Source organism: Pogona vitticeps, chromosome 6 (assembly GCF_051106095.1).
Source record: "Pogona vitticeps strain Pit_001003342236 chromosome 6, PviZW2.1, whole genome shotgun sequence".
In the NCBI taxonomy this organism is placed as follows: domain Eukaryota; kingdom Metazoa; phylum Chordata; class Lepidosauria; order Squamata; family Agamidae; genus Pogona; species Pogona vitticeps.
The window spans coordinates 27,305,440-27,449,618 of NC_135788.1; the positions used below are offsets into that span (position 1 = coordinate 27,305,440).

Sequence of the window (144,179 nt, forward strand, 5' to 3'; positions counted from 1 at the left end):
TGTTGTCTGAATAGAAGAAGTGTAGCCAAGGAAAACCAAAAAAGGTCACGTTTGTTCAATAGCTACAATGGCCTGAATCATGGCATTAATACTATGAGATGCATTCGTAACATTTCTAGTTCAGTTCATTAAGAAAGGTGTCATCCTGTACAGGCCTGAGAAGTTGGATGCCCCATCAGTAGTAAACAGTCAAGCCTGTGACCCAAAATAGTGGTTTCACCTATATTTACAGAGTCAGTGTAGAGTCTGGGGAACATTATTCATTAAATCTGGCTATTCTGAAGAAATAGCTTATACACTTCTTGTTCTTCTCATCTTTGTGTAAACAATACATATTGAGCTATGGAAAACCTTAACAGTTTGCTCCATATCCAGTTAAAATGGCTGGCACCCTTGAATTTTTTCAGAGGGGCTATTGCGAGGGCTCATCTTCAACCATCTTGAAGATCAAGTCTTGCCAGTATTGTACATTACAAGGGGAGAATCAGTTTGCCAATATGAAAAATATCCTCAAAGCTGCTGTTCACCAGTTTCAACTATTAAGGTAGTGTTTTGAAAGTCTTCTTTGGTCATTCTTTTCACGCACAGTTGCAGAAAATCAGATTTTCAAAACAGTTTTGCTTAGAGTAGCTAATGCAGTGGAAAGAATAGCTGAGTCAGCATCCCTAATAATGGAAGAGAATATGTATTTTTCAGCAGTTGATTCAATCAGTGCTGTTTTTGGGATTAGCAGTGGAGGTAGACTTTGGCATTTGTAGAGTACTTTCAACTGCAGGGTGTGTTTCATATGTGTTACCCAGTTGTAATATTTTCATCAACCACTTATGTACCAGGTGGACAGAGGCTGTGGGGAGTAAAAGAAAGATGAGAGCTGAGAAAAGTCTGGGAAATATATGGGTTCACATCCCAATTTAGCAGACACAATCTGCATCTGCTAGGCTGGCAGCAGCAATTTTTAAAATGTGTAAATTCATAACTCGAGACAGATGCTGGTTTGGATCTCCAGATTGGAATATCCCTGCGTGGCAGCATAGCACCACTGTGGGTCCTCCTGTTCCAGTGGTGCTACAATCTCAGCAGGAGCTCAGCCAGCCGCACCTGCCTCCCCCAGCAGCCAACCACTCCAACAAGGAGGCAGGATGGAGATTCTCCCTGTGTAGCCAATGAGAGGTCAGCTGCTGGGGGAGGTTGGATGGGTTGGCTCAGCTCCTGCCCAGATTAGTGTGCCCCTGGAGAAGGAAGACCCAGTGGCAAACAATGACAGGTCATTGGACCAGCCAGTTTATGGGAGAGCCTAGTGGATGCACAGTAGCTGTGCTACTGCACGGAGATACTCCAGTCTGGAGATCTGAATAGAGTGCCCTTTTAACCCTTTGTCAAGAAACCCTTGCTCTCATTAGCTGACTGCTTGCAGCTGGTTGTATAAATGAATAGTCAGTGTGGTATTTTTTTATTGATGCTTCTGTACACAGTATGTTCATGTTTGGAACATTTTAGAGCTTTTGGCAGGAGCCCTACATCTTCCTGCTAGTACAAATGGCTGAAGAGTTAGGCCCCTATTCAGTTCCTGGCTGGTTGGCTGCTGCCATGGTAGGATCCTGAGAGCATTTTTCTGAGAGATTTTCTTATTTTCCCTTGTCTTCTGTGACTCATCTTCATGTCAGTCTTCTGCTCTCTCTCTTTTTTTGCGCCTAATTGGAATGTTTATTTGTCTTGAGTAGCAGCTGAATATCAACCATAGGAAGCAAAACTTTATATGGTTATCTGAGAACAAATGTCTAGGCAGCTCATACTGGCAAGAAAAAAATTGTATGACAGGGTGCTTCCTTTTTCATGTCCAGTGAAGTTCTCTCCCCGGTATAATTATCCTTTTTTAAAGTTTCAGCATCACATCAAGGGAAAATATTAGTAGTAGAAGTGATCCAGGAAATATATTCTCATGCCAGAGGAAATTCTTTTGCTTAAGGGAAAGGGGAGGAACTGACCTCAGCTGTGTTTAATTCTAATTATAGGCATGCAGTCAAAATCTGTCTAGTTTTGAGCGGAAGAGTTTTACATATAGTAGGTTGCTCAGATTAATTTTCATGGTTCTCTCTCTTCCACTTAGATCACAATTCACCCATTCAATTTGGACTCCGATCCACCACTCTCAATGGGTAGGTTTGTGTCATTTTTTAAACTCCACTCAAAATTTTCCAAAAAAATCCTCAAGCAGAATTCTGGGTGTTTCAGCCTATAGACCCATTCCTCCAGTCACCTTCATATCACTCACCTGGACCAGGGCCTAGTCCTCTGAGGCTGCATGGCATTCTAGTCCTTAATTTCCGTTCAAATGCTTCCTAGAAGTGATAGTCTCACTGTCCTTTAGGCTCCACAGAGGACTCCTCCTGAAGCCCTAGGACTTCCAGGAAGCATTACAGCAGAAAGGCCTGAAATGTTGCCTTGGAGGACTAAGCTCTGATCACAGTGAAAGAATATGCAGGTATGGGTCTGTTGAACACTAGAACTCTGCCTGATGAATTCTGAGAGTTGGGGTCAAAAAAACAAAAATAAAAACGAGTGGCATAGCCTAATGCTGGTTGAGGGGAGAATGCAGCAGCAAAGTGTGGTTCAGGCAATCTAATTAAACAAGCCTGTATCTGCCTCTAAACAGGTTGGATGGTAACAAATATAAGGGCACTGGTTTCTTTTTTGGCACTTCCCAGCCCTGCCCCTCTAGCAGGCACCCACTCAGAGGCAGCGCCCAGAGAAGGTGGTGTAGGGAAGCCAGGGTGCTGCCTCTGAGTGGGTGCCTGCCTGAGGAGGCAGGGCTAGGAAGTGTAAAACACCTGTTCAGCCAAAACAAGCAAACTGGCACAAACCAATGAACACATCTGCAATAGACACAGTAGTTCCAAGGATGTCATACATTTGTATAAACACATTACAGTCTTACCAATTTTATTTTCTACTCCTTTTCCAAATGATTCCAAACACAAAATTCATTATTTTTAACCCACTTAACTCAGCTTTAATCCCATCAAGGTGTATGCAAATATAAGATGTCATAGTGCCTCCCAATTGTCCAGTGCTTTATAGTAACTTACATGAAAGAGCATTTTCCATTTTGATGTGCTGAAGAACTGCTCTTTAGAAGACAAGCACTGGGGACAGATTTGGACCTGAAGGAAGTCCCAAAATTATGTAAGAAGAAACCGCAGGGATAAATACGAGTTTCTGCATCCTCAGGTTTACTTGGTATCCAGCAATCAGAACCCTTAGCCACCCAGAGTAGGCTTCAGTCTAGATGGTCAGGTTATAAATTTACTAACTAACTAACTAACTAACTAACTAACTAACTAACTAACTAACTAACTAACTACACACACACACACACACACACACACACACACACACACACACACACACACACATACATACATACATGCATGCATGCATGCATACAATCTGTGAGCCTACATCATTAACAGCAATACAGAGCATTCCTGTTGAATATTAACATTCATCTGAGAAACTTAAATCAGCATCTAAGGTACTTTCAAGATTCTAGAATACCTGCAATTGTCAAGTATGGTTCTGTTCTTTACCCTGGAGATACCTTGATGCATTCATGCTCCCTGGACCAAAATGTATCTATTTACTGAAAAGGTTTTTTTTTTTTTACTGTCTTTTAGCATAGAGTGCTCAGAAATACTGGCATGCTTCATGGAATTTGGTTTTAGGGTGGATATGGCAAAGGGTCCCCACCTTCCAGCTCATTTCCTAGACCACTGCGAATGAAGACACTGTGTGGTTGATTTTTTCTTTCCTTTTTTACTTTCCGCTGCTGAGACAAGGTTTATACATTTGGCAACCAGTCATAGGGATTAAACATCAACTTGGAGTTCCCAGCTCGTTACCAAGTGTGAGACGCCATGCTGATTCTTTTTTACTACTTGTGTCCATAATGCTATTGTTACCTGTAGTCTCATACCAGGTAAGGTAAAGGTTCCCCTTGACAATTAGTCCAGTTGTGTCCAACTCTAGGGCGTGGTGCTCATCCTCATCTCCAAGCCGTAGGGCTGGCGCTTTTCCATAGACAGGTTCCATGGTCACGTGGCCAGTGCGACTAGACACGGAATGGTGTTACCTTCCCACCATGGTGGTACCTATTTATCTACTCGCATTTACATGCTTTTGAACTGCTAGGTTGGCAGGAGCTGGGACAAGCGACGGGAGCTCATTCCGTTGTGTGGATTTGATCGTATGACTGCACAGAGGCTTCTGCAGTTTAACCCGCAACGCCACCACGTCCCGTATCAAATACCTGTTAATTTAAATTATTCATTGCTTGATAGTCGTACTCCTTAATTAACCATTGTCACTTGGTCCATTATCTGTATCCTCACCTGGTTGTGGGGCTAAGTGTAAATATGGTTACCATATGGTTTCACTACAATGTCCAAGGAAGTGGATTTGATCCATGAAAGCTCATATATGTCTTTAAATTCCAGCTAGTCCCCAAAATTGTGGATATTGACCCAGCAGAAGAAATATTCCATGTAGGGTTCCCCCCTTCTTTTTTTTGCACCGTGATTCATCTATGTCTGACTCCTGCATACCCTCACAGTATTTCACACCCCTTTCAAAACTACTTACTCCTACAAACTAAATCCTTTTTATTAGCAGGAGTATAAAGTAACCAATGAACACAGGCTTGTGCACCTGTGATATAGGCTGCTACCTATGACAATTTCAGGACTATGGCAGCTCTTCAGAGCTTCATCATGGACAGAATAACATATTTTGGCTAGGAATTGATTAACAGGCCTTAAGTGACAGTAATTTCTGTGAGCTTTCCTGTGCGAAAGCCACATTAAATATTTAATCTGTCTTCAGAGATTCTCTTTGTACTAGCAAGCTATTTTCATGTGTGTAAGGCAAAAATTGAGGCTTGCTTCTCTGGAAATTCATTTATAAATTTTATTTATGAGGAATCAGATGGAATTAACTTCCAGTCTCTTTTTCTGGAGGTCCATGCAGCACTCAAGCTTGATGTCTCCTTCAGGTGTCAACTGCAGAGCACATAAACAGGTACCTCTTCTTAGCACATCATTTGCTGGATGAAAGTGAAAAAACCGATAAAATCCATCACCTGCTAGTGATATTTTATCATATTATTTCACTTTTCAAAGCTGCCTTGGTTAGAAACTTCAGACTATGCCAGGTCAATCCCTACTCAGTCTAGGCTGATATTGTCAAGGAAGAAACATAAAATGTGGTGCTAAACAAGATAATATTTAATGACTGTGTAGCTGATACCTTTTGGAGAATCAGTTCTTCCCTGGCAGAACTATTATGAAATTCTGCACTAAACAGAAACCACATAGCAGCTCCTGTGCATGTAACTTTTTCTACCCAAATGGCACATGTAAACTTTAACTCATTTGGCCTAGATTTGTTGTCCTTGTTTTCCATAGCTAATCTGATTGGCAGGAGCTCACAGGGGCTCTGGCAGAGATATTTCCTAGCAAATGGCATCTAATCCTTCTCAACTAGAGGTGCCAGGGATGGAACCTTCTGAACTTTGGCCAAGCATGTGTTTTGCCACTGAGGATAGAATTTCTCCAAGTTAAAAAGACAGAATTAAATAACCTGTTTGAGAAACTTGTTTTTGTTCCTGCAAGATTGGTAAACCAGGTTTAGTATTGTTGGGGTTCTGTGAATTAATCTCTCTGCTTAGGCACATCCAAAGTGGAATCTAGATAGTCCATTTCATTTTAAAGCACTCTAGAAAGACAGAAATTGCTTAAGTACTATATCAATGAATATATATTAATAAATTATGTTGTCATCTGGCCTCGAGTCACTTCTGATTTGTGGCACCTCTGATAGGAATTCTGAACATATGAGATGTTTAAGGAGTGGTTTACCATTGCCACCACCCAATGAGTTTCCATGGCAGGGTAGGGATTTGAACTCTTCAGTCTTAGTCTTCTACTGTATGCAGTACAACATACTGGCTCTTATCAACCTATTTAATGTTGCTTAAAACCAAGAAACAAAACCAGTTGGAAAGGTTAGGTAACAAATACTTGCAGGATCCAGGTTAATTCCGTATACTGAATCTGCTTCATTACTTCAAATACAGCAGTCCGTTAATACTACAGCAAATGGTACTGCTGTCAGTTGCTGCACTCCTATAATTTTAGGCACAAAATGGTAATTTTACCTTACCTTCTTTCAAACCTGCTGATTGACCTATAAAATTATCTTTACAGAATTAAGGAGTCTTTCAAAAAGATTCATACAAATGATTCACTTTTTCTCCGCACTACTCACTTAAAATGTGAACTCTCCCAAGGTTGCTATTCTTAGCTTAGGAAAAAGTAATATTAGCTGGAATTTTCAGATTGTAGTAAATTTCCTTCAGAGAATAGCAAATTAGTTATCACTGTTTCACTTCCTAACTCAATACTGATAGCACTTTTTATTCAAAACACTGTACTTCAGAAAACTGGCAATGGTGCGGCTAAAAAATATTGTAAATAAAATAAATAAATAAATAAAAATAAAAACAAAATAAGAAAGTACAATCAAAAGAAATCCTTAAGTTGCTCTAATAATGGGCTAATTGTTCACAGAATGATCGACAGCTTTGTCTAATTAAATAACCAGCATATAGCTAGCACAGCAGAATGTTACACAATTTTTTTGTAGTACCATAACTTTTAATTAATAAATCACCACCACCACCACAATAATCATCTCTATCATACTCCCTTAAGTATGGGAACTCAATTTCAAGATAAACAGGCTGGTTGCCAAGTTCTGTTTTGACACTGTCATTACTCTTAACATCCATTGTTTAAAACAAAATGCAGAAACATATACATTGCTTATACAGCCCTAATGGCCAATGTTGTCTTTCCATTTGACAAAATCTGGCTTTCTTGGCTGTTAGTTATACACAGATAACATTTTAGGAGGAAATGGGTGCAAATACAGCTCCCCTTTTTTCTGTCTATTATCTTTGTGGCAGTTCAGCTATTGTAGTTGAAATGTGATGTGAATTGGTGGCAATGCAGACCTTTGTTACACTTGTGCAGCACTCTCTGCACAATGCCCTGATTGAGTGGGAGCCATTTGCAGCTCAGATGTCTATGATCTGTGACCTAAAAACAGCTCTAATTAAGTCTGACACAGTAGCGTATTAGCTTGCTTGAAAGCCACTGCAATCTATTCACATTAGCCCTTTTTCTCCAATAAAACTTTCTACCTCTATAAGCTGGCAAAGCTACAGCTTCCAGTATATTTAGCTGGCTGCAGATCTAACATAGATTGGGACCAAAATAATAGCTTACAAGGATTTCAGAACACTGGGAGCAGTGGACGGAAATGTAAAAGAATCAGTAATGTCATGAAGATGGCAGTTTGTTGAAAAGACTGCCAACTGCTTCCTGCAAAATATAGCATAGCTTGTAAACACAGAATTAGATAATTCCACAAGTCATCATCTTACGCAGCTTTAACAACATGAGAGAATAGATCATGCAAACTAGACTACTAATGTAACATGTAACTGCAATGCAATTTTTATCACCCTCTCCCCATCCCATTATAGTACTTTTATGACATACAGTAAGACATACGGTAGCAATGATTATGAACTGCTTTTCAAATAATGGTCTGATTCCTGTTGGTGTAAATTAAATCATGTAATTCGCTCTGACCAATTGTCCGTTAACTTGTGAGGCACCAATCATTGTATAGGTTGTGTGCTTAACTGTGTAACAGACACATGTGTAGTAATGTGACCAGTGCCTTGTTAGCAATCCGCTGTGCTGAGTTACACAATTTCACTCACGCACATGTATATCACCCACAGGATTCTGGTGTATGTTCTTAATGACTACACAAAAAATGTTTCTGTTCTAACAGACCTAAACAGTAGCCAGTTTAGGGATCCAGTGTTTACAGGTAGCAGATAAGTTCGATCACAAACAATGCTAGAAAGACACAAACATGTCTTTCAATGAGCTTTTAAAAATATATCTTCAAATACTTTTTAGGCCATTTCAGAGCCTCCCAGTTTGGAAATACTGTACAGGGTTGAATTTAAAGTTAGGCATCATGAATTTAAATATGCATGAACTAAGATATCACATAAACTGGCTGGGTTGCAAAACAAATCTACATATGTACTTAGGTTGGCAAAATACATGCAGTAAAATGATATGGGAAGTGGAGACCCTAGGTGACAGAACAGATTGGACAAGTTCAGATTTCAAACAGAGACAATGTTTCTGAATATTCCCCCATATAAAGTTCTGCTGGTTGAAAGCTAGCAGAGCAAGGAAAGGACTGGGCTAGAAACCATCAAGAAGCAGTACTAGAATTCCTCCTACAAAGAGTAACATCTGCTGGGGCACTGCAAGAACTGGGGGCTTTCAATTGAAATTGTCTGGCATTGATCAATGCTCTGGGATTTCCTCCCCCCTCCTTTTCTTTAAAAGTTCATAGGGCACGGATCAGTGGCAGGCCCTGCCAGGAACCTGGGAGCTGCTATAGACTGATACTGATGATGGGCTAGTTCTTTCCGCTATGAGATGAATTATTACCTTCTGACATAAAATGATTAACTTTTCATGGCTGAATTCTGCACATTCCAGGTGACAAAGAGTTATTCACATGTTGGTGTTTTTTTTTTTTTGTCAAAACCATCTTTATTAAAGAAGAGTTTCACAACAGGTTCAAGAAAATGTATGAAACCAGCAATAACGAAAAGTGCTTTGTATGATTGCTATAAATGCACATGTTGGCAAAGTCAATGCCTCCTGGTTTCTACTAGCAGGAACTGTTGTCACAGAGTAACACATTAAAAAGATATTGTCTGGGCAGTTTGTTTGGACTTGTGCTGTTGTTTCCCTAATAATTTTAAAATAGAAAATTATATGAAGATTCATATAATTTTAAAATAGAAAATTATATGAAGATTCATCAAGAAAGAAAGAAAAATATGTGTTGTGGTCCTTCTATACAATCCAAAGGCAGAGGTGACGGACACATTTATTAAATTACTAGAATATAAACAGAAGCTAGTTTTTGACTCTGCACAGGCCTTATCAGGCTGGGCAACACAGCTATAGATAATGAAGAAAATCATAAAAGCTCAAAAAATCATGGCTAGATGTCCACGCCAGGTCCTTTGTTAAAAGTGAGTTTCAAAATGGTGGCTACAGTCTCAAGTCAAGAATGTTTTTGCACCATCCACAGCTCTGTGGTATCCAGCTTGATGACAACTTCTATGGAATCAAAAGCTAGCTTCTGTTTGTGGTTTTCAGTGGTATAATAAAGATATCATTGCCCCTCTGCCTTCAGATTATGTAGATTCAAGATGCTCAAATACAATTCTCAAATGATTAGCTCCAAAGTACAGATCTTTTCACTATGGACTGTAACAACAGAAATTCAGTTTATATGTCAGCAGCAGCACATTATATACTGCTGTGTATACAACTGATTCATGCAACTTTCAAATACATGATTTTTTTCCCTTTGATTTAAGAAGGAAAATATAAAAAACAGGTTTATCATTTATATTTCACTCTTGTATTAACTGTGACACACTTCTGCCAAGAACCAAGTTACAGCAAGTACACTAATCAGCAATCCCATATAAATCAAAACTTTGCTCAATACATTCACATACCAAAAAATAAAATAAAAAGAAAGAGAGGAGGAGGTGCAAAATCTTAATACAAAACAAGAGCTAATGATTGTTGTCTATAGAAAGGGGAAGATGAATCCCTTGAATTTATTAGAATGGCATAGATGTGAGAAGTTATACAACAGCACACTAATCTGCTTTAAGATTTTCTAAAACCTCAAGGAAATGTTTATTAATGGTGAAGTGAAAGCTACCACAGGCAGACTACTCATGCATTGAACAATTCATGTTCTTTATCTGTTTTCCCAACAGCATCTGGATTGGACAAGGGGTCCAGATCAGCAAAGAGGCTAAACCAAGCAGTCAGATCTTTAGAGGAACTGGCAGGCTCTGCAAAAACAAAACAAAACAAACAAAAGCAAACAAACAAACTCAGAAAAGACAATATTCAGGTCAGGACTTTTGCATAGCAGTTGTTTTAAACAACTCATTCTGACAGAAATGAACAAATACATTATACATTTAGAATACTCTGCTGATGAAAAACATATTATTGGCCAAAAGTTAAATATCCTTAGTGTTCATCCAGACAGGGCAACTGTTCTGATAATTACCAGTATTTTTAACTGTATAATGCTAATATCTAGAGTTTGCATCCTGATGCCGTCTGGTTGACTTGCACCACCATATTGGTTCAGGTAACTGGCTGCGGAGCCAGAGGTTGGGAGTTCGATTCCCCCACTGTGCCTCCTTAACAGGGGCTGGACTCAATGATCCATAGGATCCTTTCCAGCTCTTCAGTTCTAAGTCTATTATTATCTTTGGACAACTCTTCCTGCACCACTGCAGCTGCCACCACACCCCTGACATCTACTATGATGAAGGTATTTAGCTCTGAAGCTTCCTAGCATTTCTTTTTCTGGGTTTTGCTTCCTTGTCGACAGGTTCACTGTTTGTCCTCCCAATAACCTTTGAGATATGTCATTTTCATTTTGAAGAGTCTGAGGTTTTTAGAAGTTGTGAAGATTAGGACTAGGGAATGTAAACTGGCATCCAAGGGGTGAGCTCAGAAATACCAATCCTGGCAAGATCAGATGAATTTATATTGCCTGGAGCAAATCAGCAGAATACAAATCCTAAAGTCACTCTGCCAAAATTTGAGTCCAAAGAAAGGGAAGGGATAACTTCAACACAGGATAAGGAACCAAAGGAGTTCAGTAGCTAACAGCATTCTTGACTATTCAAGCAATACTGATGCTTCACCATAAAATCATGGCTGTGTTTTAAGCACAAACAATTGGAGCCGTAAAATATATTTTTTGTAAGGAAGCTGGTCTTAATAGATAGATCTGAGGCTACATTAGTAAATGGAATATTGTAAACCACTGTACTGGTGAAACAGATGTACACATACATACATACATACATACATACATACATACATACACACACACACACACACACACACACACACACACACACACACACAAAGTATTCTATGCAGAGAGTAACAAACCTTTTACAGACTTCATGTTCAGGCTGCCAGGTTTCTGCGCTGGCTGTGGTGCAGGTGAAGGGCTAATGCTGCTGCTGGCGGCCCAACCTAAAATTCAGTAAGAGAGATACATTTACAGTGGGGTCTCGACTTACGAACAGCTCGACATACGAATGTTTCGACTTACGAACCGCTCTCAGGAATATATGGACTCGACTTACGAACTTAGATTCGAGTTACAAACTCTTTTTTTCCTTTTTTTTAAAGCTAAGTCATCGTATTTTAAAAGGAAAAAAGGAAAAATATCCCCCTCTAGTGGCAGAAGGCGGAATAGCAGCTTCCCATTAGTTTCTATGGACGAAAAGAGCAGATACGGATTAAATGGTTTTCAATGCATTCCTTTGGGAAATGCAGATTCGACTTACGAACTTTTCAACCTGAGAACTGCCTTCCAATACGGATTAAGTTCGTAAGTCGAGACCCCACTGTATTTCAATCAACCATAATTGCTTCATGAGCTGACAGCATACATGACAGCAGTACTCAAAGCATTTCCTGGTTTCTTACACAGAACTGATAACCTAAATGTATTGATTTAGCCCTGTTTCATTGTTCAGGTAACCCCATGTATATATTCTACTTTATATGATGTTATTTTAACCCTTTATGTTGCTTGGTTCAGTAGAACAGATAGAAATTCAAATGACAACTCTCCTTCCCTGACCCCAACGAAGATTACTTCTGCTAACTTGCAGAGTTGTGGAGTGAGTTTTCTGTATTTGGTTTGACTTCTTGCTTGCTTCACTACATGATTTCATCTACTGAAATAAACAGTGAAACAAACACACTGAATACAGTATTGACAAATTTGATGTTTATTAACAGAAGTCATAAGCAGACAAAGTGAACTCAGATGACAGGATGGAGTAGAGTTTGGAATTTCTTTTGGACTAGAATTCCTCAGCCCACATGGTTTCTTGTGGTAACATAAGGTTCCTGTGGAATAAATACATCAACTCTTATGACTATTAGCAACTAGGATACCTAATAATATCTACTCCACTTGTCCTACAGATAATTTGGCTCTGCCAATATTTTTCATTGCTTTTTTGTTTGTTTGTTCAGTCGTTTAGTCGTGTCCGACTCTTCGTGACCCCATGGACCAGAGCACGCCAGGCCCTCCTATCTTCCACCGCCTCCCGGAGTTGTGTCAAATTCATGTTGGTTGCTTCGATGACACTGTCCAACCATCTCATCCTCGGTCGTCCCCTTCTTCTCTTGCCTTCACACTTTCCCAACATCAAAGTCTTTTCCAAGGAGTCTTCTCTTCTCATGAGATGGCCAAAGTACTGGAGCCTCAGCTTCAGGATCTGTCCTTCCAATGAGCACTCGGGGTTGATTTCCTTTAGAATTGATAGGTTTGTTCTCTTTGCAGTCCAGGGAACTCTCAAGAGTCTCCTCCAGCACCACAATTCAAAGGCATCAATTCTTCGGCGGTCAGCTTTCTTTATGGTCCAGCTCTCACTTCCATACAACACTACAGGAAAAACCATAGCTTTGACTCTTCGGACTTTTGTTGGCAAGGTGATGTCTCTGCTTTTTAAGATGCTGTCAAGGTTTGTCATTGCTTTCCTCCCAAGAAGCAGGCGTCTTTTAATTTCGGGGCTGCTGTCTCCATCTGCAGTGATCATGGAGCCCAAGAAAGTAAAATCTGTCACTGCCTCCATATCTTCCCCTTCTATTTCCCAGGAGGTGATGGGACCAGTGGCCATGATCTTAGTTTTTTTGATGTTGAGTTTCAGACCGTTTTTTGCACTCTCGTCTTTCACCCTTATTACAAGGTTCTTTAGTTCCTCCTCACTTTCTGCCATGAGAGTGGTATCATCTGCATATCGGAGGTTGTTGATATTTCTTCCTGCAATCTTAATTCCAGCTTGGGATTCCTCCAGTCCAGCCTTCCGCATGATGTATTCTGCATATAAGTTAAATAAGCAGGGTGACAATATACAGCCTTGTCGTACTCCTTTCCCAATTTTGAACCAATCCGTTGTTCCATATTCAGTTCTAACTGTTGCTTCCTGTCCCACATATAGGTTTCTCAGGAGATGGATAAGGTGGTCAGGCACGCCCATTTCTTTTAGGACTTGCCATAGTTTGCTGTGGTCCACACAGTCAAAGGCTTTTGCATAGTCAATGAAGCAGAAGTAGATGTTTTTCTGGAACTCTCTGGCTTTCTCCATAATCCAGCGCATGTTGGCAATTTGGTCTCGAGTTCCTCTGCCCCTTCGGAATCCTGCTTGTACTTCTGGGAGTTCTCGGTCCACATACTGCTGAAGCCTACCTTGTATGATTTTGAGCATAACCTTGCTGGCGTGTGAGATGAGTGCAATTGTCCGGTAGTTGGAGCATTCTTTGGCACTGCCCTTCTTTGGTATTGGGATGTAGACTGATCTTTTCCAGTCCTCTGGCCACTGTTGAGTTTTCCAAACTTGTTGGCATATTGAATGTAGCACCTTAACAGCATCATCCTTTAAGATTTTAAATAGTTCAACTGGAATGCCATCACCTCCACTGGCCTTGTTGTTAGCCAGGCTTTCTAAGGCCCACTTGACCTCACTCTCCAGGATGTCTGGCTCTAGGTCAGCAACTATATTGTCTGGGTTGTCCGGGATATCCAAAACTTTCTGATATAATTCCTCTGTGTATTCTTGCCACCTCTTCTTGATGTCTTCTGCTTCTGTGAGGTCCCTTCCATTTTTGTCTTTTATCATGTCCATCTTTGCACAAAATTTTCCTCTAATATCTCCAATTTTCCTGAACAGATCTCTGGTTTTTCCTTTTCTGTTATTTTCCTCTATTTCTTTGCATTGTTCATTTAAGAAGGCCCTCTTGTCTCTCCTTGCTATTCTTTGGAAGTCTGCATTCAATTTTCTGTAACTTTCCCTATCTCCCCTGCATTTTGTTTCCCTTCTCTTTTCTGCTATTTGTAAGGCCTCGTTGGACAGCCACTTTGCTTTCTTGCCACGACAAGGCAGCAATCCATGAAGGGGTTTTCATTGCTAACATGCATCAAAAGAGGAAATTTGTCTGTGGAAAGGGGTGAAGATCAAGCTGCAACCCCGTGTTAGTTTGCTGATCAAGGAACAGTTCAAGATATGAACAAACAGAAGGTTAGAGAAAAATAATTCTTTCCGCCCTAATTCAATTGAAACATGGGAGCAGCTACTAGATTCTTAATGCAGCGTACACAGTTCCTATATCCATAAATTAAATATAACTCTACTACAGTATTTCTCTAAATATTGAAAGCAAAATGGGACACAGACAGCGAGGTGGAGAGAAACAAATGTGGTTTTGTTAAAGTATGCTGTAAAACAAAACAAAAAAAGTAACCAGAGGAGACAGCTGCATCGTCAGTGGAGTATTTAAAACAGACCCAGCTTTCCGCTATGAAGTTTAGTCTCCTTTTACCTGCACAAAGAGTGCTTTAACAGTAACAATTACTTTGACGACAATAGCACCTGGAGATTCAGCCAAGTCTAGAAATAAATTGATCTAAGGAACAATATAATTTTGTAGACAGACAAAACAGACCAATGGACAAAGGATATATTTACTAGACAAAAGACTTGTAAGACAAAAATATGTAATAAAAATAAATTGTGGACACTATAAAAAAATCTTGTGCATTATTAGTGTGGAGCTAACCAAGCCTGAAGTGACCCCACCATACTATGTATATGTACATGTTGATCAGCTGTGACTGTCAAGTATGCTCAATTGATTAACAGCTTAACTGAAGATTTATACAAAAATCTTCTGTGCAAGTAGGCTGACCTGCACAAAGAAAAATTGTTCTGTCATCTTCTGTTTGCTTCTTTGCATGTCTAAACCCAAGCCTGGCACAAACCAGCCAATTTGGACTTAACACTAAACCAGTGTTATGGGAACAATCCTATTTGAATTTCATTTATGAGTATCCTCACTCTCCTTCTACAGCACATCCAAACTAGATTTGCCAAGTCAGCAGCTTCACATTCCTTTAAATTCTAGGGTTGAAACCTGAGATTGGAAGGTGGACATTTTGTCTAAGAACTGCAGAATTCTCTCTCTCTCTCTCTCTCTCTCTCTCTCTCTGTGTGTGTGTGTGTGTGTGTAAGAGTAGAACAGACAATATTGATTTCCTGCAGTAACTTCTGAATAAAGATTATGCATGCCACATACACACAAGTATCTTTGCACAGAGACTGATCTCTTGCTGCAGTTTGGGGGGAGGAATGGATGACTGCCTGGATTTAATGTATGCCATTAAGTCAGTTCTGACATACGGCGTCCCTTTTCAGGGTTTACTACATACAGAGTATTCCAAATTGCTTTACCAGTCCCTTCTTCTGGGAGACCAGTAGCCCTAGGGCTTGTCCATGGCTAGACAGGCTGGATCTTCTCCCAGGAGGCGCACTGGAGAATCACACTCCCAACATCTGGCTCTGCAGCCAGATACCAAACTCCCTGAGCTATCCAGCTACCTTTAAAGCTGCTACACAGAACAAAATCAAATTATTTTCTTCATCAAGTGCTGCTCACCTTGAAATAGGTCTCCCTACATGGAGATCTGCAGAAGTACTGTATAGCCAATTCCCTGAGCCTTCAACCAGCACACCAAGACCAGTCCTTCCTCTCAGCATAAACCATGGTGCTGTATTACATCTAATCCCAATGTTAGACTGCTTAGTTCCACTGATGTAAATGTGATTTAAACACTCTACATGCACCGAGATTCTGGTTTAACAGAGCAGATTTTATCTAAATGTAAAGCAGCTGCTGAATAGAGACTGAAAAGAGCCCTGATTCATTTATGGCCCATTTTTCTTAATTTATCCATACTAACGACAGTATCCAAGAGCACACCACTAAGTAATTAGAAAGAAACTGGCTGCAAATGGTGCTCCTATTTCCTTGACAGGATCCTTTAGATAGCATGGTTTACTAACAACAGTCTTTATTTGTAAATACTAGGGATTTTATTTGAGGTATTTTGCAGGCAAAGCACCTGTTCCAGCAGATGATGCCACCAAAGACAGGGCAGTTTTAAAAAGCCTAATTGGGTTATTTCATTTATGTCTCACTTCTAATATGCAAACTGTGGTTCAAACTGTGGTTTATTTTGGCTACATAGGAAAAAAAATCTATTATTCTCTGTTTCAGATAAGGAACTGAGGCAGAAGGATGGTAATTTGTACATACCTGCAGGAATCTGAATTGAGATTTCTAGGTTCTCAGCTTAACGCTGGCCTACAGTGCCTCCCTATTCTACCTAACTGACATGACAGATTGAAGCTAAAATTCTTAAAGTGCAGAATCGTGTTCTTAGTCATCTATACATTCAGTAAATTGAGGATAGAAATTCTAGCAAGAGATGATTAATTAACAAATAAAGCCTCTGTTAATGTACTTTTGAAACAAAACACTTCTATGAGATGGCAACTTTGAAAAATAGTTGCTGGAGTTTGTTATTTACCCACACAGATGAGAGATTTGCATTTATAATAACCCCTAAGTTATTTAATAGGATATACCTTTAATGGGTAAACTGCAAGAAAAACAAGCTCTCTGAATACTGTCTAAGATGATTAAGATGAATAACACAACTGTGAATAGCTCAGCTGACCATACTATTAAGTGTGGCTTTATGTATAGCAAATTGTGTTGGCTTTGAATCAAGGAGACATGAATCTCAAAGCCCTGCTCAGCCCATGACCTTGCTCATTGGCCCTACACAGTATAGGGTGCCAGTTATGGATGTATTAATGACTGGTTCCATAATGTTTCTTAGAGACTGACAGAGGTAATTGCATTCAGTACAATACAAAGTGTGTTACAAGAACAATAAATGCATTTTCTGTTTGAAGTTACTTCCTGTTGAATTGTGTTGCATAGACAAGTCTGTTGAACTTTGTACAGACAAATGTAAAATATTTGCACATACAAAAAGGAACATAATTAAATAGAAAAGGATTGGGAAAGAGAACCAGTTCACTGTCTGTCAAAGTATGTGGGGACAACATTGCATTCAAAAATCTGAAAACACGATGCTAACACAGGGTTGCTCCTTGACAAAAGTGGCTAATGCAGTAACTTGTCTTAAGACTAATCTAAGCATATTAGATTTTTGAGGAATCAAAACTAATGAGAATCCAGAGAAGGGAAACAGATCTGACTAACGTAATATATGACTTTTAAGAAAACAATGAAGATAGCAGCTTTATGAGGAGGAAATACCTGAGAAGAAATTATACTGAAGCAGCCTCCAGTTTAAGTTGGATAGCAGGACAAATGCAATAGTTACTGTTAAGGGAAGTAATTAAGAAAAGTTGTGCAATCTTCTTGCCACAACTTAGAGCATTACACTTTAACAGGAATTCACTGTTATTAAATCATTCTAGGTAGGCAGACTGTTGTGATTATTGTTGCTGTGACTGCGCACACAGTTCGTAGTAATATCATTATTAATGCACTGCCTTGGTGTTACAAAGCCAAGAAAATACAAAGATATACTGGCCAAAATAATGTTGTATAGTTATGCCAACACTAGGGAAACTGTGAAGTTTCCAGAAGTATATTGTGACTTAGATTCCTCACTGTGTAGCAGTTGGGTAGATTGGTGTACACAGGAACTTGTTAATTAACACTGAGTTGTGTCATTTTTCTTCCATTGTTGTCAAATATAGTACATTACATGATTTTGGCCACTTGTGTGATTTCCTAGATTAGATTAGTCTAAAACCAGAGTTGAATTGTTACAAGGAAGCTGCCAAGGAAAACCAGTTAAATATAATCAGCTGGACAGTTCTAATAATTTTCTTTAAGTGACTATTAAATAGGAGACATCAGTATTAGCTACTTAAAAAGTCATTGCTATTATCTTTTTAAGACAACTTTGGAAACATATGAGAATTGCCAGGTTGAAATTTTATGGCTTCCATCAAGTTTGAGAGGGAAAAAAAGAAATTTGTAAAGTATGACTCACTTTTATCAGAGCAACTAGAGATTTGCCCCAAGGCACCATAATATAGAAAGCACCAAAGTCTAGTAGTAGTCCTACTGGTGAGCATTAGGAAAATAGTAACTACAGATGGGACTTTCTGGTGTTTTCGGTGACATTAACTCCCAGAAATTTCCAAGAATGCCCCAAGCAGGATTATGTGAGGTGCAGCCCAGAAACACAAATCTATAGATGAGCTATATTTACCTCACTTGGTGCATTCTTCAACCTGTTTCCCCATTCAAAGGCAAGAAATCTGCCCCAATACTTCCTTGGAGGTGTCGATTTCTCTGAGAAATGTAATCGTGTTGCCCATTAGACTCCAAACAGAGGGGGTATCTGCCTCTGCGAAAGGCTGGACTGGATGAATCCCAACCGGAATTAAGATTGCCGGAAGAAATATCAACAACCTCGGATATGCAGATGATACCACTCTGATGGCAGAAAGTGAGGAGGAATTAAAGATCCTCTTCATGAGGGTGAAAGAGGAGAGCGCAAAAAATGGTCTGAAGCTCAACATAAAAAAAACTAAGATCATGGCCACTGCTCCATCATCTCCTGGCAAATAGAAGGGTAAGATATGGAGGCAGTGACAGATACTACTTTCTTGGGTTCCATGATCACTGCAGATGGTGACAGCAGCTACGAAATTAAAAGACACCTGCTTCTTGGGAGGAAAGCAACGACAAACCTAGACAGCATCTTAAAAAGCAAAGACATCACCTTGCTGACAAAGTTCCGCATAGTTAAATCTATGGTTTTTCCAGTAGTGATGTATGGAAGTGAGAGCTGGACCATAAAGAAGGCTGACTGCTGAAGAATTGATGCTTTTGAATTGTGGTGCTGGAGGTGACTCTTGAGAGTCCCCTGAACTGCAAGGAGATCAAATCTATCCATTCTGAAGGAAACCAGCCCCGAGTGTTCACTGGATGGACAGATCCTGAAGCTGAGGCTCCAATACTTTGGCCATCTCATGAGAAGAGAAGACTCCCTGGAAAAGACCCTGATGTTGGGAAAGAGTAAAAGCAAGAGGAGAAGAGGACAACAGAGGACAAGATGGCTGGACAGTGTCATCAAAGCTACCAACATGAATTTGACCCAACTCCAGGCGGCAGTGGAAGACAGGAGGGCCTGGCGTGCTCTGGTTCATGGGGTCACAAAGAGTCGGCCACGACTTAACGACTAAACAACAAAAATCTCCCAAAGAACTACCACCTCCAGGAAGCATCTACAGCAGCTTTATTTATCAAACTGAATTTTTAAAAGGTAGAATTTTCAAAGGGGTCACACAACCTACAAACAGTATTCAAGCCCACCACAAAAATACAACATATGTTATGGTCAGCAAAGGACAGAAGGGACCCCCTCACCACTGCAGGAGTATACCGGATACCTTGCAGTTGTGGCCAGGTATATATTGGAACCACAAAATGAAGCATCCACACAAGAATCAAAGAACATGAGAGACACTGCAGACTAAAACAACCAGAAAAATCTGCAATAGCTGATCATGCCCTGAAACAAACTGGACATGAAATTCTAATTCAAAATACTGAAATACTGGACAACACCAGCAATCATTACGTCAGATTGCACAGGGAAGCCATTGAAATCCACAAGCACCAGCAAAACTTCAACAAAATAGAGGAAAGTGTGAAGCTCAACAAAACATGGCTCCCAGCTCTCAAAAATACAGTGTGCAAAAGGTCAACAAACTCTAACCAGCCACAAGGACAGGAGATCACTACACACAAAAGAGCAGCTAATGACATCCATCAACCACAGGAACAGATAATCACTTCTCCTTAGCACAACAATACACCCACAACAGTAAACACTAATCACCCATCTACAGAAAAAGACAAAAGCCTATCTCACAGCCATAAATACTGCACTCCCAAAGCCAACTACACCAGAGCATCGAGTGCTGTCCTCTGAAGATGCCGGCCACAGAGACTGGTGAAACGTTAGGAAGAAAAACCTTCAGAACATGGCCAAAGAGCCCGAAAAACCCACAACAACCATGAATTTTTAAACTTGCTTGATTTTGATTCTGTTATATTACCCTTTATTTAGTTGTTTTGCATTTTGTGATTTGATTTTGTACTTTGTTACCCAGTTATTTTGTGTTGTGAACTGCCCAGAGTTGCCTTCAGCCAAGTGGGCAGTATATCAATTGAATAAAATAATAATAATACATATTATACATTAACAAGACATTAAGGCCTCAGAAGGCCATCCAGCTTTTGAGGTTCTTCTCCAGGTAAGCAAAACGAGTCTGTAATTGTGGGTCTGAGGACTGTAGGTATCAGCCTGTGTACTGGACCTCTCAGACTTTTATCTGGGGAATTCTTAGAGAATTCAGGGAGTTGAAGTCCAAAAACCAAACCCATGAATAACACGTCCCTAAAGTCAACAGCTCCCGACCCTATTCACTTTTCTTTTATATTTTTAGGAGTAAAAATGTTAAATTTTTCTCTCAAGAGGATACCGCCTTCAGCATTTTTTTTCATAAGGGCTTGAAACCCATGCCTCAGGGGTAACCTGATGGGAGATGGTGCCACTTGCACTGCATGGCAAAATGGCCAGTTAGGGCTCTCCAGCTGATTAAGTCTTGAATTTTTCTGGGACTTGAGAACTTCTGCAGGAAAGTATTAGGCTAAAAACACTCTCGTTCTGTATCGGCATCTAGATAGACCAGGTTGCACTCCAAGCAATAATGCTCCAATGTTGTCTTTCCCTTTTCTTTCAGAAAGTAATCACTGGAAGTTTCAATCAGAAACAGAAGATTTGGGGAAGAAGAGAATTACTCTTTCTTGCCAACCCCTTCTTTTCAGATTTGTTCCTCATCTCACTAGGGAGAAAAAGATGACGTTCCCCATGTATCACTCTCTCTGCTATTTCAAAAAAATGCTGCTATAGGCGAGTGTGAGAACACTATCCAGTGACTGCATTCTGAAACTCTGGTAGGAGTGACTATAAGGATATCTGTCTGAGACGTTGCACAGTGCCAAATGTATGTAGCTTGATAGACCTATAGGCCAAAATCTGTTCTTCAAATTTGGTGGTGTGCCAGGGAAAAAAAAGATGTTCCCACCTCACCCCACAGTTACTTTGGAATTGAAAATAACTACCACCACCACAGAACATGCTCTTATAATCTCCTGCAATGTGTCAAACTTTGTCCTTAGTCCTTTGAGGATGCTAGCTGTCCTCCAGCAATCTACACACCTCCTTAAAATTTCTGGTACTTTAGCTCCATTAAGCATTTACACTAGAGAGAGAAGCTGGTTATGGCCTTATCCACAGGCCTATTAAGCCACAGCACTGATGACTTGCTCTTATCTTAGGCCTGCCAGTCTTGACAACGTCCCTTTAATAACATACTTTTTGTTGCAACGCCAGGCTCTACTATTTTCCTCTACCTGAGGAATGTCAGAGGAATAATTTTCCCATCAACAAATGACAAGCAAACCAACCCACATTCACACCCCGGAGGAGTTAAGAACCCTTCACACACGTCATCCTTCAACTCTAAAAATAATGAGACAATTTTCCCCTTCACCCTTTATGCCTCCCTCCCACAACTACCATCTGCTGAAGAAGCAGGGGAGAGATTAACATAGAATATTGGCAGCAAGGAGCTTGATCTGCTGAAACACTGAAGCATCTAGAGTTGCAATTTAATAAAACAATTTCATGTTTGTCCTGTTATGCAAATGCATAGAGTTTACAACACAAGAGTAGCTAACTACAGAGACTAAAAAAAATAAGACAATTGAAGGGAAGGTCAATACATACACACAAACACATACACAAACAAATAGGCAAACTGTGTGAACAACCTGAGGAAGGAAGTCACTTATTTGACAGTATACGTGCAAACCTCAGGAAAAATGTATGCATGTACGTACGATTTTAAATGAAATCAACGTGTTGTAAGCATTCTGTAACTGTGGCACATGGTTCAGTGACAGCCAACCTTGAGTCCCAGATGTTCTTGGACTACAATGTCCAGAAATCCTGGCCAGCACAGCTAGTGGCAAAGGTTCATGGGGATTTTAGTTGAAGAACATATGGGGACCCAAGATTGGAAACCACTGATTTAGTACTATGTCCAAATCTTCATAATGATTGTGCTTATTTGTTTCCATGTACAGATGCATAATCTGCTTTCACAATACTCTGCTGTTCATTGAGCCAGCTACTAGCATTTACTTAACAGCAGCCTACTCTTAAAATGTTTTATCAACATCAAAAACAATATTGGCATACCTTGAAAGGAGGACTGCAAATTATTCATGTTTTGATCTAAAAGCTGAGAAGGAAGGAAGCCTGATGATGACGATGATGATGGATGGTTGCCTTCCATTTCTCCCATGGAGGAGTTTGCAGGTGTGTCAGCCAGTGAATCCTCTCCAAAACCAGGTGTCCATTCCCAGCTGAATTCACCATCATCCAAAGAAGATGCGTTGAGAATCTCGTTCAGTAATACCATATCAGCCTTATCTGCAGCCTCAGGCTCCAAGGAGTTTGTAAGAAGATATTTTGATCCTGTTGGGAGACGCAGGGGCACCAGAGTTAAAAGAAACAATAACGAGCAGAGAAAGATACTTTAAGGAATCCCCAGATAGGTCTACCATTAAGGCAGAGGTCACAGCACAATAAGAGAGCTCATACTTTCCATGATATTAGAAAGATTCCTGTGGGACATCCTGGAAAGCTGCTGCCAACCAAGGTGGATGATTTTGGCTTGAGTGAGCTAACAGGCTAACTCAGCATGAAATAGCTTCCTCTATGGGCTATGAATGATGCCACTATAATTACCTTCATTTAAGAGAGCATTTGAGCTAGATAACTTACCTTACCTTATGGGACAGATTTTGGAACTCTCTCTGGACATTCACAGTTTCTAATACTTCAGATAAGCCCTTCTAGATGCACTGTTAAAATGCAGGCACCTTCCTTCAGTAGGATGCTCTCCTACTTTTTCAGACAAATATCAGATACATCAAAACAAAATGATTTTGGCTAATGATCTCAAACATTATTAAATCCCACTCCCTGCAGTAGTCCTGATCTTTCCTATAGTAACAGACGTATGTAATTCAATATGAAGAACAAATAGAAGGCTCATGATGGATGACCTAGCATAAGAAAAGCTTACTTCATGGTTATATTACTCCTACTGAGCATTCAAACTTGGGAGTTTCACTGCATGGGATAACTTTACACTGGGTTGCTGGCGCAGTTATCATGGGTGATATAGTAACAGAAGCAGCAGCAACTTGTCAGTAATGGGCTGACTTAAATCATAATGAACACTTATTAGAGGCAAGGGTCAAAATGGATGAGACACTGAGTTAACATAATGTTTTCCCTCCAGTGATGGGATTTCCTCAAAGCTACACACATAAGCAACAGACCTGCAAATTAACCCTGTGTTTTTCTGCTGATAATAACCAATCATAAAACAGTGCACAATACAGAAGTATGAAAACCTCATTCTAGGATAAACAGTCATCTATTGAAGCTCCACTTCTAAAAGTGATGCAAGTGTCTGTTTTATTTTTTATCCTAAAAGGAATCTTTAATGGCAAAACAAACTGGTTGGATAGCTCAGTGAATTAGACATCTGACTTGCTGAGCTAGAGATTAGTAGTTCAATTCCCTACTGTGCCTCCTAAGAGTAGAGGCAGCTTGTGTTGCCTTGGGCAAGCTGCACAGTCCTAGAATGCCCCCACAAGAAGGGAATAATTGGCAAACCACTTCCAAATGCTCTCTAGTTAGAAACCCCTAAAAAGGATTGTCATAAGTCAGAACTGACTTGACAGCACACGATTTTAATGGCAAAACACCATTAGAACCACAAGATGAGTCACTGAAGCCAACTGCTGGTCTGTCATTTCATATTCTAACTTTCTCACTCCCCAGGAAGAAATAGATGTGGCATTAGAATCCATGTCTACTTCTTGTTTGGCAGATGCTTTAGAACACGGGTCAGGGAACTTTTTTACCTTTTACCCCCCCCCCCCCCAAAAAAAAATTATATACGCCGACATTATCCCCTTGATTCAAAAGGAAGGAAATCATACATTATATGAATTAAAAATATTATTGAATCTACACAGGCTGTAGGATACACCAAATTTGATAAAGATGTGCACTATTTTTGCTGGAACACATTACACTCCAGCCATGGTGTGGTATAGGGAGTAGTAAGGTGTCCAACGTGCCTAGCAAGTTGCATTAAATTTTTGCTAGCTCGCAGAGGATTTAATCATCATCAGTGGCTACCAGAGTGGTGCTAGCAATGACATTCTTGCTAGAGACAGCCAATGAAGAATTGGGGAGGGGGCTTTCCCTACCACTTTAATCATTCTATGTGTGGTGTGCAAAAAGGAACAAACCAGGCTAAAGGCCATGTCACCCACCCTGGTGCCACAGCCCAATATCAAAGGACCAGTGTGCCTCTTTTATCATCATCAATGGAAGACTCAGCAGTGGCCAGAGGATTGGAAAAGATCAGTCTACATCCCAGTCCCAATCCCAAAGAAGGGCAGTGCCGAAGAATCCTCCAACTACTGTACAATTGCACTCATTTCACATGCTAGCAAGGTTATGCTCATTACGCCCAGGATTTTCAGTTTTACCCGATTTGGGGTAATTTTCCCCTGTTCCCCGACCTATGCTTTAGAACTTTTCTTTAACCTCCAGTCTCTTGGAAATACAGACCAACTCTTAACAGTACAAGTACTGCCACATGGGATATTTTAAAAAGCCACCCTCTGGGAAGACATTGTGTGTTTCTAGCCTGAGAATCTGCTCAGTCACATTTTCTTCCTCTTCTCCTTCCTCAGATAGCTTGCTTTTAGGAAGAACTGTGCAGCAGAGGCAAGCTTCACCACTTAAACATGTCTGTTCTACTGTGGGACTATTTTAGGGTAGAATATCTGAAAACCAATCAAGTTCTGTCTTAAAGAATTAGACTGTAGGAAGGTAAGATACAATCTGTTCTGTTACATATAAAAAGCAAGACAGAAAAAAACCTTGCTGCAATTCCAAATCATAAGGAATTACTAAGTAACACTCCACAACTAATTCTCTGATTATTCTAGTTGTTAAATATAAGTTAAGCCTAACGCTAAAGGTCAGCTTGCAAAAAACCCATGAAGTAGCCACAGTACCTGACAAGGAAATCCACGCAAGAACAATTAATAACTGTACATCGAAGCCTACTCAAGCAAAGCAAAACGGGATTTTAGGTTTTCTGTCTCTGATAATTTAGGTGTGTACCATTTCTGTGTGGGGATTGCTAGTTGGCCTAAACAGACACCATGACACAGGTGTCAAGTTCAGGCAAATGCGTCATCCATGGGACAATGTTTAGCTGTACAAAGATAGGCAACACTATCTTGGCCAACCCCATTACAACCTATTCAATAAGGAGGCATAACACAGAGACATCACCTTGCTGACAAAGGTCCACATAGTCAAAGCTATGGCTTTTCTAGTAGTGATGTATGGAAGAGAGAGCTGGACTATAAAGAAGGGTGACTGCCGAAGAATTTATGCTTTTGAACTATGGTGCTGGAGGAGACTCTTGAAAGTCCCCTGGACTGCAAAGAGAACAAACCTATCCATTCTGGAAGAAACCAACCCTGAGTGCTCACTGGAAGGATAGATGCTAAAGCTGAGGCTCCAGTACTTTGGCCATCTCATGAGAAGACTCTCTGGAAAAGCCCCTGATGTTAGAAAAGTGTGAAGGCAAGAGGAGAAGGGGACGACAGAGGATGAGATGGTTGGACAGTGTCACCAAAACTACCAACATGAATTTGACCCAACTCCGGGAGGCAATGGAAGACAGGAGGGCCCGGTGTGCTCTGGTCCATGGGGTCACAAAGAGTCAGACACGACTTAACGACTAAACAACAACAACAGTTTAAAGGATTAGCATAGAACAGAACAAACAACTTCCTATAAATACACAATTGTTGATTACTGAAGTATGAGTTGGCAACACAATGCTGAAATCCCATTGGAAGAATATTGGTTACCTACAATAATGCTAGCATCGGGGAAGCTGACTAATAACTCCTTTCGCAATTCCCAGTGATGGGCTAGGGCTCTGGAGAACAAGGTTCAAATCCCCACGTGGCCATGGAAACTCACTGGGTTGTATATGGAATTAGTAAAACCACCTCTTAAATGTCTCACTTACCTTGAAAATCCTATTAGGGTCACTTTAAGTCAGTTCCAACTTGACAGGATAGAACACATACACAAAAAATATTTGACATCAGGGAAACTGACGAAGAAACAACTTCTCTCACAATTGCTTCAGAACAAAATCCTTTTTTATATCAACTGAAATCCCACGTAGGTTGAACTGAATTTTCCTTTACAACCCGTAACCATCTAAAGTCGACGGACACCTTGCAGGCACTGGCTTTTATCTTATTAAGGTTAAATTATATTATTTTTCTTGCTCTTTTATAAAATTGATCAAAAAATTGAAAAAGGTACATACCACTTTCCTCAGGTTTCAAGCCTAATAAGTCATCTATAGCTCCTAAAAAAAAGAAAAAAACACAATTCATTTATTTGTGCATTCCATAATAATTACAACAAAGCAGTGTTCCTTAGAGCACAATCTTACGGCGGTTTCAGATGAGAATTTTATCATGGCATTTCTGTGCCTCTTTTACTAAATTTTACAGGAGGTTCAAATGATGTAATCTTCCACCCGTAATTTTCTTGTTTTCCCGATGCTTCTTCCAACTTTTTCTAATTCCAGAACATCCAACAAAGAGCAAAGCTGGAAGAAATAGAAGGGATTCTAACTGCTAGTCTGACAAAAATCTCATCGGAAACTGCTGTTACATATGCTCACTTAAGAGTAAGTCCCACTGAACTCAAAGGAACTTACTTTGAAGTAAATATATACAGTGGTGCCTCGCTTACCGATCACTCCGTTGAATGACGAAACTGCATACCAACGCTGTTTTTGCGATTGCAAAAGCAATTGCTTTGCAATGTTTCCTATGGGGAAAAATCGCTTTGCGATGATCGCGCGGAAGCGATCACCGCAAAGCGCCCATTTTTTAACAGCTGATCAGCTGTTCCAAAATGGCCGCCGCAAAAACAAAATGGCTGCCGCTGTTTTGCCTCGCTCTAGAGGCACCCAATATGGCCGCCGATATGGAGGAATTTCGCATAAGGTGAGTTTTTAAGCCCATAGGAACGTATTAAATGCGATTTAATATGTTCCTATAGGCTTTTTAAAATTGCTTAGCGATTAAATCACTTAGCGACGTTTTTCTTGGAACGGATTAACGTCGCTAAGTGAGGCACCACTGTATATGGAATTGCACTGAATCTTTAAAGAAACATACCTGAATTCTCTCTGTTGAATTCTTGTTCTGAGTCTTCCCCAAAAGTACTCAGAATGTCCTTAGCATCTTCTGCTGTAACCAAAATATTTCTTAGATCAAACCAAATCCATCAGAGACATACATAGCTTCAAACACAGCATAAGGTTTTTAGACTCATCACTTGCACTAAGACGACTTCATTTAACTTGAAATGATCACCAAGTGATTTTCCATTGGTACTTTAAATCTCCAGCAAAGGTTGTAATAGTTATATGATGAATAACCATTGCTTTGTAAACCACTACAAAGGCATTCACAAAAACTATATTCATTTTAAAAGCTTTTTTCTCCTCAGTTTAATATCCTTCCAAAGTAATATTCATTTCACTATATTCATTGGTATCTACTACACTCAATAAAACCACTATTTCAGAGGGAACACTGGGTTAGTTCAAAATATGCTCATCTATTTCCCAAGATTATTTATTAAAGGAAGAGTTAGTTAATTGATGAACAAAATTTTTAGTCTTGTCATCTGGCGATCCTCCTAGTCACACTGATTGATCCCCAGCACCTTACAATGTTGCACCATTAAGAATGACATAGCCAGTAAGCTAGAGAGTTAACAGCTCAGTTCATACTTTTGCTACTTATAGCTTAAAACAACACTTTAATGGCACAAGAATACTTCATCAAATTTAAATCTCCACAGTGGTACAGTTTGGAGATTAAGATCCATTCAAACTAGGAAATGGGAATCACTATAAAATTATTGTAAATATGCGGAACGTATCTGCCTAAAAATTACCTATTCAAAATAGACTGCATTCCAGTCAATTATCCATTTATTCAAGAGTCTAAATGAAGTAAAATGCCTTGATGATTTTAAGTAGCATGGCTGCTAGACACTCATTGGCTGAAATCCAGTAGTCAAGTAGAGTAACAACTAGAGTAGGCACAGTAAATCAAAGCTAACTTACAGAGGAGTTAGCTCATCAAAACCCAATAATACAATGGGCCTGCTCTAGTTGTGACTTATTACTGGATTTCAGCCACTGGGTGCAAGTTAAAACATCAGCTAAACCCAGCTCCACAATTATTTCTACGTAAGTACGGTACATGTACTGGGCAAAATCAGGGGAGTTGGGAAGACAGGTGTCTGCAGTAGAAGAAATGTTAAAGCAGCAGAATGTTCTGACTGCTTTCACAACTGCCCCTATATATTTTCTTCTGAAGGAGAGGGGATATTACAGGGTCAGACACAACCACTGGAAATACCTGTGTTTCTCTAAGCAGCAAATGAGAGAGCAAAAGAAGTCACCTGAAGCAATAATAGCTGCAAGAAAGATGTAGAACAAGTGCCTACTCCACAATATTTGTTTTTCAAGGCGCCTTTGTAGTTGTTGTATAAAACCTCTGCTCTCACATCTCTGTTCTCAATTGATTTCATATGCTTTACAGAGCTGGGATGAAATACTCTGACTGAAAATATAATATACTCTAAAGTACCTTGCAAGAGCAAAATTTTCACACAGCATCTATTAAGACAAAAGGTAACTTGGATGCATATTTGGTGTTTGAGAGGCCTGTTATAAAAGAATACCTGTGCTCAATGATTCCTTGGTGTGGTTCTCATCATCTAATGAAATCAACCTGAATTTGGAAAGGGAAAAATATAAAAAACTTATTTTATATTGGATCCTATCACATTGTTGGGAAAAATAACTTCATGAAGTTATTGATTCATTTTCCTCTCTTCAGTGTTGTGGACCAAATCTGAGTCATCAGAAATTGTAAAAAATACTGCCTTCAAAATAGAAAGGAAAAGAAAAGAAGGCCTGAATCCAGTCATTAGACCCAACTAGTGTTGCTCATCAAATACACAGGGCTTATTAAATCAATACTTATATACATTTAATTTATCCAGTGGATCTCTACCGTAGCTAGAACTAACAATTGGATTTAGCCTATTATGTGTACAAACATGATATCTGTGCAAAAGAACAAATGGACACAATTCTGACATCAGGAGTGGTAATACAAAGGAACAAGTTCAAAACATTTTAACCTCCCAAGACATTCTGCTATGGATCTCAAAGTGTCTACTGTAGAAAAAAGGAATTAAAAGGGAGACTGAAGAGACAATAGAAATCGGCAACATTAACAATTGTCAGTGCCTCTCTAAGGGCCACAACAGAAATCAAGGCTTTTTAGCACAATATTTACATTAACAACTCAGCTTTCTGTAATATCTTATGAGTATAAAATAGATGTTTCCCATGACAGACTCTGACCTCTGTCCCAGAAACATTTCTTAGCATTCTGATGACAGCCAATCCATCTGTCCTATAGCTATTACCCTGGCTAGACTTCCTAATTGAAGTTATTAACAGCTTGATAGTCCCATTCCTGTGTTAACAAACCATTGTTGTTTGTTTATTATCTGTATCTTCACATAGTTGTGGAGATATGTATAAACATGAAGGCCACATATTTGTATGCCTGTGTCTGAGGAAATGGAATCTGATTCACAAAAGCTACACTGAAATAAACTGTAAGTCTTTGAAGTGCTATATTATTTATTTATTTTATTTTCTTTCAATTGCCAACAAACTAAATAAGAGGTATCTGATAACACTAGATTTCATCACCTGCTGCAGGGGTTATGATTTCTAAGTTAACCAAGTATTTATACACCTCAACCATTACAAATTAACAATCATTGCAAACTGTGTGTGTCACTGTTGTGGGGGGAAAAGTTTTGGTATTGACTCTTCCACACAGAGCAAAGGTTCCTTTTGCCTGGTTGTGACAAGAATGAAGGGTTTACTGGGATTTATGTCCAAATCCCCTTTTCAACTTAAAGCAACTTCCTCCTCTTTAGGAAAAAAACACTTAAAAAATAACACCACTTCTGTGCTAGAGTACCTCTTGTGGAACATTTTTGTTTGTTTTGAGAAAGCAGGCTTGCTTGAGTATTAATTGGAAGGTTCTGACTGGAAAGCATCACTGTGCTAAACCCCAACTACCACAACCACTCTTGCAACAAAAAACATTAAAAATAAACTGCACTTTCAAGAGGGAGGAAGAGGTATGGAAAGTCATGGAAAAAGTCACTGTACTGAGACAAGAACAACGTTGTATGGATGGAGGGAAACATTTCAATAAAATCAGTACATAAAGAAGAAGAAAGGACCCATATGGAAGAACCCTGAGAACTCTAACAAAAATAATAAAGAAAATCTGGTTTCCTTACCAGAAGGCATCATGATGTGAAGCAAGCTTGCATGGGATCTACAACTTCAGGATCACATAAGCTGTGGGTGCAAAATGTGTAGCAGAACCCACTGTCTGATGCCATTCTGTACACCCATAATGACTACTGTCACCTATCCATGAGCGGTTCCTCCTGCAGAATGCTGAAAGAAGCAGCTGTTGTGCCTCCAATACCCTTTTTTCATATTTTCCACGAGGGACATTAAATGCCTCTCCTCCTATCATTAGTGCCCAGCCACAAAAATAGATTATCCATCAATAAATCAGGAGATGAGGAGCTGTTAGTCACAAGCTAATAGTAATGCTAGCACTGGTAGAAATATTATTTTAATATTTCCAGAAGAAAAGGCACAATAATGGGAGGAACAGTCTTGGTTGAATACAAGGCCAGAATATGAACAGCATTGTGTACTTGGTCTTTCATGTGAGAAGTCTTGTCTGATTCTCTGTGAAACAGAATTGTGTCAGGAAACAGAACTGGGGCGGGGGAGAAGAGCTTAAGGATGTGATGTATGTCAAAATCTTTCCATTCCATAATTGGCATAGTTCTACTATTTTCGTGGAGTTCAACTCTAGCTCATTTTTCAGCAAAAATAACTATTAAGCACCCTCACTGAGAGAACTCTAACAAAAGCAGAGGTGGCTGCGTTGATAGAGAGCAAATTCCAAAATCTATACTTGGGTATTATCATAGTATGGATTTTGAGACAACTTTAGATATTTAATTGTCTATTTAGAAAAAGATAGGAAGTTCTTTCCTTGACCTTGTGTGAGGTAGTCAGCAGAACCACTGAATAAGCAAGAGGGTTGGTTACATGGCAGCTGATGTACGGGCTTGGCAGAGATCAGTGCTATTACTTATGCCTGCTGTCACACTGGGACCTTATCTGAACCATGAGCCAAACATTGAGAACAGCATCAACTGTTGCTTCAGATCCGCAACAGGAATAAGGGCACAATGGACCGACAGATGTTTTTAGGAAGAAGCTCTGAATCAAAGCAGAAAAGAGAACAGAAAATTGATAGTGCCCCAAACCATATGGCTTCAAGAGATCCTTTCATTTTTTGCTTTAGTATGAGGAAGAGGAAGAAGGAAAATTTTATCCGGATTAAGTCCTGAGCCACTTAATCATTCAGGCTGAAAAGAAAGCTGGCATCCAGTTAACCTATTCTTTGTCAAAACTGCTTTTGCTGACTTGAAAGATTTCAGGGCTTCTTCAGAGCAGCCACTTGGAATTAGTCTTATACTGCTAGTGAAGGTCTTTTCCATGAACAACATTTTCTACACAAATGAATTCTGACTAGCTCCAGTGGCACCCATACTAGGTGAGGGTTCGGAATATATGTGTAGATAGCTCTACAGAAAAGCCACTCACTTTAGAGTCTTGTTACAAGTTTACTAGATCTTTGTTCAAGCCTCTAAACATTCAAAATGACAATGATACACAAACAATGTTATTTAGATGTTAGTTGTGCTCTCCAACTTAATCCTGCCCCCAACAATGAAAAACATTTGTAGGGGACTAAGAGAGAAAAGCAACAACCAAAGCAAACCCTATGGCTAGCAATTGTCCTTTCCCTGTTTTTTTTCTGTCACAACAACAGTTGGCAATAAGATTAGAGCAATGCCTAAATCTTCAGCCCAGTGTTTGGTATTTCCACAGAAGGCGGCTTGCCTGTCTTGCTTGTTTTCTCCTTGTGTAGTGATCAGCCGAACTACCAAAGATAAAAATACAGCCTATCTATATAGTTCTCTTAACACAAGTGACTAAACTCCCACTGAGCTCCATTCTCAGGATATACTTTTACAGATTACTTACTGCTGGACTGGATCACTTCCCGAACACTGTATAGATTACAAAACTTAATCTGTACTCAAAGTGAGCAATGGACCAGTTCCAGCTCTTTGTGCTGTGTGGAATGCCAAGGTAGACAAAGCCTGGAGTGAAATGCGCTTAGTTCTCCCATAGGATGTATACATGATGCTTCCTGCTTCACTGTTCCACAAAATACCAGTGAAGAGAAGCAAAAGTGGGCAAACATTCAGTTCTAACCCAAGTATAGCAATGCACATAGTGTAATGTAATTTCCTGTGCAATGTAATGCTTTCTCTACGCCAAGAGGCATCTGTGGAAAAATACATCCAGTTCAGGACTTTTCCAGACACGGCTGTTTATTACTGCACACTGCTCTGTACTGCTTTGCTCCTTTCTCCTCTCCATCCCCAGCTCCAGCAAAATGATTGTCCTTGTCATATCCACATTAAAATGTGGTATCAGATGCTGTTTATGACCTTTCGCCACCTGTCATTCACACTGGACTCTTCAGCCTGCTCCCTCCTTCTGGCTAACAGACCTATTCCTTCCCAAGTGACACTGCAATGATGCAGTGTTTTTGTAATGGTAGTAGTTTAGTGTTAAAGTGGATTAGTGCTAAATTTCAATACTGCCAAAGATCATATGAAAACCTTGTTTCGCTGATGAAAATATCAGTAAAGGCTACTGTAACTGCCAGGTTATCATTCCCTTCCTTAACTAAAGTGCATAATTTTAGTGCCATGAATTACACTACAACAATGCAGTATTTTTTTTAACTGTGCAGTGTGTAGTAATAAGCAGCCTTGTCTGGCAAAATCCTGAACAGTATTTTGGCAATATTGCCAAAACCCATATGGAAGTAAAAATCTTGAACCACTGGTAAGAATCACAACAGAAGAAAAGGCCATTGTTTGTTCCTTATGTTTTTTCTGGGGTTCCTCACGTTTTTTCTGGGGTTCCTCACTCAGATATGTGAAAGTGTTAAGTTACATTTAAAGCCTGCTCTTCCTTTAAGGAGCAAAAGGCACTCCAATTTTCAAATATATTCTTCTCTTAAGGAAAAAAAAGAATAAAATACAAAAATTAAAATAGGCTGAGATTTCTTGATCCAATCAAAATACCAAAAACAAACAAACAAAAAACAAGCTCACAAAAACTTTTAGTTCCTTGATGTACTGAAGTTGAATCTGTCTAGGATTTTATTGCACTTTGGGATTATAAATCTATGATCCCCAGATAGAGCTTTGCCCATTAGTTTCCTTAGCAGCAATTCATATGAGCTAAACAATTACTTGGAGTAGGGATAGGACCTCTTGTAGGCAGAGAAGCTTGAAGCCACTGACTCAAATCTGACACATAATTACTACCTTACTTGCTCACTGCATTTATTGCAGTGAGAAATAATTTTTCTCAATTACAAAGTTAAATTGAATCTAAAAGGCAAAGTCAGCCAATACATGTGTACCGTATGACTTACTGACTCTGCTGATCATCTTCTGATTTGGTGTTCTCTAGCTGCAGTTCTTCCTCTTTCTCTTCACTTTCCACTAGTTTACTTTCAGGTTCTTGTAGGCTCTGGGTTACCCATTAACGCATACAAGGAGGGGAAAAAAGCAAAGTCAGTAATAGGGGATGCTGAAAATCTTTCCATGCTGTGACTTATCAAAACTGCATAAAAACAAACAACTCACAAGGATAGAAAATATTTTAATCTGATCAGAAAGAAAATTCCTAAAGTGGAAGAGAAAAGCAAATAAAATGTCCTTAATAACAACATCAGTGGAAACAGAACAGAAAATTTGCAAACAGTCCTATCAATCTGTGTTAGCTGCCACAGAGATTATGGCAACTGCAAAAGCAAAACAGGCACTCTGGCATGTGGACACAGACATATTGCCTCATGAGCTCCAACGTGTGATTCTATCACCTCAGTACTTAATCCCCTGTGCTGGCTTGGAGTCCATTTGCAGACTCAATGCAAAGTCTGATTTTTTAACCCCTCAAACTCTGAACACCCTGAGATGTGGATACTTGAAAGAATGCTTTCTCTCTTATCACACCCTAGCTAAATGCTAAGAGCCTACTCAAAGACTCTGTTCTAGGAGACTCACCCAAGTGAAATGAAATGGATGACTACTAGGGAGAGGGCTTTCTCCTGAAATGCTCACAGGGCGCCATTCTCACTTCTGCACCATATAAATTTTCATTCTCCCAGACATTTTCAAATACCCTTTTTAAAACATCCTGAGGCACTATCTATGTTATGTATTTTGAACTACCTGCTATTATTCTCCCTGGAATTATTTATGCCTCAAACTGTAATTTTAAAATATTGCTTTTATCAATTTAAGCTGTAACCCCTCCCCACTCCAAGAAAACAATGGTATTGAACAACCTTATATAAATAAAAAAAGATAAATAAAATTGTGGTGTAGTAGCATTACATAAGATACAGCCACTGACTCTAGAGGTTGAATTGCCATCACTGCACCAAAACATTTTAGGATTTGGTCCCTGAGTCAGTTGTGCTCTTGCAGCCTAGGAAAGTTCACATCACAATACATGTTACAGTGGGGTCTTGACTTGAGAACTTAATCCGTATTGGAAGGCGGGTCTCAAGTCAAAAAGTCTGTAGGTCAAGTCTCCATTGACCTACAGTGCATTGAAAACCGATTAATCCTGTAACAGGCCGTTTTTGTTCCATTTTGGTTTTTTTCTGGAGACTTGACTTACAGACTTCCAATACAGATTAAGTTCTCAAGTCAAGACCCCACTGTATAGTGTTGAATACAGTGGAATTCTACACTTGAATACAACCTTAGCAATGCGCATTTACATTAGATGTTGAGCCTTTAGTTAAGCCAGTTCTTTAAAGAGTAGGTTTTAAGGAGTAGGTTCCATACACTTTCTAGAATTAACTTGGGCCAATGTAAGTACAATTATGGATGGAGAAATAAAGGGAAACTCGATCAGCTGTTTCCTTTGCTATTGCTGTACCTGAGCTTGAAGCCTCCAGGTCCACCTTTTTGCCTTGGTTTCTTTTTTAAAAGGATTTAAGTGCATGGGCAACTTCAAATGATCTTTCCAGAGTTCACAACCCATGATTTTAAAGCCAGGAAGAAATGCTGGGTCTGAGCATGCTTCCCTTACCATATTTTTACACCCTAGTTCCAGCACTTCATTTTTGCTTATATTAAGTCAGAGTTCCCCTTTATGTCTGAAACATGACACTCAGTCTCAAGATTGCATTAGAACTGAAGCTCCAGAAGAAAGGCAGAACCTGTTCTTCCTGTGTCCTGAATTCCTTTAAAAAACCCACATATAAACACTTGCTATTGATTTTCTTTGAACAAAGAGAGTTATATAATTATACATTTAGCATCAATTCTAGTTCATCATGCGGAAGGCTGGACTGGAGGAATTCCAGGCCGGAATTAAGATTGCCGGAAGAAATATCAACAACCTCAGATATGCAGATGATATCACTCTGATGGCAGAAAGTGAGGAGGAATTAAAGATCCTCTTCATGAGGGTGAAAGAGGAGAGTGCAAAAAATGGCCTGAAACTCAACATCAAAAAAACTAAGATCATGGCCACTGGTCCCATCACCTCCTGGGAAATTGAAGGGGAAGATATGGAGGCAGTGACAGATTTTACTTTCTTGGGCTCCATGATCACTGCAGATGGTGACAGCAGCCACGAAATTAAAAGACGCCTGCTTCTTGGGAGGAAAGTGATGACAAACCTAGACAGCATCTTAAAAAGCAGAGACATCACCTTGCCAACAAAAGTCCGAATAGTCAAAGCTATGGTTTTTCCTGTCGTGATGTATGGAAGTGAGAGCTGGACCATAAAGAAAGCAGACCGCCGAAGAATTGATGCCTTTGAATTGTGGTGCTGGAGGAGACTCTTGAGAGTCCCCTAGACTGCAAGGAGAACAAACCTATCAATTCTAAAGGAAATCAACCCTGAGTGCTCACTGGAAGGACAGATCCTGAAGCTGAGGCTCCAGTACTTTGGCCATCTCAAGAGAAGACTCCTTGGAAAAGACCTTGATGTTAGGAAAGTGTGACGGCAAGAGGAGAAGGGGACAACAGAGGATGAGATGGCTGGACAGTGTCTGCGAAGTAACCAACATGAAATTGACACAACTACGGGAAGCAGTGGAAGATAGGAGGGCCTGGCATGCTCTGGTCCATGGGGTCACGAAGAGTTGGACACGACTAAACTTCACTCTAAATGAACGAACTAGTTCATCCCTTAGAGTGGACACACTTCATAGTTAATGAATACTAAGAGATAACATGAATGGGACAACTGTATCAGGATACACAAAAATTAAATATGCAAGTTTAGTAAGACCTAGGTAAGTTTCAACCATGACAATGATGATTCTACCTTTTGAAGACCTGATTTATAAAAATGCTGCAGCTTTATTTCTTTTTTATTTGCTTCCTGTATTAGTCACCTTTTCTATGTAGGGTAGTTCTTCATAGATTTTAATTGTATTGGAAATAAGAAATCTGGCAAAATCATGTGTGATCTTTGTGGCGCAGTGCCTCTGAAAAGACACATTCCACAATAAGACACATTCTTACGCTGTTTCAGCAACATTTGATTGGGTATCATGCGCGGATAGCCCAGTTCATATGGGTATTTCCCATGTTATCCTGTGAAATCATCACCTTTCTTGGGATTTCGCCACCCATTTTAATATTGTACACTAATCTGGAGACAAAATAATTTTTAATCTGTTAAAAATGAGTTTTTCCAATCAACCAATGCCTGACAAGGTAGAATTTACAAAAATTGGTAACAGCTGTAGTTGTTTATCATGGACACTCAAAACACTGTTGTTAAGGATATTTGGAAGCCCTTTTCTTTTACCCAAATAACTCTGAAAAGTTAGATCAAAGTACCTGAAGAGAAATGTTTCTTACCTTCAACATTATGAAGTTGTATGGCTGATAGCCCTTGAAACTTTCATGGATAGCTGCCATAGTACGAGATGTTTTTTCCCAAAAATGAAGAAGTGTTGTCTGCAATGGAAAGAAAGGACCGAGCATGACACTGATGTGCTAACTGATACTTAATATTCCCTGCACATACTACAGTAGGAGGAAGGTGGTTTAGACATACAGCTAGGAACCCCTTATTGCATTGCTAAAGTCCATGCATTTATGTGGACAATTTCTTTTTGGATACCTGGTATGTTGTTAGTATATGAGATAGAAGATTACATCTGCTCGCTCCAAGAAGATCCACTTTCTGACACACATCTGTTTTCAATTTGTCAAAACTCAGTTTTGATTGCCGAACTTGTGCCTGGACCTATTGAAACAGGAAATACTTTTTTAAAAAAATAAAAACCTCTTCAGACACTAGATGACAACAAAAATGTTATCTCTTGAGCATGCTTCTCTCATTTCCAAATGTTTACTTAATTATCATCCACACATTGTATGCTAGTAACTTAATTTGATCTTGCAATTATTTATTTACTGTATATATGTCTTACCTTTCAGTTAATAAGTTCTCAGAGATGTTTCCAAGAAGTACTGGAGGAAAAATAGTCTTCAAAGCAAGTTCCACACCAGTAACTAGCATGCAAGAGTGGCTGGGAAGCCCAGGTTCAGTGCAGTACTGAATCCACTTGGGGTTTTAGTCTGAACTTTACATGTGTGATTGAAGTTCTGAAACCTATCCCCAAAATAGCACTTTGGATGGCTCCTGTAAAGCTGAGAGTAAAATCTGCAGCAGACTGATCACACCCACAAACCTAGAGTTCCCACTATGCTCCCATGCTTAAACATCTGAGTGCACACTTACACAACATCTTTCTGTATTTGCACTGCTGATGAAATATTGCATAGCACCAAAGATACTGTATACATAGCTGCTACCCCTCCCTCACACACATACTCTTGGCAAAGTATAAAAACTATAAAGTCAAACGATCAGACTGGCCGCTGCGAGAGGATTCCACTATGACAGAGCAATGGAGCATTCTCTTCCTTAAAAAAATAAAATAAAATAAGTGAACAAAAAACTTGATCAGAGGAAGGGAAACAACAGACACTTTGTTGAGGGGAATTATCTTGCTATAAAACGACAGGTTACCTACCTGTAATTGTAGTTCTTTGAGTGGACTTCTGTGATTCACACATCCCACCCATCCTCTGCACTGTCATGCCATTCTGCTTAATGTAGCAGTGGTTGACACAACTGAAAGGGGAGCCCTGGCACCAAGTTACTTACACGAGGGGGGAGGGCCTTATTCAAATGTGTTTTTTGCTACCACAGAAGCTCTAGAACTTTCAGATGAGGCTCCGCACAGGTGCGGATCAACCAGAGTGTGAATCACAGAGGTCCACTCAGGGAGGTGGTGAATATCTAATGAGAGACTGTGAAGGACTGGAAACCAGGGTTTTCTTGGCCACCAAGGGGCTATAACGATGGCATTGGGTTTGTCTTGTTGTAGGCAAACCACGACCTTGTGGAGAAGTGGAACAGTGGAAAAAGATAAGTGAGGGTCTTGGGCCATCGGGCAATGAATGCATCTCCTTGGGAGTGTTTGCCAATGCTGGTTCAGGAGCAGTAGCGTTTGCACTTCCGATTCACATGGGAGGCGAAGAGATCGAGAGTTGGTTTGCTCCACTGTTCACATAGGCGAAGAAAAACTGATTGGTCTAAGTCCCAGTCGGAAGCTTGAGAGTTTGTGTGGCTGGATAGATTGGCCAAGTCGTTGTCATGGCTGGCAATGTGTAAAGCCGTGAGGCAGATATGATGTGCTAGGCACCACTCTCAGAGGTCGACCGCTAAATAGAGGAGACTTGGAGAGTGGGTGCCACCTTGTTTCAGAATATAGTACATCGTCATGGTGCTGTCAGTGGCAATTTGTACCATCTTGCTAGCGAGAAGATTTCTGAAAGCTTTCCAAGCTTTTATAACCGCCAACAGCTCTAATTTGTTGATGTGAAGCAATTTCTCTCTGGAAGACCACTTGGCCTGGATTTTGAGAGCTTTACAGTGAGCTCCCCAGCCTGTGAGGCTGGCATTGGTGGTGACCTGTATTTGTGGTCGTGGTCGTCGGAACGCCCCCCCGATGGATAGGTTGGGAGGGAAACGCCACCACTGAAGTTGGAAGATGAGTTCTGGGGTGACCCTTAAAAGAGTGCGAGGAGGGTCTGTAAGCAAGTCAAAGAGGGTGAGAAACCACGAATGAAGAGATCTCATCTTGAGACGTACGTGCTGCACTACTGAAGTCACAGAGGCCATGGTGCCTAGTACATGTTGCACAGTCAAGGCGGGTACCATAGCATGAGGGGTGAAAACGTGAAGTAATGTGATGAGATTTTCTCTCTTGTCTAGAGAAAGAAAGGCATGAGCTTGTATGGAATCTATGCATGTGCCCATATAGTGAATAATCTTTGTAGGTAGTTTGGAATCGACCCTGTCAAGTGAAGCAACTACAGAAGGGTTGCTCAAAAGAACAGAGTGTTGAGGACTGGAAGGAGATGTTAATCAATCGGCTCTGTCATCCCATTCTGGTGATTGGGAGCAGGGTTGATGAGAGGGGATTCTGTCATTGTCTGAAGGTGAACCAATAGAGATTGATTTGGCGGTTTGTTGAGGCTGCTGAGAGATGACTGCAGCTTTAGATTTATGCTGTTTAGGTCTTTTAGGCGGAGAAGGCTTCGGAACTGAAGAGGCTTCAATGGACATTTGACGATTAGCAGAGGGCTTCGATATCAAGGATTTCGGCATCAAGTGCTTCAATTTATGGGTTTTTGAAGTTTTAGATGAAGTGGATGGAGTGTCAGAGTGGGATGGTGTGGTCAATGGATGTTGATTTGAAGCTTCAGAAGGAGTCTTCTGCTTTGGTTTGTAAGGTGGCCTTACAAGGAGGTTGGGCCATTTTGGTTGGTTGAAGGGATTGTTCCCAAAGACGGAGTTTTAATCTGGATAAGCAAGAATGGAGAAGTTCTTACAATGCTGGCAGGAGGAAGTCTGGTATGCCTCTCCCAAGCAAAAAAGACATTTGCCGTGGCCATTGGAGAGTGGTAGTTTGTTATCAGAGACCACATAGTGTTTAACAGGGCCCAAAGGGGCCATGAATAGGAGAAGATAATTTGAGGAGAAAAAACGATGATGGGGAAGGTGCTGCTGCGACCGGAGGCCGAGCGAAGCAGAAACGAAAAAATCTCTGATGATAATGAATATGATCTAAAAGTTCAAAGGAAAAAAACTGATAACAGGAAGGAATCAAGAATGAACTCTCTCTTTTACTCACAGAAGCAGAACTATGAGGCTCTCAACATGGTGGTTGAAAGAAACTGAAAGGGGAGCCTTGGCGCCAAGGTACTTATACGAGGGGGCAGGGGCCTTATTCTAATGTGTTTTTTGCTACCGCAGAAGCTCTAGAGCTTTCCAATGAGGCTCCGCGCAGGCGCAGATCACCCAGAGTGTGATTCACAGATACCACGAAGAAGAATTGCTCTACCGAAGATGTCATTGTCACCATGGGATGTGCTCATAACTGTTCTTTTGGACCAAAATGGGTAGCACACAACAGAAAATAGGGAAAAAGTGATGCCAGTTGAATTGGCATCTCTTTGTATTTAAACCACCCCAACAGCTAAACAAAAAGAAATCAATGTCCTTGAAGAAAGATTGGGCTTTTCCACACTTAGCCTTATATCCTGTGGCCACAGGTAAACACTTCAATTTTAATCATGCCAACTCCAACACAAACCCATGAGGTAAACTGCAATGTAGTTACACTCTTCCTTCTTTAAAAGTATGTAACACTTTAGGAGGAACTGATGGGGCATGCTGCCTCCCTTCTCCATACTCTCTTCACTAGTTAGACTCTAGTCCTAAAAACGTTTACCGTATTTTTCACTCCATAAAACACACTTCTCCATAAGACGTACCTCATTTTGAGGGGAGGAAAACAGGAAAAAATATTCTGGCAATTTTGGCCCGCTGGGCTTGCGGGGATGAAATTGCCAGCTTCCAGGACCCTTCTGAGGTTTTCCAAGCCTCAGAAGGGTCCTGGAAGGTCATGATTTCACCCCCACTAGCCTTGCGGGGGTGGGTGGGTGGGTGGAGCCCCCAATGGTTCCTGGAGGGCACTCTCGGGCCCTTCCGAGGCTGCCCCCACCATCCCCCCGCTGGGCCCTGGGGAGCGTTGTTTTACAGTATTCGCTCCATAAGATACAAACACTTCCCCCCACACTTTTTTTTTGGAGGGGAGTGCGTCTTATAGAGCGAAAAATACGGTATGTAAGAAACAATTCATACTTCAGCCTCTGCTGCCAGAGGCAAAACACAACTGGCAGATGAATGGATTGATGCCATTTATAAACCATCTTTCTCCCTCTGAGCTGAGTCAAGAGCACACTTAAGCTAGGAGTCTAGCTTTACAGAGGGAACATGACCCAATCCAGTACAGGCTGAATCCCTGTTCCCTGATCTGTCTTCTGACAGACCAAGAACACCTCTCACTTGTCCAGATTGTTTCAGCTTGTTCACCATCATCCAATCCATTACTGATACCAGACTCCATCTTTACAAAGAATGTTAATTAAAAGTAGTTTTAGTTAGTATGACAACATGAAAAAGACATAAAGCAAAATAAAGTATAGCTATGTGAGCTGACATTTCTCCCTTCCATGCACATCCTGGAAGAGTGCAGAGGACGGTAATTGTGACTCCACTGTTTCATTTTCAAGATGTATTGTCTAGCCAAAACAATAACTTCAAAAAAATCAAAACATTTTTAGCATTCTCCTCCCATATGCCCAGGATTTCATTGCTTGAATAGCTTAATATGCATCAGACATGTGTGCTTTAAATGGGCATTAACTGTAAGCGCTCTTTGAGTATTTTGTCTTTGAGAGGAATACGATTAAACCACTGTCCTGTAATCTCGAATCCTGTCTGAAAACACCGAGCTATATCTATTCACAAGCTTGTTTCAGCTAGCTTAGTTTATTTTTGTTAGAATTCTTATTTTTTTTAGAAAAATAGCATGCCTTCTGGAATGGCACAATTATTTTCTCTTTTAGGGGATAGATAATTACTACGGATAACACTGGACCCGTATGTAATATAAGACCATATGGTTTTTGTGTCAATACTGGTTAGTGTGATACTTAGTTCACTGCTGGGTTACCAAATGCTAAAACATTCTCTTCTGCCAAGAGAAGAAAAAGCTCTAGGATCAAGCATTATTAAAATGATGGATTCTGATTTCTGTTCAGAAGATAAAAGAGGTTAACTCAGAAGCAGAACTTGCTATGCGTCCAACACAGCAGTACACAATGTTAAGTAGAGGATTCAGAACAGCTCTCAGTATGGGCCCATGCCTATTAAGAGAATATATCTGGGTCTTCAGACAACAACAACAAACAAAAAACAAAAACAAAAACAAAGAACAAGAAATGTAAATGTCACATTTTGAGTCACAGCTTACTTGATCCAAAGCAGACTTCACAGATTCTGTAACCACAGTTAAAAAATGAAATGTGTCTTTAGTAGTCACGCACACTCTCTTTCATTTGCCTTTTCCCATCATAAACAAATCTATTTGCATTAAGTGTTACTGCTAACCATGATTAAACTAAAGCTACACGGTATAATTATTTCCTTCAGCATATTAATTTAGCATATTTAGTTTCTGGGTTTTCCCAGACTCAGAACAAATTAAAGCTAAAATGGTGCTGGAGGGATCTCTCAGCTTATAACAATAACATAGTGACAGACATAGCCACAGTTATCCACACACTAGCAATGACTAGGCTGGACCACTATAATAAGCTCTCTGTGGTGCTAGCTTTAAAGATGTTTCAGAAGCTTTGGCTGATACAGACTGTGTCTGCTTGATTACTAGAAGCCAGATGGCCAGATCATGTGACAGCTATAATGCATCAGCTACGCTAGCTGTTGGTACATGTTCGGCCCAATTTGATGTGCTTGTCTTACCTTAATATTTAAAACATCAGTTATTTGAATTAGCTGAAGAACTCCTTTTATCGAGATCAGTAGCCAAACCCCTTCTTACATACATGCCTATGAGAACTAGGTAGTTGAGGACAAAGGAGAGGGCATTTTTCCCCTCCTCCTCTTCCTCCTCTTCTTCTTTTTTTAATGCATTGTTGATTGGCACCACTACTATAAATACTGTATAATAAAAACCTGCAGACCCATTTAACCAGTGTTTTGTGGAATGCATTGCTGGTTGGCACCATTACTGTAAGTTATCACAACAACCCTAAAAACATTTCCCCTCTACTACAGTGGTTCCCTACTTTGGACAACCTAGATGTTCTTGGATTGCAACTCCCAGAAACCCAGCCAGCACAGCTGGGTTCCCCAAGGTTGGGAACTACTGCTCTAATGCTTTGTTTTAAGGAGGTTTTGTTAGTTTGCAGCTTTGGAATGGATTTAGCAGCAATTTGGATTTCAGTCATTTCTCAGGGTACATCCTTTCTAGAGTTACTGTTTGTCCTTACAACTGGTTAATTTTGCTATTACAATTTTAATCCTTTAAATGTATTGTTATTTGTACTGTGACACTCACCTAATTCATAGTCCCAGCTGGAGCAGACTCTTGTGTAAATCCCCATTTAGTGGGTCTCCTCCAGTTGGCATTACCAATTGGATTTAAGCTTATATATCTCTGGTTCTCAAATATGGGTTCCCAGATGCGAATGAATGCCCAGAATCCTCAGTCAACCTGGCCAGTCACCAATGATTATGGGAGATGACTGGGAACCCAAGTCTGGGAACCACTACTTAATATAGATTAATGGAAGTGGCTTCTGGAGAGTTTATACACTTCAAGGCAGGCTATATTTAAAACAAGCATGCGATCTATTTTTTATAGCAAAGACTGGCTCTGAAATTAGGTAGCAATTAAAATCTACACAGTATAACTTGAGATACAGTAATATGGTGGTCGGCCAGTTTTCTCTGACCCCTAATAGCTAGAATAATCTACATCAGACAAGGGTTCAGTACAACTAATGAAGTGATAATCCATGAGATTAGAAACTTAAATCTTATTTCAATGCCATTTTCAAACCAAATAACCTTTTGCATTGCTGTTTATCACACCAACCATAGTGTTAAAACCATGGTCATATGAAAAATTATTCTGGTTAGCCAAATACTTCCAAATTGCATTTCATCATGTGGCAGTATGTCTGTATGTTAACCAGGGCTAGACAATCTGTTGAGCCTGCAGACTTCATATCAGGCTCAGTTAGCATATCCCAAAGGCAAGAAATGACAGAACCTGTACTCCACTAACCTCTGTAGGGAAGAAGGTCTTTCCCCATTGCTGTAAAGAATCCCACGCCCTGTTACCTGACAGTAAGCGCCAAGAAACACAGAAGGACTTACTATATCTCAAAGTAAGTATTGTACAAAGCATCAGATGGGAAATCAGTTTCAAATCACTGCTCAATATTATCAAGTTTTTGAGACTAAGTAAAATAAGAGACAATACCAGTTTTTTGTGGCTGCCAAAGAAAATTGTGGAGAAATATCCTTTCATCTTATAATTAACATTGCACATAATGACATTATGTAAAATGAAATTCAGTATACAAAAGTCCTGATTTATAACTTCCAAACAAAGTATCAAACTAGGCAGAAATAGGATATTTCTATGACGTGATGGTCTGGATTCGTGTCAACTTCTGTCACTCCATACTGACTGTAACTTCTATACAAGGAAATTTGTGCCTGTTGGAGTATATGCATGCAAGCTCCTGTAAGGAAGTCACCATTCTGAGGCTGACTCTGAGACTAACAAATATTACCATAAGGCCTCTCCTTCAATAGAACATTTCCACCCAATTTGACCTTGTTTACAGGGCTATCTGAATTTTAGTCTTGTGACACATTCTGATAATCTTATATTACAATGCATATTTCCCATAACAGAAATGCTTGAAGAAAACTGGGTATACATTCTACAATGAGAAAAACTGGACCATTTCTTAAAGTAGAGCTATCTCTTCCAATTGCAATATAAAAAGGAAGTTCTTGAATGTTTATGCGATTACACGCTGATGTCAGAATCTGTGCATGAACCAGAATAATGTGGATGGAGGGCAATATGAGAGGAACCGTAGTTATCTGGTTGTATAGCAAGGTGATGATGAGAAACTAGTGCATGTAGATTTGCCTGAGGAAATATGTTTCTACCAAGACTCATTAGCAGTCTTTTCTTAACAGAGCTGCTGATCATGGAAAAGTTGTAAGCTCATTCAGCTGAATGCACTTACAAGGCTATGTAGGACTTTGCACTGAACATGTTAAGGTCTGTATGACCTTTTAGATGCGGAACATGGGGTGTGGGGCTTACCAGAATGTCCACAGCAGATCTACCTTTTGAACATATGCTTTCAAGCTGAACATCCGAATAGAGCTAATATGCCTGATGTGGTAAATTCCATAGGTTTACTCAATAGCACACTGCAACTTTAAAATAGCAACAAGGCTTGTAAAGCAATTCACAATATATGGGGATTTTTCTTCATTTAATTTACTTTTGATATATGGCTGTCAGGGGGAGATTCCATTGATTCTTATCAAGAACCTGTAAGACAGTAGAGAAAAAGAAAAAGAAATGTCTTGAGGGCCATCTGTGAACACTGTTGCTACTACCAGTTTGCTAAAGGCATCAGTTTTTGCCAGGTTTGGTGCAGCTTTGCTTAGAAGAAACAAATCTTGCTCAGACACATCATTAAAAACAAACTATATGAAAGGTTTAATGGTACTTCAGATCCCATGATCTTGTGTCAAGACAGAAAAGAACTGAAAAAAAATTATGCAGTTTTTTTAACATGTAAGCCCCATTGATTCAGTGGGTCTACTCTAGTTGGGCTAAAATTGGGTTTAGCTCTTAGCCCCTTTGCAGAGGCAGCTGGAAAGACCTCCCAGGGACAGAAAACAATACATGTAAAGTGGTGCCTCGCATTACGACGTTAATTCATTCCAGCGAAATCGCGGTAGAATGAAAACATCGTAATGCAAAATTAAAAAGCCCATAGAAATGCATTAAAACCCAATTAATGCGTTCCTATGGGCTTGAAACTCACCGTCCAGCGAAGATCCTCCATAGCGCGGCCATTTTCACTGCCCGTGCAATGAGGAATCCATCCCAGAAAAGAGCAGGGAGCCTTTTTTTTTTTTGCCCGTCGGCCATTTTGAAACTGCTGATCAGCTGGCCGAAAATCGTCGTTTCGCGAGAATTGGTTCCCGAAGCAGGGAACCAATCATCACAAAGCGAAATTCCCCCATTGAAACCATCGTAAAGCAATCGCTTTTGTGATCGCAAAAAGTTTGTCGTAATGCAGTTTCATCGTTAAACGGGGCACTCGTCTTGCAAGGCACCACTGTATTGTTTTGCTTGTATTCATTTAGATTCTTTTCTGAATTGCAAAGAAAAAATACTATCAGATCACAATTTATATATTAATTAGAGTCAGATAAAGATGAATAAGGTTTATATAAAAATCTTTATCCTAAGGGAAAAGGAAATAATCACACTCCCATCATCTCTACCTTCTACTGAGTTCTAGGGTTCTGAACCAGGTTTCTAAAAATATCCAGTTCACATCAAATTTCCCTGCCAAATTTCTCCATGAAAGTTTAAAGTCCAAAAATTGCAGACTGTTGCATTCGGAAAGCAACAAGCTAAATGACCCCAGGTTCAGGTTCTTAAAGGACCATCGCATATTTCAAAGAAACATAGATGTGCAAGAATGAGACATTTTCTTTCTCTTGCACTTGGAGAATACATGTCCTACTCCGAAGACCAACACAGGATTTTCACATGTTTCTATGACATTTGAACAGCCATATATACATAAAAACTGGTTAAGCTAATCTGGGAACCGACTACACAATTAGGCATACTTTTATAGTTTTTCTATATGTTTTTTCAATAGACTTTCAGTGATGTCAATCTTTCTTTATTTCATTGGTACAAGGGAGATTGAAAGAGCGTAACAGTTTTATACCTGCTGGGTATTTTGAGAATTGTCATGCAATGTTTGCATTTTGGCATTTGTGTGTGTGTGTGTGTGAAAAATGTGCAGAACAGATTTTTGTGCAAACAACCATATATTTTGTGCAGAAAAGTTTATATTTTGCACAGAAAACTTCTAATTTTGTGCAAAATACGGTTTTTAATGCAAAATACAAGTTTTTCACAAAAGAAAAGTCTTTTAGCATAGCTTCTCTTCTAAATCAAGAAATTATGTCCAGAATCCTGTTTGTGTGTGTAATGGCCTATTCTGCACATTCTTTTCCTACCACTTGCACAATCAGGCATTCACTGAGCAAGCAGAAAGCTTAATTTCTTCAAAAAGGGTGATCTCTGGTTTGCACAGTTCTGAGTTCAACACTATGTGGAACACTACACCCACACAGGTATTAGACTCAATAATTGCCAAAATTATAACAGCCTATGATTACCAGTGGATATTAAATGGAAGTCTTAAACTGGTTTTATATTTTGACATGTTCTGCAGCTGGCAGCGATTGTTTCCATATTCAGATAAACCAAGAAATCACTGTTTTCCAGTTTGGCAATAAAATAAAATAAAAAATAAATAAATAAAAAAGCTGGCAACCTTAGTTTCCCAGTTGGATAAAGTAAGAAATAATGGCTGAAATCCAGTAGTAAGTCACAACTTTTTGTTGTTTAGTCGTTAAGTCATGTTCGACTCTTCGTGACCCCATGGACCAGAGCACGCCAGGCCCTCCTACCTTCCACTGCCTCCCGGAGTTGGGTCAAATTCATGTTGGTAGCTTCAATGACACTGTCCAGCCATCTCGTCCTCTGCTGTCCCCTTCTCCTCTTGGGTTGATTTCCTTCAGAATGGATAGGTTTGTTCTCCTTGCAGTCCAGGGGACTCTCAAGAGTCTCCTCCAGCAATTCAAAAGCATCAGTACTTCGGCAGTCAGCCTTCTTTATGGTCCAGCTCTCACTTTCCTACATTGCTACTGGAAAAAACATAGCTTTGACTACGCGGACCTTTGTTGGACCACCTCAGCAAGGTGATGTCCCTGCTTTTTAAGATGCTATCTAGGTTTGTCATCACTTTCCTCCCAAGAAGCAGGCATCTTTTAATTTCGTAGCTGCTGTCACTATCTGCAGTGATCATGGAGGCCAAGAAAGTAAAATCTGTCACTGCCTCCATATCTTCCCCTTCTATTTGCCAGGAGACGATGGGACCAGTGGCCATGATCTTAGTTTTTTTTTTAATCTTGAAAGAACTGTCAAACAAAAGTCACAAGTAGAGTAGGCTCAAATCAGAGGGGATTCAGTGAGTCAGCTCCTCTGTAAGTTCCATTAATTCAATGGGCCTACTGTAGCTGTAGCTTAGTACTGGATTTCAGCCAGTGGTTCAAGGCTTTTGACTTTGCTTGTGCTAGTAAGAGGCAAACAAAGGGGTTGTTTATAGTGACAAAGGCTTGTTCCTGTTTTGTCTTTTTAATCTGAGACATAATTGATCGCATCCAGCAGCTCTTGGTCATATTGAATCGTTTTTTTGATCACTGCTTCCTGAGAGATTTTACAAGGTTGACTATTAAAATGTATGAGGGACTGTTAAAATGAAACGTCTGACATTCATGTAAAACATGTATTTGCTGAATTTTCAGGTATGCTAAAATTTTAAAAGTGTCCCAGTTACCCCAGCAGGCATACGGCACAGTTTGAAATAGCATAAAATGCTGCAAAAAGACTACTTTATTTTTTTTCATGAATCTAAAAGTACTGCTCCCAAAAGCAATGCTCAAATAATCTTTTCTAATTTTTATTTATTAAAACAAAATGCAGAAGATGAGGATGGAAAGCAGTCAAGGGTGTTCCTTAGTCTACAGTTACTACAACCTTCTATAAGCAATGTATTTTAAGATGAGGTTATACAGTGGACCCTCGACTTACAGACGGCTCAACTTACAGACTTTTCGAGTTACAGACTCCTCTGGCTGCAAAATTTAGATTCTACTTGCAGCCGGAGAATCGACTTACAGACCAGAAAAAACCCAAAATGGAACAAAAATAGAATAAAAACCGCTGGTTATGGGATTAATCGGTTTTCAATGCATTGTACGTCAATGGAGATTCGACCTACAGACTTTTCGACTTGCAGCCACCATTCCAATACGGATTAATTCCTTACGTAGAGGGGTCCACTGTATGTTCATTATCTATTTGAAGGGCATCCCTATTATCCACACTTACATATCTTTTAACAACAGTAATTTTGATCTTTTAGTGTGTAACTAGATAGCCTGTCCCAGCTTAATTCAGGCCAATTCAAACAGAATGTTTAATTATGCAAGGAATTGTTCAGGGCAAGACCCCAAACTGCTACAATTCTCATCGAGATCACAGGTGGTCCACACTCGTCTGTCATTACTATCACCATTTTCTTCATCTCTTAAAAAATAAAAACCCAGGTAAGTGAAAACACTGAGTTGATATAACAACTTGTGAAACTACTTGGCCGCCTAGAGTAGTCCATCGTGACTAGATAGGCGGGATATAAATTAAATAAAATAAATAAATAAAATAAATACAGTGGTTATCTGACATACTGCTATATTTGAAAAGCGCCATTTTAAAAATTGTTCAGAAAAAGAGACAACAGGTGCTCACTTGAGAGGGATGTTCCCATTCTGCTGGGTGATGGTATGGCAGTACAACACCCGCCTCAAGTGAGTGCCTCCTGCCTCTTCTTGAAAACGTTTTCTAAATAGCTCTATGTTAGATAATCAGTGCAGTTTCATAAGATGCTATATCAATTCAGCACTACATCACTTGCAATTTTTTTAAAAGATGCCTCATCATCTATTTCACCCTAGGACACACCTGCCACAGCCCTTTTAGACCTGTACTGGAGATCAAACAAACCAGATACCAAAACAGGCAAACACAAGCAAAATTGCTGCTAAAAAATACTAGTCTGAACAAAAAGCAGTGAATCCCCATGTAGCTGTATATCATGTAATCAATGGAAAATACATAGAATTTAACTGTGCCCACTGTAGTACAAATCACAGTATAAACTGCAATGCAGTTGGACCCTTAGTCATTTAATATATACTGACAGCAAATTAGACTGCTATTGACCATAATATAATACAGTACTTTAAGAAGCAATTAAATTTAACTGACAATTAAAATTTACATATCCAGTGTTGTTGTTTTTTTAAAAAAGCCTTGAAAGTCTCTAAAGTGAAACGCTTTTTCTAATTTTTTTTCCCTATAGCAGTCAGAGTGTGAAAGATCACACTGGTGGTTGGGCACACTTCAGTTAAGAAGAGATTCACAGTCTCCCGTTTCTCATGCAACCCTGTGGAGTGGAAAGAATCTGATGAACGATACTGACAGAGAGCTGTGCTCCGTTTCTAAAAAGAAGCACTGAGCTCTAAGTCTTTTGTTGTGTGTGTGTGTGTGTGTGTTTGCTTTTTAATGAATTCACATGAGCTTTGGCATAGAAAAAAAATTGTGGGAACAAAACCCTAGCTCATTAAGCCTCGTCAGAGAATTTGCACAACCGCAAATTATGCAAAGGAATAACATTTTTAAAAATAATGAGAAAGGTAGAGATGTTCATGCTTTAAAATCCACTGCTGGAAATAAAAATCCCATAAAATACAAACAGAATCTTTTTAGGCACAACACTATTTTAGTTTAGTCTTTTCAGCATGAATATAACTACTGTAGATTTTTTTTTAAAAAATAAACCTTGCTTTTATCACTGGGTTATACAAGCAAAAGTCATCTAATAGTGGTGGGTGTGGATAAGAGTTCCGTCACCAACACAGAACTTTATTTATTACAGAATCAAGCGCCATACCAGAAGGCTACTTGACCATCGCATGTTTTTCCATGGGTATTTTACTGTGAGAAACAGGTAGTCTATAAACATATGTTCAAGGTCCTGAACAATACAAACCCTCCCATGAAATCTCAGGATGATGAGAGGCTGTGAGATAATTTGTCCCCTTAGTCCAGTATTAAGAGTATCTCCACAGTCTCAGATCTTCCACCTCAGATCTTCCACATCACCTGCAATTATTTGGCTTTTTAAATAACTAATTATGTCAGGGATTGATCCATAAGCCTTCGGCACAAAAAACAGTCTCTGCTCGACAGCTACGTATAGTCCCTCACTAAATACAGTTTCTCACTTCTCTGCAGCAAGGATACCCATTAGAGTAAACAGTGGCCCTTGAGGTCTCTATCATACAACAGCTCTCCCACCATAAAGCAGTTCTTTGTACTGTACTCTTGTGTACATTTGGGAAGTTCTGAAGAAAAGAAGTTCCTTTTTCTAATTTGCATATACTTATTTACTTTGTCTAACATGTTACTGGTGCATCCAGCCACAAACCAAAGAAGTACCACAGAGGGCGCATGCTGGATAACTACTTGATCTCCACCCCAAATGCACTGAAAGGCTGCAAAGCTTTATTTTCAGACCTTTTCCACATTTATATTCACAATTTCAAGGATCAGAACACTCTGACATTCTCATAATGCTGAAAAGTGCACCCAAATCCAAATTTACTTCTTGCATATAACTGTTAATAGCAAAATTTAAAATGGCAACTACTGGTAAAGAATGATTAATGACCCCACTAATAAAATGGCTGATTGACAGAAATAAGGGTGAGTTGACTACATACATGTTATACAGGTATGAAAAAAACAGCTAACCGCTTACGTCATCTCCCTTCTATTCTGTAAACATGACTGATGGTAGCTCTGCTGGATGAACAAATTCCCATCTGTCAGATATGCTCAATTGAAAGAAAATTTAACCATTTATTGATGGTTGTCCAAGAAACAGAAAGAGGTGAGTAAAATCATAGTAAAAAAAGAACAGAGGACTTACATGCATTTTTAAAAGAGAGGAGACACACAATGTATAGAAATGCTGCTTCTAGGTTTTCTAATTAGTTATTTGTTGTATTTAAACATAAACTAAACCTTACATCATCAAAACTGTATGAAAACTCCTCATTAAGTAATGCTTACATTTTATTTAGCATTATTATGTTATTGTGCAGCACAGCACCAATATTCTACAAGGCAATTTTAAAAATGGGGAACGCCCAAACAAAAAAACTTTGAAACTGGATTTTGGCACAAATGTAGCAGACACTCTGCTCTGTGCCAAGTTTGGGGAAGTTTGGACAAAGCGTTTTTGAGTTATGACTTTTTAAAAAGTAAAACCGCCTCACCGTGCAGAAACAATCTACCCAAAATGTCCCCAGATTTAAAATACTGTATCTCTTACAGACTGAAAAGACCAATCTTGCCTATCTTGAAAGAGAATGGTTGGCCCCGCCTGCTTTTTTTTTTCAATTTGGGAAGAATCCAAGCTACAGGTGCTGAAAAACTTTTTATCAAAAAAAAAGGCCTTTCAAAAGGGTAACACAGTGATTTTGGTCTAAGACTGAGCATGTGTGGAATAGGCTTACCAGCAAGAGGGTTGCAGAGTAGGCACATTGTTGTAGCTTCATGGGCTGGGAAGGAAGATGTTTGGAGGGCAATGAAAGACCACAGAAACAGTCAAAAGACAGGTTTTCTTTGAAGAGTTTCAAAAACCCCAACTCTAGGCTTTTAAGAAAGTAATGGAGTGACAGTCTTCTAGAAAAGGGACATTTTGCCATGTATCTCCAGGGAATTACCATACAATTTTGTAAGGCATATTCAAAGTATTTCTGCATTACAAAAGCACACAGCAGTTTTCCCCAGCCCTGAATGCTTTCAGTAAACACTGTCTCAGGATTTCTGAGCCCAGGTCCTGAAATAAGTCTTGAAAGGTGGAATCAGCTCCAGATCAGGGGCAATCTGAACTTCTGACCCTGTCAGTCAGGACTCAAGTAGCTAATTCCCCCCACCATAACTTTTTAACTCCTTCCTTGCCAAACAGGCATTGGTCCTGGCAGAATGTTTCTGTGTTTGGCTGTAAAAATATTTTAAAAGATATTAAAAACAGAATAGAGAACAAATATTCATAAGCTCAGTTGTTTAAGTTCAGTCACAAACATAAAAAATACACAAAAAACCTATCTGCATCAGTGCGTTCAGATCTAGCTTCTATTTTTAAAAAATATGCATTATACAGTACTGAACTAGGTGTGCTTAATCCGAATGACATCAGTGGGCTTTAGTGCACTACTGTTCCCCAGTTTTACAATTATGTGCATACTGTGCTTGTGAAAAGACAAAGCATGAGGCTAGGTCTTTTTCGTAAGAGAACAAATTGTTTCATAAAAAAACACCCTGAAATATTTACCAATATGTCTTGACTAAAAACGTTGTAAGATCAAATCACCTCTTCCCCCATGTATGTTATAATAAAAATTGTCATGTCATGAAACTGAATTCAGGATTACTAACTAACAGCAGTGACATTATGAACTTAAAAGGTTCTGTTTTCCTAGCACTAGTTCAACCTCCTGAGCAAAGGCTGGTGTATACTGTTCAGTTCTGTTGTGCTATAAAATTACCATGTTGTAAGATTAAGTAAAATACTGCCACACAATGGCACACTGCAGAATTGCATACTAAAAAACAAAAGGCTCACAATCCCTTTGAAACAACAAAAGATCAAGCCAGAAATTTGGATGTCTGCAGGGAATGAGGGGAGGAAGGACACTTGTTCCTACCAAGGAATGTAAATCTGATATTTCTTTAAAAAGACACAGGTAAAAACTACAGTTATGCCAACCATCCATAGTTATATCATTAATAACCTTTGTCCCTAATCTCCAAATCATTTCTGTTTAAGACGCCCTTGAACAGAAACAGAAGTTAGAGACAATCCATGATAGGAAGACAGACCTTATTAACTAATGTGAGCATCTGAATCTCATTGTATGAGCAATGCCTCACCTCCAGAATTTTGCAAATTAACTTGCTATATTTAGTGATTCATCCTTAGGATTTAAGATTCCTTTGAAATCTGTTTTCAGAAACATGGAAATCCTGCCACAAATCATCTTTCTGCAACATTATCATGCTTAAGCAGTTTCTGGCCCAAAACACAGTCTTAATTACAAATTTTAAGTTGAATTCACAATGTTTTGTGTATAAACAGTTTTGTATGCAACAACTTTGAAGCAACACAGATATGTATAGGATACACCATATCTAAAACCAATGTTTTACAAGCAGTAATTAGAGGCTACTTTCCTCCCATACCCTGTAACCCATACAGCTGCCTTTTTAAAAAGACTCACACTGACCGAGTCTTAAAGGCCACAGGCATCAGATTAAACCAGCCTACCTCATCCTTTCTCTAACTATAAATCCTCTGGTTCCCTCACTTACTGTGGTATTTACGATTTCCTATTTTTATATAAAATAATAATAATTATAAAAATAATTATAAACGATTTCCTAAGTTTTATTTTTTTAAAGTTCTTACATAAAAACTAGAGTTTTCAAATAACAGTAACAACAATTTTAGTATTTGTTCAAATTCTTGTGAAAAACAAATAAACTACTGCTAATGGCCAAAATCCTATTCTTGATTTATACTTCCACAAAGGAAGTTGTTTAAATACTTTTGGCAAATGGAACCAACCAGCACCTCATGAATCATAATAATCATCATGCATCATCAAGTCAATTCTGACTCATAGAGACACTCTTCGGTGTTTTCTAGATAGAGAACATAGTTTACCATTCCCTTCTTCTAGAGACACCCAGGGTCTGTGCAGCTTGCCCAAGGTCACATAGGCTGGCTCTATTAACAGCAGGCATAGTGTGGAATCAAACGCTCAAACTCTGCCTCCGCAATCACAGACCTAAACTACTTAGCTTTCCAGCCAGCACCTCATTACATGCCATTAACTTTAATTCTCACTTAAGTGAGCCTTTCCGGGTTTTTCAGAAGTGGTTTACCATTCCTTTCTTTTGGGGGCACCCTGCGACCATGCAGCTTCCACAAGATTATCAAGATTTATGCATGTTCCCTTTAGGAAGTATAAACTGGCAGTAGGATTCTTGTCATTCTGCTGATACCACATCTCAAATTCAAGTGATTTGGAATTTGTACTTTTCACCAGGAGAGTGACATTTTCTCTGTACAGTCATCTTTGAATGCATTTAAAATAGTGCCACAAATTCTTCCCATCTTCTAACTACATTGTCAGAATACAGTTAAAATATAAAAACAATATACCACATTTTTTCCGTGTATAAGACAATACTTTTGTCTAAAATCTTTAGACTAAAAATTGAGGGTCGTCTTATACATGGAAGTAAGCCAAGGAAAGAACCACAGGATTGCAAAACTGTCCCTACCTTGCCTCTGCAAACAGGCTTCCTTCAATCAGAAGGCTGGCTCCAATCAGAAGGCTTAGCTTCCTACAGTCAGGAGAATTAGCTTCCGCCAATCATGAGCCTTATGTAACTGACGTCAGCTGATGCTGTACAAACCAATTGGAATACACCTCGTTGGAGGTGGAGCATGTATGCGGTACTCAGATGCAACAGGGACAATACTGGTATGTAAATGTTACCTAATTACTAAATAAAAATGTACTCTGTTTTATGTTTAAAATGTTGATTTCAGGGATGTGTGTCTTATACATGCAAAAATATGCTAAAATAAAACAAATCTAATTATTTGGTTAATTCCAAATAATTTTGTCAGGACTGCTAGTGACCTTAATAAAACACATTCACAAACACATCACAGAGATACAGTGCAATGGCTAAAATATCTACAGTATATTTCAGATTTTATATTTTTAGAATTCAGTGTTAAATTTAAGGCATTGCTAATAGAGCATGAGCATTTACATTGTTTTAAGCAGCGATGGTACAGAGATATCACAACACACAGGGATCTTAAGTATCACTGGCCAGGACATTCCTTAATACCTAAATGTATCCTCTGTTGCCTTGCATCAAAAGAGTATGGGTTTCATGAATTCTAACACAGGCAAAAACCTTTGGATGAAACATAACCTTCCTAGTATCAGACATGACGGCAGACCATATGGCCTAGATATACAGATTTGGTATCTATGCTCACTCCAACACATGCCATTTCTCTATCTCCATATACCTTTATTCATATTGTTTCACTGGGTTGTAACTTGATACTTTTAAGCACAGGTAGTTTAAGAGGGTGGGGTCAGAAGATAAATCAATCAAAGGAAGTAGTTAACCACCAATAGCTTTCTTAGGACAACATGGACTATTTGCATTTTGTTTCTTTATTTTTTAGATAGATTGGGAATCCTCCAATCTCAAGAGACTATGGTAACGTGCTCTGAATAGAGGACTCGGAACAGCATCTAATGTGGCTGACAATTCCTTCCACGCTGAAGACAAATGCAATCTGTACCCTGTCCAGCTCCCTGATTTTGCTGGTTTTGGGACTGCCTCTTTGCCTCGGCCTGCTCAACAACTGCCTCTTCAAATTGGGAGAGGCCATGATGCACTGCCTGCCTCCAGGCTGAAGGCTCAAATGTCAAGGTTTCCCATCTGTTGAGGTCCATTCTTAAGGCCTTTAGATCCCACTTGCAGATATTCTTGTATCGCAGCCGTGGTCTCCCTCTGGGGCACTTTCCCTGCACTAATTGTCCATACAGGAGATCTTCTGGAATCCGACCATCAGCCATTCTCACAACATGCCCAAGCCAATGTAGACGTCGCTGTTTCAGTAATGTATACATGCTAAAAATTCCAGCTCATTCTAGGACTACTCTATTTAGAACTTTGTCCTGACAGGTGATACCGCATATGCATTGCATATGCATTCCATATGCGTTGTTGGAGACAACGCATATGGAACATGTTCAGCTTCCTCTCCTGCCGTGCACAAAGGGTCCAGAACTCATTGCAGTACAGGAGTATGTAGTCAGAACACAGGCTCTATAGACCGGGATCTTGGTATATGCTGTCAGCTTCTTATTAAGCCATACTCTCTTTGTGATTCTAGAGAACATGGTAGCTTCTTTCCCGATGTGTTTATCCAACTCGACATCTAGGGAGACAGTGTCAGAGATTGTTGAGCCAAGGTACACAAAGTCATGAACAACCTCCAATTCTTGTGTGGAGATGGTAATAGAGGGAGGTGAGTCCACGCCCTGGCCCATGACTTGTGTTTTCTTCAGCCTCATTGTTAATCCAAAGTCTTGGCAGCCTTGCTAAAACGATTCATGAGTTGTTGGAGGTCTTCGGCAGAATGGGCCACAGAACAACAGCCACATCATCGGTGAAGAAGAAGTCCTGCATGCATTTCAGTTGGAGTTTGGTCTTCGCTCTCAATCTAGAGAGATTAAATAACTTTCCATCTGATCTAATCTGGAGATAAGACACCTTCTGTTGCAGTTCCAAAGGCATGCTTCAGCATGACAGCAAAAAAAAATCACAAACAGGGTTGGCACAAGGACACGGTCCTGTTTCACTCTGCTTCGGATGTCAAAGGGATCTGATGTTGAGCCATAAAAAACTACAGTGCCCTTCATTTCCTCATGAAAGGACCTGATGATGTTAAGGAGTCAAGGTGGACATCCAATCTTGGGAAGTATTTTAAAAAGGCCATCCCTGCTAACCATATCAAAGGCCTTTGTAAGATCTATGAAGGCCACAAAAAGTGGCTGTCGTTTCCTACATTTCTCCTGCAACTGTCTGAGGGAAAATACCATGTCAATGGTGGATCTATTAGCTCAAAATCCACATTGTGATTCTGGATAGACTCTGTCTGCAAGCACCTGTTTAAAATATTTCTATCCCATTGTTCCTCCGGTGTCTAAGGTTGTTCCTGAGACCTTAACACAATACTTGTTACAACACCATCTAACCTTTTACACATGCACAGAGTAATTTTTATGCAAATGTATTTTTATGCTTTTGACTGTACATACTGTTTATTTGCATTTTATTATTTTTATTTTCTGTTTTGTTAAATTGTTTTTTAATTACGTTGTTTGCATTTGCTATAAAACACCCAGAGTGGCCTTTGGCCAGATCGGCAGTATAAAAAACAAAGAAAGAAATATAATTGTGGGTGCAGATGTGCAAATGTGCATAGAAACACACACTGAACTGTAAACGTTTCGGGAAAAGCTGTTCTCTCTACGCTACTATTCTCACAAGCAGTTCTGGTGACTACACCCCAAATATGAAAATCCCTTCTGATGAAAATCAATAGAATTTTTAAAAAAGGACTTTGGAAGGGCCTATAAGGCTATGGAGTGCAACCCTCTGCTCAATGCAGTAATCTGACAGATGTCTCTCTAATTTTCTTTAGACAGATGTCTCCAGTGTTGAAGTGCTCACCACCTACCAAGGTTATTGGCTCCAGTCACACTGCTCTAACAGGAAAATTTTCCTGATATTAGCTTGGCCCTCTCCTTGCAGTTATTCTGCCAAAGGAAAGATATTTCAGCAGGTTTTTTGCCACTGACAGGTTACTAAGGAATTTTTTTTAAGGTGGTCATATTTTGTCATCCTATTAAATGCCTTTTAAATGGTTTCAGTTTAGTGCTAGTTTTGAACATGGTAACACATTTGCGTTTCGATATCATAACTTATTATTATTTATTATAATGATTGTTTTTGAATATTAATTCATGTTGTGGGTCACCATGGGTCCTTCATGAGAAGAAGGCCGGGATACAAATAAAATAATTTGAATAATATAATTATTGGGTTTCTAACAGTAATAATGAAAAAACAAGGTTTCTCTTCAGAAATCTTCATCAGGCAAAGAAGGTATGGACAGACATGAAGCCCATTTTTTTCTGGCAAGCTATTAGCAAGGCAAGATTTAAAGTGAGACAAAGATATCATGGTATTATTTTACCATCTCTCCTCCCACTATACATAAAAAACCCTGTCTGGAACTTCTACTGTCTGTGGCCTTGGATAGCAGACACTGGCTTCTATATTGGATTAAAGCAGGAAAACAAGGCAGCAGCCATCATGTCAGAAAAGGGAATATCAAATTTAGGGATCAGGTTAACTTTTAAAAAGCCTAATCAAAGTCAAATTGATAGTCATGTCCAATTGTTGGAACAGATAGAGACCTAACTGAAGCACATTTTCATGGAAAGGCTACTCAATGCAGAACTTCATTTTTACAGGTGGATTGTACATATTTTCCCTTTTCTATTTCTTTAAATGAGTTACTCATAGATCCACAGGGTCCCTTCCAGCTATGCTGTTCTAAGATGACAACGACAATGGTGATGACGACTACTTAGAAAACTATTTCTGACGATCCTATCTTTCAAGTGTGGAAAATGCACTCCCAGTCAAATGAACTGTATCCTGCTGTGTCGTAAAGATTAGTTCCTGATTAATTTCAGCCTTACTGCTGGTTGTTGGATTTCATTTCTCCAAAGGAACCCAAAGTACACTCCATTACCATCACCAAGCATTACGCTTGAGTGCATTGTTGAAACGTCATACCTTCCTGAATTTCTCCATCTGCTTATAAAGATCAGGATCCAACTCTTGGGACACATCTTTCATCCACAACAGAGCTCCCCGATATTCTGTCCTGCATTGTTCCATTCGATTGACAGTCAACCAAGTATCTGAAATAGCACGGTATCTAAATGTCTCCACTTCTTGATACAGTCTGCATAAAGGTGTACGCAATGCCAACCTGCAACAAATACTATAAATCAGTAATAATAATTACGTGCCATGAAGTAGATTCTGATTTAGGGAAACTCCTTCAGGAATTTTCTAGGTGTAGAGTACTCAGAAGTATTTTAGTACAGCATTCCCTTTTTCTCTAGGGGTGCTTTATGGCTGTGCAGCTTGCCCTAGGTCACACAGTCTAACATTTCTCCTATAAGGTGCAGTAGGGAATTTGAATTCCTGACTTTGACTCTAAAGCCAATGGATCCAGCCAGCTCACCATGAATTGTGAGTAGGCAATTTCCATCACTTGAGGGTTCAGTTCTCTGCCCCACCATCCTCTGGTGACTGTATGGACTGCAAAATGTGCAAACAAACAACAAAACCCAAACAAAATGAAAGTGAGTGGAAATCCATTTTTAGTTTTTTCAAGCTGGATTTTCCTTTAAAATTCATAAAATAGTATTTTAATGGGATATTCTGAATTTTCTTTGTGTGCAGTATCTATTTCTAGATCATGATAGATCTATTTCTAGATCAGCTTAACCAATTAATTGTGACCAGATAGGTGAGGTATAAATAAAATAAATAAATAAAAATAATTAACAGTGAAAGCATATCCCCATCTCTCTAGAAGTGCTAGAAGCACAGAAAATTTAAGTGACCAAAAGACAGTCCCAGTTAATTTGCACAATATGTTGATGATGGGAGAAAACAAACATTCAGTGTTTAACAGAAAGACTTAAAAGTTACAAGCCATGTGGCTAACAGGCTTCATCTTCAAAGGAAAACAACCACTCTGCAAACAAGTTGAAAGTCTGCCCTTGTAGTTGCTGCTATACGGTTCCTATTACATCCAAAGGTCACAATAAACCTCCCTCTCCAATTATACACCTTGGCAGCTCCCAGAAGACAGTATGTGTTACTAAGATTTCCCCCTTCCTTTCTTTTGCCATTATATGCCAGATGTTGTAGCAGCTCACACACAAGATAAATGCATTCATCATTCAAAAGCAGAGAAAAGCGGGGTTGATGAGAAATCAGAGGACTACATCTACACAGAATTCCAGTTAGTGAACATATAGGTGACCTAGCAAGCAAACTCATGAATTTTCCCGTTATTCATAATACAACAGATGGATCATTTCCCTAGATATTAGTAGATGCTAAGACCTCTTCTATCATTGATTGTCAGCACTGATCTTGATTCACAGATCATTTGTACTTCATTATACAAGATAAGACTGGTATTAGACTGGACTTTTTGTATAGTATCTGAGGCCATAACCTTGGGGCAATGTGACATCCTCTAAGCAGATCTGCATCTCTCACAGACCTCTTTACACTGCTTTCCTGATGAATTGATCCAAAGATTTCTACATCTCTCAAGATACTCTGGGTTGGCCATTACTTTGGGGGCACTCTGGAGATGACAAAGCAATAATAAAAGTGAAGTGGCTTAGATCAAAGCTTTGGGCCAATACAGTCCAAGATATATGATGGTGCTTAATTGTTAGCTTTCTGAAGAAGGAAAAGTCAACCACTTTGCTATAAGTGCAAAACACTGCATTTAAAGTACAGAAGGAAAGCTGTTACCTGTCTATAAGTGCAAAAGAAGAAAGAGAAGTTTTCTTGGCTTTGGGGGTTTGATTGGGATGTTAACCACCCAGAGTAGCACATGTCACTAAATTGGGAAGTATTCAAATTACTGATATTAATAAATTGAAGTAAAGATGGACAACACACCAGTAGATAGCCACATGGCATCTTGGGTTCTCCTGGTTTTCTGGAAAGAGAACTTATAGATTGTTTCTGTGAAGATTCTCAGACATTTAGGTGAAGTTATCTGGAAGTTGAGTCATGGCAACTGAAATGTTTCAACCTAATAAGAAGTCCAGTTGCCATGACTCAACTTCCAGATTGTAGACTGCTATGTTGAAATTGCTTCCTCCTAGACTTCCCACTTTCCTCAAGGAAGTAGCCTGTTCCTTTCCCCCCCCCTTCATCTGCAACTGATCAACATATATACAATAAAGAAGACAGAGCTACAGATTTCTGTATTCAATTCTAGGTCTTATCTTGTTTTATACAGAATATGTTTCTTAGCATAATAAATATGAGGGGGGGGGTTTCTTTCACATTATCATGAGCACCTTCATCACCATAAAATCACTAAAGTGCTACACTCTTCTAACAGAAATTACCACAATTTCCAATATCTGGAACAATATCCTGCTTCCTAAACAAGGGAAGGCTGTTTCCTCCTGCTGATTAATGACACTGTGATTCAGACCCTAGATGGTAGTATCTAGACTGTTGTCCCCCCTCTCCAGAGATGACAGCACCCAAAATCAGATGCAGTCGAAACCACTAATGAGAAGAAAATGTTGTTTGGCTGCAGTTATCAAAGACTCCTGACTTTAAGGCCCCAGAACTCATATACCACGTCTTCTTTGTCAGAAGGTAGTGGTGGAAATTAGGAATAAGCTCTTCTCCACAAAAGGGTTTCGTTTGCTCTGGCTTTCCAATTAGGAATGAAGAAGACTTTTTATTTTCTGCCTATTATCCTAGTACACAGAGAGAGGAAATTATTAGGGAAGAAGGAAAAAGACTGGACAGAATTCAGAATAGAGGTAGGTAGGAATAAAGTTTGAATGGTATGCTGACTCAGGGGGCTCCAATGTGAATTGATTTAGCAGTTGTGCTGATGATCAGTTTCGGGTAGCAAACAGAGTGGGGGGGGGGAAGAGATTGACAAACATTTTAAAAGCAAGAGTTAGTTTATTAGGTTAGAACCAGGCAAATTGAAGTTTAATTCCTACCTAGCCATGAAATTCTCACTGGGCAATTGGACTAGCCATTTTCGCTGATTTATAGGGAGGACACAACAGGAAGGGATTAGAAATTATACACGCTACTGTTCACTTCTTGTAGGAAAGATAGGCTATAAATGAAACATAAATAACGGAAAAGCAAAGAAGAAAAAAGCTCAGAAAACAGCTTGAAAGGACAGCCAGGGAGCTTTCCCAGCCAAGCTCCAAAGCCTTTTCCTGCCTTAAACAAACAAAACAAAAACAAAACAGGAACAGCTTGATGGGGGAAAGAGAAAAAAGAAAGCTGGCAGATGCATGGGATCTTGCTTCTATGTGGTAGGATTTACAAACTGTCCCAAACATGGACCTAAATCCAGTTGGTAATCTCAGAGCAGGCAAGTAAGCAGGATCAATGTATTTATCTAAGCGTTGAGTTATGATTCAGCAACTGATGTCAATCGGCCAACGCTTGTTGGGTCTAGCAACTGGATTTCAGCCATGATCTCAGTGATAAATCCCTTCTGGTCCAACATACCTTTGTTGTGAAGAAAAGCAGAGGGCCTTTCCTGTCGCTTGCATCATCTTCCCTGCTCTGGTTTTATCCTGAGAACCTTGGGATCGGAGAAATTTTCCTAATTCATTTTCTTCCTGAGATAGAACTAAGATTGAAAAGGAAAGTAAGCAAACATATAGTCATTCCTTTAAAACACAGCATTTTTGTTAACTAGATAATAAGACAAGAGACAAAGAATAACCTTACAGACACAAGCACACATGCTCACTCCTGCAATTTCTAATTAACCTTTGTGCTCCTGTATTTATGAAAGAAGGAGATCAGATTAATTTCAGCACATCACTTTATGGGCTGAGTGTAATAAGAACTGTACAATGACCTCTATACTGAGAAGGCAACAAGAGTGCTTTTTTATTGATGTTGCTTGAATAGAGATGGTGGGATCAGATGAAATAGATTACCATGACCTGATGACAATACCTAGAATTCCTCTTGATAATTTTAGACACTCTTTCAACTGCTTGAACCTGATGCTCAGATGGAAAATATTTTACATGATTCCAGTGAACTGGATGCTGATTTAAACAATCTGAATACCTTGCACTCTAATTTTATTCTCTGTCCATTAATTCCATATTTTTCTGTTTATAAAACACCCCACACAAACACTTTTCTAACCCATAAATTAAGAAAACTTAGCTTTGAGGATTCAGCCTCTGGGCTCAGAATGTTCTGACATTTTGAGTCCCTGTTGAATCTGAGCCTACAGGCTCCACCTCCAACGAGGTATGTTCCAATTGGTTTGTTCAGCATCAGCTGACATCAGTTCCATAAGGCTTGTGATTGGAGGAAGCCAAGTCTCCTGACTGTAGGAAGCTAAGCCTTGTGACTGAAGGAAGCCTGTTTACAGAGGCAAGGTATGTGCTGTTTTGTTCTCTCCTCAGCTATCTCAGCTTACCTCTGTGTAATGATTTTAGAAAAAAAGTAGCATCTTATACACAGAAAAATACAGTAAACTCTAACAGGAATTTATTTGTCTGTTTGTATTTACAGAATTTGTTTTTAAATTAAGAATAAGCTTTATAGAACTGACTATGGAATTTTTTAAAGAACCAGAGAGCAGACAAGGGCAGAGCATATAAGTCAACCCAAGGTACTCATATATGACTGAAACATCAATCAACTAAAAGTTATACAGGACAGGCATGAGTCTCTCAATAGTTTCTATTTTTAACTGAAAATCATATGTGACAGAATGCCACTTCAAGACCAGTGATGACAGGATAAAAGGCCTGCTTGATTCCCGTGCCATGCTATTTTTCATTCTTCTCCCTTTGGAGGGCAAAGTATGTAATTCCCATTCTTTTTCTGCATGGGCAACAAAGCAGTTAGTTTAGAAATGCCAAACTGAATGGGTAAACAGCAGAAAACAGAAATGCTACAATTTCAGTTCTCCAACACCAAACAGGGTGCACTTGGGAGGCTTATTAGTTTTTGTAATGATATTTTATGCATATACTGGGTAACATATATTATCAACCAGTCTTGCTATTAATATCTATGTTGGCGCCATGCTACTTAGTTATTAGATATTTTGGATTGCAACTTCCATAAATCCAAACCAGCATAGCCCATGCTCTGGTATTACAGGACTTCTAGTCTAAGATATATGATGGTCACTATTTTCTCCTTCCCGGCTCTCAGTAGCAACATACCTAGACATCATCTTCAATAAGTATTTTTGTAAAATTAGAAAGGCTAGCTTTAATAATGCTGTTTTGTTGTCAATGTGAACATTGATTAGGTTAATAGAACTTAAGCTGCAGAGTACATTGGCTAATTAAGGTTGTGATCATACACATGCACCTAGGAGTAAGAAATAGGCTCTGTGGGACTTACATATGAATAAATATTCACTATGTTTGTACTTTGGGGTGAAAATGGAGTCCAGGTGAATTTAACCATAACAATAATACTTACAACAAATTCTTTTTTGATATAATTCAATTGCTTTCAGTAAATCCATACACGTCCTCTGAATTGAATGGAACAGCTGAAAAGAAACATGAAATGCAAGCTATGTATAAGCATGGACATTTTCTTCTAACATAGCACGATATAAGATTGATGTTCCCTTCAAACAACACACCTCCTCTGAAATCTCATCAGCTTCCCTTGCACTATAGCTATGAATTCATAATACTGTATTTCTTTTCATATAGAAATTTCCTAAAGCAACCATTTGCTGCCACAAATTTTGCAAAAATGATATTGCATGTCTCACAGGAATTGATGCTCATGTTATCTTCAGGAGCAAATGCTACTAAGCATAAGATAGAACTCAAAGAGAAAGAGGTAGAGAAAGTAAGTGTTTTGCCTCTGATGAAAATATTTCTTTCTATAATTCAATACAGCATACATCAATGAAGGTTCTTTGAGCTACACCATCACCCCATAATATAACAAGATTTTAAAGACTGTTAGGTAAAGTTTTAATGTGAATCACAAAAGTTGTGCTTTGTGTCACCAGAGCCGTAACTCTAAAATTTTGTCACAGAAATGTTTACCAAGACAGAATAAATTTCTCTTTAGCTAAAACTTCTTGTTACTATCTGTACCTCAATATGAACACCACTGACACAAAAGGGGAAAGTGAAGTGGATGCTCTGTACCAAAATCTGAAGGTTCCTTAGAAGGTATCTCAGGCCTATTTCACACATTACACCTAGCTTGGTTTTCAATTGCACGCTTGACAGAGAATCCCAAGCAACCTTTCATTCTTCTAGGAGTACAGTACACTGTGTGCTAAGCAAGACATGAAACATACCTACTGTTTAATGTTTTAGGCATGCCCATTAGAGAAACACAATTTATGTTTACACTGGAGCACAACACAGGAAGTAGCTTAAAGGAATCACTGGCAACCACCCACAATTTCCACACTTCAAAAACCAATTACATGGCAATAGAGGCACAACAGAAAAAGGATGTGTTCATTCACAAAGCAGCCCCCAATGGATTTTGAGCCACTGAAAGAGTTTAAGTACTTATTGTACTAGTCTTATACAGTACAGTAAAATGCTTTTCACAATTTCATAAACAATTACTTATATACTGTAATTGGCATGGACATGGCAAAAGATACTTACACTTGCAAAGTTAGATTGCTTTGAAGATTTATACCATACCCTGTTTTCACAATGGATTCACCCAGATAAACTAACTTCATTCAGTTAGATTGGAGTAATTTACAGACATTCTTTTTAATTTAGCTTGCTAAGGTGTCATCAAGATCATCTCCTAATTTGTACAGTAAGGTCTGAATTTTGTTGCCAAAAAAGTAGCTGGTTTTAAAAAAGGGTCATTCCAAATAGACCCACTTGCACCAAACCCAGCACAGAGGTACCAGTACAAAGTACCAAAAAAGACTATAGAGAATGCTTCATTATCATTGTTAATAAATACAGTAGGGCCCCCATATCCGCTGGGGATTGGTTCCAAGCCCCCATGAATACGGAAAACTGGATAATAGTGAATTCTGTCTCTCTCTTCCCCATGATATGTATTCTTCAGTAACATATATTCATGGCACAGTCTCCTACTCCCTCTAGTACCCAGTTCTGGTAATACATGTCAAAATAATTTTTCATGATTTTTTTAAAAAAATTTAAATATTTTCAGACCGTGGGTAAGTGAAACTGCAGATACTGATCATACAGGGGGTCCTACTATATAAGAACTGCCTGTACTAGATGAGATTTCCTCCAGCATATCACTACCAACCAGCTGGTCCTCAAAAGATGAGACAGAAATACACATTTAGCCTGATCAAGCCTTTCTCCCTTAATCATTCTTGAAACATCTGAGTTAAGAGCAAGGTACCAAATAAAGGAGAAACAGGGCTCATCCATGCATTCTATTTTCTCCTGTTTAGGAGTTAACTCCTGTTCAGTTTGACTGCTCATCAACTGAAATCCAGAATTGAACCGTCATGGACATTTATGGCTTGTTGAACCTGTGGGACCAGCGAGGGTCCACCCCATCACAAGAATGGGCTCCCTTCCTCTTGGTGAGCAATGACTGGATTCCCTACCCACAGCTCACCTGTGGACTGAGGTACTGGTGAGCGGGAGGTGGGCAATGCCCTCAAGGCCACAGGTGTGGCCATGCTGGAACTTGGAGTTAAGGAGGAAACTGGAGAGGAGAACTGTTGGGCAGACACTGCAGACTGGGAGGTGTGCAAGGCCCAAGAGGTGCTACCACTACTGGAAAAGTCAGAAGCCAGGTGGGAGACAGTCTGCAGATGTGATCCCAAGATTGGCTAATGGGTCAAACTGCTCGTGTCACCAGAAGAAGTCATCCTGTTCCAACAGGACCAAGTCAGGTGCTGAGAGGTACAGAGGCTCAAGAACCAGCACTGAGCCTGTTGCCAGTAGAGGAAGCAGCAAGAGCCGGCTGCCTCACCAGAGAAACTCCATGATCAGCCTATGTACTGGTCCCAAGAAGGTCAGCCTCCCGTTCCTCCCTACCTTATGCCCTGCTTCAAGGGAGAGGCTAGCCAGGCCTCTGTAAAGTTTGGTCGTGCACCTATGGGCCAGCAGCAGGGACTACAGAGGTGTGGTGGGAGAAGGAGCCTTTGCTGTCCATCTCCAGAGATACTTAACAGCATGCATCCAACACCCGTTGCAGCACCCCATGCCTGGACCACCTGCAAGGGGTCCTGGGCCTGGTAGAGGAAGCGGGGCTCCCCAAAGACTGTAGGAGTGAAGTTAACTCCCTGGCACCCTGAATTAATACAGTGGTGCCTCTATTAGCAACGTTAATCCGTTCCGGAAAAAACGTTGCTAAGTGATTTCATCGCTAAGCGATATTAAAAAGCCCATAGAAATGCATTAAAACGCGATTAATGCATTCCTATGGGCTAAAAACTAACCTTTAAGCGAAGATCCTCCATAGGGGCGGCCATTTTCGGTGCCTCTAAATTATTATTATTATTATTATTATTATTATTATTATTATTATTATTATTATTATTATTATTATTATTATTATTGTTGTTGTTGTTGTTGTTGTTGTTGTTGTTGTTGTTGTTGTTGTGTTTGTTTGTTTATTTATTTATTTATTTATTTTATTTATATCCCGCCTATCTGGTCGGATCAGGACCACTCTAGGCAGCTAACAACATAAATAGTACAATAAAATTGATATATAAAACAATTATTAAATAGTAAAACATTACACAAAGTGGGAGGAACAATAAGAGAGGAAAAAAGGGCGTCAGGGATTATCTGAGGCCTGCCGAAACAGCCATGTTTTTAATTGATTCTTAAAGATACCAGCGAGGGGGCCACGCGAATCTCAGGAGGTAAGTTGTTCCAGAGGCGAGGAGCCACCGCCGAGAAGGCCCGATTTCTTGTCTTTTCCTTCTGGGCCTCCCTCGGCGTTAGGCTCCTCAGCCTCACCTCCTGGCTCGCACAAGTGACACGGGTAGATCTTGGTGGGAGTAGGCGTTCCGCCAAGTATCGAGGCCCTAAACCGTTTAGGGCTTTGTACATAAGCATCATCACTTTGAAGTCGATGCGGAATCGGATGGGCAGCCAGTGCAGTGCGGCCAGAGTGGGTGAGATATGTTGGAATTTTTTTCACTCCACTAAGTAATCTGGCCGCCGCGTTCTGCACCACCTGTAGTTTCCGCAGCAGCCTCAAAGGTAGCCCCATGTAGAGGGCATTACAGTAGTCTAATCTTGAGATTACGAGCGCATACACCAAGGTAGTGAGCGCCCCAACATCAAGGTAAGACCGCAGCTGGGCTATCCGCCTGAGGTGAAAAAAAGGCAGTACGGACCACCGATGCCACCTGGAATTCCATAGTAAGCCCCGGGTCCAGATGGATCCCCAAGCTGCGGACCCCATCCCTGGCGGGCAGTCACCCCCCCAAAAGAGAGGTAGCTTCCCAAATCCCCAACTGTGGGGGCGCCCACCCTCAGTACCTCCGTCTTGTCCGGGTTCAGCCTTAGCCCGTTCTCCTGCATCCATTGCAGTACAGTCTCCAGGCAGCGCTGAAGGGACAGAACAGCATCTCCTGAAGTTGGTGAAAAGGAGTTGTAGAGCTGAGTGTCATCAGCATACTGATGACACAAGGCCCCACACCCCCTGATGACCCCACCCAGCGGCCTCATGTAGATGTTGAACAGCATTGGGGAGATAATCGACCCCTGTGGGACCCCACAATTGAGACTCCATGGGGTCGAGACACTCTCCCCAAGCTGCACTCTCTGGGGACGGTCCTCCAAGAAGGAACAGAGCCAGGCCAATGCCAGGCCACCTATTCCCAACTCAGAGAGCCTCCCAAGGAGGATACCATGGTCAATGGTATCAAAGGCCGCTGAGATATCGAGGAGGACCAGCAGAGACACTTTGCCCCTGTCAGCCTCCCTCAACAGGTCATCACACCGGGCAACCAATGCCGTTTCTGTACCATGGCGCGGCCTGAAGCCCGACTGAAATGGATCCAGGGCTTCTGTTTCATCCAAGAGCGCCTGAATCTGGTCAGCTACCACCCTCTCAAACACCTTGGTTAAGAAAGAAACATTGGCGACGGGCCTATAGTTGCCAATTTCATCAGCCGCCAAACTAGGTTTCTTCCTAATGGGCCTAATGTGTGTGTCCTTGAGGGCAGATGGAAATCTGCCCTCAAGGAAAAATCCATTAATTATTACAGTGGCCCATTCCGTTGTTGAAGGCCTGGCTGCTTTGATTAGCCAGGCCGGGCAAGGGTCCAAGGAGGAGGTGGTGGCACGACAGCGGTCAAGCGCCCTGGCCACAGAGTCAGGTGTGACAGGCTGAAAGGAGTCAAAAGTCACCGGGCAAGACGGAGTGCTGGACATCTCTGCTCGACTCACTGTATTCAAAAAAGGAGAAAGATCCCAGTGGATGGCCTCCACTTTCGATTTTAAAAATGCTGCAAATGGGTCCGGTGAGAAACTAGGGGGAGGCCCATCACTCAGACCAATTCCGGATAGGTCGCGTACTATATGGAATCGTTCCACCTGCTGATTGGACTCTTCGCTTATCCGGCTAGCGAAGTATGCTCGACTAGCAGCCTTTACCTTAGCCATGTAAAGGTTAGTAGCAACCTTGACAGCTATCCAATTATAATCCGTTGGGTCCTTTCTCCATTTGCACTCTAGCCGTCTCCTGACCCGCTTCAATGCCCGGAGATCCTGGTTAAACCAGGGCACCGGGCGGTCTCTGCAATGGAGAGGGCGTTTAGGAGCTATCATGTCTACAGCCCTAGCTGCGGCAGCAAACCAGCCGTCAACCATAGCCTCGACAGGAGCGCCAGCCAGGTCAGCCGTAACACGTCTCATGGCATCCTGGAATCCAACTGGATCCAGTAGCCTTCGAGGGCGGACCATGACAATAGGTCCCTGCTCCCTGCGACGGGGGAGAGCCATTTTGAGGGTGCATTTTATTAGGTGGTGGTCCGACCATGACAAAGGTACCGACTCAAGGTCAGTCACCATCGGACCACTCTCGCTCCTGTTGGTGGAAAAAAACAGATCCAAGTGTGTGGCCACCCACGTGGGTGGGGCCGTTGACATGTTGGGACATGTTCAAGAAGGCCATGGTCTCCAAGAACTCAAGAGCTGGCCCAGAGGGCTCTGCCCCCGCATGCACGTTGAAATCCCCCAAAACCAATAGCCTTGGGGAATCCAACAGTGCCGCGGAGACAAAGTCCACCAGCTCCGGTAGGGAAATGGCTGGGTCGTGGAAAGCACGGTAACCCAGCAAGATCCCAATACCATCCCTGGCCCCAATCGACACGTAGAGAGCCTCAAGACACGGCTTTACCACCGAAGAGCGCCTAGCAACCTCCAAGCTGGATTTATAGACAATGGCTACTCACCCCCCGACCCTCCAGTCTACCCTGGTGTTGGACAGCGTAACCGGGCGGACAGATGAGTGCTGGGGGGGACCCCCCTCTCCGCCAATCCATGTTTCGGTTATGCATGCCAGGTCTGCATCCTGCTCCAGGATAAGGTCTTGAATTACCTGGGCCTTATTGGATACAGACCTGGCATTCAACAACAGCAAGCGTAGAGTGGAGGGGCGACTGGTCTGGCTACCTCGATACTGGGGGTTGGTCACTGTCTCAGAACAATGAACAGCTTTTAAGCATCTGTCCATCGTTCTTCTAACACGAGCAGGGACGGTGCTTAAAAGCGAGGAAACACAGTGGGCGGCCATTTTGTTTTCCCGGCGGCAATTTTGAAACCGCCGATCAGCTGTTAAAAAAGGGTCGCTTTGCCATGATCACTTCCCCGCGATCATCACAAAGTGAAAAAACCCCATAGGGACCATCGCAAAGCGATCGCTTTTGTGATCACAAAACTCCGTCGCTAAGCGATTTCGTCGCTCAACGGAGCGATCGCTAAACGAGGCACCACTGTAGTTTTATGTTGGTGGCCCTATTAGCTGTTGAAGTATTCTGTTGCTCAAATAAAGAGCCTGTCCCAGCAACTACTCTCAGTGTCATCATGAAAGGGGGTGTGGTGGCTGCTCGCAGAACCCCAGACATATTTTCAGAACCTCTTGTAAAGATTTTTTGCCCTGTTGCCAGGAAAGATGCAGGCTGTCATACATACCTCAAGTTTTGCATCCAAATCGGCATCTGAGGCAACTACATGTTCATCTTCTTTCTTTCCTGTGACTTTGATAAGAGTTTGCTTTGTTTTCCAGTACTTCTGCTGCATTTTATTGACCACAGACTTCTCTTGGCCTTGGGCATATCGATCATAAAATTCCCTTGAATAACTGTTAAGACGAAATTCAAGTGATGTGAGATAAAGAGATATAAGATGTAGTCTGAATCAAGCAAGACATCAGATAAATTATATTTGATTTAATATCTATATCCATAAATACACTTTATGAATTTAAGTGAGTTTTGTTGTTGTTTTAATACTGACTTCTGTTCTACCAACTATAGCTCCTGTTACTGCAACAAATTTTCAGGCTCAGCCATGTTTATGGTTTTAAACCAACTGTTCAGAAGCAAATGCAATAATAACTTGAATACATGTCAGTTGGAGAATAACGGCACCATAACTGTTGCAATTAAGACAAGAGATTCACAGACACAAATATACAGAAATGTACTCACTATTTGTGGCTGTCCATGTTTTGTTATATTCTTCAAAAGCTACAAATAAAGAAAAAGAAACCACAGTTAAGATGGTACAGTACTTAAAATGAAGTAGGGTTAGAAATTAAACTAAACAAAATGATTACACTGAAGACACAAAGTTCTTATTACTCCAGGTTCTCGTCCAACAAAGTAACTCAGCACTGATGTAATTTATCTTCTACCAAATGCAGAAAATGCATGGGCCAGAACCCTGTTAGTGATTTACCTATGCATAATATAAAATATGTATTTTAGGGCTGTGTTTCAACATATACACTCTGATATAGATTGGAACAATAGGGTTATGTTTACATGAAGGGAAGGTCTAAGTAAGGTCTAAGAAATCAGCAGTCTAAGGCCTAACTGCAGAAACACCAGAGATGCTTATCACAGGAACAAAAAACCATACACCTGAGCATTTTTACATAGTGCAAGCTCTTTGTTACATAATGCTACTGTAAACACATCCGTCCCTGGGAGAGGGAGTTATTCCTGGGTCCATCTTTATCACTGGAGACCAAGATGGCCTAAGCAGTTCAAAATGCTTTTCATTAGCTGAAGCTTGAGAATGCACTCTTTGTGAGCATGGCCTGTCTGGTGCAGAATGTTTCTGCTGGCTGTGAGCTGGGCAACCTACTAAAAGCACTTACCAGCTCCAACTGTAAGAATTGCTCTGGCTGCATATTTACTACTTTGCTAGGTTGAGAGTTCAGTTCTTAGAGATGTAGCCCTAAAGAAATTTGGACTTAGTTTCCCTTAAAGACCATTTGGTCTTTCAGATTACCTGGAGAGGCTTTTCTGATAATACCCTACACTCCCCAAAATGTGGTCCACAGCTTTTTTTAGCAGTGTATTTAGGGTGATGACACCCACCACATGGAATAATAATAATGGTTGTTGTAGGGATTTTTTTAAACATGATGAAGACACAAATGATGTATTTTTTATATTGATTTTATATATCAGCAAAAATCCTATCGCTTAGCATAGTAAATTGCACTACAGTATGCCCACTGAATCCATGGGGATTTAGAGAGTATACTCCTCCATAAGTTCCATAGATTCAAATGGGCCTACTTTCAGAATGAAATGAGAGTAGGCTCATTTGATTCAATGGAACTTATAGAGGAGCTGACTCATCAAAACCACATTGATTCAATGAGCCTATTCTAGTGCAATTTACTACACTAAGCAAACGGATTTTGGCCACTATATGGTACCGTACATTACTAAAACCGTTAGATGTTAGCCACTTAGAAATATTCAAATATAAACAATTAAATAAATATTGTTGAATTGTTAGCCACTCCAGGCTCTCATGAGGAAGGGCAAGACACAAATTAAATATATAATTAAATACAATTATGGAATGAAATGTTATAGAAAGGATGTTTTTGGTCCTCTCCTCCAATTGCAGCTGCCTGTATGTCCCGAAAAAACCCTTCGGAGACTCAGATCCCTGCTGCATATTATTAGATGAGGCACAGAAGTGAAAAGAATAATGATAATGATAATGATAATGATAATGATAATGATAATGATAATGATAATGATAATAATAATAATAATAATAATAATAATAATAATAATAATAATAATAATAATAATAATAATAATAATAATAATTTATTTATTTATTTACTTTAATTTACTTTAATTTATTTAATTTAATTTAATTTATACCTCGCCTATCTGGTTGGTGAGGACCACTCTAGGCAGCTAACAACAATAAAACAATACAATAACAGTGTAAATAGACAATTCTAAATGATAAAAGCACTACAATCACCTTCAATAAGTTAGTGGTCTACACTTTCTTTTCTTGAAAGCCCATACTCAATCCTGCATTATTTACTAGAGACCACTGACAGGCTATACAAAGGAGGGATACAGTACTTATCACATTTCCAAAAGGCTAAAGTCAAGGTGACATACGCAAACAAGGTCATCCTTCATTATCACATTAGGCCCTGGGGAACGAAGTCTTCTTGGCAGGGATAGATTAATAGCTCTTGAGCTCACATAAACACTGTGACACTAATATACTGGCCTGTTATATACATTTCACATATTTAAGGATTTTAATATTGAGAGCAATACTATGTAGACAAACATTTCATGTGTGGATACTTTACAAGCTTCTCACCACATAAGAATAAAGCTGGACAATTATATATCCTAGTAATTGCTCTTAAAATTGCTGAATATGGAAGTCTTTCCCTGATTTGGTAGTCTTGTATACTTTAAAATTGCTGTGTTGTTTTTAATAGGGGACAGTCTTTCATCATGTGATTTCCATCATCTACACTGCGGAGCATTTTAGACCTAGAAGGACTATGATAAACATTTTTAGCATGTAAATTATACATTAAGGTGACAAATTATTCAAACATTCATGGACGTGAATCTACTATAACATTTATACAGATGTGTGGGGATGCTAGTTTACAACATTTATCTGGTTCAACTAATGCCTCTCTATAGGGAATGACCACTATTTCCATTTTACACTGGTTGCACCATATAAACCAGCTGTCCCCAACATTTTTAGCTCCACGGACCGGCTGGGGAAGACGGGGCACCCGCTATGCTCATGTGCATGCGTGACGGAGAGCGTGCTCGCTCGTGCGCAAAGGAGTGCGGGCTGCTTGTACGGACACATCTGCTTGTGCGCATGTGCAAAGGGCCGTGCAGCACTCGGGGGCACTCATGCACATACGCGAAGGGGTGGGGGAGCGCTCATGTGGGCACAGGCGCAAATGGGTTGTGCGGGGGGAGTGTGTGTGGGGTTGGGGGTGAGGTCCGTCTCCACAGCCCGGTCTAGCTCAGGCCACAGACCGGCACTGGGCCACGGGTTGGGGACCTCTGATATGATTTTTCGCAAAGGAAACAAACTGGCGTGCTCAGCATCATATAGTGCATCAGTGATGAAAAACAGTTAACCCAAATCTCCTTCACAGTTATAAAAGTAGCTACACTTGACACATATAGTTCTGGTTGCTCCATCTTAAAATGGAACACAAAAAAGTATTGGAAAGGAACAAGCAAAGGATCAGAGTGTTTGGAGAGAGGTTCCTATCAGGAGAAGTTACATTCTTGGGGATCTTTTCAGTTTTCAAAAAAAGGTGCTAAGGATGGATATGACAGATGCTTATAAAATCATGCAAAGTGTAGAAACAGGAAATTAAGAAAAGTCCACTTCAACACTAGTATCTGATGGTCTTCTGGAAACAGATCAGCAGCAGATTCAGAATTGACAACTGAAAGTACTTCATGCAATATGCAATTCATTTATGGATTTTACTGCTACAAATAAAGTCAAATACAGTAAAGCTATAGCTAAACTGGTTCTAAAAGGGGATTGATTTATCAGTCTGCAAGTGATTATTTGTCACAAAGGTTAAACAGAACCTCCAGGTTCAACAGCAGCATACTGAATACCAGTAGCTGGGAAAAATACTGTACTACAGTATTGCCTTCATGTCCTGCTTATGGGCTTTCTAGAACCACTAAGTTCACCACTATGGAAAAAGGCTGCTGGATTCGGTGGTGCTGATTCAACAGGGTTCTTACATTCATTTTGATCTCAGGTCCCATTTCCCACCCTCATAAATCGTATGTGGCTTAGAATATGAAGCAGGACTGGGAGAAAACCAGATACGAGTAGAAGATGACACGAACCAAATATGAATGAACATATCACATAGTCCATTTTTTTCTTATTACAAGCCATCAAGCTGCCGCCAACATATGGCAACCCTATGGATGAGCAATATCAAAGATGTCCTGTCCTCAACAGCCCTACTCAGCCTGTGAATCCCTTTAGGGAGTCAACATATCTCATATTTAGTCTTCCTCCTTTCCTGCTACTCTCAACCTTTCCCAGCATTATTGCCTTTTTCAGAGAATCTTGCCTTCCCATAATGTTCTCAATGTAGGATAGCCTCAGTTTCATCATTTTTACATCCAAAGATAGTTCAGGCTTGATTTGATCTAGGACCCACTTGGTCATCTTTCTGACAATTTAAGGTATTTGAAAAGCTGTCTTCCAGCACCCTATTTCAAACAAATTATTTTCCTGTCAGCTTTCTTTGCTATCCAGCTTTCATATCTGTACATAGTGATTGGAAATACAAGTGTGTGAATGATCTTGGTTTCAATCTCCATGATGACCTTTTCTAATTTCTTCATTACTGCCCTTCTGAGTCTCAGTCTTCTGACTACTTGTCTACAGTCTCCATTTGGACTGTGATTGAGCCAAGGTATACAAAATCTTTAACAATTTGTTTCTTCATTGTCAGTGTTAAAGTTGTTTAGTTCTTCTGTAGTCATATTTTTGTCCTTTTAGTTTTCAACTGTACTTCTGCTTTGGCACTTGCTTCTTTCACTACTCCTTTCTGCCAGTAAGAAGTTATATTACTCACGTATCTTCCTCCTATTTTCACTCCTTCTTCATCTGAATCTAGTCAGGCTTTCCACATGATATGTTCTGCATATAGACTGAACAGGTAATTTCTTCTGAAACTCTTTGGTGTGTTTCAACAGCTGACAGATATGTGCAATATGATCTTGAGTGTCTCTTCCTTTTCAGAATCAAACCTGAACATCAGGCATTTCTTGTTCTACATAAGCCTTTGTTGCAAAACCTTGAACATCACCTTTCTTTCATGAGAAATTAGAGCAATGGTCCTATAGTTACTACACTCCCTGGCATCTCCTTTCTTGGGAAATGCAATGTATACTGAACATTTCAAGTCTGTGGGCTATTGATTTATTTTCCATATATGTTGGCAAATTCTTGTTAGAATTCTGACAGATTCAGTCTCTGCAGCTTGAAATAGTTGTATCACTATTCTGTCTACCCATGGTAATTTATTTCTCCTCACTGCATTCACAACAGCTTTCACAGCAGCCTTTACTTCACTTTCCAGAACTGCAGGTTCTTTATCATAGGATTCCTCTTCAAAGAAGGTACTGTATCATCCTTTTATCTCTTCTGTATAGTTCTTCAGTGTACTGCTTCCACCTTCTCTTTATTTTATCCTGATTAAATAGTGTGCTTCCCTGTTGGTCTTTCAGCAGTCCTAGTCTAGGCATAAATATCCCTTTGATGTTTTTGGATCTCTTGTTTTCCTTTCAAACTCCCCCTCTATTTCTTTGCACTGGCCACTAAAATAATTCTCTTTGTCTCTAAGAGACAGTTGCTAAAAAGCTGCATTCAGGATTCAGACCCCATTTCAGTCCCCTTTTACTTTTCCTTCTTGACTGTCCTTTACAATTTTAAGTGTTTCTTTCATTTAGGATTTTCTTTTCTTTCATTACAGGAATTGCATTTTTGTCTTCTTCTCTATTGATATCTCCAGTTTCGATCCATAGTTCTTCTGGTTCACAGTCAATTGAATTTACTAATGCAAATCTACTCTTTATGTGGACTTTAACGTCATCAGAAATATTGTTTAAATTATATTTTGATACAAGGATTTTTTAGTGATCTTTTTCAGCTTTACTCTAATGTTGGATATTAGCAGTTTGTGATCAATACCATAATCTACCTCCAGTCTTGTTTTGGCAGAAAGAATACAGCTTCTCCCTGCCCTACTTACAATTATGTAATCTATTTGATTTCTGCACTGACCATCTGGTGATATTCATATGTCTGTTTGGTTGCTAGAAGCATATACAGTGGTGCCTCGCTTAGCGATCGCTCCACTGAGCGATGAAATCGCTTAGTGATGGGGTTTTGGCCATCGCCAAAGTGATCGCTTAGTGATGGCCCCTATGGGGAAAAATCGCTTTGTGATGATCGCGGGGAAGCGATCATGGCAAAGTGACCCTTTTTGCACAGCTGATCGGCGGTTCCAAAATGGCCGCCTGCTGTTTTGCCTCGCTTTAGAGGCACTGAAAATGGCCGCCCCTACGGAGGATCTTCACATAAGGTCAGTTTTTAAGCCCATAGGAACGCCTTAAACATGTTTTAATGCGTTTCTATGGGCTTTTTAAAATCACTTAGCGATTAAATCGCTTAGCAACGTTTTTCCTGGAACGGATTAACGTTGCTAAGCGAGGCACCACTGTATTTGCAATAAACATATTGCTGGCTTCATAGAAACTCTATGAGTCAGTCTTCGGCTTCATTTCTGTTCCCTAGACCAAATTTTACAACAACAATTTATTCTATTTTGCTTCCCACTTCTGTGTTCCAGTTACCTATGATTATAAGCACAACTTATTTCAGTGGTGTAATCCATTTCCTCTCAGATGCTTGCATGAAAGCTTTTAATCTGAACTTCAACATCTGCTGTTGAAGCATAGACATGAATGGTGGTTTTGTTGATAGGTTTTCCAGAGAGTCTGATTGATATTATTTGGTCAGACCCTGCAATATAGCCCCTAACTGCCTCCGTATCAGTGCCACTCCATTTCTTCTGGGTTGTCATTTCCAGAGTAGAACATGTTGTACTTGTCTAAATGAAAATATCCTGCATTCTATTTCTTGTTTTACAGTTTCTAGTTTACCTTGATTCATACTTCTCATGCTCGATTTTCCAACTGTATGTGTTGTGCAGCATCAGACTTTCCTGTCACTTCTGTGCATGTCGGCAACTAAATGTCCTTTCAGTTTTAAATGAATTGCATCATTAGCAACAGCGCTATCTGTACTTTTCCTTAGCTCTTTCCAGCAGCTGATAATTGTTTGTTTGTTTATATTTATTTATTTATTTATTTATTTTATTGGACAGCATCTTAAAAAGGAGAGGTATCACCTTGCTGACAAAAGTCAGCATAGTCAAATCTATGGTTTTTCCACTAGTGTTGTATGAAAGTGAGAGCTGGACCATAAAGAAGGCTAACTGCCGAAGAATTGATGCTTTTGAATTGTGGTGCTGGAGGAAACTCTTGAGAGTCCCCTTTACTAAGGAGAACAAACCTATCAATTCTGAAGGAAACCAACCCTGAGTGCTTACTGGAATGGCAGATCCTAAAGCTGAGGCTCCAATACTTTGGCCATTCATGAGAAGAAAAGACTCCCTGGAAAAGACCCTGATGTTGGGACAATGTGAAGGCAAGAGGAGAAGGGGACGACAGAGGATAAGATGGCTGGACAGTGTCATCGAAGCTACCAACATGAATTTGACCCAACTCTGGGAGGCAGTGGAAGACAGGAGGACCTGGCATGCTGTGGTCCATGGGGTCATGAAGAGTCAGACACAACTTAACGGCTAAACAACAACTCTGCAACTCTAAGTTATCATGGGAGAGGCCCTACTTGGCAGCAGTGATGATAGCTCCCCACCAAACCAACAACTCAAAGGAGCTTTTCCAGGTACCGCAAGCAGTATTATACCCTAATAGTTGTACAACCTAAAAGCAAACTATCTTCAGCTCATTGTTACTGTTTAGTTTGATCCTTTCCTGCCAAACGTCTGATCTGAATGTCATAGTTCATACAAACTAGAAGGAAACAACCACAGTCCTCCAGATGGTGCTGATCTGTAGCTCCCGTCAGTATTACCATGGGGCATGCTAGCTACGGCTGACGGGAGATGCAGTTCACCTGTATCTGAAGACAGAGAGTTACAGTACTTGTTTCTGATATAAACTGTGTCCTAGTCAGAAATGACTGCCTGGATCAGTGTGGTTGAGTTTTCCTCAAGATCATCAACAGAAACACTTCCAAAATCTTGGGATATTCCAAAATTATCAAATCCAGATTCAAATTCAACATTTCTAGATAACTTCTAACATGTCATCATTTTACACCATTACATTTATAACCGACCAAGAAGCACACATTAGTAGTCAGTGGTTCAGACGAATATCAAAGACTGGAAAGAGAAGTTTTAGTAAAGTTCCTTTCACTTCTGTGCATGTCAGCCACTAAATGTCCTGACTTGTTAACCTAGCATCCCTTCTAGCAGAACAACTTTCTATGTAAAAGCCTTATGCATTTCAGAATAAGCTTTAAGCCAAAATGTGCAAACATTTCTCACCAGAGAAAACTGCAAACTGGACAGTTCACGGCTGTTACGCCTAATAGGAAACAAACAAACCAACCCCAACCCCACCAGTCTTGGGTTGATGTGGGTTTTTAGGTTCACCTTGAGCCGGTAGATAAAGCTATTGTCCTAAATTTTGAGCTTTCTCTGCCTGCATCAGCAACCCTTTCTACAATCAGGCCTTACTTGCAAAGCTTGAATTAAGTCCACATGCAATTAACGCTGCAGTTTATACACTGGCTTGGCTTTTAGAGCCTGAAATGGTCAGGTAGCTTCGGTGGCCTTGGAAAGAGCAACGGCAGCAGGAAGTTAATGATTAAGGAAGCCGACCAGAAAATTACCAAATGGAGAAGGAAGGCGCCCGCGAGAGAGACAGAAATTGCACCTGCTATCTGGCGCTATTAACACGATAAGCAGGGAGAAGAGCGGAGGAAAGGAGCAAGCCAAGGGAAGAGATGCCATTTTGGGATGAGGAAACGACTGCTTACCCAGAGGGGTGAAAAATCGTGGCCGGGGGCTCCTCCCGCCCTCAAAGGGGGGAACCCTCCCCTTTCCTAACGCGGCGACACCCCTTGGCCAACCTCCTCCTGCACCTGCTGCTAACGGGCAGCTCCCGCAATCCGCTTTTTTTCACCTCTTCCCCTCCTGAGGGAGCAGGGGAAGCACGCCGTCCCCTTTTTACCCCTCACCGCAGCTGCTGGCTGGCTGGCTTGTTCCTGCTGAGGTGGCTCCTGCCCAGCCTTCGCGACCCCGCCTTGTGGTGGTGCAAAAGCAGAAGCCGGAGCCGCCGCCGCCGCCTCCGCCTCAGGAAGAACCTGCTTTTCCAGCCTGCAGGGCCTGGGCCAAAGCGTCCAGCTCGCTTCCGCTGGCCCGCACCTACCTTGTCAGCAGCTCGGAGGGGAAGAAGCAGGGCGGCGGCGGCGGCGTCCCCCCCCCTTCCTCCTCCTCCTCCTCCTCCTTCGCTGCTTCCCAGGGACGGGTGTTGCTCTGCGCGCCCCGCTTGGGAGGCGGCACCTTCGGGCCGCCCTTCCCTTCCCCAATTAATTACCTCAGGCGGCCCTCCCGGCTCTCCACCGCGATAGCTTCCAGGTATCCCAGCGCCGCCAGCGTCACAAGGCCCCCGTCGGGGAGGAGAACGGCCTCGAGCGGGGCGGGGCGTCGGCCACCTCCATTCCCCCCCCGCCTCTCTCTCTCGTTTTCCCTCCTTTTTTGTTTTGCCTCTCCCGTGGCTTCCCGGGGAGCCTCCCCGCTCCGGCCTGCCTGACAAGGAGCGCAGCCTCCCCCTCAGCTTGGTGCCGCCTGGCGCGGCTTGGCTTCCTGCTATTGTTCTGCCTCGGTCCCCGATCGCCCTTCGCCAGAGATGATACTGCGTCTTGGAGCCGCTCCCGCTTTCTCCCCCCCCACTCCTTCCTCTCCCTCGCTGTGTTGCCACAGTCTTTCCACATCTACGAAGGAAGGGCCAAAAAGAGCGAAGGCTTTCCTGCACCAACCGATCTCCCTCAGACCCATAAACATCCCCCTTCCTGGGCTCCTGGACTTTTGACAGCTGAATGACAGTCAAAAATAAAACCAGTGAAGCGTTTCGCATCTAGGGCTCTGAATTCACCTGTTGAGCACTGGCTGTAGGGCATAGGTTAAAGGCACAGGAGCCCCGCCAGAAAAAAAAGGTGGCAATCCTATTTGCAAATACTGTATTCCTTTGCACACATACTGTAGCAGCTGTTTTCCGGTGCTTTCGTTCTAGGGCTTATAAATCCAGGTATTATTTTACCATATCTGAAGTACTTCACAGGGTTGTTTGGATAAAGCAGGAAGAGGGAGAGGTATTTCTCATTGGAAGTAAATCAGGATACTGTATAGATTTGCACTTTTTACACTATTTTAGATATAGTCTGAATGTGTGCCAACACTGGTTCTCTGTACCTTTTCTTTGTCTTTGTAGTTCTCATGCTGTGTATCCATTTCTGTAGTATTCCTGTACTGTAATTTTATTTTGCTTAAGCTCCCAGAGTGGCAATTAACTTTTTAAATGGCTCTCAGGTGGCCTCTGCATTTTTTGCACCCCAAAATGCCTGTAGCCATTTCCCATTTCATTTTTGGGGCCATTTTGGTTGAGGGTCCAAGGAACAGAAAATAGCCCTCTGGAGCTGCCGAAGATGCCCACATCTGCTCTACCCCATCTTTGTATAGATGCTGAGTTCTGCTGTCCCTTCAGCATCAATTTAATCTTCCATTAGTGATATGTTATCTACTTGTTCCTACTTGAACAGGTGCATAAGAAAGGAATGCTGGCTTTCATTTGAATAACAAGCATTTAACATATGGAGTGAACATTTTGTAGGTATTTATGAACATCTAAGTCACACGTCAGGACTGTTCTTTTCACCACAGGGAAGTGCATAAGAGGAAAATGACTGGCACAGGAATAGGTCTGTGTGGGTTTTCACTTGTTTGTGAATTTAGTACACCAATGAAACGAAAATGTTTCCAGGTATTTTAATTGCACCTGGACATAACAGACTCATGTGCACTGGTTTAGAAAAAAAGCATGGTGTGAACTGTAGGATATTTTCTGACTTCCGATGATAATTCCCATGTATTCGCGAAGGCTTTCATGGCTGGGATCTAATGGTTTTTGTAGGTTTTTCGGGCTCTTTGGCCATGTTCTGAAGGTTCTTCCTAACGTTTCGCCAGTCGCTGTGGCTGGCATCTTCAGAGGACAGCACTCTGTGCTCTGGTGTAGCTTGCTTGGGAGTGGAGTATTTATGGCTGTGAGATAGGCTTCTGTCCTATTCACGGGGTGGGTGATTGGTGTGTCTTGTGACACACTAGCAAAACACGCCCAAGAGCCCGAAAAACTCACAACAACCACGATAATTCCCATGTTTGTGGAATGTAAACATGTCTTATACTGTATATGTAGGAGTGTATGTGCTTGCAGAATCAACCATTGTCCAAAAACACATGCCAAAATAAAAGTAAAATAAAGTGAGAAAAATAAAACAAAATAAGGTATTTTCAGATGCCAGTGAGCTCCAGTGTCTTGTCAGTGAAAAATAAATTAAATTTCCCCTGAAAGGAGAGAGCTTGCTAACAACCAGAGTATGTCATTTCTGCTTTATCACATCAAGGTTTGCGAAAAAAGAAATGAAAACAAAAATACTATGGAACATTATTTGTTCCAATACTTTATACAGGAGGGTGCAAAGCAGGTGCCTTAAAGTTTAAAAATCCCCCCCAGCTGTGTCTTTTTCTGTTTTGTTTTGTTTTGTTTTTTACTAGGAGGACCATTATGTGAATAAAATAGGGAGGAGAATTTTAGCCACAGTAGGTGGCTCTCATTTTGGGGAAAGAAAATCTGATCTGCCTGCTAAAAATGACCCACATGAGTCCACAGCCAAGCCTTATGTGTGATCTAGGTCTTTTCATCAACTCCCTGTTCTGTGTCTCCTGGAGGCTTGTCCTCAAGATATGAATTTATGTCTTTGGGGGGGGGGGCGGGTGTCAAACTACATTGTACAGTTAGCCAATCATTAGAGGCAGAACTCCTTTAAGAATCATAAGACATCTGTTTTTCCTAGCACAAACTGTCCTCAAGTTGCAAATTAGCTTGCTTTGTTTCATAATGGTTCACCAAGAGGTAAATATGCATCTCATTCACAAGTCTGATTGATAATTCATGAAGCATTGAAGGAATTATATCCTTGGAAGGAAAATAGGACTTTTAACTGAAAAGTTGTCACCTTGTATAGTTTGAGCTCAGTGTAATTATATTAGCATTTTGGGAGTCAAGGGAAAAAATGTAAACCATTGCTGTATTCAGTAATTAAGGAACTGTGTGGAGCTCCATTGTTTCACTGAAGAAACTGTATAACTTTCTAAGAGAGGGAGGCTGCTTATCTAAGTAGTCAGTCAATATGAACCAGAATGCCAGTTGGTGGATAGTGGTGGAATTTACTCACCTGGGGAAGCTCAAAGTACTGTACATCAACCTCCCTTTCTTCAGACAGCCATTTTTCGATGTTTGGTACAATGATGGGGGGACTCAGAGAGTAGAGCTAGCATGCTCTTCTCAATGCATGTGGGTTTTACATGCTTAATTACTGACTAAATAAGGCTGTGGTGGATCTGGCTACTGACACTTCCAGGCTGAATGTGGTCTTTTCTAATCTTCCTTAAAATTAAGCCAGAGTCAAGCAACTCCAGATTACGGGCTACGCATTCCCAATTCTGCGCCTTGGAGGATGTCACTTCCCTTCCCTTCTCCAAGCTGACTAGCAACTGGCTCAGCACCTTCATTAGCTGCCTTATCAGGAGGACAAGCAGTGTTTCTTTTAAAGATGTGTTTGCCAGACCTACCCATAAAAGACACATTAGATGCTCTTCTAATCTTTTGGGCTCAGTCTGCCAGAATCAGAATGGCTGGAACATAAGAGCAGCTAGCTCAGTTTCAGAGGATCCTTTCCTTTGACTCCATAGATTAAATGTACTCACCCCCTTCCATACCAGTACCATAATTACTAGGAACTGCTAGGAAGCAGTTGCTCCTACTGAGAAGGAATGCAATACAACTTCAGTGCACCCTAGTAATGGGAACTATGAGAGTGGATATAAAACAGAAGAATAGCAGAATCTTTGCCAAATGAGAGACGAGTGTGTGAGATACATAATCTGAGGGGGGAAACTAAAATATTTAGCAAAGTCCGAATAGTCAAAGCTATGGTTCTTCCTGTCATGATGTATGGAAGTGAGAGCTGGACCATAAAGAAAGCAGACCGCTGAAGAATTGATGGCTTTGAATTGTGGTACTGGAGGAGGCTCTTGAGAGTCCCCTGGACTGCAAGGAGAACAAACCTATCAATTCTAAAGGAAATCAACCCTGAGTGTTCACTGGAAGGACAGATCCTAAAGCTGAGGCTCCAATACTTTGGCCATCTCATGAAAAGAGAAGACTCCCTGGAAAAGACCCTGATGTTAGGAAAATGTGAAGGCAGGAGGAGAAGGGGATGACAGAGGATGAGATGGTTGGACAGTGTCATCGAAGCTACCAACATGAATTTGACCAAACTCCGGGAAGCAGTGGAAGATAGGATGGCCTGGCATGCTGTGGTCCATGGGATCACGAAGAGTCGGACAGGACTAAACGACTAAACAACAACAACATACTATTATAATGTGGTTCATATAATTAAATCAGATAGCAGGAGATAAGTTTGGAGAGAGAAAAGATACTGACTCTGAACTTTGTCCACAGACATGCAAAGCCAGATATGATGCTGCTTTTGTTTCAAGCCAAGCAATCACAGGAAAGATGCTGAAGGCTTTAAAGTATATTTATTATATAGTTTGAAATACACCTTGCAGTTTCCCCATAGAATCAGGTTATTTTCCCTAAAAGCCTTGGCAGTGAACGAAACAAATGGCAAATTTTTAAAAAGAAAACACACCTTTCACTGAGTGTACTGAAAAGTGTCAAGAGGAGCCTTGTAGCACATTGGTTAAACTGCCGTACTGAAGCCAAAATTCTGCTCATGAACCAGGTTCAATCCCAGGTAGCTGGCTTGAAGTTCACTTATCCTTCCAAGATTGTTAAGTTGAGTACCCAGTAGAAATGGGGGCATTCATATTTGTATACACATATACCCCCCACAGGTGGACATAACGAGGGTTCGCCCCCCCTGGGGTGGGACAGCCCCTGGGGCCGGACTGTCCACTCACCGTCCGCTATTGCAGCGGGCTCCAGGCTCCTTTCCTATTGCTCTGGAGTGCTCAGTCAGCCAACCACTCTTTGACCTGGCAGAGAGACTCATCGTCGTGCCTTCTGCCAGGAGTGGCTAATCATCCGCGAGCTCCGGAGTGATAGGAAAGTAGCACAAAGCCTGTGGGAGCAGTGGATGGTGAGTGGGCAATCTGGCCCCAGGGGACCAGACCCTCGTTATGTCCACCTGTGGGGGGTATTTGTATACAAATATGAATACCCCCATGTCTAGTAGCCAGCTTGTAGAGGTGGGGGCAATGTGGAGCCTGCATAATTAAATTGTAAACTGTCTAGAGAGTTCTTTAAGCACTATGGGGCAGTATATAAACAGCATGCTTTGCTTTATGCTTTTGGTTTTAAAGATAGCTTTTCATCCCTGCTCTGCTGTGAAAGATCACTAGAGATGTGGAATGGGTAAACCACTACTTAAATATCCCATTTAACTTGAAAATCATATTAGGGTTGCTATATGTTGCTTCCAATTTAATGGCACATAACAATAATTGTGTGTTATCAACTCAGTTCTGACTTATGCAGGGTTTTCCCAGTAGACAATACTCAGGAGTGGTTTACCATTCCTTCTGGGGATTCCCTGGGGCTATGCAACTTGCCCAAGGCAAAAAAGGCTGGCTCTTTTCCCAGGAGGCACAGTGGAGAATCAAATTCCCAACCTCTTACTCCATAGCCAGATACCTAACCCACTGAGGTATATAAGGTACAAAATTAATCAGTAGTGGTTAATAGCCATTCAAGCTGGTATATTTTTGCTATGTGTGCCATATGTGGAAGGCTCTCTTTTACCTGTGTCTCTTGATAGCAAGTTATTTGCTGGTTTCCTAAGTATTCATTTGAGTCTCTTATCTGCTGACAGTTACATCCTCTGCCCTATCAAAGAATAGCACTTGTTTAAAGAAGGAAAAACCTGTATTTTGTCTGCTGAGAAACTACCAATTGATGCGGAAAATTGTCTTTTCAACTCAATTTCTAAGTGCAAGTATTGCTTGTTATCTTGTTCGCTTTCACAGAATTGGGAGAAGTGGATGCAGTTTTATCTGAGTCCTGCAAAACTGTTACTTTTCAAAATGCGGATCAATCTTCTATAGAGCAATAAGGACAATTCTTCTTGTTTAAGGTGCAAAGATCACTCATCACAGCAGACACCTCTGCTCTAATATCTAATCAAGTTTGCTCTGGAACATATGGAACATTTATTATTTTCCCCTCTAATGACCTATTGTGGTTTAGATTTTCTGGTTCTCTGAACTAGAAAACTAGGGTAAGTGATCTAGCAGTCTGGTTTTCAGAAAAGCTTTGGGTGTGATATCAGAGAGGATACATACCTGCATGCAATGTATATCTGCCTATGATACATTTTAGAAAGAAATGTCTATAGAGATGTAAGTGGGATATTGCACAAAACGTAAAGTGACATATATTAGAAAATAACTCATCATGTGTTTCAAAGATTTGGACTATGAATATTGTTTTAGAATGTTTGTTTGCTTGCAAAGTACTATAGAAAGGTGACTGCTGAGAAGTCTGTTAGTCAACAGGATGGCATTCCCATGCTGGTCTTCAAATGCAGGGTGTCCATCAGGGCCAGTAAAGTGGCAAGTTGCCAGATCTTAGATACTGGAGCTGTGCTTTTTGGAGGTAGAGGCCTCCAAAGAAAAGACAAAGGAAGAGGGAGTCCCTTCATCTCTAATATGATAAGATTTGATTAAAAGAAACCCATATGCTCTCTTGCTACCTTCTCTATGTTTGAAAGAGAAAGCACTGCCCTCCTACAGCTCAGTTTATGAACCTCCAACACACCCTGATTTTCCTTCGTGCCAAGAGAGCTAATGCCTGAGAAAGCAGGCAAGGGGGCTTTAAAACAAGGAAGGTTTCTCCAATGGGAGTGGAGTGGGTTAAAGAGGTAGAACCAGCTACCTCAGTTAATCTGCGGACTGTATCAATTAACTCTTCCTCTGAACAATTTCCAAAGGGCTTCTGTTTGAATGACTGTATCTATTCCAGAACTTAATTTTCCTCTACTCTGAGCTTTCTGAGGTTCTGCTCTTTTCTGGAGGATCTCTTCCAGGCTTGCCTATGGTCTACACCAGCCAAAGAAGCTTTATGCTTTGGACAAAGAACAATGAGGATTCAGTATGTGCCTGCTATCTTATTGTCTATAGAAGTAGAAGAGGTTCATGGTGTTGAAATCTGTTATTCTCATGTTTGTTGACCCTGTCCTGCAGCTTTAGCTCAAAAATTCCTACAAAGCTCAAAAGGTTGCCTATTTTGTTGATACTTTAGTGGTCCAACCAAAATATTTTCCATCTTTGTTTTTACATTTCACAGTAGACATTGAGTTCCACCTGAAATCCTGCTCTGCAGCCTGAATTTCTACTCTACTCTGTGCATGGAACAAGATACCAAGGCACACAGCCAGTGGCAGGAGGGTGGCAAACACTCTCACAGCCAAAGAGCCTACTCTGGCTCATTCATTTCAGGACTTCTTACTTTATAGAAGGAGATGTATCACACAGAAATGTTAATGGACCTGCATCTAGTAATGCAATTGTGCTAGCACAAAACCCATTATGCCAATGGCTGCCAAATTTCCAGCATTAGCACAATGGGGTTATTCAATACCCTTGCACAAGCAACAGCGTGATCAGTAGTATGATTGGTTGTGCACATAACCAAGAATTACACAATTGTAAGAGTGGGTGATATCTTTTATTGGACCATTAAAAATTAAACAAATGGCAAGCTTTTGTGAATAAAATTCCACTTCTTCTACCTCATGGATAGTGCAGAATAAATGTAGACAAAAGTCCAGAAATTGATAGTACATGTTTGTGAGAGATGATGTATTTTTCCGTGTATAAGACGCCCCCATGTATAAGATACCCTCCCCTTTCTAACCCAAAATTTTAAAATTTAAACTTAGCTTTGAAGTGTTCTGCCTCTCGGCTCAGAATGCTCGGCACTGCCTACAGGCTCCACCTCCAACAAGGTGTGTTCCAATTGGTTTGTACAGCATCAGCTGACATCAGTTACATAAGGTTCATGATTGGAGGAAGCTAAGTCTCCTGACTGTAGGAAGCTAAGCCTAGTGACTGAAGGAAGTCTGTTTGCAGAGGTAAGGTATGGGCCATTTTGTTCTCTCCTCAGCTTACTTCTATGTACATGACGACCCTCAATTTTTAGTGTAAAGATTTTAGACAAAAGTATCATCTTATACACGGAAAAATATGGTAAGTCCTCTTGCCGCTGCGGTCAAAGGCAGCTTTGTAGTCTGGTTGGATTTTTACACCTCTGCTCTTAAAACCGAAAGGTTGCCAGTTGCTCTGTGATGGCCTCCCCCCACATTCAGCTAAGCTCAACTTCTTGCGAAGTGGTATAATCCAGTGCAACTCTGCTAGCAGAAAATTTCACACTACTCCTATTACATTGGATTTAAGGTATCAACTGGAAATTAAATTACAATTGTAAGCATGGTTACTTAAACATTTAAGTCAATAGGAATCAAGAGCACTTGAGTCAAAGAAAATACATTTCAAATGGAATAACTGAAGTGAAATATACTAGCAGTATTTCTCTTTCAGTGTGCTCCCATATTAGACTAATTAAATAGTACTGTATTTAGTTGCAGCCAGGGATGGGGACTCAGGTCGTGGCATTTGTTTTGAATTTGGACTTCAGTTGTACCGGTGACTCAACTTGGACTTGACTTGGGTTTTTTTTTCCAGTGACTCAGACTCGACCCATGACTTGGAACCCGCCTGCCCTCTCCATTTTTCTTGGGGGGTGGGGAACTTATTTTTGATAGGGACTTGGAGCTTGGGACTTGGGACGTGGCACCAAAGACTCAGACTTGGACTTGGGACTTGGACCCAAAGACTTGCCAACAACCTTGGCTGCTGCACACATGTAAGCGATAGGTCTCTGAGAGGTGACATCAAACTGTTCCTTTTTGCAAACCTACAGCATTTTGAATATTGCATGTTAAGTGTTTACTTTTTAAAATTAATATTAAACAGTTCATCGGAAACGATTGCAAATATATATTTTTTTCATAAGGTCTGCATTACCCAACCCAGTGACCAGAAATGGGTCAATGAATCAAGGCTTGTATTTTTAGTGCCTGAAATTTCCATGGAAGGCACCTTTTGAGAGAAAGTGTTGCTGAAAAAGCATACAACTGCCATGAATGATTGCTCTGAATATAGAAATGAAACCCTGTTCAGTGGTCTTAAAATTTTACTTTTTAAAAGAAGACACAAGTCAAACTGTGTTAATAATCCCAGCTTCAGCAGAAAACATATTTGCATCTGTACATCTACATTAATCACAGGCCATGTTCTCACAAACAATTGTTTGAGTTAACACACCATTTGTGAGTTTAAAGAACTGACAAGTTATGTCTGGTTATGGGTGAAAATTGCATGCAGTCTCACAGAGCTTAAAGAAAGGGTGTGTTGTTGTTGTTGTTTAACTACAGTTGTGTTCAAAATTATTCAGCCCCCAATGCTGTAAAGGGGTTTAGGGACTATAGTGTACATTTGGAATTGTATTCAGAATGAAATCCTACAAGGACGTTTTAAAGAACCAAATGCAACTAAAATAACATCAATTGTTTATGTAATACAGTAGTAAATGTTTCTTTTGTGGTTTCTTCATTGCCACAATTATTCAACCCCTTAAAGACTACCACTCTGAAGAAGAGAGGTTCATTCAGGTGTTTTCGAACAGGTATTGAAAACACCTGTGGATGTCACCAAGCACCAATCAGGCATAATAAGCACCAATTAGGCAGCTTTAAAAGGACTGTGATACTCAGCTCCTTCTAGACATTTACTGGTGTGGTTACAAACATGGTGAAGTCAAGAGAATGGTCCAGGAAGACAAGAGAAGAGGTGATTTGTCTTCACAGGAAGGGCAATGGCTATAAGAAGATTGCAAAGAAGTTAAACATACCAAGAGACACCATAGGAAGCATCATTCGCAAATTCAAGGCAAAGGGCACTGTTGAAATGCTACCTGGTCGTGGAAGAAAGAAGATGCTGACTTCGACTGCTGTGCGCTACCTGAAGCGTAGAGTGGTGAAAAGTCCCCGTGTGACTGCTGAGGAACTGAAAAAAGATTTGTCAGATGTGGGTATAGAAGTTTCAGCTCAGACAATAAGGCGCACACTGCGTAATGAAGGTCTCCATGCCAGAACCCCCAGGCGCACCCCCTTGCTGTCTCCCAAGAATAAGAAGAGTCGACTGCAGTAGGCCAAAAGTCATGTGGGCAAACCACAAAAGTTGTGGGATAGTGTTCTGTGGACTGATGAAACAAAATTAGAACTGTTTGGGCCCATGGATCAACGCTATGTTTGGAGGAGGAAGAACAAGGCATATGACGAAAAGAACACCTTGCCTACTGTGAAGCATGGCGGAGGGTCAATAATACTTTGGGGCTGTTTTGCTTCTGCAGGTACAGGGAAGCTTCAGCGTGTACAAGGTACCATGAATTCTCTTCAGTACCAGGAGATATTGGATGAAAATGTGATGCAGTCCGTCACACACCTGAGGCTTGGGAGACGTTGGACCTTTCAACAGGACAATGATCCCAAGCATACCTCCAAGTCCACTAGAGCATGGTTGCAGAGGAAAGGCTGGAACATTTTGGAGTGGCCATCGCAGTCACCAGACTTAAATCCGATTGAGAACCTCTGGTGGGACTTAAAGAAAGCAGCTGCAGTGCGCAAGCCTAATAATTTGACTGAACTGGAGGCTTTTGCCCATGAAGAATGGGCGAAGATACCCGTAGATCGCTGCAAGACACTTGTGTCAAGCTATGCTTCACGTTTAAAAGCTGTTATAACTGTAAAAGGATGTTGTACTAAGTACTAAGATTGAATGTCACTTGGGGGTTGAATAAAAACTAATAATGATGTGAGCACAGAAAAGACATTTGTGGTTATTTCATTATAAACTTAAGGTTATATTTCTCTGACCTACAAGTGCCTCTTTCATGTAAATGTAAGCAAGATGACTGAATGATCAAAATCAATGTCAAAATGGCCAAAACATTCAATTTCAGTGGGGGCTGAATAATTTTGTACACAACTGTAGTTACCAGAATCCCCTCTGCCCATGATGGCTGAAGCATTCTGGGAATTGTTGTTAAAAATAACTTTTCCAAGTTATGTTGGTCCTTGCTGCAGCCTGCTGGCAGTGCATGAACTATGGGCTTGGACTCTTTAATCTCCATCATACGCTTCCACCAAACAACATCTGACAAAACTAAACTGAGTTGCTTGTGCTGAGTTTTGCCAAATGTGCTTTTAGATTGCCATGAAAACCATTTCCTAGTTCTGGGGGCAAAAGGGGAGGCAACATTTCTGCTTACCTAGAAGCATTTCCATATTTGTTGTGTATATCTACACTGCTTGGCTACAAACATTTGATACCACTGTTAACTGTCATAGAATTCTGCAATTCATAGTGATGTCATTCCTGCCTGTCAATCACAGAAGCTCAAGGGGGAGGAGCCAAGGATAGGGCAGGAGGGGCAGAGTTAGAAGGACAGTTACAGAGAGAAGTTGGAGATGTAGAATGGCTGTTAGAGTTAGGGTTTAGGGGAACGAAGGAGAGGGTTAGTGAATTGAGCTAAGAGTGTTAGGAGAGGAAATTGAGAAGTTTAAACAACATTGAATAAGCAGGAATGAAAGTATAAGCACTGCAAGAGAGATATTGATTGAAAGCATACAGCAGTTTGGAATAAAAGTGATTGCCTACATGATCCAATACATATTAACACCTGAAACAGTTCATATGTGATTTACCTTTATGATTTGTTTGACAATAAAAAAATACTTAATTAAACCTCTGATTCCTAAGTTGTATAACCCGTAGTGTTGGCAACACATATGTACGACATAAATTGGTATTAGGAAAATACCTGGTGGCAGCGTGAAAGGGCGTGTTCCTTTGTGAGGGCCAAATAAATAGAGGCAACAAAGGGTAGATCGCCACAATAGTTTATTAAGATCCTTAGAATTCTCTAGAGTGATCTGATCACTCTCCTGAACTACTGCACTAATACATATAGAGATACAGCTAGCAACTCACCTACAAACCACACAGTCCCTCATTCTCTTTCTTTCAGCTACCACACTTGTAAAATGTTTCTGACGTTGAGTGCTGTTGCCTAATTGATTGTTATATAACTGTTTTGTGTGATGCCTCCCAGGTTATATTATTCTTACAGTACAAGTCAGAAGTCCTTGTGGATTGTGGCCCAGCTCATAAATTACATGAAATCAGATGAACTGAGTTATGTTATAAAGTGCATTGCAGTTCCTGAAAGCCTATACAGTACTGAGGTTCCACGGATTTCCTTGGCTTGAATCCATTTCCTAGCTTCTACCCAGTCTGAAATCCTGTTTTGTCTTTGCATAAGGGAAAGGCACCTCTGTGTCAATCTACCTACTGTTTTGCCCAGGCAATGAGGATTGTGCAATTCGATTGTGCAACTAGCTATGCAGTTTTCATCATGTGGCATGCATGCAGAAGTGCTTCATGAACAGCCTTTCCGCCAGGCCACAATTTTCACTACCGTTGGTGCAGCTTTGTGTTCCACATGCAGAGCTGAGTAATAGGATTCCAGCCACTCTGTCAATCAGATTTATATGAATGTCAATTCAGTATTCTGGCAGCGTAGCCTAGAATCGGGTCCCCAACCCCTGGTCTGCAGCCCGGCAGCGGTCTGTGGCCTAGGCGGGACCGGGTGTCGACACAGATCTCCTGCCCCCCGTGAGTGCTGCCGCGTGCATGCGTGTGAGTATGTTCTGCCCCCTGCGAGCACGCCATACATGTGAGTGGCCCCTCAGCAAGCACTGAGTGCATGCACATGAGCGTGCTCCACCCCTTGTGGGTGTGTCACCCCACCATGAGCGTGCGACGCCCCCCAACTGGTCCATGGTTGGGAAAAGGTTGGGGGCCACTGGCCTAGATTGTTACAGGAGTAGCAGTTGAGGGAGCAATTGACTAACATGGCTATCTGCCTCTCCATGGAAATTCTTACCAAATGAGGTTGATCTTAGCAGAAGATAATTTTGTTTGGCTGCCTAGATAGTTCAGTGAGTTAGGTTGGGAGTTCAATTCCCCATTGTGCATCCCAGAAGAACCAGCCTATGTGGCCTTGGGCAAGCTGCACAGTCCCAGGGTTCCCCCAGAGGAAGGGAGTTGTAAACCACTTCTGAGTTCTCTATACCTAGAAAACCCTGGAAAGGGATGACATAGGTCAGAACTAACTTGACAGCATGCAATTTGTATTAGTTAGGTTAATGCTTTAAAGTCATTGATGAAGCCATGCCAATTAATACATTTTAAAAATCAATAAAAATAACTTGTCTGAGGATGTGGATCCCCAGAAGCTTACACTGAAATAAAATTGTTCGTGCTACAGTATATTTTTTCTTTTGCCAAGAATAAAAATGAAAATGTTTAGGTCACCAGTTTAAAGGAGCCTTGACTTCCTGAAAAATACTGAGTCACCATCAATGCAATGCTAGCCATGCCCTTCTGAGTTCAGCAGAACCAGGATCCTAAAAGATATGGTTAGGATGACACAACCAAATTTTTAACACATAATCCTCTTTGCTCAGCATTTTGCTTCAGAGGGTTTAGTAAGTAACCTCCAAGCCCGCGAAGTGTTATTTGTGTGCAACAACAGTGCCATCTGATGGCTCTTTGTGTTCGCCACACTCCTGTTATATGTGTGGGATGTGCAAGTCTGTGTATAAAGCGAAAATTAAACTGTCGGTAAATTATTTGTTCTGCTTTTCTTATATCATTGCACAGAATTCTTAAATTAGGTGGCAGCTCTTTTGCAAACACAATGGAAAGCAAGTACACTCCCATCTTTTATTTCAAGAGGTAAAATGGGAAAGCAACATGCAGGCCTATGCTGCCCTTGGCTGCTGCCACATTTGCTGTTACTGAAGCAAGCAGAAGATGCTCCACCCTGACACTCCATGGGGCTTTATGATGCACAAGGACTATCTGGAGCTTTCATCTAAAAAATTACAGCTGCAGCTGAATTTTTGGTGGAAACTATCATGGTAGCCATCAAATTTCATTATGCAGAGTGTGATACATGGTGGGGGAGGAGGGAGGCAATGCACCCACCTCTCTGATGCTTTAACCATCATCATTATCTTAGAGTTGTTCATTCCTGATGCAAAATATGAATAGTATTTGAGAGGATTTTAAAAACAGCAGCAAGGGACTACAAAAACCTACTGTTCTTACACATATTTTTAACGGAAAAGCCCCCTTATGCCCTCCATGTCTTCTCTTCCCAAAAAGCCCCCTCAGTGAGGAGCTCCTCCCCATCAAACCCAAATAAACACCTCCCCCATGGGCCCCAGCCTGTGCCCCCCCCAGTTCTCCTTCTTGCCTCTCTTGGAGGGGCAGGTGGAGCAAAAGGCACTACTGGTAACAACTTGTCAAGCCTGCTACCATTTTGGATGTCAGCAGTCCTGCCATGCACCACACGCCCACCAAATTCAGGTCTCTTTGAGCTAGGCTAATGCTCTGGCCCGAACAGTTGACGTCAGTTCTCCAAAGGTGGATGTGAAGGAGCAGAGAGAAATGAGCAAGAGTGGCTCTTTGGGAGGGAGCAGGAGTGATGCACATGCATAAAAGAAAAACCCACCCAAAAGGGGTGGAGAAATAACTAAGAACTCTAGGTTGCCTGCAGTTCTGCTTCAGACTAAATTTATCTATCTGTGGGCGAAGAGGATTAAAATTAAAATCATATTGTGCGTATCATATTTAATATAATAAATATAAAGATAATTGCAACTAAAAATAACCATGGTGACCCCCTAGAAAACACTTCGTGCCCCTTTGGGGGGGTCCCGATCCTTGGGATTGGAACCTGCATTTGAAACAAATGACTTTCAGGGTGCGTGGTGGCCAGTGTAGGGGTGGTAGGGATCTTCAATGCAGGGCAAATATGTTACCTCTCCCCTGAGTTCACAAGTGGACATTTCTAGCCATTGAAAAAAATTGGAGGGATGGAGGTGCTAGTTCATTTGACATTTGGGCTCCCAGGGCCATATGTGGTCCACAGGAGCATGTTGCCCAGTCCTGGTGTATATATCTACAATAGATGGCTATCTTTGTTAACAGCAACATTACTTCTTATTCATTACATATGTGGGATGGGACTGCCATTGAAATAATTTTCCCTGCAAGTATTGCTGAAGTGTTATACTGTACATATATTTTGGTCCATTTTGCAGAAAGAATTCTCTCCCTCTTTCTCTCAGCAGTTTAAAAAGTTGTGTACCCTGTAAAGGGAAGCACCAAATGGAGCTGCCTACAGGCCTTCCCTCCAGTCAATTAAGTCTCTCTCTCTCTCTCTCTCTCTCTCTCTCTCTCTCTCTCTCTCTCTCTCTCTCTTTTGGCTCTTCCATCTTGGTAATCCTCTCTTTAAATTAATTTTTTAAATTGAAATTTGTAATTTTATGATTTTATATATTTTTATGCTGTTTTGTTTTATTTTGTAAGCCGCCCCGAGTAGACATGGTCTAGAGGGGCGGGGTAAAAATCAAATGAATGAATGAATGAATGAATGAATGAATGAATGAATGAATGAATAAATAAATAAATAAATAAATAAATAAATAAATAAATAAATAAATAAATAAATAATATCCTGGGGTTAAGTGCAGTTTCTGCCCTCATTTTAGCAGTGGGTCCAGCAGTTAGAAAATCTCTGTTTTCCTGTTGCATATACTCGTTTAAAGCATTTGACCTTCATTTTTGAGTGTAAAAACTGTAATAACAGTTTGTTTAACTTCAGTAACAAATAAAACAGTCAGAGCCAAAGGTTGGGAGTTCAGTTCCTTCCTGTGCATCCTATGAGTAGAGCCCACCTATGTGGCCATGGGCAAGTTGCACAATCTCAGGATGTCCCCAGAAGAAGGGTATGGGAAACCATTTCTAAGTGTTCCGTACCTGGAAACCCCTGAAAAGGGTCACCACAAGTCCAAATTGACTTGACAATGGATGATCATTATATATACGATCCCTCTAGTGAAATTTCTCTTGCTACTAAGACCAGTCCTACCATTATATAAAGTAGTGCAACCACCTCAGGCAGCAGATACAGCAAACAGGGAGGGATCAGCTCTGCTTTTGCTCTCATCCCCCTTAGCAAGCTTGCTGCCCGCAGATATGGTGGATGATAATGAGCTATTGCTTGTGTTGAACATTCACCTGTTAATCGTATTTGAAGCCTGTATCTGGAATGAAGGGGGGTGGAATCAATAGATTTGTCCATCTGGCCCAGGAGTCTGAGCGCTTAGCTCTGGGATTTTACCTCTGTGTATTCAGCCATGTTATTGCAAAATGTTATTGCAAAATTAAGGTTGCCACATTTCTCCCTTCTGAATTTGGCAGAGGAGATGGGTGAAAAATCTATTCTTGGTTTCTTTTGAAAAATTCACCAAAATGTGCAAATGAAACACAAAGAACCTGAGATTTAAAAAAAAGAATGTGGGACAAAGCAAAACTGACAGATGTCCTCTTGCCTATGTGATTTTTATTCAGCCGTTGGCCAGTCTGTAACCTTGCTATTATTATATCATGGGATCATATAATAATGAATCTGGAAGGGGCCTATTAGGCCATAGAATCTAAGTTCAATGCAGGAATCTAAATCAAAGCAGATCTGCCAGGTGGTTGTCCAATTTTCTCTTGAATGCCTCCAGCGTTGGAGTGCTCAACATTTCCTAAGGTAATCAGTCCTGTTTTTGTACTGTTCTAACAGGAAGTTTTTACTGATATTTTACTGAAATCTGGCTTCCTATAGCTTTAGCCCATTATTACATGTGATGCCCTCTGGGATGACTGAGAACAGATCCTGCCTTTCCTTTGTATGACAGCCTTTCAGGTATTTGAAAAGTGCTATCATATTTCCTGCCTCCCCCCCTTTCTTTTCTCAAGGCTAAATATGCTGGGTTCTTTTAGTCTTTCCTCATAGGGCTTGGTTTCCAACCCCCAATTGTTCTTGTTGCCCTCTGAACTTGTTCCAGTTTGTCCGTGTCCTTCTTGAAGTGTGGTGTCCAGAACTGGACACAGTACTCAAGATGTGGCCTAACTAGTGCCGAATAGATAGGAACTTGAATTTGGCCCAGCTCCAGGAGGCAGTGGAAGACAGGAGGGCCTGGGGCGCTCTGGTCCATGGGGTCACGAAGAGTTAGACACGACTTAACGACTAAACAACAACAACAAAAGATGGGAACTAGTACTTTGCGGAATTTGGAGACTATACATCTGTTAATGCAATCTAACATGGCATTTGCCTGTTTTGTAGCCACATCACACTGTTGGCTCATATTCACCTTGTGATCTACGATGATTCCAAGATCCTTCTTGCTTGTAGTATTGCTGAACCAGGTATCCTCCATCTTGTAACTGTGTGTTTGATTTCTTTTTCCTTGGTGCGGTACTTTGCACCTGTCCCTGTTGAATTTCATTCTGTTGTTTTCAGCCCAGTGCTCAAGCCTATCTAGATCATTTTGAATTTTGTTTCTGTCTTCCAGGGTATACAATGCAATTCCTGACCATATTCAGAAGAAAGTAAATGCCACTGAATTCAATGAGACTTACTGACTTACTCTCCAGTAGATGTTTTTAACATTGTGGTTTTGGCACTAGAATATGCATTAAGATGAATAAATGTGCAATATGATTGTTTTCAGTGTGTGTAGAGTTTCCTGAATACAGAAGGAATTGCATTTATCTTTAGCTCATCCTATTGCTGTACAAGGCCAGTATCCAACTGAGCTTCCATCAAGCAAAATATCCTTCCAGGATCATAATGTGCTGTTGCACCATGTGTACAAGTGTTGTCCTTGGACAAGAGCTGATCTCCATGAAGGAAGCCTGCCTCACAGTGATTTCACATAGAGTACCACCCTGAGATGACATGCTTGCTGATTTTTCTGCTCAATAGAAACTCAATAGGATATGGGCCAGCAACTTTTGAGGGCTTTGGGGTCGGGAAAAACATATTAAGCTTTTTCACATAAATAATTTCTTTAAAGGGAAGTGTACATTTAGTTAAATATAGACATAAAACGTCCATTCATTTGTTTTGTTTTATTTCTGCCACACAGAAGGCAGGATAAAGGTACCAAGGGAACCCTCTGGTTTCTGAGTTCATCAAAACTCATTCCAGTCCTGAGCACACACCCCTCCAAAATCTCAAGTGTAAGCCAATTAGAATGATGAGCTTTGATGCAACAAGTTCACCATTGCATTCTTCATTAGCTGTCTTATGCAAATAGATTCAAGTTACTGTGTCCCAGGGCTGCCTTTGTTTTTACTCCTACATTTTAATAGAAAACTCTTCTATGTTTCAAGAGACATTTTACAGTTACAGTTCTTAGGGGTGGGATGAGGAACCCTTCCACGAGAATAATCCATAGTGTGAGGGTAAATGTGGATGGTGTGGGGCCAAAGCAAGCAGTGGGTAAACATTGAGTCATATTTGGATTGAGCCAACTCTGTGCTTAAGACATCCAATTGGGCTACAGTTCCCCACTGCTGGTTGGAGAGTTCTGGAAGTTGTAACTCCCCCAAGTAATATTTGCAAACTCTGGCTATCCTTGGGATCTGGCCAATCCTTGTCCGTCTCTTTTGGAGTACCCATTATCTCTCCTTTTCCCTCTTCTCCATACCTAGCAGGCTGAAGAGGAGCTTCAGATTATTCCTACCAGGAGTCATGGCATGTTTACAATGGGCTTTTGTAATCAGGTTGAAGACTGTATGTGGTCCTACTGTTGCAAGGGTAACTTTCCTGGTGGTGAGGACAGGAAGCAAAGCATCCCCTCCTGCACACACTGTGTGCTTATGGGGGCACCGCTTTCTAGAGGAGGATGGGATTGTGGTGGTGTCACCCACCCCCCTCTACCTGAGTATTGTGAGTCAGGCAGTGAGTGCTGGGGTGTTATCTTAAGTAAGTAAGTAAGTAAGTAAGTAAGTAAGTAAGTAGCTAGGTAGCTAGGTAGCTAGGTAGCTAGGTATATGCTTCCTTCCACCCCATAGGGGACCCAAGTTGGCTCACAACAATTAAAACCGTACAATATCCAAAAAGCACGTGGTTGGCACAGTGCATTTGTCAAACCATTAGACCACTCCAATAAATATGTACTGTAATTGAAAACAGCCGAAAGCTTGATTATTGGTCAGTCTGGTCATTCCAGACTTCTTGACAGACAAGTGAAAGTCGGCTTTCACATTTTCTCCCACAAACACTTGGCTGACAATACATACAGAATTTACAGTTCCCAGTTGTGATTTTTTTTTACTTCATTCCCCAGAATTCTCTAAGCACCCACAAAATTGCAGCCAGAAACCGAAATCTAAATATCTATAGGCCCCACTCCACCACTTCAGAAGAGTTTTCCAGTGCATTACATGCACCAATAAGAATCTGCTCTGTTGCTCCCTGAGAAGTGTAGTTCTGTGGAAGAGCCCTCTATTGAGCCTAATAGGCAGTGAAACTATGTCTCCCAGGGAGCACTACAGCAGCATCCTTTTTTTAAACAACTGAATCACAGGAAACAGGAAGGCTGGTAGAGCCCTTTATTGCAGGTCATTCACTGGGAAGCTCTTCTTGGGAGGATCTACAGGTGTTCCAATTCCTGGGCTCCAGTTCCTGGAATTTTTGGAGAATTCTGGGAAGTGATGTCCAAAACAATTGAATGGCACGTCTGTAGCTCCCAGCGAGCTTGTCCATGGCATCCAACTGTTTCCAATTAGCATACCAGAAGCCTTGAAATGCTGGCTGTACTTTTGCTCCTATCTCCTCAATCTGTGTCTTTCCCTAGAACAAACAGGTCTCACATCTATCATGCTTTCTTCATCCTCTGATACTCCCCTGTCTGTTGTGCTGCTTCCTGAAGCGTTTGAAACAACACTGATAGTTGGGGAACTGAATCCTCCTTCCTCACTAACCTCATCTGGCTGTACAAGGTCTTCCTCCTCTTTTGAAGTTGACTAAGCAAGATAAGGTGTGTCACTGAAAATAAGATGGAGTCTAAGGCGGCAGTGGTGGTGCCACCATATCCAAACTGCCTATGCCTCAAAGGTGGACTTACCGGCACCAATATTTCCACCTGGCTGCCTTCCAAAGAGAAGGATAGTGGCAAAGGTCCCTGCTTAATTAGGTTCCAAAGGGAGGATGGTCATATCGCCATCTGCCTGTGGGCAAGCAAGAAGAGGAGGAGGATGAAGAGTAGGCATCTGCTCAGCTGCTGAAAGAGAGAAGGATGTATTGGCTATGACACTTCTGCAAAACAAACAAACAAACAAACAATCAATCAAACAAACAAACAAACAAAATGGAGGATGGACCCAGCTGTGATCCTTGCCACCAACAATGCTGCTCTTCAGAATGGCTAAGTCCCGCCCCCCCAGCATGGGACCACAGGATTCAGCATCTGTAGCATGCCACCACCTAAAATGACTGCCTGACTGAGGCGAAAGCTGAGGTCAACCCTAGTGAAGAGCTGTTTCTGGCTACCACCTGAGTCAAAAGTGGTGATATCAGATCCAGCTTTTTGAATTTGGGAAACAGCACTTGCACAGGTGGAAGTCCTCACAAACATTAATTTATTGAAAGCTCTGGAACGGAGGACAAATCCCAGTTTTCAGAAACTAACCTAGCTAAATAGACCAAGGATTGTCCTGGTGCCTGGAAGGGGATGCAGGTCCTCCCTGTGCCTTCTTGGCTTCTGCCTCCAAACTTAAAGTATTCCAGAATTTCTAGCACTGAAGCTTTCTGGGCTGGCCTCTGGAAGAGGCACCATGCAGTCCAATTGAAAACTTTTAATGGTCTTTTTTCCCTCTTCCCCACACACTCTACACGATTCAGACAAGACTTCATCAGTCGCCCACCAAGGCAACAACCAGGCAAAGTATAACTTGGTTCTTGGCTTGGGATGACTCTTTTCCTCTCAGCACATTGTGTATGTGGGAGACAGAGTGCACAATCAATTTATTCTTCACTTCTGATGATGCACAGTCCATGGCTGTGATTCTTGCCCCAGCCTCCCTGAGGAGCACCTAACATTCGGTCAGAGAGTTCGACAGGCCACAGGCTGCGACCCTACCTTGACATGGGGGTGCTCACTACCTTGGTGCATACGCTCGTAATCTCAAGATTAGACTACTGTAGCGCGCTCTACATGGGGCTGCATTTGAGGTTGATGCGGAAACTTCAAGTGGTGCAGAATGCAGCAGCCAGACTCCTTACTGGAGTGAGAAAACACCAATATATTTCTCCTGTTCTGGCCAAGCTGCACTGGCTGCCCATCCGTTTCCGCATTGAATTCAGAGTTCTAATGCTTACCTATAAGGCCCTAAACCAGTGGTGTCCAACCTTGGCCCTCCAGATGTTCTTAGACTACAGCTCCCAGAAGCCTTCACCACCACCTCTGCTGGCCAGGATTTCTGGGAGTTGAAGTCCAAGAACATCTGGAGGACCAAGGTTGGACACCACTGCCCTAAACGGTTTAGGACCTTGATACTTGGCGGAGCGCCTGCTCCCACCAAGATCTACTCAGATCACCTGCACGAGTCAGGAAGTGAGGCTGGAGAGCCTGACGCTGAAGGAGGCCCGGAGGGAAAAGACTCAAAGCTGGGCCTTCTCGGCGGTGGCTCCTCACCTTTGGAACAGCCTTCCTCCGGAGATTCGCGAGGCCCCTACGCTGGGTACTTTCAAATGCCAGCTGAAAACAAGGATGTACATCCAGGCCTTCCCTCCTGTCAACTACTGATTTCTTTTGCTTTGCTATTTATTATTTATTTATTCCTGCACTATTTGTTATTGTTATATGCTAAAGTTTTTATTTTTTTTATTGTTTTGATATTCTGTAAGCTGCCCAGAGTGGTAGAATATACCAGATGGGCAGGATATAAATCAAATAAATAAATAAATAAATAAATAAATAGTCTAAAAAATAGAAAACAGTCAGATTAGTAGTAAAACAGAATCACACTTTGGTTATGCTCAGGAACCAGTAAATCAGAAAAAAACTTCTTCAACATCTGCCGCATCTGAAATTCCACATTGAATCCTGGACAGGCTGTCGGTGATGACATTCAGCTTCCCAAGAATGTGCTGAACCTCAGAATCAAAATTCTGTAAAGTTAAACTCCAACGCAACAACTTTTGGTTATGAGATTTCATCTTTTGCAACCAGACTACTGCACGATGGTCAGTTAGCAGGATAAACCTGCACCCAGATAGGTATGGGTGTAAATGATGAAGTGCCCATGACTATTACTATACCTATCCACAGTAGAGTCTCTATGATAATAGACTGAAGCTATCTTGCTTTATTCAGCAGGAAAACATACTCTTATCTCCAATCAGAGATAGGAGCAATTTAAAGGTATTTAGACTTGAAATGGCTTGACATTTCCATGTTAATGATATTTAAAGAACAGAGTTCCGTGCAAAAAACCTGAGCTTTGTATATCTGAAACCTGCGTACCCGTGCACCAGCTATTCCACCTGAAAAGTGCTCTACATTGGGGTAGCCGCGAAGAGGATTTTGGACTTTCCATTGGTGGCCACTGGGCTACTGACTGGTGCTGGGTATCAAGATCCCATGATCCTGATACTGAAAGACTTACATTGGTCAACTGGGCCCAGTTCTCAGTGCTGTTTTTAACCTGCAAAGCCATAAATGGCTAGGGTTCTGTTATGGACTTGGTCATATGTTATCTTCAAGAGAATCTCTCTTAATAGTATGAGCAGCTAAAGAGACCTGCTTGACTGGCATGCAAGAGGGACATTCTCTGACTTCCAGGTTGTGGAATGCACTCCCCTCGGAGCCATGAACAGTTTTATTTATTTTATTCTATTTTATTTTATTTATTCTATTTATACCCCCCATCTAGTCACCGTGACCACTCTAGTTTTCTTCTTGCTACTTTTAGGAAAGGTATAAAGACAGCTTCTTTAAACAGTACTTTGATACTGCTTAATGTATAATGATGATTTTAATTACAGATTGATTACAGATTGATAAAAAAGTATTTTTTGTAGAATTGTTTATTTATAAGACGAAGAATATTATATGTTGTGAAACTGTTGTTTTGCCACCTTTGTTTTGTTTATTTATTTGTAAGGAGAGTTTGGCGCTTTTATAGCGGCTTTTATAATTTATGTTTTCTTTATATTTTTTGCTGTACACTGTCCAGAGTAGTGATTTTGCTAGGTAGGTGGCACATCAATCAATCAATCAATCAATCAATCAATCAATCAATCAATCAATCAATCAATCAATCAATCAATCAATCAATCAATCAATGCTTGATATTAAATTTATGTTTGAATTTGCTTTTTCCTGTTGTTTTTGTTGTGTTTATGGTTGTAAGCCACCTCAAGCATCTCCTAGTAATAGAAAGAAAGGAAGGGTAAATGCCAAGTAAATTAATAACAACAATAGTAATTAATACTGTGGCTTAATTCTGAAGTGACATACGTGGAATTGAACTGTACTTGATGAGAAAACTTTTGAGCTGGTAAGAGTGATATTTGTCTGTGTGTATGCAGATCGTTAGGAACAGCAAGCTGTCTGTTCCAACCGATCACATTCATTCCACTCAGGCAGGTAGCTTCCTGCTGACTAATGGTCAGACTGGCCCCATGGGGTGAGATTGCTGAAAGGTAGAGCCATGGTCAACCCTGAATTCCCCAATTACTTTGCTGCACTGAGGTGCAGAAGATAACCCTGTAATGTTGTCATTGTATTGGTATGAGTCAGAGGCCAGTCTGATCAGCTTTTGCAAATGGAAAGGAGTTGCAGCAAAATATCTAGGGCCAGCCTCAGATTTCTTGTGTATAATACCTTATATATGACATGGTGTAAAGTATGCCTGCCTTTCATTTCACACTCCATGCATAGAGGAATGTGTGTATGTGGTCAAGGGTAAATTTTTTTTACCTGAAAGTATTATGTATTAAACAGAGAGCTTTTGCCATACTGTATTACCTCTTTCCTCATGAAAAATCAAATGCTCTCCAAATGCAGGTTTTATTTTTGTCTGTCAGTCTATCTTTATCACCCTAAACAATACATTTGACGGCTGCTTAACCTTCTGTTAACCTGCTCTATTAAAATTCTTCTGACACACAGCAGCAAGGTTCATAATCTTCAGTTCATTATCTTAATTAGATCTGTCCCATATTGTCCCACTGTTCATTCTCATTAGTTTAAAGGTGATCAGCCTGCAAAAGGCAGAGGAGCAGAATTCTCTGGATTCTATTGTGCCTGTTCTGCTCTCATCTGCGTTTGGATCTTTTAGGTGTAATAATGATACAGCTGCTGGTGCATTTAATTAAAAGTTGCTTTCAAATAGTGTGAATACTCATTTTGGAAAATGAAGGCAAAATTGACTTGAGGATGTAAAATGCTGTAATGGAGCTGAACTGAACTGGGCTCCTTATTAAAAATAAATGAAATATTAAAAGTGGCATGAAAGGTCCCATAACTCAGAGATGTGTGTTTGTGTGTGAGAGAGTGAATGAGAGAGAGATAAAAAGCTTGACAGTCTTACTAGAAATAGCAACTGAATATTTGTCTTGAAGTATTATTTTATTTGCTTTACATGGATGCTTTTAAATCTCATTCTTCCTTTGAGGAACTCACAGTTTCCCCTATTTATTGTCCCCTACCCATACATTTGGTTAGGCTGACAGACATTATTCACCAAAGCTCTTCTGCTGCTTGAAGCAGATTCTAGGTCAGTGATTCCCAACTTTGGATAGCCTAGATGTTCTTGGACTGCAGTTTCCAGAACCCTTCATTACCAGATGTGCTAGCTCTCAACATTGGGTAGCCCAGGTGTTCTTGGATTGCAACTCCTGGGAGTTGCAGTACAAGAACATCTGGGCTACCCAATGTTGAGAACCACTGCTCTAGGTGGTGCCTTCCTCTCCTCCACAAGGGTCAATTTACGTCTGGCTACACCATTGTGGTGCTGGAGGAGACTCTTGAGAGTCCCCTGGACTGCAAAGAGAACAAACCTATCCATTTTGAAGGAAACCAACCCCGAGTGCTCACTGGAAGGACAGATCCTGAAGCTGAGGCTCCAATACTTTGCCCATCTCATGAGAAGAGAAGACTTCCTGGAAAAGACCCTGATGTTAGGAAAGTGCGACGGCAAGAGGAGAAGGGGACGACAGAGGACGAGATGGCTGGACAGTGTCATCGAAGCGACCAACATGAATTTGACCCAACTCCGGGAGGCAGTGGAAGATGGGAGGGCCTGGCGTGCTCTGGTCCATGGGGTCACGAAGAGTTGGACACGACTTAAGGATTAAACAACAAGAACAGCACAATTCATTTATCTACAGTATTTCAAGCTGCTCTTCTGCTGAAATAAAATGCTTCCAGAAAACACTAGTGTTAGATTCTTCATTACAAAGTGCTGCAGGTAGTAGTTCAACAGGTCACAGCCTCAGTCCTTACAGTTGTTTTACTGGAGGGATGGGGAAAGCTCTTAGTTGGGGTTCAGGGCTAGAATCTAAGACCAAGCTGTGAGTCCTTGTGATGTCACAGAGGGGAAGCAGGTATGCGTTGGGAGAGGGCAATCTCCCCCCCCCATCCCCATTGGTTTTCCCTTGCTGCAGCTTAGTGGTGTTAACCATGAAAGCTCAGGATTTTTTAGGCTAATCCCTGCCTTCATCCAAAGGGTGAAATGGACTGCATTCTGAAACAGCAAAAAGCCATCAAATAACTCCAACTCCTCCTCTAGCATTGTTTGCCCTGACATTTATTTATTGAACAGGTGACTCGGAGCAGAACAAAGCAAATTCCCTGAGATCTCAGTGAGTGCCCTGGGACCTGGGAAACCTACTTCCTGCTTTCCTGTATGCACCCAGGTAGAATTTGAACTTAGCATGCTCAGTCAGCACACTCAAAATATTCTGGTAGCAGGGTTTTTTGTCTAACAGAGGGTCAAATTAAATGTACTCTGATTGGCTGAACAGATTTAACATATACTCTCTCTCTCTCTCTCTCTCTCTCTCCTGGCTATGTAAACAACTGTTGGAAGAAGCATGAGCAACCTTCAAAGATGGAAAAAATGTGGACCATTAGGCAGGATTCAGCAGCTGCCACCGACAGCAGATTTTGGCCACTGTGGAAGGGGGAAAATCTTTATTAATATACAGTGGTGCCTCGCATAGCGATTGCTCCGGTTAACGAAGAAATCGCTTTGCAATACTGTTTCTGCGATCCCAAAAGTGATCGCTTTGCGATGGCCCCTATGGGAAAAATTCACTTTGCGATGATCACGGGGAAGCGATCATTGCAAAGGCCCCGCCGATCAGCTGTGCTTCGTCTCTCTCTCTCTCTCCACCCCTCACAGCTCTGCGATCATCGCAAAGGCCCCGCCAATCAGCTGGCGAAAATGGGGTGTTTGCGATGATCGCGGGGAAGTGATCATCCCAAAGGTCCCATTTTCAGCCAGCTGATCGGCAGTTCCAAAATGGCCACCCGCTGTGTTGCCTCGCTTTAGAGGCACCGAAAATGGCTGCTGCAATGGAGGATTTTCGCTTAAAGTTAGTTTAGGAGCCCCTAGGAACGCACTGAAGGGGTTTCAATGCGTTTCTATGGGATTTTTTAAATTGCTTAACGATGAAATCGCTTACCAGCGATTTTTGCTGCACGGATTTACGTCGCTAAGCGAGGCACCGCTGTATTTCAATGCCAGGAAAAAGGACATGTTTATGTGGGATTTTTCAGCCTCAGCTGCAATATCACTTAACTATTCTTATATCTGCCCTAAATAGTGATGAGAGGGATTTTTCTTTCTGCCACACTCCTGACCAAAATCCCCCTCTGAAGTTGCTATTTAAATTTCCAGAGATGGGAAGCATGTTTTTGATGGGAGACTTCAACTGCCAGAATGTAACAGTCAGCAAGACCATTGGATGTTGGATTCTGGGAAATAAAGCCCCCAAAGCAAACATTTCCCTTACTGCCCTTTTGGCTTTATAGGAAGTGTCTCACGAAGAACTACAACACCCAAAAATCATTGTGGTAGGAGAGGAAGCCTTAGAATCCAATGCAGCCTTTTTTTCTAGGTGAGCAAAGGGATGGCCCAGCGCTCATGGTGATGTTGGTCCATGAGTTGGAACATCCAGAATTCTGCCTGGGGGATTCTTGGAAAATTGTGGGAGTCAGGAGTTGTTGTTTTTAATCAAAACAAATGGCACATCCCTAACCAACACCATAGTTGCTGAGCTACTTTCTCAGCACCCCAGGCCACTTTAACCCCCAAAGATTAGGCATGCTTTAGACCAAGGCTGGATAACTTGAGGGTCTCCAGGTGTTCTTGGACTGCAACTCCCATTAACACTTCTCCGCTGGGCCAAAGACATCCTTAAGAGTTTCTCTCCAAGGGAGCTATCAAAGGAAGAAATTAATATCATTAAAATATTTGTTCTTGGAATGAATTTCCACTGGCTTTTTAATACTCTGATTATTCCCTTTCTGCATACACCAGATTGTCCATGGCCTGATAGTTAACCTCAAGAGTATAATTGAATGACATGAAATAAAAAGGAAGATTGAGAGAATGCATCCTGCCTGTTTCAAGAAGAAGCCTTTTCTTTCCTCGCTCTATCTTGCAACGAGGGGTGGAAGGTGGTCTTTCATCTCCATTTGCCAAGTGGCAATCACAACATGAAGAGAACTGAGATTAGTGTCACTTTAAAAACAAGGCCCAGGCTCTTTCAATTCACAGAGGACAAAAGAACAAACTTGTGCAGCTGGGTGATGATGTTTCTTCCCAGCAGCTGTCAGTGGAAAAGGCAAACAGACTCTTTGTACACGTCATGTCCCAAAAAGATGCATTAAAGGCTTGCTGTTGTACATGTCAAATGATGAATGGCAGACGTGAAGAAGAGGAAGATGAGAAGTCCAGCTCAGACACATTGGCTGGAATCTTATGTTTACATAAGGTTTGAGTAAATAGCTACAGCTAATTACTGCTAATTAATGATAAACATCCAGGTTTTGCAATCAGATGTGTGACCATGTACCCCATGAATGAGCTGCAATTAACTTCCGGACATTACACAAACCTTGCACAAACAAAAATAGGATTTTGGCTGCTCTGTCCAAAACACGAGTGCATTTACTCTGTACAATTAGAGCAGTTCCATGTGACTTTAAATGCCATGGCTCTGTCCTACAGTATCTTCAGATTTGTAGTTTAGAGAGGTACTTAGACTTCTAGTATGAATTCCATTGTTGCAGTTCAGTGGAATGCCCTAGAACAGTGATGGCGAACCTATGGCACACGTGCCACAGCTGGCATGCAGAGCCCTCTCCATAGGCATGCAAGTCATAAGTCACTGGATCGCTACCTCAGCAGCCAAACCTGAGGAGGTGGCTGCAGCTGCAGTGGGAGCATCCCACAGGCAGCGGGCCAGAATCCAGAGCAGCTGGCACTGGCAGTGGTGTGCTGGCCAGGCTATAGGTAGTGGCAGGGTTGGGCATGACTGGAGGCGGATCTGGAGTGGGGTCTGGAGGTACCTCCGTGCCCGGGATTTTCTCTTCCACCACCACTTCCACTGCAGTCACTTCAGCTTCTACCTGTCACATTCCCGGGGGTTACAACAGCAGAGTCTGATAAGCCAGTCCAAAGTCAGGAATTCAGGGAATGCAGTCGATATCCAAATATCAAAGCCAACTCACACAATGTAGTCCAGGGTCAGAGTCCAAAGCTAAAACACACAACGTAGTCCAGGGTCAGAGTCCAGAGCCAAGAGTCCAGAAAACATGGTTCAAGGTTGTCAGGAGCGTGGATGCAAGCCAGAGGTTTGACTTGTTGCTTCCACAGATTTTCAGCCGTCTGAGAGCTGCTTATATAGTAAAAACAGCCCTTGAACTGCTGGAAGGCTTTTCATCCTGTCAGAACTCAGGGCTAGTTGATCAGATGTTTCTGCAGGCAGCCTTCAAGCAATCCTCTGACCTTTTTGTCATAAGTCTTCCCTGAAGCCTGGCCCTCAGCCTGTCTACTGGGGGAGGAGAATCTGGGGGCAATTCAGATGTTTGTGTTTCTGATTGCTCAGCATTCTCCTCAGCCACAGTTAACCCTTCAGGTTCCAGATCTTCGGCTGCACTCACGACACTGCCGCCCCCACTTCCACTGCTACCCACCGTCCGCCGGGTAGGGTTTTTCTTCCATTTGGGCACTCGGGCTCAAAAGGTTCACCATCACTGCCCTAGAATGTTCTAGCAGAGAATCCTAGGTGCTTCACCAAAGTACAGATACCAAGATACCATAGAATGGAGCCAGGGCAGTGCAAAATTCAATCAATTTGTCATAAATGCATACTGTGGATACCCTCTATGATTGCATTTTCCATGATTTGTGGGATCCCTACCTCCAATGTAGCATTTCAATTTTACCTTTCATGTACGTGTGGGAGATAGAAATTTCAGCCAAGAAGACCATTCTCGGGGCTACCTGAAGACACCATTCTGTCTAAGACACAGCAACAAACAAACTTTTTCCCCCACTTCAAGCCAAGGGGAACAATACCCTTGGCCAGTCAAAGCAGAAAATCTCACTATTCCACCCCTTCCTATTATGGCAGTAAACAAGAATACTTTGATTTTACACCCTCTCCCACAAAGCTGCCTCTACTTCCATCCTCCAGAAGAACATTGTTTCCCTGCAAACATCATAAAACAAACCAACCTGACAAAAGATGTGCCATATACACAACAGGGGTTGTCTCATGCACACAGCTGGTGTGACTTTGAGGATATGGAAGAGAGGGGAAAGTTAAATTCTTCAAATGATGAACAAAATTCATCTTTTTTGTGTTTGTGTGTACTATTTTCAACTATTTATTTAAACTTGCAGCACTGTGTACTGATTGAAACCTGCTCTTCAAGGACCTTTTTTTAATTTTAAAGAAGAAATATGATCCTCATGCAAGTGAAATATCAAGACAGCTAGAACGAACACTAAATGTCAATCTCTGGACTAACTATAATGAAAATGGGCTGCATTCCTAATATTTCCTGTCCTCAGGTCTCATTATACTCATTTTCCCAATGAATACATGCATACTGTGCTATTTCCTTTTCTCATTACCATCTTTGTCATGGAAAAGAGGCTATCAGAATCTTAATGACACAGTTATTTAAGCCATTTCTGTATTCTTTATATTTTGAACAACCTCTCTGTTTCACGTCTCCCCCACAGGTTATTAATGCTGAAAATGGGAATTGACATTAAATCACTCAACAATGAAAAGGCCAAAGTATCAGGATTGCTATTATCTCTGCAACAAAGATGATAACAAGAGCAAGAAGAGAGCTGGAGTAGATCTACCATGTGTGTCCCCTTGAGGCAAATCACAGTACCAAGTATTATAAAGACTGGCTCTGAAGCCAGTGGGAGTAAATGAAGTCTTCTAAGATTTTCCAAGTTATGTGTAATGCTGATGAGATATAGCATTCAGACTCTTACAGCTTCCTCCCCCCAAATTCACTTAAGCAGATTGATCCAGTGTTGGGAGTGCCTCTTTTTTTACAGCTACAGCTCTCAGACTGGCTGTATTGACTAACATGTTGTGGGACATGTAGTTATTTTAAAAATATATCCCCCCCCCCCCGTGTCTCTCATATGGACATTCCAAGAATAACATATAGGTTGACTTTCCAAGAATAGCATATTGATTGTGGCCCTTTCAAAGGGAAAAAACAAAGACTGGAAACATAAGGTTTTATGTGAGTTGCAAAGTGAGCATAGGTGGGGAAGCAGACAACTTTAAATTCATTATCATAACAATAGTTATGTCCTCTCAAGTCAATTCCAGCTGGTGGCAACCCTCACCAAGATGCCTGTATTTCCTTCGCAGAGAACAATCCTCTACTTGAAAGATTGCCAGTTATTGTCTATTTGAAGGCGCCCTCTGTTTGAAGGAGCTGCCCGGTCTAAGAGTATGAATAGATAGAGGAATTTGGGGTGATCTAAGTCATGTTTAAAAGGCTTTTATTTTTGGTGCAATCTATTTTGTCTCACACTTGAGCAATCATTCCATTCTTATGGGAGATGTTTCTTCTCCTGTGAGAAGCATCCAGATAGCACTCCCTTGCAAAGTCAAGGCAAAGATGATGGGGAATGGATGGATAGATGGATGGAGAAATAGACTAACAGGGATAAGGAACTTGTGAAGATGGCTAGTCCATCAGAAACATGAATGGGTCCATGTCTTCCCTTCCTGCCTTAGCTCTTCCTGGTTGCCCTGGCTGATCTTGGGTAATGACATCATCTGACATCATCATATTCTATGGTGGTTATGCTCCCTGCCCCTGCCCCCAGGTTACCATAGGAACAACCATAAACAATTCTGCATCATCACCATTCCACTGCCTACTCCGTACCGGACGCTTCATCGGTTAGGAGTGTTGGAAGTGGTCTCCTGTGATTAGGAAAATACACTTCCCCAATCAACTTCTTCACCATGGCAGGTAGGTCATGATGTCATTTCAAGGTTCAAATTGATCTTTTCTTTTCTTTCTTGGTTTTCCCAAGATGATCCCAGAAAAGCCAACCATGAAGCTATGGATGCTTAGCTGGAAAAAGCAAATTGTCTTAGGTTAGATTAGACTAGGTAGAACACATGAAAGTGGAGATGGAAACACAGGGGAATGAATTGGCAGGAAGGGAAAGGACTTTACAGCTGCACAGGCACAAGGCACAAGCCAGCCACTTCAGTTACATGGGGACTTCCCAGTCACGCTAATGGGGTTTAGGTGGGCCAAGCCTAAGGCCTGTTACCTGACCCTCCATGGGACTTGGGTTTGAGCCAGAAGGCCCTGGGCAAGGGACTGAAAGAAAGTAACACCTCTGAAAAGGGGGAGGGGAAGGAGAGGCACCGCTTTCCGGTCAGGCCTGCCTATAGGGAGGTCTACATGCTCTGTGCAGGTCCCTGAGCTTCGTTCTGGGAGAGGGAAGGGGACGAAGAGGCCTCTGAAGGTTCTAAGGGGAGTCCTGACCCCCTTAAATGGTCTGACCCATGGCTTGGGGCTCCGTCAGGCCAGTGCTTGCCTCTGCACCAAACCTTCAGAATAATCTTGACTTTGGAGGACTCTTCACCTGGCAGACAATCGACAAGGGCTTATTTTGGTTTGCTTGTTTCGGTTGGATTTAGGCGTTGGCTCTTAACGGACACTCAGCCTCCCAGCTCAAGCCAACTGCCCTCCATTCTAGAATCCCTTTCGAACCCAAACACTCTCAGAATTCCGGGGTTCCCGAGGCAACAGCAGCAAGCCTGCTCCTATCCTCCTGGTCCCAAACGTTCCTCATTCCCTGCAGCTTAATTTAAGCCAACCGCTCAGAACTAGTTCCCCCAAAAAGCTGTGTTTGGCAGTGCAAATACTCTGTAGGCCGATCCGGGACTTGGCAGCTTCAGGCACCATTGAGGGCTAGCCGGGTCTGTTAGTCGTTGAGGGCATGTGTTTGCTTTCAGAAGCAAACCCCTCCCACACCCCCACCTGGAGGGCTGGAGCTCAATGGGAGAGCTCTGTGAGAAGAAGAAGGTCCCGACTCCAGGGTCTGGCACATCTTGTTAAAGGGACACATGAGCACAAGGAGATCAGTCTAGGGAGAAGAGTCAGGGGAGTGGATGGAACGACTGACAGCCAGCAACGGTGGCTTTGGACATAAAGGAGGGAGGCTTCAGCCCCAGGAGAGGCAGCTTCGAAATTACACACAAGACGGATGCCCTGGGGGACCTTTTCCCCCCCTTTTATTAAAGGGGATGGGACAGAAGGTTATTAAACCTCAGATAATCAGGTCCTACAGAGAATATAGTAATGGAAAGTTTAAAAATTAAAAAAAAAATAAAAAACCTCCCAAAATGTAGACGCTGCTACAGGTTGAGATGGAGAAAAGGAAGAGTTCTCCATTGTTTTTTTTTTTGAGAGAGAGATTGCAGAATAAGAGTAAAAAAGAAGAAGGCAGCAGGAATGCAAAGAGGCTGCAAGACAGAAACAAAAGACCATAGCCAGGCTTCCTGCTTCTGAAATTGAGTAAAACTGTACCTTTTATAATACCATTGGGTAATACCATTAGGTAAGATCGGCACTGGGTGGCTGACCTGCACAAGGACCCTGGCTTACATACATTGGGGGTGCAGGCAGGAGTAGGAAATGCATGCTGAGATCCACAGGCGTCTGTTCTGGGCGTCTCTCGCAGACTGTTTCTGGAGGCTATGCCTGCTCCTCATCCAGCTTCCAGACTTCTTAATGGGACTTCCAGTGGAGAAGGTCCCCCAACGTTGGCCCAGGGACCTCCTTCTACCAGAGGGCAGGACCAGGCAAGCTTAGAACAGAGGCTCAGACATCCTCTCTTTTCTCTTTCAGGAGCACCCAACGAGCCTAAACTCAATACCAAGGCAAAGAGGGAAAAAAGCCCAGAAAGTGAAGAGGAACGAAGCAGGACAGGGACAAAGACAAAGAAAAGCTCAGATTCCCACAAAGCTCCAAATGCTTGCAGTTCCTTCGCCAGTGGCAAAAATGGAGGCAGAGGTGCAAAAAAGGCAGCAAAGGGCCCTGCAAACCGAGAGGTCAGTCTTACGATGCAGAGTGCTGGGTCTGGAAAAGATCTTGCCCCAAGCAAGGCATTGAAAGCCGCGAAAAAGAAGATGACAACCTCAGTGACAACAGGGGTGGGACCTAAGCAAGTGGCCACTCAGGAGCCCCCTAAGACATTTCCTAGGAGCCATCTGGCCATGCAGACGACTGAGTCCCTGAATGTCTTCTACCCACTGAGGAAGGGCAAACCCCAGCTGGCGCCAGTGAAGAAACAGCTCCCTCTGGCTCCCTCCGCTCCAGAATACCCATTCCCACTGCCAGAAACATGGGCAAGACCCCTGCCTTCCCTGCCAAGGATCCCCAAAATTTCAGCATCCCCCTCAGGCCCTCAGCCACCCTCGCAGCCACCATCAAAATCTGTGGCATCGTCTATTCCAGTTGTAGCCTACAGAGCCTGCAATCTTATCCCACCCCCGCAAACCAAAGGCCTCCCCATCCCAGCTATACGAGGCACCTGGGTGGAGACGGGTGGCCAGCACCTCCATGAAGACCAGCGCTCCCCTTCCTCATCCCCCCATGTCTGGGCAAAGTCACTGGAGGGTGGCTACCAACGCCCAGACACCCTTCGTCATTGTGCGACAGCTTTGAGGGCACATAAGAAGCCTCGGAGTTCCCTTATCAGTGGCAAAAAAGGTGGCAGAAGTGCCACCTGTTTTGACGACGTCGGAGAACAGTCTCAGGAGCCCCAAGCCAAGACAGACATGCCCGTCTCAAGACCCTCCCAAGGGAAACCATCCGAGGCATCCGACGAGCCTAAACTCAATACCAAGGCAAAGAGAGGTAAAAGCCCAGCAAGTGAAGGGGAACCAAGCAGGAAAGTGAGGAAGACAAATGAAAGCTCAGATCCCACCACTGCCTCTTTGGTGTTCTAGATAGGATCGCATTCCAGCTCCCATCAGCCTCAGTTAAAAAGGGCAATGGCTAAAAGATGATGTAATTTGGAGTCCAGCCACATCCTGAAGGCTGCATCCCCACCTGCACATCAGAATCCATAGCAGTCTCTGGAGAAGAGGCTTAACTTAGTAGTAGAACATCTGTTCTGCATACCAAAGGACCAAGATGAAACTCATGTGATCTCCATTTTAAAGTATTTTAAAAAACTGAGATGGGCAACTCTGATATATTCAGAAGGGCACAGTGCCTGAAAGGCATCAAAGGACATGTCTATGACGACTGTACTGTAGATCTTACTTATAAACTATTCCATATCCTGAGCTCCAGATTTAAGATTCTTGTGGCATTGAATAAAACCTAGTGGTTGTAAAACTGGCAGTTTTTAGACGTCAAGTTCCAAAAATATTCTTGTCATGTTGGATTGGGGATGATGGGAGTTGTAGTCCCCAAAAGTAACTTTCTCGAGCTCCTAATCATCATAATATGACTGGGTTGTATGTGTTGATCTGGAGGGAATAACATCCAGACGTCCCGGGTTCACCAGCAGCCTACACTTTCCCACTCCCCGAGGTGGGAGGAATACTCCCATCTTTATTTCTGCCCCTTGCATGTGCTCTGCCTCCTCCCAGACCTTGGTTCTATGGAGGACTGGTTCTGTGTAAATGCTCCAAGCAGTTCCCCATCAGATGTTTCTTCTGTTCTCCTTCAAGTGTTTGAGGAGAAGGATGGGAAAGGAATGAGGATCCAATCAGAGAGTGATTTATATTGCATTTTGGACTGCTTTTGGCATGGTCTGCTTCCATCTATTTTCCGGGGACCAGATGATGCACAGGAAATTGTGAACTAGCTTGACTGTGCTCCCTGCCCGATCCAGACTTTTTTGGTCCAGTGGCAGGGGTACTCTTGGAGTGATGGGGACCGAATTGCATGTGCATGGAAGGCTCACCCAAAGGATATTGTACCGAGCAAAGTGACCCATTTCAGTGCAATCTCATGCTGTCTTGCTTATCACACTCTCACTGTCATGACATCCTCTTCCCCTTCTCCTCATTTGGAATACACACACAAGCTTCTTCATTCTTCATTGTCCTGTTACTTAGAAACTAATGTATTCTTACTTGGAGCGGGGGGGGGGGGTATTGTCCCTTGCCTATTTTCTCCTGTGGTTTGCTTTCTTGCCATGGAAGAAGGATCACCAACCACCACTGCCACAGGGCAAAGAAGTAGCTGTCATGGTAACAAACAAGGGGAAAGGAGCATTGTGGTAAAGTTGAGCAGCAACATGGGGATGGGGAAAGCTTGGGTGAGGATAGGGCTTCCTATCACTGGGGGTGGTTGCCTCCCTTTGCCTATTGATAGGGCTGGCCTGAGATAATCATTGAATCTTTGGACAAACATTGGTCTGAAAAACTGCTCATTAAGTTACACTGAAACTGCAGGACTATGAATAAACTACTTATATACTGGACCTTGCATTTAATGTTCTCATGTCATTGTGTAAAATCCGGAGCTTAGAATGAATGAAATGCTTTAAATAAAATCCATTAAATGAGCGGCTTACTCGCAACCAGCCCCATGTGCTCTAATGGTCATTTCAGGACACAAAGCTGATCATGCTGATGTTAGTGACGAAGCAGTTTAGGCACTGCAAAAAATTTAGTGCACATATCGAGAAGAGCAGGTGTGTACATCTGCAACACTCACTGCAATGTAAAATCCAAACTACCCTCCAGCTATTTGTATGTTGAATAGACATGGCTTACTACCCAAAGTTGCTACCAAATGGATAGGTCAGTGGTTTAGAGGTTGGGAGTTTGATTTCCCACTGTGCTTTCTTGAGAGGAGCTGGACTTGATGATCTATAGGGCTCCTCCCAGCTCTGCAGTTCTAAGATTATGATTACAGTGGTGCCTCGCATGACGAGCGCCCCGTTTAACAATGAAATCGCATTACGACAAAGTTTTTGCGATCACAAAAGCGATCACAAAATGATGTTTCCTATGGGGGAATTTCGCTTTGCGATGATCGGTTCCCTGCTTCGGGAACCGATTCTCGCAAAATGACGATTTTCAGCCAGCTGATCGGCGGTTTCAAAATGGCCACTGGTTAAAAAAATGGCTCCCCACTCTTTTCTGGGACGGATTCCTCACTGCACGGGCAGCGAAAATGGCCACACTATGGAGAATCTTCGCTGGACGGTAAGTTTCAAGCCCATAGGAACACATTAATTGGGTTTTAATGCATTTATATGGGCTTTTTATTTCGCATTACGACATTTTCGTTCTACAACGATTTTGCTGGAACGAATTAACGTCGTAATGCTAGGCACCACTGTATTCTTAAATTGTGAGTCAGCTGAGCAACTACAGTTGCTACCACCACTTTAATGTCACATTGTAGAGCTGAATAAAAGAGAATGAAGAAACTGCAAGTGACATTTTAAAAAGCTACCTTTATAATCCAAACATATATGTGGAGAATTTAATTAATATCATAATTTTTCTAAGATCAAACCATCCCCGGAGTAACTTTAATCTAACTGGTAAAATTAATTAGAGTGTATTATTTCTTGGCAGAAACAACCATCCAGAGCTCTCTTTGCAGCCACTGTTTCTTCATTTTATCTTTTAAAATATTCTCTTGATCTTCAGCTTAAATACCAAATAATAGTATTGTGCTTAATATCAAGTGAGGCTGCTAAAGGCTGATGAACTGAAGCAAGTGTACACATTACTTCTCTTTATTGTTAAGTGGGAGTTTCTAAAATTCTTATTTCAAGGGTTAGAAAATGAGAAAGAAGTTAATGAGTTTGTTATGAAAAGAACTATTTCTCCTCCTAAATTTTTCTAATGAAGTGCAATTCACCATTACCAATTCATGATTGCCCTGAAACTGAAGTGCTGTTGTGACTACAGTCTTCTTCCCAATTACTTTGGAATATATCCACTGAATTCATTTAGGATTATTTCTGAGCAGACATGGCAGTGGCTGGTGCTGTCCATGTTCTATTTAATTCATGCCTGCAAATATGCACTTGGTGGCAATAATGTTCAAATGAAATAAATTAAACTAATCTCTTTACTGATGCAATAAATTAAACAGCTTGAGTAGTTACTGTCCCTTTACCTGTCATCAGAGTGTGATAACAAATTATACGGTACCTTCTTCAGTGGGTAAAGATGTCTATTATGTTGCAAGCATTTCTCATTTAATTGCATAAAAGTAGAGACATTGAGGTATTCGGTGTTCATTTCTGCTCCGTAAATTCAGTTTTAAAAGAGGTGAATCTAACAGGACTGAGACCATATCATGATATCACAGCTTGCCTGTTTTTCAACTCTTGTACTTTCCCTTCCTGTTTCAAAAGGTTGAATTTCCCATCATGACTGTAGTTACTAGAAGCAAGAACTTGAAGCCACACTGTAGTTAAATTATTGGTCCCTTCTTTTTTTTCCTTTGGCCCTTTCCACCAATGGAATGTGGTACCCCTGAGCATCTCTGAAATAGGGTGTGGCCCTCAGGTTGGACTAGTTTCCTCACTCTTGCATTAATCATAATCAGGCTACCACCTCAGGCAACAGATCTGTGGTGTTAAGAAAGCACAGGGAATGTTTTTTCCCACTGAATTGTTGCACACTGGTTCAGATTCTGTGGAGACTGCATACAGTCACTATAACTAGTAGTTATGGAGAGTCTTCTTCTCCAGGAATTTGTCCAGTCTTCTTTTAAAGCGCTCCGAGCTGTTGGTCATTATTATGTCGTGTGGCAAAGCATTTTTCCACTTCGGGTATGTGCCATTTGAACAACGCCCCCCCCAAGTCAGCATCATATGGGACTTAATATGTACTATATTATATATGTCGATGACAAGCATTGTCATCTGCTTGAGCAGAGCACTGGGACTCAATGCTATATAGGATTTAGTCATAAGCCTAAACATGTAATCCCCCTTTCTGAGCACTCAGTCCAGCAAATAAAGCAGAAAGTTGGGAGACTCTGGGTGTGACTACACAGTGGAGAAGATACAATTTGATCCACCATTGTATTTGCAGTTTTTCAAATCAGATCTCTCCTGGTGATTTGCTATAGCCATCCAGACAATTTGGAGGAATCAACAGGACAGTGGCAGAGAACTCTGTTGCATGAACACCCTTTCTGACATCTTCTCTACACAGATTCTTGGATGCTGGCAAATGGTGTTGTTTTCAACTTGATCTCTATATTAATTTTGTTACTCTATCATACGTTGCTTTGTACGCTGTCTGTGCAATCTATGGGCATCCACAGATGAGGAAACAGAGTTGACATTTGCCATTTGCATTAATCCTTTGAATTTTAGCTTTCATGACATCAGTTTGGAGGGCTTGTTCTTGTGCCTTCAGTTCTTGATGGTCCCCAGTTTTAACCATGCCCAAATTAAATTATTATCATATTTTCTATCAATGTTTCTCAGATATTGTCCATGCAGTGTTTTATTTTTCTAGCCATTTAATTTATCTTCAAATGGTCATTTCTTACATTCAATCTTAGTTGCTGTTATTTTCAAAATGTTTTCCATTTTCATTGCTTTAAACTTTCTCTGTTTTTATTATTTAATCATTTGGGTTTCTTCCCCGCTCCTCTACTACCTACTGTATTTATAATAATCCACAACAATGTAGTTTTCCATATTCAATACAATCTGTCCACATCTCTTTCTGGATGCAGTGTGTGATGCATGTTCATTTCTGCGTCTTTTAATCCATTTTTTAAAAAAATCACTCTGGGTACGGTCTATTATTCCAGCTGGGTGTGTAATTACTGTACTGTAAATGGCCATGTATTTATTGCTTAGATTGTATTTCCACCATTTCAATTTGTTTTCTAAAAATTTCCACAGTCTTTTGATGTATTCCCTTTGAGTCAAATCTGTAACTTCTGTATGCTGTAGATAATCTGTTTCCAGTACTCCGAGGTATTTATATTTATCATCACTTAATAACGATTTTATGATATTGTCATTTTTAAACTATATTTTGTCTAGCTTTTGGACTTTCCCACATTATATTATTGTTGTTGTTGTTGTTGTTGTTGTTGTTGTTGTTGTGAAATACCAGACACTATCAAAATTATAAAAACATTGACTGGTATTATATAACAGATACAAGTTTTAACCAAAAACCTGTTAAATATCGGCGCAGTATGTATGCTGTTCCTAATATTGCATAATTTTGGGGCCAGATGAGAAAATGCCCTGGAATTAGCTACCTTGGCTCAAGGGACTAGTAAGAGACCAGAATCTGCAGAATCCCCTGTAATTACAATGTCAATGATCCGGACATTTCTTCCTAGAATCACAGAATTATAGAAAAGTGAATTTGGAAGGGGCCTACAAGGCCATCTTCAATCTACAGTATTACTACTATGTCTGGTGTGTTATGTTCAAGGTGTTTGTCAGTTTGGATCCAGAAATCCCACAAGATCTTGACTTCCTCATTTTCTGACACCTTCTCTACCTGATGTTCCCACAGGTTTTTGGAGGCTGTCAAGTTATTATTATTATTATTATTATTATTATTATTATTATTATTATTATTATTATTATTATTATTATTATTATTATTATTATTATTATTATTATTATTATTATTATTATTATTATTATCATCATCATCATCATCATCATCATCATCATCATCATCATCATCATCTGTTTAAAGAAGGAGAAGGGGGAGAATGTTCAATGACTGGCAGATTATTTTTGTCTAAGAGGCTTGGGAGGGACATTCCAATTCCCACCGCCAGAGGAGAAATCTGAAACCTACACTTCTGACCCGAGAGTGCAGTCTCCATTTTGAAACTTGCTTTAAGCAGGGAAGCTTGGCCTGCACATGTGACCCTGATTTCTGGAGCTTTTATTTATTCATTCATTTATTTTCTGCACCATGCACTGCTCTTTGGTGCCCAGCCTGATGAAGATATCTGAGAGTTTCACGTTAAGGATCCGACACATAAACTATTCTTAATCTGGACAGAGCATTTAAGGTTCTCATGTGACTGAATGAAATCAAGAACTTGAATCCTGCACCAAGCACTGCAAGAGGAAGAGAGATGTCTTCATATCTCCTTTCTGCACACCAGGCAAAATTACAATTTTTCTATCAAGTCCTCTACACTTTTTTCCCCTAAACTAAGTAGCCCGAAAATTTGGCTCTGGGATCTTCTGCAGGCAAAAGCCTTTGCTCTAAGAGTAGATGCAGTCCCTCCCCTGCTGGAAACCCTTCTCTGTCAGCTAATCCTTCTATCTTTCCATACAGTGCTTTCCTCTTCTCAAAGTCCTGCTGTGGATTGGGAAGAATAGAACACATGTGCTTACTCTGACTTCTTTTCAATGGCTTAAAAATAGAAGCCGGAGACTAAGTTTAAATAAGAGCCTTCTTTAATCAAATGTCCTATGTGCCAAAATAGAAAGACTGAAGAGCTTGTTTTCATGAAGATGTTCAAGAAATGATTTCAGGAAGAATATAGGAACAGTGATGAGATTATAAATGAGTTAGGCTCACACAGCTGGGTCTGAAAAACTGACTTAAACACTTTCCATTTTAAGATCCTTCCCCCACTTCTCTCAGATCATATTTGCTTGGAAAGGACTACTTCTGGAAGAAATCAAATTTGTGTCTGTAAGATGTTTTCATTTATTTTTCTGAAGTTGCACCTGACCCCTGGACTGCATCAGGTCTAAATAGGTTTACAGGTCAGATAGAACCAAATAACACAAACAAATTTTTAGTGGCTTTAGTGGCCTGTGCTGTCCATGAAGACATTGGGGTGGATGAAACATTGGGAAGGATGAAACATTTGCAGGATTCAGGAGAACGAAAGAAGGTTAGAAGCTAGGCTGGCACATGGATGCTAAGAGGGAGCATGTCAAATATTCTAAGGACTCAGTGAGATAGGCCATGTGCTATGGAGCTTTGAGCTGCAATCAGCACATATATTCATTTGGAAATCTCTGGGCCTAATCTCACAGACCATTTGAATTGTTTCTTTTTTCTCCTTTTTTATATTAATATATTTGTATGTACAGTGGTGCCTTGCTTTACGATTGCCCCGCATTACGATGAATCCGCTTTACGACAATCTCTTTGCTATCTATCTATCTATCTATCTATCTATCTATCTATCTATCTATCTATCTATCTATCTATCTATCTATCTATCTATCTATCTATCTATCTATCTATCTATCTATCTATCTATCTATCTATACACACACACATACACACACACACACACACACACACACACACACACACACACACACACACACACACAGTTCACATGGTTGTCATTTCAATAGGTACATTTCACATGGTCCAGTTCACATGGTTGTCATTTCAATAGGTACATTTCTTGCTAATTGTACTAGTTGTGCAGGCTACACATGACATCTCATATAAATTGATTCGGTTTCCGTCTTATTTCTGGGTCCCTGATGCCCTATTTTTTAAATTGTAAGTAATATATCACTAAAGCAACATATACATTTACATGTAATTGTGTAAAACTGTAGAAGGCAACATTTTAAAGGACTTAGGAGCTGGAAAAAATTAACTGCACCCTCTGGAAGGTCCCGTGGTGCCTACTGAGGAATGATTATTGCAGCACATATCTTGTACTGTACTTAGAAACAGGTGGGAAGAGGAACACATTACTGGTTGGGACTATGCCAAATTGGTAAGTACTAGTTTGTTATACCTCTTGGAAAGCGGTATTTTGATTGGTTGATATTTTGGGAAAGGGGGCACCAAATAATTTTCGTGGTTTGTTGTAAACACAGAGAAGACAGTATTCTAACACAGAGAAAAAGGCAGATATAGGTAGATATATGGTATGGCATGTGGTGATTCCCCATTACTGTATTTATATATTTTAAATAGATATGTATGGGTCTGCACAGTGAAATGGGTTTTGACTGGCAGTGGCTGAGTGGAGGTTTGCCAGAAGAGTCTGCTAAAACAGTCGGGATGGAGAACAGGATGTGTATGAATAAAACTTCATGCTGATCGGCTGGTTTGGTGCTGGTTGATATATAAAGAAAGTATATACTGTATGTGAAAAAGCATTTTTTAAAATTTAGTTGATTTTTGATTGACTTTCAGTTTGCGTTAGAGCTAGAAAGAACTATAAGGCTTCTAGAATGAACTCTGAATCTAAGAGCTATGAGGGAGTTAATGAAGAGCTGTGATGAGAAGTATCTGTTATTTATGAGGCAACTGGAAATACACTGTTTTTTCACTGGAAATTGTGAAAAAGCAAGCATCTATCTATATAAACACACAAACAAATATGTTTACATTAAAGGAAATGAGAGCAAATGAAATTTGAGCTGTATGATAAGAACATATGATACTGAATATTATTCTTTTGTGCTTTTTAAAAACTAGGTTTTTTTGTTTACAGATCCTATCTATTATTAACAAAAACAGCAGGCATAAGGTATCATACCACACATACTGCTGACCAGCGCTGGGACACTTAATCAAGGTAGTCACAAGAAAACAGCATAGGTTGTTTGTGTGATCACCAAGTGTTCTTTGTTCCTAAAAGGGCACTGTAAATTCAGTCCTTATTTGTGGTGTTGTCTAAGCAACAGTGGAGAGGGAACACTGGCTATTTGCCTGATTTGGAGAAAGTGATAATCCAGGGGAAGCAGTTTCTATTGCAGATTAAATGGCAACCCCAGACCTAGTGAAGGGGTTTGGACATAGTTGTTTTTTTGGTGGTGGCACATGTTGCATAAGCCACCCTACTATGTGGGGATTGTGAGTCATTGTGATATAGTTGACTGAGTGTCAGACTAAGATTCAAGAGACCTGGGATCAAATCCCTGCTAGGCCATGAAAATTCACTGGGGGAAGGCAGTGGTAAATCACTCCCTGAATATTCTATAGACCTTGAAAACCAAATTAGCGTTGCCATATGTTGGAATCAATTTGGCAATACATAGCATGGTAGTGAGGGGCAGCTGAGCAATATAATGGAGGAAAATTACAGGAAAAGTTAGGAAAGTAACTGAAGCAGAATCCTACTGAGCTTCTGAACAGCAAGAAATCCTACCAGTCAAAGAACGAAGCATTGCATTGCTTGTGCAAACATTACCATTAGGAAACCAAAGGGCAGGTTTTCTTAATGAAATTCATCCAGTGATTAATTTCTTTTTCTCCTTTTTTATATGGAGATATGTGAGTCATATGACTCATGTCAAGCAGTGTGGAGGAGTAAAACCACCTACAGATTTTTCTTGGAACAGTGTGAAAAGTTTGTACTTAAGAACCTTTAATTACACAACAGAAAAAGTTCAGGGAACTACAGAGCAGAATTAGCTTCAAGTCTCCACAAAGTAACCACTCCTTATTCTTCATTCTCATGAATTGGCACATAGTATCTCAATAACTCACTCAGAGACATTGGTAAGAGAAAGAATAAAATTTTTAATTTACTTACAGTTCTACATAGATCAAAACAAACAGCATTCTGTAGAAAATAGAAAAATGTTGACTGGTTATATGAATATGCAGTAGAGCTATTTATATCCAGCTATTTTAGCTGCCAGTCTAGTTGGTTCTCATATAAGTAATGGAAAAAGGGCACCATTTTATCTTTTATCTCAGGTAGCAAACTATCTTGGGCTGACCTGCTCGGAGACATCTAAAATAGTCTTTAAGAATTTGTTCTGGAAAAACAGCTGTTGCTCCCTCAATAAATCTTGGGGCAGAGTGTGTGAGGACCCTAGTGTGGCTTGAATAAAAATAAAATAAAACAAACTTTCTCTTATTATATAGCTGATAAATGTTTGGGGCAGGAATCTACAGAGCAGATTAGCTTCAAGTTTCTTTCAGAAGAGCATCCCTTATTTGTTAATTTGCCTCAAGTGACACTTACTGTCTCAGAGATGGGCAGGAACTGCCGGTTAGTTGGTTTGTGCTAGCTTGTTTATTGGTGGAACAGGTGTTTGGTGTTTTGTAGCCCTGACTTCTCCAATAGGTACCCAGCACAGAGATAACGCCTGGAGGAGACGGGGCAGGGAAGTCAGGGTGCCTCTGAGTGATCACCTGTTGGAGGAGGCGGGACTGCAAAGCACCAAAACACCTGTTTGGTCAATAAACGAATTGGCACAAACCACCGAACTGAGTTCATGCCCATCTCTAGTCCCAATACATTCACTCAGAATTCTGGCAATGGGAAAGAATAAAATGTTTCTGCTTACTTACAGTTCTTCATAGATTAAAACAAACATCATATTGTGTATAAATCTTAGCTTGTTACATCACTGAGCTTAACTGGTTAACTAGCTTTATTACTGACTAACTGACTGGTTATATAACTGACAGAACACATCACTCTGTCTACTTTGGACAGACTCCATAATTAACACTGACACAATCCTGACTGGGGGGGGGAATCTGAGTTAGAGAGGGAACTTTTGCTTGTTATTAGGTTGATTGATTTTAACTGCAGTCCAGAAAAGTCTTTCCCACCTAAAAACACCTTAAAAGGCATTATATGTAGGTTGCCTTTAGAGACCCTCGTCATGGCCACGAATGCCCCCGCACAGGTGGACATGACAAGGGTCTCATCAGACTAGCAGGGAGTCTCCTCTTCCCTTCTCCTGCCAGGAGTGGCTAGTCGATCAGGAGCTCCAGAGCGATTAGAATGGAGAGCGGAGCCAGCTCCAGTGGCGGATGGGTGAGTTACATCCATCTCTAGTTGCCTGATATCCAACAATAAACTCCATACAGTGGTGCCTCGCTTAACGAGCACACCGTTTAACGACGAATCCGCATAGCGATGCGTTTTTTGCGATCGCTTTTGCAATCGCATTGCAATGTTTAAATAGGGTAAACATCACATTGCGATGATCGGTAAGCATTTCACTTACCAATCTTCGCATTGCGATGTTTTAGAACAGCTGATCGGCGGTTTCAAAATGGCCACCGGATCAAGAAAATGGCCGCTTGCAGCGTTTTCGTGCCTATTCCTCGCTTACTGATGCAGCGAAAATGGCAGCCCTGTGAAGGATTCCCGCTTAGTGGTGAGTTTATCCTCCATAGGAACGCATTAAACGGCGTTTAATGCGTTCCTATGGGGTTTTTTGCCCTGTATAGCGATGTTTTCGGATAGCGACGATTTATTTGGAATGGATTATCGTCGCTATGCAGGGCACCACTGTATTTCAGTGCTGTATCGAAACATATGGTTTTCTTTCTCAGATCTTTGAAAGTGGTGCAACCTGCCAACCCCTTACGTAAATGACAGAATTCTAATATTCCAGAAAGCAAACAAAACAAAAGCAACAAAACGCTTTATCTTTAACCAAATATAATTCAAGCGTCTTTTCTAGTTGCGTATACTAGAAAATAATGGGTTAGATCCGGACTTGGTTACCTTAGAGCAGATGTGTTGAAGTCAAAGGCACTTACCACAAGTCTTTTCTAAGTACACATGGCTAAATCGGGGTCCAAAACATTTGCCAGATATAATGATAAGTTTTAATCAGCCCAAGCTTGAAGCCCACTTCTGAAAGGATGATAAATTCCATATTACACAGGCCCATGAAGCTGGCATGGCTTGCACCATTCACCTGCATGCTTATTTAATTTACTCCCAGTGAGAAAAAGATGAGTTGAAAGGGAAACAGATAAGAAAGTGCCTTGTCTTCTGATTTGGAGTGGCTAGTGGTGTATTTTTTGATTGTCCTATAATTGGCATTAGTGACTGTTTGCATAACTAAGGCTGTGGGAAAGCTATTTGTTTTTGAAACTTCTCTTTCAGAGGTACCTCATTTATTTTATTTACTGCACATACATCTCATACTTGGCTTCTCTCTGTGAGGTCTATAGTTTTTCTCATCGTTCATTGCTTTGGTCACATGAAAGGTGGAAAAACAGAGCGAAGTCTTGGTAAGGTAAATAACACTGCAGGGAGCACTTGAGTCATGTAGCCAGTTGTGGTGGCGTAAAGCCCATTAAATCAAAGTGCTTGAAATGAAGCCTGTTTATGACTCCTGAACTTAATGGATCCCAAGTCAACGTAACTTTGCTGGAGCCGAGAGCGTATTGGACTGAGCAGCAGTTTGTGATATGAAATGTTTGAAACCTGAGAGAACTTCTGGATATCAGCTATGCTTACATACACTTAGTAATAGTCCTTATATTATTTGGGTTTTTTTTTAAGCCTCTATCAATTAATTTTTTAAAATTAAAGCAGTTTGCGTTATAGTAAAGAATCAGTGTGGTGCTGTGATTACAAGTGGAGATTTGGGAGATCCAGGTTATACACACCAATGAGCCGCGAAACTCACTTTAGCCATTCAGGCTGGGCCTGATCTACTTGTTGCAGAGTTTTGAATTTCTGGTTAAATTCCTCTATTTGCTCAGCATAAGTGCAGGGATTTGCAGAGCAGAATAGCTTCAAGTTCTCCAGACTAGGCCACCCCTTTTTCTCATTGCCTGGTACTTACAGTCTCAATAACTCACGCTGAGACATTAGTAGGAGAAAGAATAAAAAACATTTACCGTTCAACAGACTAAACAGCAAATTGACAAACATGACTGCTTTCAGTAAAAGACTTCATTGTACTCACTATTTTCAACAGACAAGGGAGAGGGGGAAACTGAGCAGAGAGGTGTGGCTCCCTTTGAAATTCAGAGGGAAGGAAGAAACAATTGGTTAGTGCTAGGCAGATTGATAGTCAGCCCAGACCAGAAAGCTCTCTCACAGACAAACCTACTACAGTGGTGCCTTGACAAATGCTCATAATGGGAATGCATCATTTCCCATTGAAATGCATGGGAACGGGATTAATCCATTCCAGCATTTTAAAAAAATACCATAAAAATAAAAATAAACAGAGGAAGTCCCATGCTTGGACTGCAAAATAATAATAATAATAATAATAATAATAATAATAATAATAATAATAATAATAATAATAATAATAATAATAATAATAATAATAATAATAATAATAATAATAATAATAATAATAATAATAATAATAATAATAATAATAATAATAATAATAATAATAATAATAATAATAATAATAATGATAAAAAACATTGGAGCAAATCCCACGCTGGGACTGAAAAAAAGATATAACCAAAAAAATAAAAAAAACCCAACCCTGACTCTCAATCCCCCTCCACCAACAAAACAAAAGCCATCCAAAACTTTTTTAAAAAGCAAAAAGCAGCACCTTATCAGTCTGAAGCCTCCTGGGCTTCCACTGCCACTGTGACCGCTGTGGCCGCTCGCCTCCCAACGGGCTCCACGCTGCCCTCCCGTGGGATATTCAAATGGTGGAGAGCAGCGAGGAATGCCGAGCACCAACGAGGCCGCCCCCGCGAGCAGCCGCTGGTGCCGGTTCTGGAGCTGAAGGCATCAGCGACAGCATCAGCCTGCAGAGGGCGGTGAGGAGTGCCGACCCTGGCCTCATTGGAGTCCACCAGGAGGTGAGCAGAACCTTACTGGTCCAAAGACTCCTCAGCCTCCCGGGCTCCCACCGCTGCTGCGACTGCCATGGCTGCTCACCTCTCAACGAGGCTGGGTCAGCACTCCTCGCCCCCCTCCATGGGCTGATGGTGGGAAATTCAAATGGCCGGGGGGAGGCAAGCAGCCGGAGCACCCAGCCAGCCTCAACCTCCCAGCTCTGGGCCACCACCGCATCCCTTTCCCTAACCATTGGGGCAAAAGAGCTACAAAGAAGCAGCCTCTTCGCCATTAACAGTCAGTACATTTGAATTTCCCGCCCCTTTTCTCTGCCTTACGTCCAAGCTCCCTTCGCAAGGAGAAGCAAAATTTTGTGGCCGGAGATGTTTGAAAGTCAAAATGTTCGTAGGTAATGTTCATAAGTTGAGGCACCACTGTAGAGGCAACATGCAAGATTGCAAAAACTCCAACAGTGCCTGACATGGTTGTTGTAAGAATAAACATGGGGAGGACAGCTATGCACAGTGCCTTGATTTCATCAGAGGAAACCTGGGTTATAAATATGGTAAACAAAAATACACTGATAGCATGAGCCTTTGCAGAGTATAAATAACAAATGAGTAACTCTAAACCAATTCTCAAGAAAGTTACTTTTTCCAACTATGCCTTAGAATTCCCCAGTCAGCAGGGACAGTGGCCTCACTATCTGGTGGATCTGAGAGTTAGTCCAAAGAAGTAACTATGCCAAGCTGTCCTCGTAAACAGAGAAGAGCCGATGGTCTTAAGGGGATCATTGCTTTTTGAAACCTCTTCTTAGCATTGAGTGGAAAACCTTCTCCCTGGATCATTTTCTACCTGGACCAAAAGATTCTGGCACGTGATCGTCCTCATGTTCAGCATTTTTTATACACAGATGTTGACAGCCGCACTCCGACGATGATTTTCTGCTTTGTTCCAGACTAGACCTACTATTTCTCCTTGGTAACCGTTAGCCTAATGGACCCTTATTATATGTCTCTCTTTAGAAATTATGCCAATGCTCCTTCGGAACTGGCCGAGAGCTGGGCTGAATCAATGAGACAGCTGGCACCCTCCCCAGAGACTGAATGCATTTACCTCTTTGATTCATGCAGCCCGTGATGAGATCCAGGATGCCATGAGTGATTTCTCTTCGAGGCAGGTGAGAACAAAGGAGCTTTGTAAACCCAGTTCAATAGAAGCTGGAGACATGTTGCTGTATTGATTGCAGAAATGCATACGCTGTCCAAAAGCATTTTCTCCGTAATTGATTTCTGTGCGAGGTGGAGCTGAAACTCCTTAACAAATACCATATTCCCTACCAGGAATGCCCTAGATATAGACAAGCAAGCCAGTGAGATCTCAGCAGTAGCTTCCTATCAAGTGAGCTCTCTAATTTTTCTGTGAACAAAACTGGACCGCTGTAGATTGTTACTCGTAAAAATGATTGATCTATGAGATTTCTACTAACTTGCGTCTCTTGTTCCATAAATTCCATGGATGCTGCCATGCTACCCCATTGCAACAAAATGACACAAAAGATATATTGCACCTAAAGACTTGCATACGTATTAAGGTGAGAACATGAAATACTTTGTTTAGTAGATACTGCCCTACCCTGTACATATACATTCATTAGGGTTTCTTCATCAAATGGATGGATTTCTACATGATACAGCTGAGTCCAAATGCTTTCCACACTGAGAAATTCCAGATGTTAATCTGTTGCAAAAACAAACACAGATACTAATCTGGAATTTGTAATTATGAAGAATATTGGATTTAGCCAATTGATGTGAAAATCCATCAGTGTCACAAAGAAGCATGCAAAGATATTGATGGCCGTTATTGTTCTTAATTTGCATAAAGGCCTCCAGTGAAATCAAATAACCGTTTGTTATGGATTCAAATCAACCTGAGCTGACATTTTCAGAAAATCTTTCAAGCATTCACAAGAGTGTTTTGTCAAGTGTTTTGGTGGTAACTGATCGCTAATTTACAGCCCGATGGACTGGATTTTTCACAACATGATGGGTTGCAATTTGGATGTGAGCCTGAGAATTTGCATCAATTAGCTGGTAATCTCAAAGCGTTGGCATCCAATTTTGTCACTCCTCAATATCCTTAAAGCCCATTGGAGCAGTCATGATGAATTTAAACCTATTACCTTCAATTAGACAAAAAGTGTGGCTAACATAGTTTGAATCCAACCCAATGTGTGGTGATCTTACTCTGTAAAAAAATGCCCACATAAGATGACCTTTAGACTTAAATGTATGTCCCTAAAAGCTTCATTTTAGCTAACTATACCTGTCCTAAACATGATTCTTTCTCTGTTTACCTTAAAAAGTTACTAGCCATGTAATATCTGCCTTTGACAACACAATATTTTTGCTCCAATTAAGCCAGCATCCCCAATAGGTAGGGGGGAAATGGACTGGTTAATGGTTTCTTTTGCAGTTGGTCATCCTGTTACATGGGAAGAATTTGGGTTGCCTTGATTCTAGCTGATAAAAGTTCAGGAAATGCTAAGGTACCTGTTGCTCTACATATATCAGAAGGCTTTTTTGTTTTTGTTTTACATCTTAACAATAACCCATACCCCTAGCAGTTATATAAGGGCCCTTCTTCACCCCTTTCTTGTGGAAATGTAACATTATGAAGTTCTGTGGAGCTTTTTGCTTCCTCTTGGTGGATCCTGCAAACACAGTTTCACAAAACAAGTCTCTCTTTATTTGCATTCGTATCTTACGCAACATGAACAATTATAACAACAATATGCTACAATTTGTGCACCCATCTCCTTGGCAACAGCACCAATATAAAAGCTACTTGAAGAATTTTCAAAATTCAAGTGTCCCTTTGATTTCAAAGTCAGACAAAAATCCAAGGTATCTTCCTTAACTGGGTTGGGTACCTATAAAGTATGAGAATCTTCAAAACTCTAAAATAAACTAACAATACAATTGTATGCAATTCATGAATTCACTATGTAGATTCACCTGTCCAGCACAAACATAAAATGATTATACTTAAACTAAGTTGGCAAGGGTCTTAGTACTGACAACAGCAACTCTGGCCTCTTCAGCTTTCCTACTCTTTCTGAGATTCAAACCTCTTACTCACAGACCTTCTCTTTCTTAGTCCCATCCCTTTGGGCTTAACCAATATTTCATAGGGGTTACAGGGTCACTTTTTTTTCTTTAAAAGATTTTTATTAATTTTTTTCACTTTAAAGTCATTAATTCAGTGGAAATTTGCACTGGTGGCACAGTGATTAAACAACCAAATTCTGCAGAGGAAAAGTAAAAGCACATTTGATGGGAAATTCTGAGACAGGCATAAGATAGTATAGTTCAGTGGTTCTTAACGTGGGCAATAATGCCCCCCAGGGGGCGATTTCATTTTTCAGGGGGGCGGTAGAATGAAAAGGGGCGGTGTGGGGGTGAAAGAACAGAAGGGGGGCGCTGGAGTGAGCCAAGCCTGTGAAGGCGACTGCAGCCGCAGTGCTGGCAGTAGATCTGGTGCTGCTGCTGCCGCCAGATGATCCAGCTCTTTCTACCTGCCACGTCTCACCTTTCTCCTTTAGGGGAGCACTGAGTGTGGATCAGGTAGAAGGAAAGGGTCTCTTGGGTTCTCATCCTCGCCCCGTGAAACACTGCCTCGCACCCGGGTGGGGAGGGAGACAAGGTAGGTAGGTAGGTAGGTAGGTAGGTAGGTAGGTAGGTAGGTAGGTAGGTAGGTAGGTAGGTAGGTAGGTAATATATCATCACCTCAGGGAGGGGGGCAATGATAACTTCCTCAATGGCTCAAGGGGGTGTTTCTTTCAAAAAGGTTAAGAACCACTGGTATAGTTAAATGAGTGCCTGGTACTAACCAGCAACTAAAAACAAAAGGTGCATACTCCCTACTGACACCCAGTGTTAAAGGAGTATTCAAAATTGTGCATATTCCCTCCCCCCAAAAATCCTCCTCTTGGGATTCCAGAGCTGAACTACTTCTGTTTAGAGGTGCAGCTATCTATATCCATGAGGTCCCTGAATGGACAGGGGCTGTGGCAATAACTTTTTCTCCAGCCTCAGATTCTAGGAGCTAACATTCCATCTTTCCTGGAGGAGTTCTCTGGTGTGACCGTGATAATATGTTACTGACAACCCATTATTAGAAGCTGGAAATCTACTAAACTTCCAGAGATATGAATCAAGCAGACCTTTATGACTGAGTCAATTATACTTGCAAATCAAGCTTGTGCTGACCTCTCAATGACCAATCAGAAAACAAAGCAAGCTCATTGTCGAACTAAAGGCGGTGTGAAAAGTTTGTGTTGCAACAATCCATCATTCTTGGCACTTTAAACATTCTCTCTTCAAATCACAGTTTATCAGTAGTAGATATAGTTTGCCCAAAAGAAATATGGCTGAATCGTGTTGACTGGAAAGACCAGGCCTATGAGAGGGTGGATGAAGGCAAAATAATAAACAATTGTTGCTTTCTAGTTATATTTGTCTTCTTGCAGAAAGCCTAAATGGCTGCCAGGACAAACGCTTTTTCATCCCCACATCTCTGTTTCTGGACAAGGTTTATGTAACGGATTGAATTTTCACTCTGGCTCTTTTAAAAAAAAATATATTAGTATTTTCCTTTTTTCTCTCTCGCTTTCTTTTGGCCTGACGCAGAAAGAATATCCATGCTGTATGAAAGAATAACCATGCTGTATGACAGCGAAGCACAGCAAAGCACTTTTTCAAAGCTGTTGGATACAAAAGTAAAAGCAAGCATGTCACACAGTATATTTGCCTGGGTGTACATTCTCCCACAGGCTGTGGGAAACTGGAAGGAGGGTGTTTCCTCTTTGCCTGCTGACGTTCAACATTTTTATGTAGTGTATAATTTCACACTGTGCGACCAGTGAATTTAACTTTGGCTCATGTAATCCTTTAATACACATTTAGAGAAGGGCTTTTAACATATAAAGGATACTAAACAGAAGTTGCGAAAAGCTCTGTTGGCTCCTTTTTTGTACTAAGAAAATCAAGCTGAAAGAGCAAAACTACCCTGTTGATGAATACTCACTATTCACAATATGCCTTTTAAGGACTTCCATTTTCTCTTTTATCCAAACTTATCTTTAAATTACACACTTGGCTGTGACCTTTCTCGTAAGTGGATAATGCCTAGGTTGTCATTTAGAGTAGTTGCCAGTTTGTGTCTGACTTTTGTTGTACAGGGTCCACAAAAGATGCAGTCTAAGAAGCCTTGATGTTACTAAGTAGTCCCAGCACTAATTCTTCAAACCAACTCATATTGGTAATCATTGGTTCCCAGCTTTTTAGGCTAGTGGGCAGTGTTTTAGACTGGTTCAAATATATATAAAACCAAGATATGCATAGACTCTGTGCTTATGTCCTTCACACTCTCTTCCTCCCTCCATTCTTAGCAGTTGAAAACTCTCTGCATTAATTGGCCATGGTTTTCCGCAAACGTCCAGAATGAGAGATGGTTATCAGGATCAAAAGAAATTGGAATCTTAAACCAACATCAGACCATGATTTCATATTCTAGTTTATACTGTAATTTCATGGCTTAATGTAAAGGAATTTTGGTTAATTAAGCTACAAAATATTTAATGGTGACCAGAATGCTTAATTATATTGATGTAAGTGCAATGGCAAAAAAGGCAAGCAGCAAACTGCTTTGAATTAATGAAGTTGTCACTTTTATCCCTCATCATGAACCAGTTTACACAACCGATGCACAACGAGGGAAACAAACAATGATTTGTTAGCTAGCAACATTTATGCCTTTGCAGTGACATTGACCCATGATACACAAAGAAATACAAAGAGAGGAGGCAGCTTAAAGCAAAGTATTTGAGCTGCAAAGTTTCTGTGTATCTTCTGCTGACAAGGTGACAGAAGCATGCCTGACCTAGACCAACAGGTAAATATGAACTGCAGGGATTCTGAAAACAAACTAGGATCTTAGATCAAATTCAAGATTAGTTTTCAAATGTTGGTTTCTTCGGATCTTGGTAACCACAATTACATAATGTGATATATATAAACATTGGATTATACAGATACGAGCAGCGTAGTTTTGGTTAAACACAGGTGGGTCTTGGACTTCTTGTGGCTCCCGCTGTTGGCAGTACAGTGGCCCTCAGTCCAATGGTGGCAGCCCAGCTGGCCCCCACTCCTGGCATGGCGGTTGCCCGTGGTGGCCAGGAAGGGTTCTGGGACATGCTGGGAGGCAGACAAGGGTTGTGGGAATGCTCTCTCTCTCTCTCTCTCTCTGAATCAGTTATTTATGTTTTGTAGTTACTTTTTTGGATATAATACAGGGATTTTAAATTACATGGTGGTTCGATGCCCCTAACCCCAGCATTGTTGAAAGTTTATGAATGAGGCTTGTGAGTAAATATTAATTGCAGAGGGAATCTAAGACAGCTTGTGTTATGGGAAAGTATAGTTAATTAACCCAGATTGCCTAAGACAGCCTGTGTCGTGCGAAGCAGTTCAATGCTATTATTTAGAAGAAGCATGTGGGATCACACTCATGGGAACATACTGCTGAAGCATGCAGGTGTGGATTGTAAATTGTAATAGTTCTCCACTGGAATACTTTTTTCTGATTGTCAAAAGCTAGCATGCCAGGGTCTAGTCCAGAGTTGTGTTACCTTTTTTTCTGCTGAGTTCTACATTCCCCAATGGGCAATCTGGGGTAAGGGCTGGTGGTGGATGGGCCATAGCCACAGCAGAATATAAATGAAACAAACACACACATCACTCTCTTCTGTTTTTTTCTTTCTTTCCCTCTCACATCCGTCTCATGAGAGCTGCTACAAAAGAGACAGATACTCTTGCAGAGGTCTAAACTGATCATTTGCAGGAGCTTCTTGAAATTAAATCAGGGGCTCCATGATATCAGGCTGCGGACTGCGTGTGGCTCTAGGGTTGCAGGATCCCACCCTTGATTAGTCTGTGACATAGTTTTCCATGACATTCAGGGTGTGGGCCTATACTTAGGCATCTGGATCAAAAACTATGCTTTTCTTTAAGCATATGGATGGTATGTTCGAAATGGGTGGGAAATGAATCCAGCTCATGTCTGAAATTCAGATTTTTATCACTCCAGACCAGTAGACTGCCATAGTCAAACCTATTGGTTTGCTGCTAATGCTATTTATATGATGGTTTCTAGGATTGTGTACATATAACAATGTGTAGTTCTCAGCCTGGCAAAATAAAGTCCCTGACACTGAAGTCTTGGAGCAAAGACAGATGACAACCATTTTTATAATCTCGAAACAACAACCATTTCAACCGGCATGCCATATTGTCAGGATATTATATGCCCATCTCCCAAAAAAACATATTTCCTATGGAAAGCTTGTTGCAGTGGTCGATCTTGTGGTGAACAAAGAAATGATTCAAGGATACATAGATGACAACCTTCAAAGAAGTTAATATTTGCCATATCAACAGGGAAGCTCTCATTCAAACCCAAAATGTGTGGCAAAATGCTGTCAAAGAGGGGGCTAAAAAATTCAAACTAAAAAGAATCAAGAATGGACATAAGAAGACGTGAGAAAGTAAGGATGTAGCATCTCCATATCGTTGATACTGCTGTTCAAGAGTTGCATGCAACTATATAGCCCCCCCTTTTTTCTTATAGAAAGGAGGAAAGGCAATTGTGTTTACATTCTTACAAGTGAAACCTGACAGTACTGCATCTCAAGCAGATTCTTTAAAGTGTGCACTCTGTATGTCGAGGTTTTAAGTCTGTCTTCAGATCCTATGACTGTAACATCTGGCCAGGGTAATTCTTTGACTTTTCAGTTCCTCCACCCACCCCAGGTTCTGTTTCAGTTCCTCAGTGCCCGCTCTTACAGATGAAGAGTTCTGGAAGGTTTGGAAATCCATCTTTGTGTGATGTTTTGGTGGTACAATAAAGGTGTTACCCAATGCTGAGTCTTAAAAAACCTTTTGCAATGCTCTGCTCATTTATTGCATATGATAAACCACCACCACCACCTCTCTCCTTTGTCTTCACTTTTGTCTTTGTCTTCTTTGTGAGAAAATGAAGTCCATCTTTAAAACTCTCCTGCTTCCTGTCCTTCTCTGGTATCCCCCCTGTAGCAGAGTTTCTCCATCCTTTGCATTAGTAATTTCCTGCTTCACTGCTCCTTCACTATAAAACAAGCTTGAAGATTTAGTGATCTCAGGCAGCACACTCAAGTAGAAGCACTTCCATTTCTCTCTGACAAAAACTGGCACCTCTCTTTCTCCTGCCTCAGCCCTGTCACTCACACTTCAGAGGCATGGAGAACAGAACAGCAAGGAAATCAGGGGAGGAAAGAGCAGCGTCAGCCATTTCAGCCAGAGTAGCTGGCCTTCTTTTCTTCCCATCCCTATCTCCTTAGCGCCACAGATTGCTTCTGCAGCCTGGTTCTAATTGCCTAGGCACCTGCGCTATGAAAAGAGAGACATTTTCAGTCTCAGGGAGCTAAATATAGGGAACACACAAATATCAACCCAGTGCAGCAGTTTGGAAAGCGTGATTTCATTGACATCAAGGCTTGCCTTCCACAGCTAAAGTCATTCCTTGTTCTAGCAAAGGAAGCCAGGGTTTGGAATGGGTGGACCTCATGAGAAAGAGTCCGCTCACCAATCTGTAGGCCTGGATTTTTGTCTGCCAATCATTGTCAATGTGCTCCAGGATGTGTTTGAGATTTTGGGGGTGGCCTATTTCCATTAGCTGAAGTCTTAATGACTTCAGGGACCCTGGCGCTCAAATGAAGAACTGAGGCCTATAAGATGTTGTAAATAGTCCACTATCCTCAACTACAGGCCACACTGGCTGGGTTTATGGATGTGGATTAGTCTTATTCTATTGGAGTTTCTCAATTTCTGATTTCCATTCTTCTTCTTCTTTTGTTCCATTTATGCACCAGATTATAAGGCTGGCACATGATAGTCCCACATATTTATTTATTTTATTTATTTATTTGATTTATACCCTGCCTATCTGGACCACCGGACCACTCTAGGCGGTTCCACATACATGGAAATATGCTTGACTTTTGGTCCAACCTCTTCCAAATGCAAGAATACATGGGGTGCATTTTATAATCTACACATTCTTGTGTGCCTTCTTTTTGTATTGCATTTTTGCATTGATTCGGATTCATTGACATTTTTCAAATGCATGCAGATACACCCACTAAAACAGTATTTGATATGGTGCAGTTATGCCTTTGACCACGGCAACATAACATGGCAGCACCAAACAGTGGCCTGTGGCAGCAGCACTTAGTTCTGAGTCATGATCAAAGCATGGCAACTGCCTCAGGCAGGAAAGGTAGGAGGGCAGCAGTATGTCTCTATCCATTTCTTCTGAAACTCTGTAGCAGGACATAAGTATGTGTGCTATTGTGGTCCCACCCTGAGCCCTGAAACTCTACCCTGCTTCTCCCAGACATGGTATAGTGTTATCTCCACTGTTGCAGTAAAATTCAGCTCTGTAACCAGTTTGGTTCTGTACTGGAATATGGAGGTATGAGGAACTCCAGCTTGCATGTGGCTACTGGCAGAAAAACATCTTTGGCCAGCTCTTGCACCTCTGCCTGACTGTTTTCAAGCAAGACAAATCAGGCTGATAGTACTCACTGTGCTCCTCATTCCCTGCCAGCTCCACAATATATGCTTCTGACACAGAACATGGGGTGCTATTTTTAAAAGGAACTTGTTGCATTATTCATTACATTTAGGTAGCCAGATGACCTCTATTGTTGCTATTGCTTCTTATATCAGAGAAGTAACTCCTTGCATTGTGTGTTTTTAACATAGTGAATCAACCTACCGGGGCAACAGAAAAATGCATGGAAACGCTCTCTGATTCCCCTTAGTGGCCAATTCTGATATAGCATATTGAAAATATAAAAAGATGAAGATGAAACAAAACTTACTTTATTTTATAACTTACCACATTTCCATTGATTCTCTGCCCATATCCTGATGCTCCTGAAGCATAGGTAGAATGCTTAATTCTGTGTGCTTCCCCCTTTTTCATGCCTTTGCACAAGGTGGAATGTACTAACCCTTTATGCAACTTGTAAGCACTAATTCTTTCAGTGCAGCTATTTAGAGCTGAAGATCACCAGGGCAAATGCAGAGTGATTTGGATGCAGAGACCTTATGTGGAGCCTCGTGGCGCACTGGTTAAGCTGCTGTACTGCAGCCAAAACTGTGCTCACAACCTGGGGTTCAATCCCAGGTAGCCGGCTCAAGGTTGACTCAACCTTCTATCCTTCCGAGGTCAGTAAAATGAGTACCCAGCTTGCGGTGGTGGGGGGGGGCGCAATGTGTAGCCTGCTTAACTAACTTGTAAACCGCCAAGAGAGTGCTTGAAGCACTATGGGGCGGTATATAGGCAGCACACTTTGCTTTATGTTCACCATTTATGAACAAGATACTAGCCAATGGGTCTATTCTTGCTAGGAGTAGTAATTAGATTTAGGTCATGCACTTACCAGCCAAATTATCCAAAGAAACAAAATAAAACAAGACAGAAACAAGTGGCAGCTTAAAGACTAACTATTATATTTTAATGTGAGCTTTTCTGGACATGTCCACTTCATCAGACACATGGAAACAGAATGAAATGTTGAATGAAATATCAGTTTCATACTAAATATTCATTGGCTCTTGGGTGTATGTTACATTTACATGCGGTAATTTATGGTTTATGTTGTTTTCTGTTGTAAAAATTCCTCAGAAACAGTCCTGGGCAAAGATGAGGGGGAAGAAAGAGAAGGAGTGTTTTGTTTTGTTTTTTTGGAAGATTGGAGATTCACTTAAAAATCAAGAGCAAGAGAAAAAGTGAATAGTAAAGGTGAAAGAAGATGGCAGAGGAATAACATGCATTGATGTAGGGAATACTGGAAGTTTTTTTTTTTACCTTTGAACCTTGTGATGAGAGAGGGACTTGGCAGTTGTGAAAAAAATAACAGTGGCAGTAGATAACAGCAGAAATATTACATTTTCCAAGCTTATACTTAAAGTATATGCTGTTTTACCTCCAACAACCACTGGGTGGTGTGACCCTAATTCAAAGAAGTGCAGTTCTAGAAGAATTAACAAAAATGTCTTCTACCAATAATAATAATAATAATAATAATAATAATAATAATAATAATAATAATAATAATAATGATGATGATGATGATGATGATGATGATGATGATGATGATGATGATGATGATGCCACTGAGTGATCTGACACTCTGAGATCTGCACACAGAGCAGTGTGCTGTCATACTTACTCCACCATCTAAGATCTGCTGGCTGAAAAGCCAAAAATAGGGTGGAGGAAAGGGTCGGTGCCGAGTTATTCCACATGCAGATCTCATCCAGCCTACAAACATAGCCAGCAGGTCAGCACTGACTTAGGCCAAAGTGAAGGTAGTCCTGAGTAAGACTGAAGCCACCTTGTCCTGCACCCTTCTGGAGATACTCCCGCCTGCTTCTTGTCTGCACATTTGCTAGTATTTCTGTGTTTCTAGATCTCCAAGGAAACCCTCAATCCCATAAATGGCAAAAGACAAAAATGATTATTGCTTGGGGTTGGGTCTGATGGTCAGAATGGTTGCTATCAGATGTATTTGTCCGTCTTTGACTCTGGCCTCCACTGTGAACAACGAAATAAGAAAGATGGGTGGGTCCAGTGGTGTGATTCAAATAAATTAACAACAGGTTGTATGTCCTCCCCTCTCGTCCTCCTCCTGCTCCCGCCCCACCCACCCCCCGTTGGGGCAAGGCGGGCCTGCTTTCTCTGATTGGTTGACGGCAGCGAAGGGGGCCAGTGGCTCCCACAGGCCAGTCGGGGTGGAGGAGCCAACCGAGAGAGGGGGATTCTGGGAGTTGTAGTTCCTCCTCCCCCAGGCAGCGCCTCTGGGGGGTGGCCCTCACCTCTTTCAGAGGCACGAGGGAGGGAGGGGCTGCCTTTCCCTGGGGAGGGAGAGAGGGTGTCCCTCTCTGGTGGCCAGCCCACTGATACAACCCTGAAGAGGACCACTGCACCTAGAGGTGCGGGTGTGTCTGGCCGGGGGCCCCCTCCTGCGTTGCGCTGGTGGTGGGGATTCATGCCCTGCAGCTGGGGCAGTGGGAGAGGCGGAGTCCGAGTCAAGGGCGGCTGTTGCTGATGCTGACCGCCCACTCCACCACAAAACATCTCGAGAGCTCCTTTAAACACCCCTCCTCCTCCTCTTCCTCCTCCTCCTCTTCCTCCTCCTCCTCTTCCTCCTCCTCCCTCCACCACGGTGGGAAGAAGCGCGTGGCTGCCTTGTGCATAGCATGCTGGCGAGAGCGCCCGTGGGCAGGCAAGGGAGCACTCCAGCACCAAACCGCCCAAGTGGCCGGTGGGGCAGCTGGCCGGAGGCGTTGCGCTTCCTCTCGCCCTCTCTGAGGTGGCCGCCCCGCCTACTTTCTTCCTCTTCCTCCCTTTCTCGTTGGTTGGCTCTTGTGTCTTCTTCACCCTGAGAGTGTGCCATTCTCCCTTCACGCCTCCACACCCTCCCTTCCCCTCTTCTGCCCATGTCTTGGCTTCCTACTCCTCCTCGCTCTGCTCTGGGTAGATGGAAGGAGGGAGGCGAGAGGGAGGAGGAGGGAGGCAGGGAAGCCGGCGCTTGGGCACAGTGGGGGGAGGAGGCAGCAGCAGCAGGAGGCAGGTCTCGGCTGCTGCCACCGTCGCGGTGGTGGGAATCAGCAGTCCAGCAAACGGTTCTGCAGAACCGATCGTACATTAGCTACCAGTTCTATAGAACTGGTGCGAACCGGCTGAATCCCACCACCGGGTGGGTCCCAAAACAGGTATGCTCCTCCATCTACGTGGTAACACCCTACAGCAATGAGTAACATGTGCGCAGGATATAGAGTAAAAAGTCTTATGTACAAATTTTGTTTGGCTACACTTAGTTGAACATATTCAATATGAAAAACAACAGTACCTATGTCAGTCCACAAGTGGGGACGAAATCCACATTTGGACAATACCTTTATTACGACCACAACAAACACAACAAAAGTGTTACATGCCATCAAGTTGCCCCAAACTTATAGCAAACCTATGAATGAGCAATCTCCAAAATACCTTGTCCTCAAATGCCCTGCTCAGCTCAATGTAAAGTCAAGCCTGTGGTTCCTTTAGGGAGTCAGTCCATCTCTTATTCACTCTTCCTCTTTTCCTGCTGCCTTCTACCTTTTTCAGCATTCTTGTCTTTTCCAGAGAATCCTGCCTTATGATGTGCCCAAAGTAGCACAGCTTCAGTTTCAACATTTTAACTTCCAGAGATAGTTCAGGCTTGATTTGATTTAGGACCTACTTGTTCTTCTTTCTGGCAGGCCAGGGTATGTGCAAAGCTAGCCTCCAGCACCACATTTCAAATCAAACTTTTGTTGTTGTTGTTTAGTCGTTTAGTCATGTTCGACTCTTCGTGACCCCATGGACCAGAGCATGCCAGGCCCTCCTGTCTTCCACTGCCTCCCGGTGTTGGGTCAAATTCATCTTGGTTGCTTCGATGACACTGTCCAACCATCTCATCCTCGGTCGTCCCCTTCTTCTCTTGCCTTCACACTTTCCCAACATCAGCGTCTTTTCCAGGGAGTCTTCTCTCATGAGATGGACAAAGTATTGGAGCCTCAGCTTCAGGATCTGTCCTTCCAATTAGCACTCAGAGTTGATTTTCTTCAGAATGTATAGGTTTGTTCTCCTTGCAGTCCAGGGGACTCTCAAGAGCCTCCTCCAGCACTACAATTCAAAAGCATCAATTCTTCAGCGGTCAGCCTTCTTTATGGTCCAGCTCTCACTTCCATACATCATTACAGGAAAAACCATAGCTTTGACTATGTGGATTTTGTCGGCAAGGTGATGTCTCTGCTTTATAAGATTCTGTCGAGGTTTGTCATCGCTTTCCTCCCAAGAAGCAGGTGTCTTTTAATTTTGTGGCTGCTGTCACCATCTGCAGTGATCATGGAGCCCAAGAAAGTAAAATCTGTCACTGCCTCCATATCTTCCCCTTCTATTTGCCAGGAGGTGATGGGACCAGTGGCCATGATCTTGGTTTTTGAGTTGTCTGGAATTCTTCCTTGGTTTAGGTGGCAATGTAATGGGAAGGAAGGGAAGAAACAGTCCACTAATGTTTTGCCCCATCTGGGCTGATGAAGAATTCTGAAGAGCGTGAGTATGGCTTGCACACTTTTGTTGCATGTAAACCACTGTCCATATCATTCTGTTACAAGGTAGATAGATTTTTATTACACAATATGTGTTGCAGTGTTACACTTCAACACAAGATGGCAATAAAGGATTTACAATAGTGTCTTGCAATTAAGTTTGGCTTTGTAAATCACTTCCTTGTCAAAGTCAAAGTTTTTAAAAGGCTTTTGCATTAAATGGTGCAAACGATGTAAATTGGTCATTTCTCTTCCTTCAGATGTGGCTTCAC

The 144,179-nt window shown here is 41.3% G+C and overlaps 1 protein-coding gene across 6 annotated transcripts; it reads right to left on the reverse strand.

Moving 5' to 3' along the window:
* Positions 1-8,679: 8,679 nt before the first annotated feature.
* On the reverse strand, positions 8,680-82,015 carry ICA1 (islet cell autoantigen 1). Of its 6 annotated transcripts, none has more exons than XM_073003235.2 (15): positions 81,880-82,015; positions 72,811-72,849; positions 72,293-72,461; positions 65,625-65,697; positions 63,666-63,789; positions 60,141-60,339; positions 37,859-37,984; positions 37,594-37,692; positions 34,131-34,228; positions 29,164-29,213; positions 27,582-27,650; positions 26,717-26,758; positions 22,462-22,740; positions 11,166-11,252; positions 8,680-10,039 (listed from the first exon to the last, which is right to left on the reverse strand). In XM_073003235.2, the coding sequence occupies exons 2-15, from the start codon at positions 72,825-72,827 to the stop codon at positions 9,918-9,920; spliced, it is 1,554 nt and encodes a 517-aa protein (XP_072859336.2). In that variant the 5' UTR covers positions 72,828-72,849; positions 81,880-82,015; the 3' UTR covers positions 8,680-9,917. The 6 variants fall into 6 exon arrangements, with proteins under 6 accessions (XP_072859336.2, XP_072859331.2, XP_072859332.2 ...); XM_073003230.2 differs by having other exon boundaries at positions 27,582-27,653; XM_073003231.2 differs by lacking the exon at positions 81,880-82,015 and adding an exon at positions 81,712-81,837 and having other exon boundaries at positions 27,582-27,653.
* Between the last annotated feature and the right edge of the window lie 62,164 nt (positions 82,016-144,179).

Excerpts from the sequence above, each read along its gene's own strand:
- ICA1 (XM_073003230.2), bottom strand. Across the intron at positions 60,340-63,665 it reads TGCTTTTCTTCACAACAAAG|GTTGGCATTGCGTACACCTT; the intron begins GTATGTTGGACC and ends TATTTGTTGCAG. Across the intron at positions 34,229-37,593 it reads ACAACTTCATAATGTTGAAG|AGCCTACAAGAACCTGAAAG; the intron begins GTAAGAAACATT and ends TGGGTAACCCAG.